Source organism: Photinus pyralis, unplaced genomic scaffold (genome assembly GCF_008802855.1).
Source record: "Photinus pyralis isolate 1611_PpyrPB1 unplaced genomic scaffold, Ppyr1.3 Ppyr1.4_LG5, whole genome shotgun sequence".
Taxonomy (NCBI): domain Eukaryota; kingdom Metazoa; phylum Arthropoda; class Insecta; order Coleoptera; family Lampyridae; genus Photinus; species Photinus pyralis.
In genome coordinates, this window is record NW_022170596.1 from 13,345,962 (window position 1) to 13,490,140 (window position 144,179).

The window sequence follows — 144,179 nt, forward strand, 5'->3', positions numbered from 1 at the left end:
ATAATATCCATAAGGCATATGTATTTTATATGATTAATACACTCCATTAATATACGACCAATCAGCTTGGTGATTGTTTCAAATTCTAACCAATCAGTTGATTTTTTATCTGATTAACCGTTAGGTAGCTTTTTAACAGCGATAAAAATGCGTGTAGGAATGCGTAAAATATGTAGTGGTTGTAAAATTTACTGTCTTTTATTAAACTCTCTAAAATACACTCGACCTTGGTTTTAAGTCAGGATAATTTAATTTTTAATTCACTCAAATTTGGTGGCCTCCTGGAAAAAACTCTCGATCAAAAGCATAATATTAATAAAATAGCACCAGTTAAAACTGTCGCGATTTTATCACACTTTTTGTCTCGAGTTTTTTCCGTTGCACCTTGATGCTCAGGCAATAATACTGTACTTCTCTACCTTGATATATAATGTACTATTCCTACCTTCAGAATATAGAACTTACCTGCTCTTCCTATATTCTCTCGTAACCATGCGGTGCTCATTTGCCGGTAACTAACGAAGAATCCAAAATAAAATTCAGATAGTTGGTTCGACGAAATAAAACAGAAGAAGGAATAGGTAATAAAAAGTTTAATAGAATCTTCCGATGCACATTATTTCTCTAGACATTTGCAACATTTGAATTGCTGATTACATAAATAATACTGATTCATTTATTTAACACCTATACATCGTAACATTGAAATTCTAAATTTTTAAAAGTAACTACATTTTTCAGTCACACATCATAGTTTATAATATTTAATTTGCAGAATGATAGAAACGACGAATTTATTTCTTTCGGCCCAAAAATCGAATGTTCGTGAAAACTGCGGTCGCCGCTCTTCTGCGATTACAAAAATTGACCGTGCGACTATTGCCTTGTCGTGCGTCGTGGAGCGCCACAAGTAAACGGAAGACGTCGTCTTTGCTTGGTTGACACATGTAGCGGTTTTCGGCGTCGTATCTGCAAAACATTAACATTAGGATATCAGAAATGCGTTCGCAGAAGAAAATTTCCCAAAGAAAAATTTTGTCTGTATACAGTTATTGTACTCGGAAAAGTAAGAGGATGAAATCGTAGGCGGTCGATCGATTGTTATTGTTTTTCTGTACGTTGTCTCTCAAATTGAATACAAAGTTTGTTTGTTTTGAATCTATGTACTTCCCCGAATTTTCCATCTAGCGAGACGACCACGAAAAATTATAACCGAAGTTTTGGAAAACCAACTTACGCTTCTCTAGAATTTTGCCGTTTCCACGGATATTTGCGGTAATACCTCGATCTTTTAAATGGAACTTCCGTTAATTCCTTCTTCGGGTCCTTCTGAAGTTCGGGGAACTGATTATAATACGCGTCGCTTTCCGTGTCTTGTTCGCCGGTCGGATATTCCTCAACGTAAATTAATGGTACCCCTTGATCTGGATGCAAAAGGATGTCTACTAAGTGTTGTTTCAGTCGTTGCAGCTGCAGGTCTTCTAATAGATGCGATGTTTTATAAGCTTCGTAGGGATCTAGAACAGAAAGAATTAATTTAGATAAATTACCAAGTTGGCAGTAAATGCGACGTTAACGTGAGCCACAAAGGTAGGCTTTTATTGCCTGTAAGAAGTTCATCACAATAAAATGATAAGAACAGTTTGTGGACTAATCCGATTAAATGCTCCGAAGCGTATAAAATGTAAGTTTGTCGCGGTTTCAAAAAGAAAGGTCGCAAACAATAGCACAATGTGTTTTTGTGTACCATTTTTTTACTGTTACATTGATGGGTAGATTATTACGAATATCACTTTCCATAGTTAAGAAAGACTAGCTCGTCACATTAAATTGCTCTACAGTTCTCCGCAAGTAATTCTTAACCCTTTCCTATCGATTTCAAGTTCTCCTCTCCAGTTGCTCACAATTTCTTCAGAAGTTTTCTCTCTCTCAAATTTCCTTCATGTTTCTTTCGATCTCTATCTAAATTTCCTGGAAAGATCTCTTAAGCTATTAAACTTTTTCGAAGTTCCCTACAAATTCTTCTCACTTTCCTTAGCTGTTCATTTTTTAATACATTCTTTTTTTCCTGTAATTGTCATCTCAGGCTCCCATAAAAGTCATTCGTCTAGTCTCCTTCAAGTTGTTCTCAAGTTCTTTTAAAGTCTTTATCTCGAGTTCGCCTCAAATTCGCTTCCTGCTCTTCTAAAGCTTCTTTTAGATTTTTGAGTTTGGTTTAATTTTCGCTCGCTTCCTTCTCTTTAAATTATTCTCCAATTCTCTCCATCTACCCTTCAAGTTGCCTTCAAGTACCCGTCAAGTTTTCAAGTTCCTTCCAGTTCTACTCAAACCTCCACTAGTTTCTCTTTAAGCGTCTCTGAAGTCTTTTCTCAAGTTTCTATGAATATTTTCAGAGATTCTAAGAATATACTACCCTATGTAGATGTTTTTTTCTAATACAAGTAGATTGTGAGCAGTTTTCCTTTTCATTTTTCAACTGTTAAACAGTTAATACATCATGAAAATACTGCAACAATGAAACCCTTGTGGCTGTTGAAGCAACAGAAATTGAAATAAAAAACCAAGAAATTAAAAAAAAAGGTATGAGTTGATGGCAGTTGTGCTCTTAACTCGCATTAATTATATGAAAGTGTTATTGGTTTTGTTGTTGTATTTTTATTACAGTTTTTTCCCGTGAAAATAATATAAATTTTTGGCCATTTTTAAATTGATGATGAAAAAGATCTTTTCTGGTAAGGTTCCTTTTTTATTTATTCATTTTAACTATGTCCATTGTACACATTGTTTCAAATCAGCTTGATTTTGGATGTTTTTGTTTAGTAGCGTTTTCGATTTTTTTCATAGGTCAATTTTACAAATGGTTTGGTTTTACGGTCTTAAGGTGACATTTCATTGATTTTGGTTTAATTTTAGATAAATGTAATTAACACTTCAATCGAATTTATGGATGAATGATGGGACTGTGACGTCAACCCTTCGCTTCTCATTCTTATTTACTAAACTGTATTTTCCGTTAGCGTTTCCCTTTACAGTACCCCCTTCTTGTTTTGGAAATTTAGTAATTAATGTTGGAACAACAATTATTTTAAGGTTTTAAAAGCAACAACTACATTTATATCTTTTGAGATTCACCGCATTGTGAACACTGATCTAGTACCAGGTATTTACTCAAAAGCTCCTACAATCAGAGACGTTGGAGTGAGGATGCCGCCGGGTCCAAGATACAAGACAATAGGCGAGTGAAACAGAGGCCCTTGTTATAGAACGTGGCGTATGATCTAGTGGCCTGATCTTAATCTCCATGAATAGAGGTTTCTCGGCCTGTACAGTGGAGGTCAATGGTATTGATGTACTTATACAGAGGTTGCGGTGACGTACCTACGATTAGGCAACACACTTTACATCAGAATGAATTGCACTATGGGAAAAATACGAACCGTTCTATACAACAATTGACTTCGACCATTCTGCGCAATGCCGAGAAACAGGGATATTCGCGACGAAGCTTGTCAGGAAGCCAGCTAGCGTACCGGATTTTCTCAATGTTTATTTTGTTAGTTTTTTGTTTCGCTTGTTGTATTTACAGGTAGTAATCATTTAATTTTTTCTCGCAATAAAAATTAATATTTAAACTTCATGTCACAGTTTGTTATTATTTACATTTTGTATTAGTGATGAAGTTAGTGAAGAATAGCGTACTCCAAGCATTTGTTTTGTGTACCGTTACTGAATCATGATTGTTTGTTGTACTGTACAGGTAGTTATGCTTTTACATTATTTAATTAACTATTCATTTATGTATTCACGTGGGAGTATATTATAAGTGTATAGTTGCATTGTATGTTTGATTAATCGTTTATTCCGTAGAGGGAGTACCCCATAAAATTCTGAACTTCTCGTGCCCACTACCGGACGGTGCGTAAGCAATACCAGAAAGGGAGGTCCTCTAATTAACTCCTCTTCTGTTCTATGTGACTCTGTTTGTGACTTTAACAAGAATACTGCTGGCATTTCGACATATACGTTTCGTGTTCAATTAATGTGGCTGATGCTGGATTAGAGCTATGTTACTTTTGAAGTTGTTTTTATGTATGTAGGCACTATTTATTATTTTACTAAATTACTTTTGTCTAAATGGATCGTAGATGTGTTTTTGTACTAATTTGGTTTATATTGTTTTTCATGTGCTTTAGGATCTCAGTTGTGTTTTTATTAATATCTGATTTTTAATGTAGGATTTGAGATGATTTCTCTTGTTTCTTGTATTTGTGTGTGTTATGCTAGGTTTATGCCTGGCCCTTTTGTGTGCGTAATATATTTCATTTTTCTTGTCTTTTCTTACGCACAAAGCTCCGCGTTTTATTTATTTATTTGTTTATTTATTTATTTATTATTTTTTCCGTTGTTCTGGACTCTCAACAGGTTTGTGCCCAAATACAGTGACCCGCATAATGCTTTTTGAGGTACCTCTGCAGAAGGTCTTAAGTTATTCTATACTACTCCGGTATTTACCTTACGAATTAGGAAAATTGCAGGAAAACCTAATTTGGAGCAGCCGGCAGAATGCATCAGTCCAGGTTCGAACACCCGCCCTCCGGCTTTATAACCTAACGCTCTACCATTGAACCACAAAGTCGGTCAATTCCCATTCCAACTGTGCCTCACCTCCTAATACATAAAAACCGCCACAGTATTATACACAACGTAGGAACCTATTCGTACCATCTTGTCCGAGCCGAGATTTGAAAGTGCCGCCAAACAACCGACATTTCGACTTAAAAGCTAGATGGCTCTGCTTGTTATTTTTCTCCGGAGTTGCCTACTGTAAGTATAGCGTAAGTCAAGATTACAGCACCGAATGGGGAGAGATTCTGGATCGGACTTGGTGAGTCATGGCACTTTTAGTGGCATCGGCGTATAGGACAATCGGCAATTTGAACTTTTCATTATTAGCTAGAAGCAGCGTGGAAGGCTTCGGTAAGGAGCGGAACGCAAGGGCTTTCTGGACTATGTGGATCAAGAAGGAACATGGCGAGGTGAACTACCACTACTATATTGTGTTCCCTTTCGAAAACAGATCAAAAGTCGTGAGGTCAAATTCAGTGTATAACTGCAGTTAACCATCTCCATGTATTAATAGGTACCTTCTGTACGCGGACTATCGATTTAGTTAAAATTTTGCGTAGCCATCCTTGTGGTGTGGCAGTATCGTGGCAGTTATGTGTTGAGTCATGCTTTTAGACATAAACCTGACATTTGATAAACTTTATTTTACTAATTAGCCATATTCCTCCATAGAAAGAGATTGCCGCTTAAGAGCCGAGATAATTAATTAAGTGCCAAACAGACTTAACGAGTTGTGTTCTTCAGTTCTCCTCTCCAGAATTTATAATCAAAGGTATTTGATACTAATTATTCTTCGCTTCCCAGAACGCCAATATTTAATTAAAAAAATAATTAAAAGACTCCTCTCAAAAGCAACGCACGGGATCGATAACAAGCCACTTCAATTAACGTACAGTTTTATAATATGACTTTGCGGCTCCAAGTTGCCAAAATTTTATAATATTTACAAACCCGAACAAAAGGACGCTTCGTTACCGCTTTCCGATTAAGATTAGTGTAACTTAATCACCTTTCTCACAAGAGCACAGATTTTGTAGCAATTTTATCCGAAAACTAATAGCAACTTCATAACATTCAAAAATATTAGATAAACAGAAATAGGAAACGTAACCCTTTTGTGCGCTATGTTAGATTCACCGTACTTATGGTGTATACAAATAACAAAAATGATAAAAGATTTACCGTAAAAGCATTTAATACCTGGCTTTCGATATGGACATTGAATAATATTATTATTCAATGATATGGACATACAACTGAATATTGTAGCGATTCTTCTAGAACATTCTCGAGACGCCATCAAATTGATAGTATGATCTTCCTCCCTAAAAATTCTCGCTCTTTTTACTATTGGTAATCGGAATCATGTTGTCTATTAACTTCCTTATCTTCCCTTTGTTTTTCTCCTTATCGATTTAATACAGCTATCCATAACAAATAAACTCTACAAATAAAAAATTGTGCGGAAAGAAAGATATATCGGCAACTTTATCATCTTATACAGTGTCTTATAAAATTAAAAAAGTAGGAATTCGAAACGTTGAGATTCGGTTATTAATGCATGAGGTAACGCGAAACTGAACACGTTTTTCCCAATAAAAACAGGTATAAATATATACTTCCAAGCGCGATAATTGGGAACCTTACCATGATTGGAATCAGATTGGAAATATGAGAAGCTAAACAAGAGGGTATTTGATGATTCTATTAAAAGCAAAAATCGAAGCAATAGTATATTCAATTTGCCAATCATAATCAGAACGGAAGAACGCACTTCGGTTACATAAGGAAGGCGTTTCCAATTTTCCTCGCATTTTCATTGTTTCTGATTTAAAGCTTAACGAATGAAATTGAAAAATTAATTTTGATCAAAACAGACAATACGTGCAAAGGTTGTGAATATAGCAAGAGCAGTAGATTTACAGCAAATAAACACTGTGTTCAAGCCCTAATCCAGAGGTTCTCAAACTTTTTTGAACGTGACCCTAATTTAAGTTGCAAAAGCCTTCGCGACCCTAAAAAATTTTTCGCACTCTGGGAGAGGCGGCTATGCCAGGCATATGCCAAAGTATCAAGTATCCAGTATCAATGTACAGACAAAATAGCCTATTTCTATTAGATATATAAACAAATGGGCAGCAAAAATGCATCAATTCAAATTTAAGTAATTTATTCAAACACTTTTGCAAAAAGTACAGTAAAAGTAATAAAAAAACAGGGCACTAAAAAAAGACTAAGTAATAATAAAACAAGTATAAATTGTGCACAACTCTTGTGTACATAAAGCGCATTTTTTAACCGAAATAGCTTTTGTTTTGACAGCACCAATGGATATATTTCTTGCAGACGTCTCAATCGCCCTTTGTGAGTACCCTCTTCCGACAATCCGTTCTTGAGGTATAAGGGAATATACCATTACCAATATACCCTATCACGATAAGAAGCCGAGGAGGAGGGCTATGGTTGGTAGAAGTGAATTCCTTTCGTTGAGACCTTTCATTAGAGTACCATGAACGATAAAATTAGTTCCACTCACCCCCCCCCCCCCCCCCCCCCCCCCACTCCACCGTACAAATCAATTTATCTCGATGACACCTTTCATTAGAATACCATGAAGGGTAGAACTTTCTCATTGCCACTATTTCAGCTCTACAAGATAGTGTTGAGAGATTTTCAATACAACCCCCCCCCCCCCCCACTCCACCGTACAAATCAATTTATCTCGATGACACCTTTCATTAGAATACCATGAAGGGTAGAACTTTCTCATTGCCACTATTTCAGCTCTACAAGATAGTGTTGAGAGATTTTCAATACAACGCATATGGCCTGTAAAAAAAGTACATACTGTATTAAGTAGCAGAATACAACGATGTACGACACAAAAAAAGAAAAGTTTGAAACCTTGTTGATCTCAACAGGATCGTGCGAGAATACCTGTCGCACAAATTTCCTGGGAAATGGAATATCCATTCTCGCACGATTAGGGAGTTGTGTGCGGGTGCACCATCCTGTTGAAACCAACATTTTTCCATTCTCTATCGTCCTTTTTGTTTTACTCAGTTTTACCCCCAGTTCGAGTGAGCGTCTCGAGTGCTACCTACTAACTAGATACGTGCCACCGTTCTCCCAGTCTGTACTGAATTTGTTTTCTGATCACAAACGACACAAACGAAAATGTGCCGATTCAGTACATTGACTTATATACTAGCATGCATCATTTGTATTAAAGTAATGAACAGCGTTGTTTTTTAAAATAAAGTGGTAAAATCGTAGTTTTCAACACAACAATAAAAAAATGTAATATTAAACAAGACACCGCTTGAAGTCGATAAAGTTGAATGGCTTTCTAACTGATGACATTTCATTACAAGATAAAAAATGTCATTTGAAACTTCAATCGATTCGCTGTAGGGCGACCATTGACCCCACAACTATTCATAACCATCAACACTTTCTTAACAAGCACTCTTTTACCAATTTGTTCTTTCTAATAAGAAACTGCAGCTGAATGTTAAAATTATACGTTTGAAAATTGGGCTCAAACGTAAAAACTGAACGCGAACCGTCGAGTTTGTCCAGCTTTCCACTTGACACTATATATTTTGTCTGTGTTTATTGTTTTACACCTACGTCCTTTTGTACGAAATGAAAAGCACATATTTTTTCCTTTTCTTTTTAGTTTTTCATTGGCAATGGGCGACACTGTTGATTCTCCGTAAAATAATATAGACACAAGGCATTTGCAATTATAAAGGCTTTAGTTTGGCTTTTAATTGTAAAGATATCTGCCCCCAGAGTAAGAGATATAAATAAGAACCAAAGTAAAAATAATGTTCATTTGCAAACTAGTTCTAACAGACTCGATAAGATTGGTATAGGTATTACGCATAAACTTAGCCATGTAACGGTACTTTACAGAAGGGTACCAAATTTTTGAGATTTTCTTATAGTGGACAAGTGGCCTTTTTACAGTCTTCATTTTTTAACTGCGCTGTAAGTGTCGTAGGATATGGTGCGATTGTCTAGGGTTACAGGAAAATTTTTTTGTTTATCTGTTTCCGTTTTTTGCGCCCTGTGAGATTCCGCTGAGTAGACGGATAAATGAGAGCAAATCTTAGCGACGTGTGATTAATTTTTGTCCGAATAGCGCGAACCGGGGTTGAATAAATTTTGTGGCCGGAAAACAGTAATTTGAAGAGATGTAGTCAATTATAAACAATTACGGAATTTAATTAAATTAAGAAGGCACTGAAACATATGCTTTCTGATTTAGAAGAACTGAAATTAATATCTAGTTTAAGTATAACGGAGAATTTCTTAATTTATTGTACCCAACAAGCAAGTTAACTTCTAAAAGAAGCAACCCCTAAATTATTTTTGCAGTTAGTTTTAATATACTGAAATCAGGGAGTATATTTTTGAACCAGTCGATAATTCATTATTTAGGTACCAGATTGCGATAATGTTTTTCAAACATGTGCCGACGCTCGGTCGCGGATTTGGTTCTCAGGTTGAGGAGCGTTGAAGAGTAAAAATTACCCCACGCTGGCGGCGTAGGTTAAGAAAACGCTACTTAACTTCAGGTGATCTAAATGCTGAAGTGGTAAATTCTTCAGGCTAATAAATCACTAGAGGCGTAGTCTAAAGAGCGCTACTGGGTCTTGACCTGCTAGAGAACAAGGTAAGGCTGACGACTTCTACTTGCGTGGCGGTTTTATAAGACCCATTGATTGGGAGGTTTTTCAATTTACAACGGATGGCGAGCGAGCGCGATATCGCGTGGCACCATGCCCTTAAAGGCATGGTAATGAGTTGAACATACAAATACGAGAAAAATGTGATTATTTTTACAGTAATTACCGACAGCGAAATCTCCGGATATGCGACTCAAATAAGAGCTGTCTTTTAACCAAAAAATTACCGAAAAAGGAAAAATCAATTTTTTCTTGGTTTCTACTACGACGCCTTTTTGGGTCTCAAATTAAAATTTTTTTAACTGCTTAAATTTAAGTTAATTGCATTCCGATGTTCCCCGCAAAACACTCATGGATAATGGATTTTTTTTTCTCTATTGATTGTCCACGACACGTGCTTTGTCGTTTTACAGCGTGTATTTTCGCGGCTTGAAGTCTAATTCCTACTTGACGCGACGCACTTACGGTCTAATGTGTAAGGGCCTTCGGCTCCCTCCAAGGCCTAATCCCCACCCAACTATGGCTTCTATCTATTCTACCAATAGAATTCATTTATTTCACCAAGGCCATATCGAGAAAAGCAGTTTGTAAGGCACCTCGAGTTTGCTAGAACCCTTGGTCTCAGCAGTTCCCATGCGTGGAATAACGAGCATACTGGATCCATCAATACGGTTCCATTACATCCTATTACCTTAGTTAACGATCTGGGTGGGATTGATCGAATAAACACAATGACGAAAATTTATTCCGCAACACATGAAAGAAATAATACAAGATCCCTGAAAAAAGAAAAGCCTACAAAGCTTGTTTGGACATATTACCCCTCACGCAGGCGGTGAACCAATAAAATAAGAAATCTTAAATTACTCGCAATTTTTTCTTAATAATCCAAATAATCTGGTGGTACAAGGTTTGCGATACTAGGCGCACTTAACTCACACACAAACGCTGACAGCTTCTGAATTTCACTTTACTTTATGACGCAGGATTAGATGATAAACAAAACTAGCTTCGCTCATTTGCCGCAAATTCACCATTGTGCTGAATTGAATTCAAACCACTGTCGGCTTCGGACGACACACACCTCGTGTTTGCTCGATCAGAAAGCAGGGAGACGGACGAATATCCAAGTCAAGTTGATATTTTACACGACGTGCACGTCTGATTTTACCCATCCATTACCGATTTCTTTCTCTGATCGTGCCAACTGATTTACGCCACTTTAGTTAACTTGCTTCTGCACAGACTTATTATAAAAAAAAAACGAACCGCGTCTTCAACTAAACAAATAGGGCTAACCGGCCGAGAAAAAATGCACATGCTCTTCAACCGTCGCGATACTATCAGCCTCGTTTTCTCGTTGTTTCCAGTATTTAAGGAAATACCACCATAATATAAACTCCTTTATGAATTTTCAAATAAATCGTCAATCACTTGGTCTTGGTTATCAACACAAGATGTGCATTTCCTCAACATTAATTAGCTTTTGTTTGATAAACACTTCTTATCGTAAACGAATAAATAAAACCTAAATTAAAATTACGTATCTAACAAATTTCTAAAAGGAAAAACAAATACGGAAACACAAATTCAAATAAAACAAACCAACTCTGTGCTTATTTCGTAAATAATCCCCCACATTTACTGAATAAATTGAAATATTCACATATACACGATGTCTCATCATTATTTTTGGTATTTAGACTGGAATAACGTTTAGAATACGTTTTTTACAGAACAATATCCATCCGCTCCTTTTGATTTTCTCAGATTCTTTCGATTTTTTGTTCTTTGATTTGTTCGGATTCGTCGGCTCTTTGAATTTGTTTAATCTCTTCTGATCTTTTCCATTCATCATGTTTAGCATTCTTTCACTTATAATACTCACGTTGGTAAGATCCACGCAGTTCTTAAAATCGTATTATTCGTTTTTCTAAATTTTGTTTGGAACACTGAATACATCTTCAAAACAACATTTTTTTAAATGAAGCTTTTTGGTATCCAAAATTATAAAAAAATTGCTACCAATCTACAGTTGCTACGACACGTTTGTTTCATGGAGTTAACGTTGCCCTTGCATAATCGGAACATTCTAATTACATATTCAATATTGCTCTTCGGAAACGGGCATTTTTTTGTACTTCATAAGCATTACGTAGTACAAATATGTAAAGTAATAAAATTATCATTTTCAGAACGACCACCGCAAAATGCTACAAATCCGTTTAGAGAGATTCATTTTCTGTATTAAATGTAATATCGTCTAATTGTTTCATGTGGTTATTAGTTTGATCACGAAATCTGAAAAAAATTAGATAAATTCTGCTCATATGTATAAAGGAGGTTCAAATCTATAAAAATACAAGTAGTGATGTGTATATTTTAAGATAGGAGGTTGATGTACCTTTTCAAAACTAATCAAACGGAAATGCCTCGCTAAGGAGATCACTATTAAGTTACGTACCTATATAAAAAAAATACACTTTCTTTTTACCACCTACGGTAACAACATATTTAGTGTTTTTATGCGTAGGTAGTGCGAGGATTTCGAGCCAATAGGGGATGCAAATTGAATAGATTTTGCTTGAATAAACTAATTCACGCATTTTAGTTTATTACAAGCTTAAAAGACGTTTATCACAGTATTTAATCTAACGGAACGTGGAAACCTTTTGGTAAGCTAAATGACGGCTTTTTGGAAGAATATCATTAATCTTTTCGTTTACTTTATAATATACCTACCAAATAATCGCTAACCTTACTCTAGCTTTGGTCGATTTGGAAAGCATACTTTGATTTAAATTTTAGAAGTAGATACTAAAATGATTGTAGGATGATTCGCCCCCGAAAATTCGCCCCGGTAAATTCGCCCCTGAAAATTCGCCCCGGAATATTCGCCCCCAAGAAAACTCGCCTCCCAGCAAATTCGCCCGCGGACTATTCGCCTCCGTAAGATTCGCCCCCAAGAAAACTCGCCCCCGGACTATTCGCCTCCGTTAGATTCTCCCCCGGCAAGTTCGCCTCCGACAAATTCGCTCCTGGAAGATTCGCCCCCGGCGATTCCGCTCCCGTAGGATTCGCCCCATAAGATTTATTAATCCTCGGAGGTAAAAGGGCCAGCAGTTCATAAAATGAATTTTGTTTAATTTTAATTTTTTTGTAATAACTGTGTATACCTACATCAAGGGGGTAGAATAATAGCACTCAAATACCTGTTAACTAAAATATGAATAGGTCATTAAGATAAGGTTGAATAAAGTAAGGATGATTTGCAAAGGGACATCCAAAGGAAATAAATCCTATATTCACAATAATTTAATGACTTCTATTATTTCAGACATGACATATGGAAAATCCACCTTAACTCTTCTATTACAAAAAAAGATAATATATAATCTAATTTAAATGACATTTTTGATTGACTGAGTTGTTAGCTTCATAATTTCTTCCTAACAGAACGTTTGATGGCTCGTTTGGACATTGGTGGTGTATTTGTTTTGAAACTTTTTATGTTTCTACTTGTTATATTTTGGCGCGAATACGAACTTAGATTTTTGGTTAACAATTCTACGGTGTTTTTTTAACTTTCGGATCAATACTTGGCTTGAACACGAATTTTGAGTTTGGTATAAACCCGTGTGAAAAAATAGTTTTGAGTATTGAAGAAGATGGGTTTCACGTGGTGCTGGTAAGTTTTGTATTATTTTTTAATTAGGTAGTTAGATATAGGTACTTAAAAAAACGAATTTTATGCACGATTTTCTAAGATTTTAAATAAGTATTACAATCCTAATAAACGAAGAGTTTATTTTATTGTAAATCAAACACAATATTTCACTTTTCGTAAATACAAAAATCTGAAAATCAAACTGACAACAGCAAAAAATGAACTCCTTATGGCATCAGTAATAAAAACGTGTCTGTATTGTCATTTTTATACATAATAATAGGACACGTTCAACATTTTTTTATCTCATATGGATACTTTGGACATTTTAAAACTTTCATGGCATTTGCACCAAAATTCTCAAATTTAGGGCGGATCCCAAGGGCTGAATTTGGAACGAGTACAAGAGTACCGTAGCACACTAATTGATACTTAACTAATAAATATATAAGCAAACTTTTTTTATATTTTAAAGAAATGGGATGATTCGAGTTAGATTTTTGGGATTAGTTAATTATGATTTGATACTTCAGAAAACTTCATCAATGTTGGTGTTTTTCAACACAAATTTACATCAAATCTGGACCAATTTTCAAATGTCTAAAGAAAGAATCATCCTTTGTTTGTACATTGATGCCAAAAACATTTCAATACATCCATAAGTGGCTGAGTAATTACTCATTAGATTCCTTTGCAAACGCAATTTGTTGTAAAATGTCTTGTAAACATACGGTTGACGTTGAACCGTTGAAACAGCCTTTAACAGGTGAGAGACGATTGAATATGAACAATTTCGAGTTGTCAGTCTCGCCGTATTGAGTTCCAAATATCGTAATTTTTGCAAATATTTATTTAATTAATTTAAACCAACCTCGAGGGTATGGGGCGAATGCTACGGGGGCGAATTTGTCGGGACGAATGCTACGGGGGCGAATTTGTCGGGGCGAATATTCCGGGGGCGAATTTGTCGGGTCGAATTTGTTGGGGGCGAATTTACTTGGGGCGAATTTACTTGGGGCGAATATTACGGGGGCGAATTTACTTGGGGGCGAGTATTCCAGAGGCGAATTTTCGGGGGCGAATTTACCGGGGCGAGTCTCCCGGGGCGAATTTACCGCACACCACTAAAATATTTATTCTTTTCCCGAAGTCATCGTGCGTCAATAAATTTGTTCCATAAGTACAATTGATTTATATAAATTGCTCCATGCAAGATGTACATAAGGGTGTATCATAGTGGAAACATCGAACACAGACTGTGTACTGGTTACACAAGTGACAAGAGTACAAAATTGAAGTAATTGATGTCAGAGTCAAAAGAAGCCCAGGAATCTACAATTGCTACTACCCAGTGAAAGGACGGGGGAGGGGGGGGGAAGAAGAGACGAAACAGTAACCACGTATAGACCAGCAGACACCAGAGCAGCAGAACTACATACACTAGGCACTGAGGAAATCATACAAACTGCAAGTATGTGATAGAGAATATGAGCATGGAGCATCGGTTATCGGACAGTTACTTAGCAAATAGACATGATGGTGAAAAGAAGCACCAAATAAATCTGAATACTGAGCAGTACAATCAACAGCGGACGATAGTTGGACACCCCACTTTACAAGAAAAACAATAGACCTGGGAGGAATTCGGGAACACGTAACGAAGCACCCGTTTTCGTACAAGGAAATGTATCGGAATTAATGAACGCACCGTACATTTATGGAAGCTATCGGCCTTAATAAACACCCGGTACTTCTAAGAACTTAAAACGAGCGTTTCCTTACGAGAACTTGTAGTTCCGGACCTATGCATTTCTTTTCTAGGAGTTGGAAATTGAAGGAAGCAATTGTTTTAATTTGTCAGAACCAAAATCCCCTTAGAAAAAAATTTTTCAGAACCAAAATCCCCTTAGAACTTTACTAGAATCTCTCCAGGGCTTTTAGAATCTTGTAGAATACTTGTTCTTGCCATCTTCTTAGTGTATTCTTATAAAAGCTTATCTCGAATTCCTTGTATGAATGTTTTTTACGGACGTGGTTCCTAATAAAGCATCTGTTTCTTAAAGATGAGTCCATTAAAAGCCTTATAGTGGGAGTATGTACAATAGTAGTTATAGGCATCTGCACACTTTTGTATTTTGAATAAAATGTACAGCGTGTTTCAACAAAAATTGGTACAACGACAAAGAATTATCGAACTAATCAATGGATTAAAAAAAGAACAGGAAGTTTCAGGAAGTAATAAAATCCCCTTCCAAATTATGAGCCACTCGACCCTTCGTCCTTGAAACTTGAAACCTTGATATATGCCTTGATATAAAATGGGACCGGTTTTTTAATGGGGGGCGGGGGGGTACACATTCGGCTGAACATGTTGACCGCCCATCTCAGAGATCCCTCGATAACCACTTGGGCAGCTACGTTCCAGTCAATCGGCCTTACACCGTCCCGGGTAGCTCCTTTTAATGGGACCGAAGTTAAGTAGTGTCCAGAACCTGGAAAGTGTGCGGTAGACGTATATCTGCCGCTTGTAAGCCTCAGTGTCCCCACTTTTTGCCCCGGGTCCTTCAAAAGGGTCTTGCGAAGTTTTTGAACTTCAGGAAGACCCTCCATATTACCACAGAATGTCCTCCATGATCCTCGTTTAGACCTTGGAATCTGGTCTTTATAACTGAGCTGGGAGGTCTGAAGATCTTCCCAGTCCGCCGGCAACTTAGCTCGCATGGCCTTATTAAAGACCCTGCGAACCTCCTTACGAGCCTTTTCAAGATCTAAGTTCCACCAAGGTGTTCTTTCCTCAAAAGGCACACAGTTTACAGCTGTCCTCATAGGACGCTGTTATGGCGTCGCTTACTAATGCGGGCGCCTCTTCCACCCGCCTTGCTTTCCGACAGAGCAAAGGTGGTCAATCCAACCGGTCTAACAATTTTGCCATATAGCAGTCCCAGTCAGTGGAACGGGGATTCAGAAACCAGTCCGCAGTGGGATGCCAGGTTTAGTTGGAAAAGAATATGCCAGTGGTCCGAAAGTGACGGCTCATCAGACACTCTCCAATTCGTGATCATGTGAGTTATTGAAAAGGAGCCCAGCATCAGATCAATGACCTCCTGCCTCCGCGCTGTGACGAAGGTAGAGGCTGCTCCCTGATTTAAAACATTCAAATCAGTTATTTGCAAGTACTCCAGAAGGTGGTCGCCCCTCGAGTTCGTGTCCACAACCTCTAGGTTTCTTCTCAGGCTGCACTGAGCCAGACCCTGGAGCGCTTCCCTCTGATCTGAGACGCTTGGTCCCTGACGTCGGGTTGCCCCCCTGAGCCAACGACTCAGACGCAGCCTTAGGGTTTGGTGCAAGGCCCGCTTGACCCGAGGTTTTACCCTTGGCCCTGCGCTTCCTGGCCATTGCCTTCTGTGCGCCAGTCCTATTCTGCTTGCGAATAGGAGCTGGTCGATCACCAGGTCCTTGAATAAAGCTCTGCGTTGGAGCCATCCCCCCTTTCGAGGAGCCTGTCCCGTTAGGGGACCCCTTTTGAGGGCCCTGCTTGTTGATCTCCTCTGACGAGGAGCCCAGAAAGGTTTTGTTTGTCCATACAATGCCCACGAGTAGTGCGGAAGTGCCGCCTCACCTGGGTAGAGCCGCTTACCCAGGGGTTGGCTGCGAACCCCTTCCCAAGGGAGAAGAGCCACCACTCGGAGATCGCCCGGTATCCGAGGGGCACCGTTATCGACTGCACCCCAGTGCCACGCAGTCCTCGGTACGGTCGCTAACACCACAGATTTAAATATACTATATATAAATCTTGACTTGGAAGTTGTTCTGCGGCGACGACTTTCGTCGCTACCAGTCTGGGTTTTAGCCCCCCCCCTTAAAATCGTCACTACCCACACCCGTCACGCCGGGCGTCAGGCTCGAGTAACTTCAGTAATTCAGAAATATTCAGAATAGGAAAACCAAGAAACTCAAAGTGTACAAAGAATTTTCAAGTCTTGTCACGACCTCGGTCTCTTTTAATTAATCCCAATTTCAACATTCCTGAGTGCGAATTGTAAATAGGTGCAAGTATCGCTTAAGTGCAATGCGGTTATTCATTTAAATTAGAGCTCCCTGAGGTTGCGTAAACCTGAATAATAATAATAATTACTTACTTATGACAAAAACAATAATCAATTGCGCTCCGGGTGCAGCAACGAGTGACACAATAAGCACAAGTGTTGAAAGAAATAGAAAGTCAAAATTGGTGACTCTGCAGAACACATCATTTTTTCCATTTGGGTCTGTATTTTGTATACTAGCAATTCTAACAAAAATATTAGGATCGAAATGCTGCAACCGATACCAAAAATGATGAAGAAAACGTACAGCTCATCCAAACCCAGTTGTTCAACGTCACTCAAATCTATCACTGATGATTTAGCCAACGCTTGGTATTGCATAAAGATTATCTTTTCGTTGATTTGGTATATACCGGACTCCATTAAACGCACGATGACTTCATCAACTGTACGTTTCAAGTAATGACCCTGTCTTATTTTGATGACATGCTCGTTATCTCTTAAGAGAAGCGGATCCTGGATACCATAAATGTATGATCGCAAATCATGCTGAATGGTGTAGAAATCTACTACCGGAGTCAAAGCCACGCATTCACCTCCCACTAGAGCGCGTACGATTGGATATGGTTCCCTGATTGGGTAAAAAACTATTTTATTTGTTACTCAGTTGTAAACGTTGATTAACAAGACAAAACGCAAACGGGTAAACGTCATGTTTAAACGCTACTGACTTGTAAAACTGACAGCAGACTGTAAAACTGACAGCAGACTTGTAAAACTGACAGCAGACCTGTAAAAATTTTACAAGTTAGTAATCTAGTAATTTCATTGGCCAGAATTAATGCGAAGTGTCTGTTACATGGATCACATGATATTTTAAACATTTCTTCAAGATCAATTTAAGAACTAATTATTTACGTTTACTATTGTTTACAAATGAGTAACAAATAAAATATTGTACATTATACGCCAGGTAATAGTTTTTACTGGCTCTAGGAGATGACAGGCTCGCCTAACGACTCGCCAGTCAACTTCTCCTATCGCCAGTAAAACTCACTTACCTGGCTAATAATTTGTTGCTCGTTCTTGATTTCGCTTCGTACAAATGCGATGAATTTGGATAAACGCTGATGAATTTATACCGGACAACTCTTTATAAATGATGATCGTTTGAATTTCCCGCAAATAAATTTTGAAGTTGGTAGTAACTGATGACCATTGTTTACTTGCTTATACGAGTAATTTAGAAATTTGTTGCTCGTTCTTGATTTCGCTTCGTACAAATGCGATGAATTTGGATAAACGCTGATGAATTTATACCGGACAACTCTTTATAAATGATGATCGTTTGAATTTCCCGCAAATAAATTTTGAAGTTGGTAGTAACTGATGACCATTGTTTACTTGCTTATACGAGTAATTTAGAAATACTGCGCATGTTTTGTAACAAATTAATGTAACAGTGTAAAATGAATTGAGTTTAACAGTGTAATACATTTTCTATTTTATTTAAATTATTTGAAATCAAGAAATCCTTGAAGAGACTCCAAATTTCCGAACGATAAGCGGACACTTCCTTGATAGCTTTGAACGTGTAAAGACGTTAAGAAGTAATTACGTTCTAGATTACTAAAATTTTAATTGAATTAAGCGCATATAATTGCCATTGAAAGAAGCACGTTATTGCTTACCGAAATTTCGTTGAAATTTGAGTCCGACGAGGATTATTGAAAAAGGGATTTGTTATCAAATCGTAAGTTTTTTTGTTGAGCGTTCGTTTTGTTCATGCATACAATTTTAGCCTTTTATTTTTTACTCAATTTATTATCTGGTAAAATTGGTATTGGATCCAGAATTACGAACTGAACTGACGTTGCGGGGAGTTCGATAAAAGCAGCACGTTTGAGTTTCTACGTTTTTTCGTTTGGTGTTAGCGAGCCCAGATTCACTTGGATTTGGAAAAACCTTCCGAAAAGTTCAAACTTCTGTGGGTGTTCTACCAACTCACCTATCAATACTCCGGGTGCGAAGAAAACTTACCTTTAATGAAAAACCAATCAAATCAGTCCCGTTGGTATGTAGTTATGGAATTTGTTTCATTTCAGTTTCGGAGAAATTTGTAATTTCTTTTCAAACCATGGACAAGAACAACTTGTTGTATAGAAGTTGGCAGCTATAGGTATTGATTTTTTTCTCTAATGTTCTACAAGTTATTATTAATTAAAGTTAAATTTGGCTACTTGTCCATTGGTACATATTGTATTCAAACCAACTACTTATTTTTTATATACGACGCTCTCTGTACGAATATGGCCATATTGAATTTATAGCGGTTGTTCTAAATTTTGATCTTCACGAATCGCATTTCAATTTAACTATTTATTTACATGTACACTACTTGCCAACGAAAATCATTTTCAATTCTAAATAAAAACTGATTTTACTAAGGAAGTTAATTCTTTGTCGGAATGTTATTGTTTATTACAGATGAATTATCCTTGCCTACGATCATTGCGCACCGACCTGAGTAGCTGGGTATCAGAATTTTATCGTAAACGTTGTTTTCACGTTATAGTTTTCGACTATAAAAATTGTTCAAAATGGCAAAAGTAATAAACCGTAAATGGTACACGAAGTGGCCAAGGGGCCGAGATCTCGATGTAACAGGCAGACGGACAGATCGAGCACATAACCGTCAACTTCGTTGTGTTACGCAAAACAATTACTAACGGGATTCATCCTGTATCATACAACGTATCAAGCGAAGTCAACGAACTGCTTTTTGTGTGGGCCATTTCCTGACAAAGCTTTCTTTACTTTCACACAATTTGACAAGATCAATAAGGCAACACGCAAGAACTGATTTTATATTATCGCATCAGTAAGAAACTTACCGCTCTCAAAAGCTTTAGGTAGGGGGCGCTTTGCTTTGATTATTCCATTATTTTGTGCGCCAGATTAATTTAAATTAATCGCGTAGTGGGGTGCTTTTATTACTTGCGAAGATAATTTTGGATCACGAAGGATGCCTTCTCTGTGCAATTTGACCTTTGTAAATAACCATCGGAATTATGGTATTAAGTGACAATTTAGTAGAGCACATTAACAAATTTAATATTAAGCTCTCAAATTTAATGCGATTATTCGCAATTCGATGTTCTACTTATACATTCTGTACTGTTTCTAATGCATTACAACATGTAGGTAGGTAAATGTGACGATAACCTAAACTAAAAATGTGTAATAAGTATAACCCTACGAGTGTTCTTTCATAGAACCTGTATCTTTTGTGCTAGTATAGTACACTGTACCATTGAATAAAATAGTGTTTTTATTCAATGACTGTACATAACGTACCTAGATCTGCAAAATATGGATTTGTTCTACAACATAGTTATTGGAAAATAGATGCGCAGATAGTAGTCAAGGTGCACCTTTCCAGTTTGAAATTGATATTGACTTGAACTGTGTTCTGGATTTGTTCAACCACAACATTTAATTTGAATGAACAGGCAAATAAGTAAGCTACGGTCAGGTGAAATTTACCAAAGTGGCGGATCTCCGAAACTCCCCTGTATCGCTTTATTATTCTGGAATTTATCTACTTCGTATTTTTTCCCGAAATCGTCATGAAACCAGGGACAAGTCGCCGTCGCCGACTGGTCGTTGGCAACTCGCCGTCGGGCAATCTCGCCATCGGTCAACTTGCCGTCGGTTAACTAACCGTCACAGGAAACAAAATAAACATTATTTTTTTTTAATATTTAAATCTAACACTTAGAAGTTTATAACTGCAATCAGTTTAGTCATATAATATTATTTAGCAACCTCGTTTTATTATTGGAATGCTGTAGTTATTTGCAGTGTTGGGTAAGATCCTTTAATTCTGGATCTAGATAGAGATCCAGATACATTTAAAAATCGTGATCTAGATCCAGATCAAAGATCTACACTTAAGAAAGGATCTAGATCAAGATTCCAGATCCCCCCAAAACGACCTAAATCCTTTTATCGTATGCAAAATAGCAAGAAAAATTGTACGTAAACCCTTGTGAAAAAGACCTTCCTTGAAAATTAATAACCGCCTACACCCTTTTAAGAATTCACAACAGTTGTAAATTATAATTGCACTTCGGTTTTCGTGCTTGGACATCAATGTATGTTATCCCTTCTTTCTTCTAATGCTGACAGACTAATCCTTTACATGTACCCGCCGTAAAATACACGGATTGATTGATTGATAGTGATATTTCGGAATATCTTAGGGGGTTGTTAGCCCATAATTATGAGTGTTTTGTTTGATAAGAACAAAGTGATTGCACTTATAAACATTTAGTGGTATTTTTTATTATTTATTCTGCTGACGGCGACTTGACCGACGGCGAGTTTGCCAGACGGCGAGTTTGTTCGACGGCGGGTCGGCGACGGCGAGTTGTCCTAGATGGCGGTAATTAGGTTACATCGATCATCTTTAATCATTTATCAATAAACTGCGCCTCCTTAGACCAATCACGCCCGTGTAAGGGTCTTTAATCAAAACCCACCAGATTTCAGTAGCGTTGGGTTCGTGCTTGGTAGTCATTGGGCATGTACAGAGGAGAATTTGTGATGTTTCTCGGTTTTAAAACGTCTGTATAACTCCTCTGCCTACCCTTGTACCTTGCCTAAAGCACCCTAGAGCTTCATCTTCGCTTCTCCATGGCCTGAAGCAGTGGAGGAGTTGAGTTACGTCGCTGGTGTACAGAAGATAAAGCGTAGGCTCCAGTACACTACCCTGGGGTAAAACTTTAATCTTACGTCGAAATTACGACAAAATATCATCGTGTAAATTTTTCACCACATGGTGGCTCGCTCATCTTTTGCATTATTTCAACCTAGAGAATAGTACATTATATATCAAGGTAGAGAAGTCCACTATTATTGCCTGAGCACCAAGATTACATCTCGAGGCGCTTGCGCCGAGGGGTGGAAGGTGCGAAGGCAATAATAGACTTCTCTACCGTGGTATATATACTATTTTTTTCACTACTAGCACTTGAAATCCTCTAAATTAACATATTATATTGATAAGAGAGTTAACGGTTGGACAGAATTGTTTGTTTCTTAATTTAACACGTCAATCAAGTACGTGGAAGTACAAGTCAAACAGGCCGTATTTTGTTTTGTCATTGAGATTTTTCAAAGAGTAATTTCGTTCGAATTTTTTCAAAATGTGATAATTTTAGGTATGTAATTTCTCCGGAAATTGCGAATGGTGGCAATTATTCGTTTTAGAGAACTTATCTAAACGTTCATTGAGCGAAATTTCGTGTTGTGTTTTCTAAAAGTGACAGCGTGACAGTTCTCATTATTGACTACTAGTTAATAATAAAAAATTATTAACCACTTTGAACAAATGCCGAGAAAGCCTACTTTACAAGTGGAAAAAAGGTTAATAATCATGTCATCAGACGCTAGTAGTGAAAAAACGCAGTTTATACAACAATATACAGTGGGTTGGATTCGTAGAGCAGTCCTGGCTGAAATCCCGTCTACTTAAAAAAAATAAAGACAAAAAAGTAAATATGATCTTATAGATTTTTTTAGAAACTTTTTCTTCGATATTTAATCAAAATGCATTGTGTTTAGTCTCAGTGTCAACATTGATGGCGAAGTCATGAATAATAAAATTCGCGTTCGTGTTATGAAAGTGTTATAAATTAAATTGTTTACTGGTTACTGATATAAATTATTTTACTTAAGGACCGTTTTATTTTCGTTTATCGTTAACAGTATTAGTTCCCGTGAACATTAATATTTAATTTCATAATATAAAAAAATATTTCAATAAATTATGTACGTATTAAATTTACGTTATATGAACACCTAACATTGTATCTTATTGCAACAACTGATATTTCGGGCGGTTAATTTAGCACGAAAATAGTTATTTATTATATAAAGACGATAAAATGATATTTTAACCATTGAGCGAATTAACTTTCACGTAATTGGTGTGTTTCCCTTTATTGTCGTGTATAACACATAACTTTATTTTATAGCAGAAGCCATATAATTGTAAAGCTTTTGACAATTCTGAATTTAATTTAGACGTCAAAAATAGCAAGCTTAAATTCTGGCGTCGCGGTCGTTTCCTTAGAAACAGCATTGTCATATGTTCGTGCTCCGCCCCCCATTTGTAATAAGAATGACATATGTCATTAGAATGGACAGTCATCTGTTTTACTTAATCTACCCTTGCGGTTAAAGAGCGAGTTGGTCTACTCATTGCAACCTATTAAAATATCACTTTAACATCTGCTATAAAATAAAGATTATTTTTAGTTTACTTAATTTCGTTACTGATAAAGTCGAAATAACATCACTAATTTATTACATAAAATCAGCAAATTATGCAATAGTTAGTGAATGCAGAGTTCTACCTAAATGAAAAGTCGATGTTTTCTCAATAGAAATGTATTATTTATTAATGAATATTACATTAGGGCCGTTAGTCTTGTCCCTATAAAATTGTAATTATTGAATTGTAATGTACGCGTATCTAAACACGGAATTATGAAACCCTACCCTCACGGTAATAACTTATGAATAGAATTACTCTTTACGTCATATGTGAAAATGGATTTATTTAATACTTTCATTATAATTTTATTTTTATAACCTATATCCGAAACTAATGCAGACATACGAGTATCATATTTATTTTCCTAGTTCAATTTGGAGTAAATTTGATTTGCCACCATATACGCCTAAATGGGAATGTTTTTTAGTCTTTTGAAAGTGTATTTCTTCACAAAATAAATTGCTTTTTTTTGTATGTAGATACATCAAATGTTCCATTTCGCTGATCATATTCAAACAGCGAAGTTTTGTTTCGTTGCTAGGAGCAGAGAAGTAAACAAAAGATCACTTTACTGCCTCTTTTCTGCTTCTCTGCTTCTTTTGATTTCTATATCTGCGATGACTAGTCCGTTTATATACAACCACAAACGAATATAAAAAAGTTAGTGTTCATCACGAACTCGGCGCCTAAAGGCGCCTCGAACTTAAAATAAAAACTAACTTCTCGTCATTGGTAAACAATATACAAGTAAGGCACTCCCTTAGGGCAGGAATAAAGAGAGAGGAGAGATAAACGATGATAGCAAAGTGAAGCAAGTTTTTATTTGTTTGCCCACATACAAACAAGTAAAAATTGTGCACGACACAACAAATGAATGGATACATTATAGATTTATGCATAAATTTTTTGTTCACTATAATATTATACAATAAGTACGCAAACAGTTGGCGGAGTAAACAAGATGTAAACCAATTTTTTTGCCCACCAAGAATATGGCCGCCACACGACAATTTGCTTCAACTCGTAGCATTTGCCCTTTATAGGATATTATCAGTCCACCTTTTGCGTTGTGTAAGGGTATTCCCATGATTTATACGATTTGCGTAAACAAAACGTATTCCTTTACTCTGTACATAACAAACAGGGTGCTCAGAAAGTTATGTCGCGGTTTTCAGACTTTAATTTTTTGAAGGGAAACTCTCTCTTTTCTCTTCCTGAACGAATTAAAAATAAGGGCAGTTTATAATGCCTCTCTAACAGTAAAAATACAATATGGCTCCTATAAGGAATAATCTGGCCTGTTATAGAAATGCTGATTCAACAGATTCAAATTCTCCGAAATTCTCCAAAAAAGTACCCATAGAAGGTGCTAACAGGAACCGTACATTTCCAACCGTTTAAGCTAGGGAAAATGAAAACGAAATTTGAGATTTTCAATTCTTTGGTGATATCTCAGTTATTTTCAAAGATTTTTCACAAATTTCAAATGCGTTTTTTTTAGTCACAAAAAGGGGAAACTTTGCCCCTATTTACCTTACATTGTTTTGTAAAAAAGCATTATGCGGGTCACTCTGCAATTGGGCGCAAGTCTGTTGAGGGCCCAGAACAAGAGAGGGATAATAAGCAAATAAATAAATGGTATCCCTCACCGTTATGGAGATCCCAATGGTGAGCCACGAATCGACAAAGGTGGTAAAAATGGGAAACTAGATGGACTGGACAAAGTCGAGAGAGTATACTATCAAAGCGAATATTAATGGGTTTTCTACAGTAAACTATGCCTCAGGTTATAAGAGCACTTCCTTTTTTTAAACGAGAAAATGAGAACCGACTATTCTCAAGTTAATTTTGTTACTGTGCAATTGACATCGTCTTCAGATTACATCCTCCAAATTGTGGTTTATTGAAAAATGGTGTGCTCCAAGCTTTTGTCTTGTACCGTGAACTTAATCATGTTTTTTTTTTGGTTATTGTAGAGATGCTTATACCTTTATGTATTCACGTGGAAGTATATTATGTGTGGCGTTGCTGTTATTAACCATTTATGCCGTGGAGTAGGTATCTCATACAGTTCCGATTCTTCGCTGTCTCTGTTGCTTTCTCTCTCGTTCTCGCTATCAAAAGGTGCATAAGCAATACGAGACATAGGGGTCTAACTCTACTTCTGTTTAGTTTGTAGGCTGTTTGTAAGATGATCGACTTTAACGTACATTTTCACATGTACTTGTCGTATTAAATTAATGGTAGCCGATACCGGAGCAAACCCATGCCATTTATCTAAATTGATCGCAGATTGTGTTTGATGTGTTTTTGTTCTAAATGATTTATCATGTTTTTCATTTGTATTTATGTCTTTTGCGTTTCGTTTTTATTAATTTGCTTAACTGTATTTGACTCGATTACCTGATTTTTATTGTATTATTTGAGATGTTGTATTTATTTTTTGCATTTTGTTATCGTAGTTGAATTATTTCTTGTATTTGTGTGTTATGTTAGTTTTTTTTTGTTCAATGATGGTCATTTTTTCTTGATTAACAAATCTCTCCGTTTCATTCAATTCCCTTCCTGCCCTGCCCTAGTATAACACAACGTAGGAGCCCTATTCGTACCACCCAATCTGAGCTGACTGTTACCGAGATTTGCAGATGGTGCGAAACGCCCGACATTTCGGATTGGAAGTCACTTTGATGGCTCTTCGTGTAATTCTTCCCCAGAATTCCCAACTGTAAGTCTAGGGTAGCTCAAGATTCCAGTACCGGATCGAAGACCTCTAAGGTCATCAAATCAAGTTTTAGGTGTATAATCCAAAAATGTAAAAATATACCGGGTCTGCCAACTCAATTTCGTAATTTAGGGTTACCTTCGATCCAACTGGAAGCGATAGGAATAAACTTCAGCTTGTCTTTACGCATAGAACTTTTCACCAAGGTTTTATATTCGTACCGTCAATTTTCTCAAAGTATATACTGAATTATGGTCTAAGTATCCATTAGACCAATGAAAATGAATTTCTGGAAAAATTGCAGCGAACGTTTATATTATAGAATGTCTCCTTAGTACATGATAGTAGATAAGCAAGGCCGGTACGAGCTCACTATGACCTACCTTTATGGTCATGAGCTAAGTTCAAGGTCGTTTTTGGATGACTCATTTGTCCTCTGTGCATGTTCCAAGGTGAGCGAAGGTCAAACGCCGGGCAATGTCACTAAAAGTTAAACGAGTGAAGGGCGATTCAATGTAACTATAAACGGTGACTCATTTGCTCTCTGTGCATGTCTCAAGGTCATTGAAGGTCAATCAATGTCACTACAATCAGTGATTCGTTTGCCCTTCGTGCATGTCCCAAGGTCACTAAAGGTGAATCGTAGACGTAAGATCTGAACTAAATCAAGGTCAAACCACGGGTCCTTTCCAGAACTAAATGTCACTAAAGGTTAAACGGTGGGTTCTTTATTAAAGTAGTTTTATCGCAGGGGGGCCCGAGCGAGCAGCACTTAGGTACACCAGAGGCCCATTGTGCCTACGCCCTATCTTTTGCAACTGAGTTCAGAGTTCGTTCCTCTCAATGAAGGATAGGACTCTGTTTAGCCTAAGTTGCTTCACCCTCCCCTGGTTTCAGATAGCTGTCTCCAAGGAGTTGATGTCTGTCCCTGATCAAAGTATCACTGTGACAGACCATATGCTCGGTAGTTTTATCTGCCTCGCCACAGAACCTACACGTGGGCTCGTAATAAGAAAAACTAAAGTTTTACTACGTGTTTCTCCGTCATCTTAAAAGTTATTAAAAATGGGATGCCATATTCGAAATCTCCATTAAAAAGTGTCAATTAGAAATGTTTAGTACGATTACTTTACCACAAAAAAATTAAAAACTAAAATCAGAAATTTTCGTTTTTCTGCTATATTTTTAAAACTACTAAAGATGTCTACAAATTGTCTTACGAATTGTTACAGTAAAATTTTTACCCGTGCTGTAGAAAATAAAATTTATCTTCTACAAGAGGGATTTGTATCCTTTGTAAATGTAACTAGCCCGTTATGTGTTTTTGCACATATTGAATCCCACTCGAAAAATGATTTCGGATACGTTCAAGTATAACACATAGCACTTGGAGGAAGCAGAAAGCTGCGTATTCCGATCACTACGTCTATAAGGCGTTCCGTTTCTCCGAGGTATTAAGGTATTAAAAATTTAAAAATACATTTTAAGATTGTATCCAGACATTCACTAGGAATTACCATTTCGTAATTGAATGTACGCGTGGGTTTCTTTGTCACCTGTTATAAATTTCAAAGGTTATGTTAGTAGTAGTTTTCATTGTATAGTTTGTTAGTATTTATTCCACTCAATTACGTATTTGTTCCCTTATGTGTTACTTCACGCCACGAATGCAATAAACACTTCAAGTCAATTGTTTTTACTTTTAATTTGGGAAAGAAATACGAGTTCAAAGAGATTCTGAGTTGGAGATGAATTGCTGAACTAGCTCGCGACATCCTTTCATTATCTCAAGTCATTTTAATACTGCTAGTGGCGTAAGACAGATTTTTTTGTTAAAATTATTTTTTGTCGTGGACATTATGAATCCATACTGCAGGTAAGGTAATATAAAAATGTCGCTGTACAATAGTGACAGATGAAATTATGTCAACATTAAGATGAAAAATGAACTGCATGTTAGAGTTCAACAAAAACCTAAGTATTAACGAAATCAATGCAAGCTTACCCTCGCTTTCTTTTCCTCCAATTGTGTTTCTTTGTAGATGGGGATGGAAGTCGAAAGTTGGAATGGAAGCATCAATCATTGCAGCATATTTGAAAGCCATAGTAGCCACAAGTATTGTCATCCATGCCATTCTTTTTAAATGTTCTGAAAATAAATCAAATTTAAATTTTATCCGATTGTTTGCAGTTAAGCCTCAGTCCTCAAAAGATCTCATTTGTTACAGAAGTGAAGTGAGGTACAACAAGTATAACATGTCTTTTGCGCTCATTCTATTACAGTCTTGTAATGTTTTAACAAACCCACCAACTTGAATTAATAAATTCTAAGGGGAACTGAAATGGTCTATTGTTATCTGAAACAGTAGCGTTAGGAAAATGACCTCGCCGACTGTTATAGGTACTCGTATTTCCACTGAGAAATAGAATTTTCGAAGACCCTTCACAATAGGCAGAGGACAATTTGAAACAGTATACTTTCGCAGCCCCAAAATGAAATAAGGGGTTAATCGGTTTTGAGTTTCGCCCCCCAAATCTACTTGAACGTCACGTCTCTTCATTGATCGGTAATAAACTTTTGTTTTTTCAAGTAGCCGGAAATTGTCTTGGCTTGCCGATAATTAACTACCCCGCTTTTGAGAACGTTTCATTTGGGCCAATCGAACAGTTTCCGTTTATATAGGAGTTTGTGTAACACTTATCCACGTGATACGCTAGAAATGAAAATATTCAGTTGTACGAGACTTCAATTATCGAGTACTTGGATACGTGGGCGGTGGAAAATAAATTGAACCTTTGGTTTTCAGTAAGTCTGCGTCTGCTATTATTTATACAATGCTATACAACGCTATTCCAATAAAATTGCTGCTTAATTAAAATTATCGAACACTAATGGCGTTGCACGTTACGACAATTACACGGAAAGTCCTTCAGCTTGTGTTTTCATTCTTGGAAAAGCTTCCCATCTAGTTGAATTATTAAATGAGATAATAGACCTACTTGCACAAAAACAAATGGATTATGAAAATATTAAAGACCTCCTGGAATATACCTATAGCTATTTTCTAGAATTCCGATGAATATGTTGACATTACGTCCCTTATTGCAGATGGGTATAATGAAAGGAGTGTTTTACGTTTCCGAGTGACTTCGCTGAAAGCCGCACTAGTCATTATAATTTGATTACATAGCGCACATGAAATGTACCGAAACCCTCTCGGTGTTATGGAGCGTACGAAAAAGTGGGTTAGTGGGATGGGGTCCAGTGTTTGTGATTACTGATACCATCAAGTTAGAAAAATTTGCGATTTCATAGATCATTTACTCATTTCCTAACATCTCAACGAAACCGAAGAGAATCTGATGGACATCTCTGTAACAAATTTAGGGTATTATGATGCAAACTTAATAATGCGCGGCAAAATAAAATTGGAAAATAAATAGGAAAGATCAGAAATATTGCTGGGAATTTTAGTTGGAATAATTTTTTGTGTTTATGAATATCCCGATCAATGGTTCTTCTTGGATTAGATACTTAAATCAATGTGCGCCATTATTAAATATGCGCAATTATTGCATTTATTTAAATGTTACTCTATTCGGATAAGACGATAATATTTTGTTTACGTGATAAGACAAGTGCTTTTAAAGTATGGTGAATGGACATTCTCCATTTTGCCGGTTAGGAGTAATTGAAATCACCTTTATTTGACGTTTGAATACTGAGTTTTGGAAGTATACGCCGTCGTTTAAGAAGTTAATAAAGTGTTTGAGTTATATACTGGTATATAGTTTTTCGTCATTCAATTCTTACAATTCAATTTATTGTTGAGCCTTGGAAGCACTGAAAATTATTATCGCAATCAACAATTAAGAAGATATCGTCGAAGAGTCAGCGTACCGTGAAAATCATACAAGTGTTTAAAAAGCAAATGAAATTTTTTTCTATATTTTCGTCTGTGGCGTTTGATGAACATCAAATTTGTGTTAGCTAGATTTAATTTAGGCAGTGAAAGTTAGGGTCTAATCTTAGCTTTGGGCTGTTCGTAATTGTGTGTGTTTTTCTAAAAGTTGTCATGTGTGGTTATAAACCCAGTACATTTTGGGTGAAGTTTATTGATTAAACGAGTACCGATGGCCGCTGAAACTATCAGCTTCCACTTTAAAGGCGTGGTTGTAAAAAATGGGAAAAGTATGGATGAAGTCGATAGAGGTTATCGATTACGGTGTGTAACAATAGGTTACACGTTAGGGCGCGGGTACGTGGACCAAAACAGCAAACTTATTTAAATCGAGCGAGCACAAAATAATAGCGGAGTGAATATTTCGAGTTAAATGAAGATACGGATGTGTACGCCAATTAGGACAATACGAGTATGAATTGTAATAAAGTCAATGAGGAACATTTCCGTTGAGTAAAATAGTGGGTACAGAGAAAAAAATTGTGAATTACCACATCAATGTAAATTTGACTCCCTTTGCGAATAAATTGAGACGGACGGTATTCATAAATTTCGCCATAACCAGGCCACTGAGGGAAGCTTTAATGGCGCAGCACTTGCTTGTGTTAATATTTTAAACCGAACTCACCTAGAAAAGGGTACAAAATTATTTTTTACCTTGAAGGTTAATGTTTATCTTGTAGTTGGGTTCACGAATTCTAATTAATAATCTCGCAAATTACGTTTCAAATCAGGAGTAGAATTTGTCATTGTTTAACCACAGATGTTGTAGCATGAAGGGATGATAGTTGAACTAGGTTAGGGATAGACTGATAACACCTCGATATTTAAAAGAGCTAATCAAAGAAGGTTCATTTTTTCAAATTATTCAATAAATGGATCGAATTTGAGAATTTGCAACAGCAAATTGGCTAATAGCCCAAGCAGATTAAAACGCACAAATAAATTCTCTGGCGCTAGCACCCTACCTTAAGTTCCCTTCGATGGCGCCTCTCTATATCTAGGTGTTCAGCAGTGCACCCCTGTCACTAGCTCAGGGGGGACGCGATGGGTTCCATGTTAGCCGGAAGCTACTGCAATCTTTAAGTCGAGCAAAGACAAAATAAATAAATCCGGCCGCTACCAGTTCACTTCCTAATCCGCTGCCGGTGCAAATCAAAAAATTAACTAATATGATACGTTTGAAATCTGTCATATTTAAAACGCAACCGGCGAACATAGACGAACTAAGGCAGAGAATTCAAGAAATGTCGAAATATTGCAAAACCAACATTTGAAAAGGTTCGACAAGAGTTTGAGAATAGATTATACTACGGTCTTATCAATAACGGAAACCATTTTGAACATTTATTGAAATAAAATCGAACTTTAGAAAATGTATTATGTTAGTTTATTTTTTGATTTGCACGATAATTACTAACCTAAATGTAATGCTATTTGGTATGGTTGGAAAGCATTTTTTCAGAGCTTTCCAACGACATTATCACACATGGCGGTTACTATTTAAGATTTAAATGTTGGGGTAGCTGGCGCGCAGGGGGTTGGAGAGGGTGCGTCGCCAACTACGTCATTGTGATTCCCCCTCCGAATTACCGAAACCGTATTTATTTAAAGATCCATTTAGTTATTTTTTTGTTATTCTTAATAACCAACGGTTTATGAAAGCTGACATAACTTTCATAAACCATTGATCTATGGTTTGCTTGTACTGAAAGCATCTTTGTTTAAATTTTAAAGAGTTATCTCCAAAAATAAGAAAGTTGACGTTGCGCAGAACGCGCATGCGCACATTTAATTATTGCAATATGCGATATGTTTGTTAGTGGAAGCGTCTATGGTTAACATTTTAAAAAGAGATCTTCATAAGTGATTTTCACTATATGCGATATGTTTGCCTTTACTAGAACTATCTGTGGTTCAAATTTCAACAACATATGTTAATAGGGCAGCTTACGTTCGACTATCTAAGACGCAAAGTAATCACCAGTTCCAAGCTAAAAAATTCTTTAACCTTCTACCAAAGAGTATCCAATCATACGATATAAAAAAACTAAAAGTAACCCTTAAACGATACCTAACATTAAAAGCATATTTTTCCATACAAGAATTTGTAAGTGAAGGTTTTAGAGAACCAGAGTGATCTTAAATTTAAATTGACTATTGTATTAAGTAAATAGATAAGTACATTACGTATGTTATTTAACTAGATAAAACTTGACGAATGTAAGCGCTACTGTGCAAAACATGAAAAATATATTATTATATTATATTATTAATAAATAAGAAAGTTGTACATGCGCACATTGATCATCATGTTTTTTCTTGACTCAGCTGCCAGAGCTATAATAAGCTACCGAATTCAAAAAGAACCAACTAAGTTTATTGAAAACTATAGGATTAGTTAAAGCCCGTTGCATTCGTAATCAAAAAGGCTACCCAATACAGTGTGTACTTTTCTTATGGGACATACAAAAAAATGAAGTTAACGGGTTAAGTGCAAGATCAGTTAAGTATGCTTCCATTCTTGAGTCGCTCTTAGGCAGTTGCTTTTAGCATACATATTATGTAGATATTTATTTGGTTTAAATGCCTAATAAAGACAGTCATTATGATAATGATTTTTTGACACGAAACGCTGTATTAAAAATCTCTCAACGGTGCCTTGCAAAGCTCAAAAAGTGGCAATGAGAAAGTGTTTTTTATTTTTCTGTAACTGCTCAAATAATATCAAGAAAAAATAAAAACGAAATCGGCAAATTTCGATTTTTCTGGGATACCCTACGTGTTTTAAGTCGGCGTATGTAGAATTTATTTTTTTATATGCATTTAAATAATCCCTTCCTTCTTTTAAAATTTCAGAAAAATTCGTCCATGGGTAAGGCAGCACTGCGCATGCACAACCTTTGATTTATAAGAAGCATATCAGCGTACAGAATTTATAAGCACAATAAACTAAACAAATATAGAAAACGAGCTCCTGGGTATGGCTATAGCATGCGCAAAACCAAATTTTAAACCTGATGTTAGTTTTGCTTTTATTTAAAATGTAGGTATATGTATGAAATTTCATTTAATTGCTTCCATAAATAAGGAAGTTGGCACTGCACATCCTACACAAAACCAAATTTGGAAAATGGCGCTACATTTGCTTTTATTCCAAGTGATTATGTATCGAATTTCATTTAAATCACTCCATAAATAAGAAAGTTGGCACTGCGCAAAACCAAATTTTGAAACTGGTGTTAAATTTGCTTTTATTCCAAGTGGCGATGCATCAAATTTCATTTAAATCTCTCCATAAGTAAAATAGTCTGCAATTCGGTTTAGAAATGGTCGAGATGCGAAAAAGGCAATGTGAACTTTGATAGATTAGGTTCAATTTTTGAAATTGCGTTTTATATGGCTAAAGCTATACGCATATTGAATTTCATGCAATTCAATTCATAACTCACGGGGATTACAAAAGGGCCTTCTTTAATTTTTGGGCTACATTGCCAATTCACGAACTCCGACCTACAAATATGATAAAGAATCCATCTACTAAATTTTATCGTAATCGATCCATTCGTTATCGAGATATCGTGCTAACGGACGGACAGACGAACAGACGAGCAGACACCGCAAAATTATAAACTCGGTAGGAGCTCATTAATAAACGGCAAAAGTGTAAAATTTTGGTAGATGAAAAAAATTAATTTTTTGCTATACCCTAGGCTTAAGTTTCTTAGTAATAAACGCAGAAAAAATTCATCCATTGGTACAAGCCTAGACATCATAACGAACCAAATAGCGAAAAAGTAGGGCACTAGTTCTTACGATAAGGATCTGATAGTGATACAGCTGTGGGGCGGACAGATGGGCGGAGAGACAGACGGACAGACAAATGGACGGACAGATGGACGAATAGACGAACGGAAAGACGGGCGGACAGACAGAGGGATTAACAGACGGGCGAACAGACGAACGGACAGACGGACAAACTGAGCACAATAGCGCATTTTTTATTTTTTTGGAAATGCGTTAAAAATTCGTACGAATGTATACGTCTTGCTGAGGTAGAGTTAACATAATCAAGAACTTGCTACAACAGAGTTCAGCAACAACAATAAAAGTACACGTCCGGCTATTGCTGCAGTGGGCTACACACCGATTGGCGTGAGAAATCTAAACGCCGCCACAAAAACAGTACACGTTACTTTGCTGTGTCACTCGGAAGCACTAATAGACTCAACTTCTTAACTTCACTATTAAGTGGACATCAGCTAACAACACAAACCGATCTCAGGACTTCCAATTTCCAAATAACCCACCTCCCGTGAGTAAAATTCATTTCAAATTCCGCTATACCAATACGTAATCTTTCAAACTACTTACACAAATACATAGAACGCACCTTAACCTTATCTATCCTATTGATAGTTGCGGTCTAGGTACCTAATTCTATGCGAGCAAAAGCACGCGCGCTTGTAAATATATTTCGAAGAACCACGAGAGTTGCTGACCTGATTGAAATTGTTCGTGATTACGATCCAGACGACTATTATATTATGAAACTATTTATAACAAGACAAAGTTCCAAAATTGTACTATTAGTACGTAACACGAGACTGTAGAATTGATGCATTTTGCACTTGTGTGATATTGCTTTACCTCATTAATACGGATGGTGATGTGTCAACTCCATACCATATTAGTATTACTTTGAGTTCTATATCGAAAAGTTCAAACACAGAAAACTTAGGCTGTAGTCGATACGTATGTCCTTTTGATACTGATTCCCGAGAAGTGAGCAGTAAATTTAATGTACACTTCCATTCAATTCAAACGCGGATCTACATAGAATCAGTTCAAAATCCACACCAAAGCTTACATGGCACCTGTACCTGTACCTGTATAAAGAAATAGAAATTGGCACAAAGCGTACACAAAATCAACACAGAACCTACCAAAAGTTTACAAAGAACTACACAACGATTTACGGCTATGATACATGATTTATACCAAATCTACTACGAATCTGCACGGGACCAGCAGATTCTACACAGGACGCAATATTCTTCCGTAGGAACAGCTACCTTAACTATGGCCTAATAACTCTTATTAGGCCATTACCTTAACTTTTCTTCCGCTAGGAAATTTGCCGGTTGGGCTTCAATTTTGTTTTGGTGTTACCGAAGTGGCGGCCGCCATTTGTTGGATCCGACCGACTCCTGGTTATCGTTTCTCCGGTTTTTTTCACCCGAGGCCACCAAGACCGACCCGCCAACCTCGACCAGGCGCGAGATTTTCGCTAGGTGGTGGCCGAGTCCGTCCATACGTTCGCTCTGCCGATCCTTGCCGCCGTTCCGCCGTCGTCCACCGAGAGAACTGGTTGCCGCCAACTGCCGCTGCTGTATTTAATTACAATAATTTGTTTATTTATTCATATGTATTTGAAAATTAAACTCCAAGCATTATTTTACTAATTGTTATTCAATTTCTACATCTCACCGACATTAATCGTTTTCATTAATCTTTAGCTCTATTTTGAGCAACATTTTATTTCCTAATTTCCGCTAATTCTCCCACCTCTTATCCCTGCCTGTTGGTACCTAAGAGTGGAAAAGACTAAGTAAGAGGAGAGACGCGTTTTGGTGACAGCTAAAAGTAGTTGCCATTGAAATTAAATTCGATAATACCGGCCGGTCGCGATTCACTCCGCACTCGTGATATGAAGAAAATAATAAGAGAACCAGCAAACAGGTAATCCATTTTATCTTTATAATTATTCCCTTCCGCAACACAGACTGTGCGCGAGCTACCCCAGTTCGTCGCAATCTTTCGTACAAGCTTTAACAGCGATATTGTTACCTGTGCATCCTTTCGCTGGTGAATACTTCATAGTAAAGTTTATAATTGCACTGTACTTTTCTTGTCTTACTTGAACGCTTTTGCCTTTTCTCTTCTTTGTAAAATTTGTCATTTTTTAAGAGTAGCGCCCCTAGTGTTATCCCCTAAAGTATGTATGGGTAACCTACGGCCCGCGGGCCTACCGATAAGCTTTGTTCGGCCCGCTAACATAATTAATAGTTAATACTTCATACTGCCCGCCAAGTTACATTAAAAATTCGAATTATTTAATTAATATGGTTATGTTACACGTGCAGCATCTAGTGGACGATATCCGAAGCTTCCAAGACGTTTGAAAGCGTCTTTGAAGATGCTATTTCTTGTTTCAGAGATATCGCCAGGTCTGTTTCCATAATTTTCGTCGCGATATATACCGGGTGGGACAATAAAACGACACGTGCTTTGGGATTAAGCATCATTTTTAAGCCATATACCTATTGCAACAAATCTTAAGAGCATAAATGACAATTTGGATACAAGATGAATATGGGGATTCACTATCCACGTTTGGTGAATTTTGTATGCAAAATCGTGTCAATTTTCAGGAGTACCTACCTACTTATTATTTTTTTTAATGATTTTTACGAAAGAAAAAATATGTCAAGACTAAAAAAAATAGATAATAATTTTAAGCATACTTTCTATTTGAATTTTCACCTGTGGCCCGTATCGCATATGACAAATTTTATTTTGACCCCTTGGAAAAAAAGCTGCCCAAATTAAGATATGATGAATTGAAATTATGCTAAATAAAATAAGGAATGCAAAAGTGCCCTGTTGGCCTCCTAACATTATCTTATCCAAGGTCACGTCTTAGGTACAGTAGCAAGAATCATGACATATTGGATCAAATCCAAGGCCCATACTAAGGCCACAACATTTGACGAAAGCTAAGACCCATACAAAGGTCACGACCTTGAACTAAAATCCAAGGCCAGAAACCAAACCGGTGAGAAAAGATACCCCATCGGTGTAAACTAGTGCCGATGTTCTACTGTTGAACATAAAGAGGAACTTGAAGCGAATTTAAGAGCAATTTGAGAGGAGGGAAATTAAATATGAATCGCGTTGAAAATTTACAACGTGACACAGGCTGATATGAAAAGTAACGCCCTAATCTTAGTATATGGTGTTTCGCAAAAACACACTATTAATTTAATTTTTGTTTTGTTAACGCAAAATACCAGATTGGATTTGTTTCTTGCTCCTCAATACTTATCGTGCAGTGTGTCCAGTTAGGTTAGCAACATAGCTTTTATATCCCATAATATGTGACAAATATGGCGACCGATGCGATGAGTTCATAGATGAACATAAATCATGCCGTATACAGGGTGTTACACGACCGTTCGAAAAAAAAAATCGGGTTGTAGAGGGCATCAAAACAAGCACTTTTTCCAAATAAATCGAGGGTCCAACGTGTTTCGTTTGGGAGCCACCCCCCAAAGAGTGTTGAAATCTGCATTTCTTCTTTAATTTTTTTCTCAGCAACCATAAGAGTTACAAAGTCGGGTGGCATGTCTTTGAATAGGTTTTTGGGTATGCTCTTTCCGATTTTGCAATTTTTTTTTCAAAATTCCTACCCCTAAAGGGCGCACCCCTAAACTAGGGTGCAAAAAAAATTTCTGATTTCGACGAAATTTGGTATCTGGGGGTTTTTTAACATGAAAATCACGAATCTGAAATTAGTTTTTGAAAATTCGAAAAAAAAAGTTCCCCTGCAATTCTTGGCGGGACAACGAAAATAGAGATAATTCCACGAAATTTGTTGTGTACATACTAAACGAGTTAAGGAACAAAACTGTCGAACAGTTTTTTTAAATAACTTTTCAAACAAAAGTTATACTCTTTGAATGTTGGTCCTTCGGGTCGCGAAGTGTCCCAAGCCTACTAGTAATGTAATGTACCTTTTCGATTTGTCCTTAAAAGGAGCGTGTTCTTTTGGAAGTTATTTTTCAACCTAAGATTATGAAAATTTTTGATCATAGTGAAAAAGTATCATACGGAAAGTGATTTGACTTTTTCCCCTACCTTATTTAGATAATAAATACATAATCGATCAGCGCTTTAAGATACCTTGGTAGGTGTTTTAATCGATACATCGAATTTTTTAATCATTTAATGACCGAATTAATTCCAAATAACAAAATATCGACTCAAACCGTTAATCTTTTTGTTTTTGCGACATTGTCAACCAACACATGCGAAATTATGGCTTACTAGTAGGCTTGGGACACTTCGCGACCCGAAGGACCAACATTCAAATGAGTATAACTTTTGTTTGAAAAGTTATTTTAAAAACTGTTCGACAGTTTTGTTCCTTAACTCGTTTAGTATGTACACAACAAATTTCGTGGAATTATCTCTATTTTCGTTGTCCCGCCAAGAATTGCAGTGGAACTTTTTTTTTTCGAATTTTCAAAAACTAATTTCAGATTCGTGATTTTCATGTTAAAAAACCCCCAGATACCAAATTTCGTCGAAATCAGAATTTTTTTTTGCACCCTAGTTTAGGGGTGCGCCCTTTAGGGGTAGGAATTTTGAAAAAAAAATTGCAAAATCGGAAAGAGCATACCCAAAAACCTATTCAAAGACATGCCACCCGACTTTGTAACTCTTATGGTTGCTGAGAAAAAAATTAAAGAAGAAATGCAGATTTCAACACTCTTTGGGGGGTGGCTCCCAAACGAAACACGTTGGACCCTCGGTTTATTTGGAAAAAGTGCTTGTTTTGATGCCCTCTACAACCCGATTTTTTTTTTCGAACGGTCGTGTAACACCCTGTATAATTATAGTGATCTGGTACCATACGATATTGCACACCCCCTGTGTAAGGGATATATTGTATAAAATGTAGAATTTTACGTTTTTTCCTTGTATCCGTTTGACCGATCAACAGTCGTCGTCAGTTTGATGCTATTCTTGTGACCAATTTCCTCTTTCGTTGCTCCATTCTAGTTTGCGGGTACGGTGCATAAGTAGAAGGCAGAATAATGATCGAGCGGAAAATTATCCCTTGTCGCCAAATGTCTAAAACGGCATTTTCAGAATCTATGAAAAAATAACATAGGTTTTAACAACATCGGCGTTATTAATAACGGTTCCCACCGATTGTTGACACGAGGTGGTGTTATCAAGAACGGTTTAAAGTAACGGTGTTATTAACATCTAACATTACTACCAATAATATAAATAATAAAATAAAATAATTAGCATCGAGATTTGAGATTGAGTAGGAGCAGGGGAAAACAAGCTGTAACAATTCCGTTGGTATTGCGATTAAAACCGATGTTATATTCAAATAGTGCTTACATGTTTTAGTAACGCTACACTTGTTGTCCAACAGGGGTAGCTTTACTAAAACCTGCGTTAGTAAAACCGGGCGGCGTAAGTGGTGTTTACACGGGTTGTTTTACGCAGGATTTAATAACGACGGCGATATTAAAGAGTACGATTTCCTTATTTTCAGTAATTAACAGTAGCGCTAGCTGGAATGTCTCCAAAAGATCGACGAACAAACAAATCAACGGATGGAAGTTCCTGGATCCTGGATCTTGTTTGAAATTTCAGGCGATTGCAAAAATTACGCAATGCGTCGGGAGACGAAAATGTTATTGAAAATAGGTTATCTGCGTACAAATAGGGTTTTTTTAGTCTACTCTCCTAAGTACAGGGTAAAAGGGCGCGCTTTAAAACTTCCGCTCTTCGTAATTCACGATTAATTTCTTCCTTTAAAACTTTTCTTTAAATTGAAATATTCACAATTTTGATTTTCTCGTTTAATGTGCATTTGCACAGTTTGAAAGTAGAGTAGTGAAACGTAATTTCTTCTTTGCGTGGAAATTACTCCCTCACGCGATATATGCTCCCCAACTTTCAGACTGCTTGAACTTCTTTTCACTAAGGATTTAACTACTCCGAGCAAAACTCACGCATGGTTGACGAAGACGCGGGCGCTGTCGAGACTTACGGCGTGTTCCCTCGTGGCTTCGTGCGTAATTGTCTACGGCTCTCTCCGAACGCCCTCATTCCTACAATTTTAATTTTCCGAAACTAGGCCCACCGACCATTTGAATCTGTTCAACTAATAGTATCCTTTTTTTATCAATGGTATCTTCAGAAACTCAAAATGCCACATACCTACATTGGCGGAAAATTCCCACAAAGTTGACAGTTCCCATGCATGTCAAAATCCGCCTGCAATGGGGTCATCCCGCCTTCATTTTTTATTTCTGATCCACAAAGTACATTAAAAATAAAAACACCCGTGTGTCTTCAATTTTTATTTGCGAGTAAACTAAACCCAATAGTATATTATATACCGCGGGACTGAAGTAGTACTTTTAATCCCGAAGGTAAAGTAATTTACCTGAGAGATTAAGAACACTACTTCAGTCGCAAGGTATATACGATATTTTTCGTACTTCCGAAACTGAAACACTTAATATGTATGGAGTTAGAGAACGCGTTCTTTCAAAAAATCGCTACTTAACAAGTTACCATAGGAATGTTGCGTTGGTACGTCAATTCCTATGCTATGGTAACAAAAATAATTTGGAAACTGTCATTGCTAGTGTCATAATTTTGGTGGTGGGTGACAAAGGTGTATTTGATATTCATAAAAAGCAGCCAAACTAGGTAAAGAATTGATACCACCGAAATCCAAAAAACTATATGAGCAGCACTACGATGCGTTTAAGAAGTAGTGCCGCATACAAAATGTGGAACAACCTACTGAAATGACCTTGTTAGTAATTTCATCCTTCCGGGATTTTCGTCAAAATTTAATCCCGGCGGGACAAAAAGTGACACTTCAGTACTTGTCATAATGGAGTGAAGTGGTCACTTTAGTCTCGGAAGTACGAAAAATAAATTATTGAAAAGCTGTGTTTTTAGTCCTAATCACAGAATACGGCCTTCTCAGAATAGAAACAGCAATGTTACAAATTTGTATGGTGTTTTGGCGGACCCTGGTGGGTGTACTGTGAACTAAAGCATCAAAATCAGAGCAGCGCCATCTGGTGACCAGCCATGAAGTAATTTCCCCAATTCGATCCAATTCATAAATATCGATAAAGAATACACAGTTGTTAAATTAAAGTGTATTTAGATACAATCACATTACATTATTTAACACATCAAAGAACTTAAATTACATGTTTACAAATTACATATAAAACTCAGAAGTGAGTGGAACTTACGCTTTGTAGATGTTAACACTATGCAGAAAGATCCTTACATAACGATTTGTCGTACGAAATATTTGGTTTTAATTGCTGTTTGGACTAAGTACATATTTTTGTTAAAAAATATCTTTAGAACTAAATTTTTTGTTCCAAGAGGTAATAAAACCGTTTCAGCAAATTGTCACACAAGTTTTTGACAACAAATGTTAACTTGATCCTGGTGCTTACTTGAGAAGCGAGGGTGGAAGTTGTTGAATTATCTAAAACGTATTTTTTATTCATTATCTAAAAGGAATTACCATATAAGTATCTACATCTATATAAATATAAAACTTAAGTCTACACCCTGGTCTACACCCTTTTGCGCCTATACCGTTGGTAATTTATAAATTCAATACCTTGCATAAATAGGAGAGAAATAACAGCACATTTCAACCCTCTTCGCGTTTCGAGCACAAAACAATCTGTTTCAAAATATGGGAAACGATGCCTTTTTGATATTTTATCGTTACAATCCGCCACACAACACTTTTTACGGTCACATAACTTGTTCCTATTTTAAATCTTTCAAAAGTCAAAATTGACATGTGTAAAACCATGTGTACGTATAAAATTGACGGTAAAAATATTTCCTGTAACGAGCAAAATTACAGGTTTTGCAAAAAAATATTTGAGTCTGCGATAAATAGTTCTCCGTACAACCACTGGAAACGCTGTAATCAGTGACAATTTAGCGCCATTTATGTTTCTGTTCTGTGAAGGTCTTATTCTGTGGTCCTAATTTGAAACGCTTCAGACTAAATACGTCACAAACCTACAACCAATCACGTAGAAGTGAGCTGGCAACCTTACGCGAGGGTCTGACGTTTGTCACATTTGACGTTTTGAGAGGGATGTTTAACTGCATCTAGCACGAAAGTGACAAGTGCTTGTGACAGATGACGCAAGTTATAAATGCCATTCTCCTGCAATATTGCCAAGTCGTTATGTCATCTGAATGGTTCTAGGAGCTGATGGGTCGGGCTTATTACGTCACAGAGCCCGCCACAATCATATCGTTTTGAATAAACCTTTAAAACCGCACTAGTTCATTATTTTTTTTGCTAATCGGCCTCTATTTTTAAATAAACTTTTACTGTCCAAAAAAATGTTTTATGGTTTCAGGTACACGCTTATTAAATTAGAACTGCGGAATTCAACTATACTGTAAACCCCCATTCTAGCGAAATTCGTCTTTTTGCCGCGACTGTCTGGAGCTCTAAATTTTGAGGTAGTCTGTCCTATAGTGACGCTACTCTATATATTGTCTTAACCAATTAAAAAATGTCGCGCAACACCTATATTGTACACAGGTAGGGGATGTGTCGAATATAACTCAATTAACTCAGCTTAAAAACTACTTGTGTTTTGAATAAGTACCACCCACATAAATACTACTTGATTCTAACTTGACAACCGTAAATAACACTTGAGCTTGGATTGGTTTTACATTTTGATGTTTATGAGGGCATGCGTATATTTCATTTATGGCGTTTATAGCACTTATCGAATCAGGTTGTGACGCAAACATTGAGGGAAGTGAGTGGAAGAGTGCAATCGTGATAAGTATAATGACAAGAATTTAGACAAAACGATAAACGATCTTTACCAAACGGCTAATAAAAACATAACGACACTGTTAAAAGTAAGGAACCATGTAATTGCAGCCTACCCACGATGCTGTAACAAAACGTTCTTCCGTCAAATGGAATTGCTACTCGACAAGCTTTACACACGTTTTACACGCATTTTGATGAATATATCAAATACAATACTAACAAAGAATACAACAAATAGTATACGAATAGTGAAATGACTCTAGAAACCTGACGATTTCCTTCGTGCACTACGAACTGTTGAGTGTTTATTTCCAGGCTCAGTGCGAACTTTGAATATAATTTTATATTCAAAGGTGCGAATTACCAAGTTTCTCCGTTAAGTTAAACGGATACATTCGCAGGTTGCAGTATTAATCTTGATAAAGGAGCTTTTCATTGCAAGCGACTGATAGTTAAACGTAAACCTGTTGCGCTATTGAATGAAATTCTACCATGTTTAGCTTGGATCGTAAGCAACAGTGAATCCCCAAACCTCGTTGAACACCGCCCAAGGAGGTATTTGAGTATCGTACATCTTGTGTGGTTCACATCATGAATCACTAAGGTCTAATCTTAGTTTTTCAAAATGAGTTGAATGAAATTAATGATCAAGCTTTAGTTAAAACACATGATTTTTTAGGAAAAATTAAAATGGAAACAGCACTGTAAGTTACTTCTAAAGGAGAGGGTACGTACCACGTTAGTTGTGGTGTGGTTGAGGATTCCGAAAATGTAACATTTATAGTATAGCATACGTTCAGTAATTAGAATTACACAATTAATTAATCCGTTTCTGATTACAGCGTAAACTCGTCTTTCATCTGAATACTGCGGTCAACGAAAACGCGTGTACGCTCTTTGAACATGTTGCTAGCCAAATGGAGTTTAGGTTTCAGTTATTATTTTGAAAACGGTAATATGCCAAGTTCACCTTTTGGAACATTTTTTAAATTTAATTTAATCTATCCGCCTCAAAAGTAGTACACCATATAATTTCTAATCAAATTCTTTGCTTTTATTGGACGTTTTGCGGTTCTGTTGAATTTTTCTTCAATCAAATGCGAATATTCGCAAAAAAGTTTAGTAGGTACGTAATCCGTTTCAAGTTCTAAAACGTACATATTCCAAAATATCTTCCTAAAACTAAAACCTCAAAGTTCCGAAGAACAACAACTCAAGCAAAAAGATTTTTATTAATGTTTTTTTATCGAGCTATAAAATTAAACTCGAAAATTTTAACAAGTTATGAAACGTATTTCAAATATCTTTCTAAAATGCGTTGATTATCATCTATATTTTTGGAATACGAGACATCTATATTTGTAATTCTGAAATTCATATAAATGTGTTATTTTTATTCCATAAACATTGTGGTATAAATGACTCACCTACTGCCGAACTCTCGCCAGAGCTCTACCGCAAATTTTCTCAGCTATCACTTGCAGACAATTAGTTTCACCGGTAAAAGAAGATCGACATTCTGCTTGGTGCAGAGTGCAGACGCTCACGCTAGGTTCTTGAGCGTAGAGACTCCGAACCAAATTCCTGGTCAACCTACTGCTCAAAGGACAAAGTTTGAATGGGTTATCTTCAGAGCTGGGTCGAGCGTTCTAAAAAACCGCTCGAGCGACGAGCGCTCTAATTTTCTCAAAAATGCTCGCGAGCATCGAGTTGTTTTGCAAAGCGAAACCGCTTGCGAGTTCCTAAAAGTGCTCGAGTAGTTTATCCTGATTCCTGAGCGCTCGGGAAAAGTGCTCGTGAGCGGAAAAAGCGCTCGGAAGAGGAAAAAACCGCTCGGGAGCGAAAAAAACCGATCGAGAGCAGAAATATCGCTCCCGAGCGGCACTTAATCCTTCAGCGCTTGAAGGCGGTTAAAAGCGCTCACGAGCGAAAAAAAACGTCCAAGAGCGGAACACATGCAAATAGCTGTTGCACCATCGACTTATGTTCTGCTACACCACCGCATCATGAAGGAGAGCACCTCTTTCAAGCTAAGGTGCCTCTTCAACGTCTCCGCCAAAAAATGGACTCAATACTGTCCTAACCCTACTCGGTACGTCCGAGCACAGGATCAGTATCCATACCCAGAGGATGGGGCCGAACGTCGTGCGCTTTTATTATCGAGCATCGGGTTAGAGATTCCACAAGCAGATATTGAGCAGATGGCTTAAGGAGGTCTGGACTTTTGAACCGTTAGCCACTGAATGCCAAATGTAAGACAGAAATGCTCCTTGTGTTTTTAGCGAATTGCAATTTTTTTAAATTTAGTAAGTATTCAGACGAAATTTGATACATAGGCACTTGGAATAAAGGAAAATCAATCGTCAGTTTCAAAATTTGGTTTTGCGCCTGCGCAGTGCCAACTTTTTTAATTATGGAAGCATTTAAATGAAATTTGATACATAGCCACTTGGAACAAAGTAAAATATAACGTTAGTTTCAAAATTTAGGTTTACGGATGCGCAGTGCCAACTTTCTTATTTATAAAAACATTGAAATGAAATTCTTCTTATAAACTGAAATTGAAGTAGTCGTCAAACATCTTTCATATTTCGCTATCGGAGCTTTCCGTACCAGCCCAACTATTAGCATACTATGCGAAGCTGGAGAGCCCACCCTAGAACTACGAAGGGAAAAAATTGTAAGCAACTATGCAATAGCTTGTATATCCAATAATAATCACATTAACTTTACACTTTTCACCACACAGGCCTTAAACACCCAACCACACCACCCACGAATCATACCACTCAACATAAGGGCACAAAAATTCTTTCCTCCCTGAACAAACCTTTACCTATCCCAACCTATAAGTATCCCTCCGTCACTCCTTTCTGGTTAACTAAATCCCCTAGTACCCACCTCGATCTATCAGTCTATATAAAAACAGAAACCAACCCAAAATTTTATACCAACAAACTAAATGAAATAATTAATGACAAGTTTCTAAACCACGAACTCATATACACGGACGGTTCGGTCAAAAATCACAAAACTGGATGTGCTTTCATACACAAAGACTATAGTGAAATGTACCGCCTAGCGGAAGACACAGCCGAAGCGGTAGCTATAATAAAAGCCCTAAAATACATAAAACAAAGTGATAATAAACAGTATGTGATTCTCTCCGACTCGACAAGTGTACTGAAGTCATAAAAAACTTCTTATCGCCAAACCCCCTAATTAAACAAATCTCCGACTTAAATGAGGATGTACATAACAACGGCAAGACTGTGGACTACATCTGGATCCCATCACACATAGGTATCGCAGGAAACGAAGCCGCAGATAAGTTAGCCAAAGAAGCAACTGAAAAACCAAATATCGACGAAAAAGTGCTCACAACCTACGACCTCAAAAAAAGTATCCACAAAAACCTTAGACAAAAATGGGAAATCCAATGGAAAGCTATCGACCCACTGACGAACAAACTACGATCAATTAGAGACACTACATTCTTCGATGGCGGTTACAATAAATTGACACGAAGAAAAGACCAGGTGGACATCACAAGGCTGAGAAATGGACATACCCGAGTTACCCACGGCCACCTAATGAGGAAAGAGCCACCAAAAATGTGTGAACAATGCCAAGCCCCCATATCAATAAATCACCTAATAACCGAGTGCAATGCTTTTGAAAACGAACGAAGGAATTGTAACATTACGAACGATCAGACGACCAACCTAACAACAAATACCATATAGCAAACATAATTAGATTTATCAAACTAACGAAACTAGAAATATAACATACTGTGTCAACATGTATCACACGGCGCTAATGACCACGTAGTTGAAGCGTCTTAATTTAAAAAAAAAAAAAAATCTTTCATATTTGTGGCCGGATTTTTACGATTTTAACAGAAGTTGCATCTTACAAAATGCTAAATGAATGCAAGTAGAAATGCGCTTTTTGTAAATCGTTTAAGATTACTTTTTTAACTTGTTTGTAATTACAGTGGTTCAGGCAGAGAGATTACATCGCTGTTCCTTGAATATACCAAAGTTTAATTTATGGTGTTATACCTTTCTGTAAACATTGTCTCTGCCTGCGAAAAAATGAACTCGTGTGTTACTCTTTTTAAAACGCTTATTGACAAAATGTGAATAGCGGATTGGTAAGACACCGCAAAGTAAGTATAGTAGTTAGATATAACCCCGTAATTCCATGTACGTAATGAAATTACTGCAAGTCATATCTCCATTCGATTTTGTATGATTAAAAATTTAATTGTAAATTATAAGGATTTCTCCGGAATTTTCACTCAAGTGGGAAGCATTTAATCTATGCTAACGTAATAGATTTATGACGGTCAGAAGATAAACAATTTTGTTTTTCTCACAAGGGAGCATTGTTCATTTTTATCACATCACCGAGGGAAAAATGTTCTATAATTAGAAGATATTTTAGTATGCAGACTACGTTGTGCTTGCACATATTATACCTACTCTATTATAGAAGAGTCTGATCTCAAATTTCAATGCATTATCCATTTACGAGCCATTTTGTTTATAATGTAACGACGATAACAGTTTTATATTCATCATGAATAACGGAATAACTTAATAAACCCTAAACAAAGGTTGATTTATTACTGGATGTATTCATTTATAGCCCAGTTTATGGCACGTTAACTTTTAAAACTACTCTCCATAAAATAAGTCGTTCATTTACTGTGACTGTAGTAGAACCCTCCCATACGTGAGGGAAAGCCATCCGGAAATTAGTTTGTAGAAGGAATACAGTCGTTTACTTAAATTACGTTTTTCTCCTATCGAACTCACAAGTGCACTTTTTTTCTGAAATTGCAGTAAGTTGAAGTAATTTAACCATCTAAGGTGGGTGCGGAAAGTGTCACTGGTCTTTCAGGAAGGGCAAATTTTGCTAGTGACCGTGAGGGAAATCAAGTTCAGCACAAATCATGACTTGCTGCTCAATTTGATGTAATTAATTTATTTTATGTATAACTAGAAACGATCCATTCTCATATATAGCCTGATAATGAAGTGTGAAAATTATAATTACCCAAACGGTTACTAGTACTTATAGTATTGCTAAATACGCGCAAGTATACAATAAAACGATTATAGTCTAGACCGCTTTACCACAAAAGGTTGGCATTCAGTAACTGATTCATTTAGGTAGGTTAATTTAGGTATAGCAGTGGCTTATTTTAGATTGAGGAATTGTTTACATTTCATAGGTTAACGTGGGTTTATTTAGCTGCTTTCCTCATAATCTCAAATTAATGTAAGTATAGATTTATAGTCAGATTAACTCAGTACATTAAACACAATAGATTAAAAACGACTAACTCGTATGGCCCTTCTATGTCTCACAGTTCTACCGTAAAAGTAAGTTGTGTTAAAAATAATTCACTAAAAATCAGAACAAATATTTATAGTATTTATGTTTACGATAGCTTATGACGGTTAACAGAAGAGTAAAGACAAAAACGAAAACGAAGATAAATGCAAACTATAGCGCAACCTCCCTTAGGGAAATGTGATAAAGAATCCGAGATAAGGATGTCGATCATGGGGATCTCCGAAACCATATAGGATACAAAGACTGTCAAATTAAAGAAAAGATGTGCAATTAACGAGTTATTATCGTGCTTTAAGGAAAACCAGAAAAATCCGATTACTTTCTCATTGCCACTTATTGAGATATACAGAGCACCGTTGAAAGATTTTCAATATAACGTTTCGTTTCGGAGAAGCTTTCAACTTTATTTTTATATAAGGCTCGTAAAAAAGTACACACTGTATTGAGTAGCATTTTTATATTACGAATACAACGATAAACGGCACACAAAAAAAACCAAAGTTGGAAACAATTGATTTCAACAGGATGTTGCACCCGCGCACAACGCCCTAATTGTACGATTAAAATTTTAAGAATCATCATAATAGAAATACTGACTGTTTCAAAATTCCTACTTCACCCCTTGAACGGAGGTGATAAAAAATTCCATTTCGACGAAATTTGGCGATATTTTAACATTAAAATCCCAAACCTGAGTAATTAAAGGAAAATTCAATCTAAAATTAATTTGTAAAATGTAGTTTAAATTTCTGAAAATGCCTCCACCTGCCTGCACGTACAGCCTTCACCTTCTTGGAACACAAACTGTTGCGTTTGGGTGTACTTAGCTTTTATTTCTACAAGGTGTAGTGCAAATCCTGTAGGTCTTCTGGTGTTTACACGGCTATAAACTTCTAAAATTAGTCTCGTAAAATTCTGATCACTTTTATTGCCCCACCAAGAATTGCGGTTTTTCAGAATTATCGAAAAAACAAAAATCTAAACTGCAATCTACGTACTTATGCTAAAAAAACATCAAAATCTTGTATTCATTTACAGACTTTGTAATAATAGTAAAATAAGTACCAATTCTAAGTCAAAATCAAGTACTACAACACATACCGGACGTAAGTTGTGAACGAGTAGAATTATCATTTCTTGAAGTTTTCACTTCAAAGCAGAGTTTAGGTAAAATGGATCAATTTATGAACGTTTTGACGAATGAAGGATTAGACCATACAAAATATTTAAATAATCTTCGCCATCGTATAACCCTCTAAGTGCAATAGAACTAAACACATTATGGCAATTTATACATAATACCGCTTCATAACAAACGTGAACGAAAGTATGTCTGCAGATAACGCGCGAATCCGACCGTGTTGCCAGTTCTAAAAACCGCCGTAATGGAGAGGTAGGGGCGATGTCGAGTGTATAGTTGTCTATGTATAAAAAACAGGGAACTCTACTACTTGACGAGTGAGCCGTTTATTTTCTGCTGAACTCTGAGGTGGAAAATGTACAGGCATGCACATAAAATTGCCAAAATTATATAGCTAAACGTATTTACGCCAATGGGACATTGTCGGTATCTTTCCGAGGTAATATTTCAAAATATTGTTCATTGAGTGTGAGTCACACAGTTCAGCTGTACCGCCCAGGAAAACCATCCAAAGTCCCAATTTTTTTCCCGAGAACGCCTTATCACGGGTCTGTAACCTAACAAAACACAATTTCGAGGAGCGTACCTATTATAAGTTTAGTTTAACGTAACTATAATATTTTTAAAGGAACCGATCTGTGAAAATTATTCACCTGGAAAGGATTTGTGTTGTAATCATTACATTTTGACCCGTACAAAGGGACTGGTTGTTTTTTTCAGTATTTGGAAGATTTTATATCTCAGTTCAGTAATAAGATTCCTTTGTTTGAATTCAAATTTTGTCTAGTTTTAAGGCATGCGTAAATATTTTGTGTGAAGAATCTGTCAGATAGAAATCATGTAAGAAGAGAGCGTTAGTATTATTTGGCCGTAGATGAACCGAATAATAATAATATTATACACGTGTTTCTTATAGTATTTTTAACAATTAAAAAAAATATGTTATTGTTTGCGTTTTGAGCGTCCGTCCGTGCGTCCGTCCGTCTGTCCGGACCCACTTCTACCGTTTTGAACTACTTCTAAGGGAATGGTCCTAGAGCCCTGGAATTTTTTTCAGTAGGTAGTCTATACCTTGAAGGTTCATTTAGCTACTTTTTCATGAAAAAATGCCAAGGCATTTAATTTTTTTGAGAAAATTAACCATTTCTGTCGGAATGTCGAAAAAAGCCCTCAAGCGGCGATATGTGGAACTAGCAAAACTTCAAATATTATAATATTTGTAGCCGAAGAATAACTATTTTCAATTAACCCGAGTTTGTTAAAATCGGCTCAGCCGTTTTGAAGATACAGGGTGTTCTTTACGGAAACCTTTGAATACCCCCCTTACTTCATTTTTAGAGATGCAGGAATAATTGTCAAACAAAAAAGGTTCAGATTATCGTTAACTTCAAAGACCGGGCATTTTTTTGTTAGGTTAATGTAGCAGAATTCACAGAAACATCACTTTTTAGATTCCAGATTGCAGTTACGCCCCCTAGCGGCCATTTCAGAAGTTTAAAAATAGCCTCTACGATGGATAGTTCTCAGATTGTAACGCCCGCTACGTTTACCCCTGGTATTGTGGATGATTTGGGCACGTAGCGGGTTTCGGGTAGCCGACAGTCGTAGACTCGGGTTGCGTAGGCACAGTACAGTACAATGATATGACAACGTTTATTTATAATTGCTATGTATTTAATAACAAAAGCAGTAATTATATTCAACTCCTCTCCGGTAATCCTATCGCTCCGACTGGTGGACACCGCTGTCGTAGACGCAGCCGGATATGCGCTGTCAACCGTCAAATGGAGGTTGTAGGTTTACAGCCACGAACGAACACGAATTAAGATGGACTGCTGATCAAACAGTTGCATAGAGGTAGAACTGGCCCTAGCATGGGCGCCGCCATGATGTGCACATTTTAGTTATTTTCTTGGGGAATTTTCCTAGTGCTCAAGTTTTGAGACTATTGCAACCTTGGAAAATGACATGTGTCACAGTAATTTATTTAGAAAACGTGAGGTTAATGCTTGTTTATTAGTTGATTTGAATTTCGCGCCAAGTAAGTGCACATCATGGCGGCCCCCATGTAGGTGTCATTTGTTAATTCAACATTAGCAGTCCATCTTAATTTATAAGTTCGTGTTTACAGCAGTTGCTAGAAATCTGGTTAATTAGTGTGATGAAGTTATTTACAAATGAGATGAGATTATTTACAATGAATGATGTGTTGCCTGGGAGCTATGGTAATGATTCACCCAAGCTTTAAATTGAAATTATACAGGGCAGGTTTTAGGTTATGTTCCCTCGTGCAGGAAGGGAAGTCTACGTGAAGCGTAAACGTTCTGGTCGGGATTTGAATGAGAGAGAGTTCTCAGGGTTGCCGAGGTACTGGTAGAATGGTAATTTCAACGACGGTGATCAACTCGACCATACGTTGGGCTAACAGGAAGGAATTACGGTAAGGGTGAATACACTACAACGACAGTGATTAACTCAAACCATACGTTGTACAGGGATAGGGGTTGCGGAAAGACTACAGCGACGGTGATAAACTCGACCATACGCTGAAGCGATCAGATGGAATCGGGTTGTGATTTGCGGGGTTGGTGCAGCGACCGTGCTCGACCATACGCTGAATCGGAATCTGGAAGGGTGGTAGAAAGAACAATGGTAAATTTTAGAATGCAGGTGTGGATCTCGGGTGATCGTTTATAGTTGCAGGATCTGGGATCTAGTTACCCATTTGACTACGCTCGTGTATATATATATATATATATATATACCTCACCGTTGTAGTGGGGTAAGGATAGTGGCAGGGATATCTGCGCAGTCAAATGTTTATACGGAGGGCTCCTGCCCTCTCTTGACAAAATTCGCATAATTTTTAAAAGATTTTATTCGAAATCTGAATTAGAAAATTACTGAATTTTTTATTCTTACAAGATACAGTTAAGTACAGTACCTCGCATTCTTAGTAATTCTTAGAAAATGACATTTTTAGTTTTTTTTATCATAACTTCGTTAGTTGTACCTACAGTTAGAAGCAAATATGAAAAGGAAACTTAATCTACATAAAATTCTGCTATTCTTTGTCCATTTAAGCGACTATGTATCTCTTACGATTTACGAGATCCCCATACTAAACACCGGAAAAAACTCACCCTGTATATCTCGGCGACGCGACGCGCGATATTTTCAGTGGCCCAAATTACTTTTCGCCCAGCGGACGAACAGCTGACGAATATTTTTCCATTTTTCTTTATTGATTACTATAAGATTTGTAAATTTCAAGCGGTCTTTCAACCATTTACCAGAGATACGTTGAAGTAAAGCCCTCTGCGGCGCAGCTGACTGTTTTTTTGTCTTAATGAATGGCAAAATAATACTGTGAAAAATTCGACATGAAAATATTTTAAAAAATTTTCCGACATGTTTAGCAGCATCTTGCTCTTACATCCACCACTACTACTACAGAAGAAAAGTTTGAAGGTGCAAAATCCAAATCCAGTGAAACCTATTATAAAGCATATGAAAATCTGTTTTCGTGCATGAATAGGAAGCATCTAACGAACAAAGTCTTAAATGCATAGATAATGCTGGCTTATATGAATGAAATGTCAAATGTATTTAAACCTTACATCCTTGTATTCATTAAGAACTTCAAACAATTTTGCGATTCAGAAATGGAACAGATTCGGCAGTGGCAGCATACCTTAAATTACATGCGTTTGTGAAAGCTTCAAACAAAGGGTACGCAGAAGCCAAAGGACTCTTTTGAATTTACTGAAAGCGACCTAAGAAGATTTTTTATTTCAGCCCCAGATGACAGTTTTATTAGTCATAGTTTACTTGACAACCTTCAAAGCCCTTGCGTTTTAAAGGTCCGATTTCGCATGTGACCGTTCTAAACGAAAATTGTGAATGAGGTATAATGAAAAGAACAATTTTTCTCTTTTCCGTCATTTTAAATCGCAATATATAACTAACAGATGGCGCTTAAGCGAAATCTGCTACGAAACCGTCGACTTCAGGGGAAAGGCGAAAAAATAGGCGGTCAAGCGAATCAATTGCATATGCCCGCGAAGGTTTTTGATGTAGTAAATCACTTTCCGAAATTCCAACGGGAACGGGAACAGGAAAAACCGGGAACGGGGTACAAGCAAAATCGGTATTTCCCAAAGGCGGTATAAAGTTCGCAGGCACTGCTTGTTTTAAATAAAATAAAGACACTTTACCCAAATATTAATTTTGATTCTATATCTAACGGAATGAACTGAATTGCTCAAGTAAAACAATATTAACACTAGAGCATAGAAAAAGGGGAGAAGATATTGACAAATTTTGCTGCTTCATAGAATAGCGATGCTGACAACGCTTGCATCGAAGTGTCTCTGCAAGCAGTTCTACTTTTTGTACAATAATCGACGTGGATATCATTTTGATTTTTAAATGTTTTGTAAGCACAGTCCAAAAATTCTGTAAGGTTCGTGTTGTCTTTGGGAAGGCTTTCTTTGGGATTTTCCTGTTTATTGCAAATAGTTCATAAATTCTTTTTACTTACTACTGCAACAAGAGTTGCATTACTTTCGTGCGTCAATAACTTTATGCATTTTTTTGTGCATTGCATTTACATGAATTGGTAGGAAATAGCTGCGAGCTAATTGGTCGAAAAGTGATAGTCTTCGACAACTGAGTACGTACACGCAAATAAGCGCGTTTACAGAAACGGTCGGTTTTAAAAAATCGACCCCCTAACGCGTTTTGTCCACCTAAACCCTGCGGAATTATTTATTAAATGTATAAAATAAATAATAAAAAAGCGTATGCCGCACGTGTACGAAACGTTTCTAAAGCATTTGGGGAGCGGGTGGTATTTTAATCGCACGAGTAGAGTATGTTATAATTTGAAAATAATATATTGTATTGAGATAGCAAAAAATGTTCAGGTTTGTCTTTGTTAATGGCTGATAACGTAACTCTTGTGGATCGTTTCGATACTGTAGTCTATAGTATAGATGTATAGACGTATAGATTCTATACGACAGCCTCTGAGTGAAATTTTTTAATGGGAACATTACTTACTTAAGGAGACAAATGTTAACTTACGGTGGCTATTTCGGTGTTGACGTTTCTGGTAACACTAATTCAAAAGTTTTTAGAGAGAAGCCAGTTTCCTCATCTAGTACAATACGAGTCACGTTCACATCTAACGATGCAATTCAATCTCGCACAAGTAAAAGTGTCGAATTCCCTTTCGTTTAGACTAAGGCCAAATAACATTCGCTCAATTTTGAGCTCCGACGGATTAACTTTCTTCGCGTGATTCGCGCTTGAAAATTTTACCCATTTGCAAATTATTTTATTCCTGTGGGCCCATTATTAAATTACAGTTAGAGGGCAATTTTTTATGCTCAGACACCTGTCCATCAACAAATTGTCATCTAAATGAATATTAAAAAATCGTAGTGATTCTCAATTTTTCAGTACTTCATCACGAATATCAAATGCCAAATATCAACACCAATATCATATAGGTAGTAAGTACCTGCTTCTAGTTGAAATTCGATTTTTATTGTAATACGTTAACAACACTCATCTGATCCATCCCATTCAATCTGCTGGAGTTTATGACCCCAGTGCACTACTTAAAATGTAGATTAGCGTAAGTAAACTATATTGATATTTCAGCCACGTCTCAAAATTATTCCTGAAATACCCTCCCATTGTTCGCGAAATGTATGCTCGATAAACGCAACGACAATGATACGCTATCTTCATTTGGAAGACTATACGAAACGACATCTAAATTTGCATCCCTTCTAGCGCTATTTGTGTTTAAATTAAATTCGCTCGGCGCTATAATTCGTATCCAAATCTTGTCAAAAGCTTCATATTCGGAAATGAAATCCGATTATTTTTTTCTAACGAACTCAACAAGTAACGATTTATATCTCGAATGTGCGAATTTCATTCAACAGGTTGTTTGGAGTTTTACAGTTACGAACTTTTTTCGCCGCATTTCGGATTTAAGAAAAGTTCAGCGTGCAAAATGGGAAATTACCCTTACCTTTATTTCGGTTGCAGTTAAAAAATCCAGCTCGATTTTTTCGTGTTCATATACGCGATCCCGCGGCGGTAAGGTGCGCACTTAAAACACTTGGAGAAAAACGTTTTAGTTCTCGCGGTGTTGACTTCTACAATTACGCTCCTACGGATCAACTTATATAGGGTGGTTGCAGGGTGCGCAAACGTCATTGTGCCATGTGGGTGTTTTGTAGTAATGTCATTTAATGTATGGGAATTTTATTTTAAATTACGCTGCGATTGAAGGTATTTCCGCGAAAAGGGTAGGCCGGTTGGTGGCACTTCAGAATTAGGAAGGTGACAATAAATTATGAAACAAAGTTAATTTTCTTCAAAATTACGTCGTATAAATCAACCTAAAGGAAGTATTGAACTCCGAGCTAATGACCTGGAACTAGATGGATGTGATTGATAAAAAACGCCCTTAAATCAACTTTTAACAGAGTTCGTTAGCTTTTTATAATATTTCGATACTCTACCTATATATGACGTCAAAATTTGATTTCATTACAGCGAAGACGTTCCTGGAAACTTAATTTGATCCTTCTGTTTTTTGTGGTTTGTCGATTTGAAAGACGAGAATTAATTTTGTTTGCAGTTTTAATTTAGCATCCGCCTTATGCAACTGTAGTACCTTGTTGTGGAAATACAAGTTTAGTAAAAGCTTGACTAAAGGTAAGGTTAATTTAAAATTAAATTAAGCGTACAAGCAATTGATACGTCAAAGTTACCTATTAAGGTAGGGTTCGGCTGGAAACTTTTCACAAGTTATGTAAATGGCCCGGTAATTACAAAATTCAAACATCATTTTTTTGGTTTCGGCGTTATACAACCAGGCAACTTTTGGTAGGATCAATAATATCAGATAACCTCTTCTTCTGTATCTTTTTCGTTTAAATATTGCATGACCTTACCAATTCATTTTTAGCTCAAGCTAAATAAAGAGTATCTAAAAAAGCGTCAGACTAAGGCAGAGCACCTCTCGGTGTAACCTTACGGGGTCATTGTATTTGACCCATTTTCAATTGGCTTGCTACATGTGGTGATATTCATGTAGAAATAGACAAGGATTTCCTATAGAAATTTCCTATGTCTACTTTTACATGATAAAAAGTCTTCTAAAGGACGCCTAACTTTATGCAACCAAAATAACTATCTACAACAAATGAAGATCTGCCCGTCATATTAATTAATTTGAATATTATCGCTTTGACTTCCGTATTCTAATTTTCGCTCGTGTGCGATGTATTCAACTAAAGGAAAAGTTGATATTTCCAATTGGTATAGTGCCGGTAACAGTTAAAAGAGCTTAAGAGATATATTTTCTGTGAAGCTAAAGCAACAATATTCAAATTAATAATTAATATAACAGCCAGATCTTTATTTGTTTGAAGAAGTTATTTTGGTTGCATAAAATTAGGCGTTTTTCAAAAGACTTTTTATCATTTGAAAGTAGACAGGAAATTCCTATAGGAAATCCCTATGTCTACTTCTATATGAACGTCACTGTATATGTTAACTGTGCAAAGTTTGAACCGAATAGGTTCAAGCTTTTGCCAGAGACAGAGAGGCGTGACCCTACGCGGTCATTGGATTTGACACATTTTCAAAAGACTTGTTACATGTGGCATATAAGTCTACTGTGCAAAGTTTCAACCTAATAGGTTCAAGCGTTTGGCAGGGACAGAGAAGCGTGACCCCAAAGGGTAATTGAATTTGACCCATTTTCTATTAGACTTACTACACATGGCATATAGGTCAACTGTACAAAGTTTGAATCAAATCGGTCCAAGCGTTTGGCAGTTATCGTGTTCAAGGACAGACGGTCAGACGGACACCATCGACTCCCCTATAAAGCTTGCATCGCTTTGCTCTGCCGTTTAATAATGTCTTGTAATGTGTCAGTTTTAATTGATTGAATCTCTAAGGGAGCCTACCCTCGTAGTATTTGTTGAGACTCCCTCAATATAGGGGGGTGGGTTACCACTCGGTAATCTAGCAGTTTGCATTTTTCATCATTTTATATATATTGGCATCGGGCTATTAAGGAACCGCCCTGTAAGGGCCCCAACTTCTTCCAAAGTTGATAGTTGATTTACAGATTGTCTTTCCAGAAAGTATTACTGGAAACTTACATTCGGGAAGCTTTGACCCAATTTGGCAACAACAAAAAATTATTGGATGAGGGTGAACTTGTAGAATCATGTTTTCGCCGAGCTCAACATCAATTCCTCTGGAGTGTCCAGTAACTGATGCCCGAAATCAATAAAAACCTACAGTATAAAAACGGATATACCCAATCTTTTATTAACTTACCCCCAACTCGATCCACTCTCTACAATCACAGTCATGGAACACCATCAGGATGCTTAACTGTAGACATTCTTGAAACTTTAGGACTCAGAAGATCTGCACACAACTTACAAGCTTTTGGCAAGCCTGAAAAGAAATTTCCCTTCTTTATAATAATCAACAGTGGTACATGCCTTATAACAATTGATTTTAGGCTACGCCAGAATAAATGAAGTGGGGCAAAATTAACTACATTTACGGCGAAAAAGTCGTACTTTTTAGGTACTTTATCTACTTTTTAGAGTAAATTAAGTTATAACTTATAACTCACAATCTATCAAACTACCGTCTGTTGCTCAAACTGCGCCAAGTCCACTAGGGTGATGATCCTCCGGTTCGGATACCTCCAGATAGAGGATGTCTGGCTCTCGGTTTAAAACTGAGTTCTTACGGCTTACAGGACGTTGCAAACGAAAGCGCTGCTGGCACAAATATAAAATACCAAGGCTGGGTAGCTCAAAGTAGATGTTTTGAGCGTAGCTCACAAAATCAAATTGAGCAGAAGAGAAATTATTACTGTAGGTGCCAGTACATTTAACCTTAGGCAGTATCTTGGTGGTTACACCAGTATAGAAAAATGTCATAGGCAAACCTTTAATTGCATCAACCAAAAAACCACGAGTAACCTCGAGTTCTTGCTTGATGACCCTGTGCAAAATGGTCTTTTCAAGGCTTCTCTCGCATGGCGACAATATAACATCATGTTACATCTAGCCCTGTACTGGGGTTGGGTTCCTTTTGAGTTATCAAGTTGTACTGTAAATGGAAGAAACGGCTCTGGACCATAAAATCCCTGTTTTGAGGCCAGTCGGGCTAATTCATCGGCTTTCTCATTACCTTCCAGCATTCCCTTTGACACATACGAGCTCAAGGGTGTTGCTGCTTGCTACTTGCTCTAGTGCATGGTCACATTCTGAAACCAACCTAAAGGTAATTTTACAGTGACCAAGTACCTGCAAGGTAGCTCTTCTGTTCTTATTCTGATAGTTATGCTTAAGAACTTTTCTTGCAGTGAGCGTTAGTCCTGCCAACTCTGATTGGAATACAGTAGGAAGTTTGCCTAATGGTTGGATGATATTGTGACGTTATTTTCTTTACCGTGTAATCTTTTCTTTGGATTACATTTGAATTACTATGTGGAATCCTTCTCGAATAACATTATGCGAACTCTTACCTTTATATAGCAATCCTTACGCCATCTAGGTGTTCACATTATAACCCGATCCTTTATTTGCGATATAGTTTTCTTTTAAAAAAACCTTTTGTCTAGTTTTCTGTTGATTGGCGCGGTTATCTTCTCCCACTCACTGTCGACGCGCGCAGTCCTTGTTGAAGAACTCGATTCGATCTTGACTTGTATTTGAGCTACACGCCATTACACTTACTTTACATATTTGTTTACCTTTATGGGATTAAATAGTGGTGTTGTATTAAGATTAGTGAAGTTTTCTCTTATCATCTTACTTCCAATTTCGCTGATGACGCATTGCTGCGGATTTATCTTACAAGTTTAAGGCCGTTTTGCGGTATGTTATCTATGACGCATTATCTTTTTATTTTAAATAATCTATTTTAGGCTACTTTCGTACTCCCTAAGTTTTCTTACTTATTATTTTGGTTTTACCAATTGCTTCCTGACTGTACATTGATATTTTGACGTGGAAACGCAAATACCCGATTTTCCATATGGTGCAATAGAATTCCATTGAAGTTTCGACGCCATTTCAATCAAAAACGCTCTACATATTTCTACCTTACCGACTGAAGAATTGACTGAAGAATTACCGCCATTTCATGTGAAACCGATATTTGAACTGATGACTCAATTTTACGAAGTTCGTTGACCTACGATTCATTCTTCCGAAACGCAAGTACTTAATTAACGAGACGTGTGGAGTTGGTACTGTGTAAATTTTTAATTAACGTTATGTATTTTACTTTGAAAAACTTGCTCGTGTAAGTTTGTTTTCATTTGAATTGATAAGATTGCTTTGTCATTGAAGATAGATTCAGTTATTTGTACATTTTATAGTATTTTTCTCTTAAAACTTCATGTCACTTTTTGATATCTCATACCGATTCTGAAAACCAACCCTTAGTCGAACCAAATTTTGTTTTGTTGTAAAGTCATTTGAATTTTTGATTCATTTTAGTATTGATTGCAATTCTACGTATAAGAATAACCATTCGTGTCTTACGTTAACCATTGCTTATGCGATATATTGTGCAACGCGAATCATTACCCTTCTTATATTTTTTTGTTTTTGTGTCTGACTGTTTCAGATTTGCAGTTTCGCGTCCTCTGAGCTCGGAAGGTTGCGACCGGAGTTCAAGGTAAATTTAGTTATTTTCGTCGTTTTTCTCTGTTAACGTTTGATTACATTTTGGTTGTTGGTACTAACGAGTTGTGTACCCGCATTTATGACATCAAATACTGTTTGTTTTCCCCATAATTGTGTATTCCTTTGAGTTTAGTAAGACGAGAACAAGGATTTCTTGGTTTGCCTTGTTCATCCCTTTCGTATTCTTCTCTCTCTCTAGATTTCTCAAAGACTAAGTGGCGCCTATCCGGATTACTTTTACTGTTCCCTTCCCTTTTTGGCTTATTTGTGTGTGTATAGAAGAACCCCATTTTCACACCGACCCACCTCTACTTTGCCTGAGCTTACCGTGTGCTTATCTAAGGTAATCTTGTCACGTTGGCCCAAAGTGAACGTAACAATATGGAAGTTCAGTTCTTTGGAGTAACTATCAGTGCCTGTTCCTTCCATTATTTTAGATCCATCCATGAAGATGAATAGGTCCGGTTGTAATGCCACATCCTCATTAAGAAATATATGAAAGTTTTTACCTAATATAAATTGAATGAAAATCCGATCGCCTTCTAGGATAGAAAATCGCTTAATCGCCTGGTTCAGAATTCGAGAGTGGCCCACTTCAGTACCTCTGCTATTCAACATACCTTTATTTTCCAAACGAAAGGATGCCAGAGTAACCAGCTCTCTAACGTAGAGATCTAGTGGGGTAAGTCCTTGCATATAGTTAAGAAGTGCTACGGTTGTGCAAAGTCTGGTTCTAGGCCACCAGCCAATTGCTCCATAGTAGAGCGTAGGCCCCAAAGCCTCTTAATTGCGCGGCGACATTGCCAGAAAGCCGTATTTGCTTTTTCGGCTTTGAGCTGGACATGTTTGCTCATTGTTAACTGTGATTCCTAGATATTTCACTAAGTCTGAAAGTTGGAGGCGTTCTTGAAATAGCAGGGGAGTTCGAAAACCCTCTACCTTTCTTTTTCTTGTGAAGAGAACTAGCTTTGTTTTTGACGGGTTAATTGACAAGGTGTGTTCCCTTTCCCTGCACCATTCTTGGGTTACTCTTAAGAGGTGATTGCATCAGTCTGCATATACTAGCCTCAAATTTGCTAGTTATTAGTATGGATATATAGGTCGTACCCCAGCATATATGTAGCCGCTGCCATTGAAGCGACAGAGAAGGCTGTTTACAGTTCAGTTGCACAGAGGTGATGGTAGTACCCCACATTGGGAGCATCCTCTCGTTCGAACTTTATTTAGGGGGGATGTAGACAAGGTGGATTCTATAGAGCTGCATTATAGGGCGTCTTGGCAGTCCTCAGAGAGCATGCCTGTTCAAATGACTCCACAATGGAGTTGATAAGCAGATCTACTTTGTCCTGTAAGTCAGCAGGACCCGAGAGCCATCCTCCAAAGGGGCGCTCTCTAAGTTTTTCTCCACGAAGGGGAATATTCTTTACCTTGGGGTTGCGATAACCTTTCTGGACGACTCCCTTGCAGTTAATTTCAAATTAAATTATTTGATATAGTCGCTTCTTGAGTGACTTGCCAGTTCGTTATGTGGTTAAAGATACTCGATGATGCCAGACAGATCAATCACAGTCGGATTCTACGCAAAAAAATTGATATTGAGTAATTTGATCCCAAATGTAAAGTAAATTTTAGTTATATGAATTTAACAAATGGCGACCGGAAGTCGCGAGGGTATAGCTGATTACGGCCATGCGGCGTCAATAGGACGAACAGTTTCCATCATGTCGCTCCCCTCAAGATGATATTAGAAAATATTTGATTTACGCGATCGTATTATCTCCAGTCGTTCGATTGACTAGACTTCACAGATGTTGCAGTTTGCGGAAAGACTGAAAACCATGCATTATCAGATAATTCCCCTAAGTAGCGTCCCCTCTCCGTGTGACATTTCACCCCTCCCCCGGTCTGTGGTCGTGGCCTTGACTGACTCAAGGTCATAATCTCGGGTTTTTACAAAGTGATGTGAAGTCACAAGATCATGCCCTTAAATTCGCCTTGGGTAATGTGACACCACAAGGTCGTGGCCTAGGTCAAGACCTTGGGATTTTCCCGGTGACGCCACACAGCCATGGCCTTGGGTTTCCTAAGGTCGTGACTTTGATAAAAGATCGTGGCCTTGGTCTTTAGTCCAGGGCCATGGTTTTAAATTTTGGCCCAAGGTCGTGGACTTGGTAATGACCTTGGATTTTGGACTAAGATAGTGGCTTTGCATTTTGGATCAAGGTTAAGGTTTAACCTGGTACGGCAAGTTCATGCTGTGTAAATTTCCCGACGGATGAATACTTTATAAAATAGCGTTAGGATGAAAAAAAGGGTTTTTCTGCATTCAGGATCTTATTTGCTAGAATGTCAATTAAAATCTATCTTAAAATGTTTATGTTAATAAATGAAATATTCTAGGTCACAAATAATTTTGAGATGTTGTTAGGCTTAGGATAGATACGAATTAGTGCAAAACCAAGTTTGAAACCTTGAAACAACTGTACTAACTTTGTGGTGCTCGAAAAACCTCGACATTTCCCGACTTTTTTCAGTTTTTGGTTTACAACTTCAAAAATGCTTACTACGGCGGTCATCCATGGCACTTTTAAAGAAAATAAAATTACCAAAAATTTGAGCGCAATGCCAGTTCTGAATGTCGCATATACACCGTGTCCAAGATAAGATGTCTACCTATTCTGGGGATCTCGGAAACCATAGAAGATACGACCATCAAATTAGGGAAAAGTTGCGCAATAAAACGGTTATTATCATGCTGTAAGAAATCCAGAAAATCCCTTCCGAAGATATGTCAGAAAAACCGACATTTGCTGATTTTGTTTTTTTCTGGTGTTATTTGAACAGCTACAAAAATAACACTTTCTCATTACCACTAATTGAGCTGTACAAGACATAACGTTTTCAATACAACGTTTCGTTTTGGACAAATCATAATCAGCTTTATTCTTTATATGACCCGTAAAGGATGGTGATTTCTCTGAAACGAATAGTTGTATTCAAAACCTCTTAAGGCTATCATGTAGAACTGTGATACTGAGAAAGTGGTTTTTTTACATCCAAACCAATCTTCAGTGTTTTCGTACCATTGTTATTTAGATTCATAGTTAGTTTACTTCCTCTTTTTCCATACACTTTTTCAACACTGTACTCGGAGATTATTGTTGAAGCGTCAATGTCCAAAGGAAAAAAGAATTGTTATGGTGCATGATGACCTTTTATAATTAATGCAAGAACATGTAGAACGAGCTTTATGACGAGGAATAGGGCACCATTTTAGTCTGAATCCTTACTTTCACACGAAATTGGGGAAAGAGAATCTGAACCTATTGAAATTTTACAATAATTTATCACTTTAACTCATTCGGTATGTCGTCTTCTATTACACGTCCACCAACTTCGTCACTTCACTTCATAACTTTGATAAATTTAATGAACACTTAAAACGAAAGGCGTACCAAATACTCGCTAAACACACACAGAGAAAGCCTTTGAATATTTGAATTAACGTACTAAATAGATTCTGCATCAGGATAAAATTTCAGCGACCGTCTTTGACAAACAACTAAGCCATGAAACAGTGTTGGTGTTATTAATTGAAAATGTTCAAACTTTCAAGCTACTAGTACGTATTAATTTCTGTGGATCATTTGAGATTTATGGAGGTAGCTTGTAAAATGGGAACGAAATAATTTCTTGTGCTTGGGAATAAAAATGCTTAGGTATAATGCGGATTGGATTTTTGTGTGTGCTTATTTGCTTTAGTTTGTAAACAAGCATTGTTTGTTACATGTTGGCATGAACCAATTTCCCAATTCCCTTGAGGTAGGTAGTTCTATAAATGGAATTATATTAACTAATTTGTTATTGCGATATTTGCCAGTGAAAAAAATAGGTGATTAAGATATGATACGAGCACGTTCTTAATTTTTTATCATGTAGAATATTTTAATACAGCAAGCCCATATTTAATCTACATTCACAATTTAATGACATAACAGATTGCGATGTAAAGGCTAAGTACTTGAATCGGGTATTTACACGTTCATTAATATTTATTATTCAAACGGTTTCTTTTGGGAATATTTGTTAATCAGAGTTACTCCAGGTAGGACTGCTAAGTGGTATCAAAACCGCTTCATAATAAAGTGTTGTGATTGTGTGCCCCATGGACAGTGAGTTTTTATCACTTGCACAGAGATGAACAGGTTGTGCATATAGAAAGGAGAATGAACCTCTCTCCTTTGAAATAAATTAGAGATTTTTTAAGTGATTTAAAATTTTTTGAAAATTTTGTACTACATGACCTACGGCTAGCTGCTGATATAAATTTTCGGTACAAACTTATAAGGAATTTCGCCTCTGTAAATTCATTTCAAACTTTGATTTTCAGAAAATTGCTTGCTTGCAAAATTAAACGCCAAAGGAGCATAATTTTTGGAATATATTGAAAAAATTTAAAAAGTGAGCTGGTTCCCATTTCCATTTCCTTTCAATTCGCTCGTGGGTCATTTACCGCATATTGCATAAAAAAATTGTAACGAATATAATCTAAAGTGATTAATACGTTTCCCTTTGCTCGATGTTAACACGCACTATAAAATCTAAACAGTTTGAACAAATTTCATTAATTATCATCGCAAATCGGTCGCTAGTTTTCAGAATACGGATGCTGATATTTTTAATTCATATAAAGTACGATTGTCTTTTACCTTATGAATGGCGTCTCTTGATTCAGCGAGAGTTGTTTGAACCCGGTCGATGTCGAGGCTTGGAAATTTTCTGTGTTGGGATTCTGTCGCCATCCTCTCCTAGGTGTATTCCAGTTACTCGATTGATATCTTAATAGTCTTCGCTGCTCCTTGGTGGAAGTTTTGGAAAAACAAACGTCATCGGAAAATAAAGCACAAAGCGATTAAATAAAACGCTGGTTTGGGTTCGTCATTTAATTTTATAGTTCGTAAAGGAACTCTGAAGAATTTCGCTTTACGGCGATGTTGCTATTAGGAAATTTTCCACCCCGATATTTGCACGTGAAGTGAACATGATGACGCAATTTCTTCACGTAATACGATTAACTGGTAATAGACCGAATATGTGCTCTTTGGTTTACACTTTGGGTACGTTTTCCATAAACGATACTAGTTTTAGTCACCTGTTCTAAAATGCTACGCAAGGTTATGAATGGTGCGTGCTAAACAATCTGCTATGTATTCGTATGATCGTTTCGCACACTGGACTCTTTCACTGATAATTAATCTATCTTATATACAGTGGGTTACAAAATTTTATTATTTTACTCCCAGGCCAAAAAGCATTATGCGTAAATGAAAAATTCACATCCATTACAGTACACACTTACAGGTTCACCTCTCAAATCCACCTGTCGTAGGTGACCTGTTAGGTCTACCTGTCAAAACACCTTTTAATCCACACCTAAAGGTCCACCGTCGATCCCAGTTGTTTAAAAATGTTTGACGATGAACTTATCCTCGTGTGAGATTGAAGGGACTTCAGCGCATTTTTGTATGGCAGATCAGTGTTTTATTAGCCAGTATTAACTATGTCATCAATAAGATGTTGTCGAAGGCTACCATATTCCCTTTGTCGGTGTCACTTCCGACATCCCATTCACCCGCAACGCGCGTTTGAAGGTTTGACTCCACCATCAGTAAGATCTCGTTGGGGGTTACTATATTCCCTTTGTCGATACCCACCTCCGACATCCCGTTCACTCGCAATTCGCATTTTGAAGGATTTCGCTAAAAACCCGGCACACTCATCTTTTGGGTACTTGTCATAGCTTGAGCGTTTATTGGCGATACGAGAAAGAGAAACCGCGATTCGAGTTTTATGAAACTTTTGGACGCCCAAAGTCGACTACCCCTCGAAGCGCACCGTGCAAAATGTGGTTCATTTCGGCCCTAGGAAAAAAAAGAAAATTCCGCCACGCATAAGTTGTGCGCGTTGACAAAATCTTTCCGACGACATATATTTGAAAACAATCTGTGAAAAATTGTAGAAGATAAAAGAAATCTGAAAAATCTCCAGGTTAGTATAACACGCTCGGGGATGGCGCCCAGATGTCGCCGACCCCACATCTTGTAACCCCGTCTCTAAAGTTGTTAACCACACGCAGGGGCGGACTGGCCAGTCGGGCGATCGGGCGATTGCCCGATGGGCCGGTATAAATGTCAACTGATGGGCCGCCAAAAATCGATTTATTTAACATTATTTTCTGTCTATATAATTTTATTGTATTGTGTTATGTTATACCTTATGAGTTATAATGGTCGATTCCAATTGGTCAGCGTGCAGAATAAGGCCAGTAGCGCACTAGGCAGACTCGCTGCGGCAGCCACACACGATTTTCAGCTCTCTAGGCGGGCTCGAATAAGCAATAGTGTGTGGGATTAGCTACCGCAGTCTGATGGCTGCCTAGTGCGTTACTGGCCTTATAATAATCGAATTTTTTCGCCGAATTTGTTTTTATTTGTAAGAGGACGCGTTACACTAGACAATGAGTCTTCCTATCTTTTCAATACAGTTTGCCAAAACAAGAAAATCTTCGTTTATGTCAGCGAAAGACAGGCAAGAAACTTTGTTTATACGGTATACGATGTATACTGTGAATACGGATAATTGTATAATTGAAGTTATTACAGTAATTTGGAAAGTGCAATATAGGGTGCAGAGGTAATAGAAACTAGGACCTTCTATCGTTAATGAACCCGGGCACCATGGTAATTTCTTGGAACCAATTTTATTATTAAAAAAATTGGACCCATTGCTAAATTCACATGTATCAACAGCGTTATTTGTGAAAAACAAAGAAAAGGCACCCGGGAAAGCCAAGACGAGGACAATCAAAACCAACGGTCAATATAATTACACAATAATAAAATATTTAAGTAATAAAACGTCAAATTTCAGAACAAGTTATTAAGGCAAAATTATATACCTCTTAAGTTGATACTGCTCAAGACATTAAAGAGACTATTTCTGTAGAACTAAATGTTAACCCGTGACTCCCAATTCTAAAAAATGGGCCGATAAATATTTTCCCCGGGCCGCTTAAAGGTTACCAGTCCGCCTCTGACCACACGGCTCCGATAGGTACATGTACTGTACACTCCTCGCCTTTTTACAAGCGTTATTCTACGAGCTCGCATTTACTGCCAGCCAGCCAGCAAGCTAGCCAAAGTGAGATTAAAAGCTACCTTTTTACAAATAAATTTGCAAAAATACGCGAAAAAGAGATGTTATTATCACATGTGCGACAGGTAATAGAATTCCAAGCTGCACCTGTAGGTGTGTACCTACCTTTACATCTAAAGTCGTTCTATCAAATCGTCAACTTTGTTGATTTTGTTAGGTTCTTTTTTAAATACCTACCAGCTATATACAAAGTAACTTTTTTCAACTCGTTGCCTCCGGATCTGCACATAATCGCATTCGATGTGGGATGATTGATTATTCCCTTTAAACTGTCTCCATTTACGTGAAAATTTAAAAAATATATAAAATATATGGTTTAACTTTTCAATTTCTCAAAAACTAAGAAATTCGCAACAAAGTGTAACGGACTTTTCTGTATAGATTTTATATTGGGCACTTGCCGGTGAAATTCTTTGGACTTCTTGTCAATAAACGATTACTTTAGAGACCATCTTTTATTATTCTGAGAGTCAGTCGCAACTGCGTTAAACATAATCCATATATTTTTATAAAAAATTTAGAAATTCTGTTTTTTTTACTAAAATCGACTTTAAACTAAGAGATTGCAGAGAGTGCAAAAGTTTAGGTTCAGGTTTGAGGTCTCTAAGTGGCATTTTTGGGACCGCAAAAACTGATATTGACTAAAAATCGCATTGGTTTTTAAATGATAAGGAATTGAAGAAAATATAGTGGGAAAGTCGGAAGATTTATTAAAATTTGACATATTTGACCGTCCCTCCCGCAGGTTAAAGCCACGGGATCAGCAGACATGACGATTTCTACTTGACTTTACAACAACAAAAATCAGTTATGTAACGATAACTAACAAGTTTCTATATAGCCATGGCTCTCCGTCTATTACTTTTTCTATTACGTAATTATCACTTGCGAAGTCGCCCACTTTATCATTATTGTATCGATGTTTCTGATGTGAGATGCCTACATAATCTATATCTATTATTGGAGAATGCGAGGGTGCACGCATGCATTGCATTGCAATTATATAATCTATACATTGTAATGATGTTTAGGAAAATGCTCGTGCAGAATTAAGGGCGCGGTCCTCAAAAGAGTGGAATTTTGATAACATAACACGTCCGTATTATCTAAGCTAAGACACCATTCACAAAATCTACTGAAGACAGACAATAATACAATATCGAAATTTTTCGCTAATTTTTCATTTCCATTAATTTTTCACCAGCGAAAACAAAGTTCCAATATCGGTAGATTTGTTAAAACCTAAAGCTTTTATCTTTGTTCGTAGGTATGGTATTACGATAGTGATATGCACGAAGTTTTACCTAATGGTATGACAATATTGCACTGTCGACGCAAAAAGTTGGTCCACTCGACTTTGAAGTTTAATAAAAAAAATAAGCATTGGGTCGATTTTAATGAGAGTTCTACCAAACTGAAGCCTGTTTTGTTCCCCATTCTTTTGATCTAACAACAATTTTAGAGTCAAATAGAATCAAAACTACCAACAGTTCAAATGCCCTGTATGTTTAAATTGAACCTTTCTGAATAAGCATAGGTACAAAGGCATTACGCCGCAGATAATGATGAATATTAAACGCTCATGCGATCAGACCATCCTGACCATCAAACCAAAACAGACTTTAATTTGTTGAGGGCAATAGGTAGTTCATTTGATTAGGTTAAATCGAATTTCTAGTATTCAAAGAATGAATGTAACCATAGCTTTAAGTAAATCTGTGATGTAACTAAAATGATTATACTGTTTGCGTATGATGCAGTAATGAAAGCATGTATTCACAAGTCCTCGGTAGTATAGTGGTCAGTATCCCCGCCTGTCACGCGGGAGACCGGGGTTCGATTCCCCGCCGGGGAGGAATTTTTTACTTCCAATATCTTGTATGGGATGGAAATTTATTTCCCATTACAAATTTGATGTTAACAGCCGTTTATGACCGCTCATTAACGTTAACTCCTACGTTGCAATTTAATGGCTTAGCTTAGGTAGTAATGGCATTTCGATGATTTACAGGACCAATATAAAACATGAAATCAACGTTGTAGTTATTGTAGATATTGCTATAATTTTCATTGCGGTTCGAGATAAATCCTTTACAATTGTAATACAAAATTTACTTTATATGCTGTCCCCAGAAGTAATGAATCAGAACATTGCAAATGAATGCATGTAATGGAAACGTAACTTAAAACCCAACCCAACAAATTTAATATTAACCCCTCCGCCCCTCACCCGTTCTCTTTCATTTTTTTAGAATCCTCATAAATCAAAAGAAAATTAATTTCAGTTAACCTAGCCATTTAAATGTAAGTGCATGCACATTAACCATGCATAAGCATTGTAAAATTAGAATTTTGAACATTTTGTATCTCATGATATAAACCGATACAACAAAATATCAAAGGATCCTCAGTGTCAGCATCACGACCATTTATATTATATTGCAACTTCGATCCATATCAAATTTATGTCTTGGGCATTGAAATAAATGCTCTTGGTCTCTTGCCAACGAACTCTTGGTACCTCAAAATACAAGTGGCTTCAGAAAAAGAATCGAACATTTTTGTTTCAAACACACGCGGTTATCAAATGTGTCTGTGACGTATTCTTTCGGCGTCAAGATAATACGTTTAATGCGCTTGAAAGCCAAAAATATTTTGAAACAATGCTCTTGGTCTTATTCGATTTTGGTGCAAGAATAACGATTTTACTTCAGATGTTTTGATCAAAATATACGTGATCACTAAAAATGCATCAAAATCATGTCTTGGGCATCGAAATAATCCTCTTAGTCTTGTTTCCAACGATCTGGGTGCAAGAATAACGATTTTGACAGGTTTTGATCAAAATACACGTGGTCTCAGAAAAAGAATCTTTGAATCAAACACACGCGGTTATCTAATGTGCATGTACTCTTTCGGCATCACAATAATGCGTTTAATGTGTTAATTCAGGGTACATTTTGCTCTAGTTATATTGAATTGTTACACATCACAGGGAATAATTTAGCGAAATCCGAACTTGTCCTACCTAAATATTAAAAAGTACGCGTACAACACAATCGGACACTTTTAAAAGAAGTTATTTCTTCATTCTTTATAATGCAACTTTCTAAACTCGAAATTAAAAAAAATGTTGCACAACATTAAACTTGTTAACATGTTGTTAAATCATATATCCGGCTAGACTACCGGTGCAAATTAGCACCCAGACTTTACGCTCTCCTTCAAAACAAATAAAATAATTCCTGCTATTGAAAAACCACTTCCACTCATAAATTCAACATTGTTGTTCTACGGCGACACTCGTCCGAACTGATAACCACCTGCATTGCTTATCTGGCACCTTGCCTTGTTTATTGCATAACCAATCAATCTTTGTCCGATAATAACTTTTTACTAACACCTGATCAGATAAAACTTTTTACTCACGTACAATTTACGATTAAATGTTCACTTATTTATGCATGTTAAATTTACCATACAAATAGAATTAAATGAATTAAACAATTACTGAGTAAATTTACAATAAGAAACATCAAAGTGATTCAACAAAATTTTCCCATTCTGTGTCCATTTGAAATACAAAATTCTCAGGTCTTATGAAATAACATGAATTATGTTACATACAGGATGTCCCGACTACTATTTCCGACATTCACACGGAAATTACGTTAACAGTAGTTAAAAGTTACCTTGAAGATCAGCATTCAGCAGGGAAAACTTAGGCCTTCTGTTGGTCGATGGAATCCGTTCCAGTCTGTTCCCCTGATAAAAAGAACGAAAGTATGAATTATTGGGAATGTTACTTCAGTATTTAGTGCAATGATAAATTTTACATTGCCATTTGGTTTCAGTGCAAAATACGTACCTGTTTATTTGTATCAACAGCTTTAGTAGGTGGGAAAAGGGAGTTATCACCAATGTAGCTTAGTATTATTACAAAAATCCGCTCAGCCCAGCCCTCTCAGAGTCACAGGGTTCTTAGCATCATCCTTGTCCGGTCCTTTGAGCCGGTATGTGCCATATGATCGCATTCAAAATAGGAGGTGCATATTCTTGATATATACAGTACAACCCAATATTAAGCTGCTTTCTCGCAATTGCTTTTTTACATTTACCGCAATTCGACACCCCAAGAAATGGGTTCATTGACTTTGAATTACCTTGAAAATATAATTAGACACCACATAAAAATGAGGTCATGAACAACCTATGACTTTGAAAATGTAATTGGGCACCGCAAAAACGGGCCCATTGGCCTTGAATCACATTGGAAAGGTCATTTACTAAACCACTTTGGATAACCTAAAAAATGGACTCGTTGATCTTGGATGACCTTGAAAATTTAATTTAGCACCACAATTGAGGCAATTGGCATTGAATGACTTGTATGTGCTTGAAAATGTAATTTGACACCCCAAAAAAATTAAATACGATAAGTTGCACTTTGAGCTTTACCTTGACCTACTTTCCAAGGTGACCACCACCCAATGTAATGGGGAAAATGCGCTGTACCAACGCTACCTTAAAGAAATCAAAGTCATTTGTACTTGTAACATGACTGTAATTGATAGACAAATCAGTATGGAACCTTATACGTGTCACTTTTATGATAAAACGTATATTTTATATTACCACTTGAATTTGCACTTCACCTTATCCAATATTTCATAGACGGTACTTCGGAAGGACGAAAAACGTTTCCGTTAAATTTCAGTTTTAATACATACGTTTCAAACATTTCTAATCGACCACCAGCTCAAATGTTAGTGTGGAAAATGATCATGTATTTGAAATTGTGACTTTTATATTCGCGACAGGTGCTCCAACTTTTCCATTTCCATCGGTAACTTATTAAAGAATTTATTTTGTGGATTGGAATACGAGACCCCTCACACTACACCGTACAGGCTCTCTTTATATGTAGGATCGATTTATGTTACCTTTGGCAATAAAGTACATAAAAATGATATTTTAAATTTCTTTGCATAGGTAGAACTTTTTCTTTCTACCTGTAGGTAGATGGTTTAGCCAGCATTCGCTTTCGTCAAATTTTCGGTCTGTATGATCACGACTTAACTATTAAAGACATGGCGAAAATTCTACCCTGAAAAGTTGATATTTGTTAAATTAAGTTTTCTAACACCACGTTCCACGGTTACTCAAGTCGATAGAGTGCAGTCAACTTAAAAATGCTTTTAAAGAACACGATTTTTGTTTCAAGTTAAGGCCCCCTTACTGCAAACAGATGCGTTTTCGATTGATGTGTTTCGTCATAAAAATTCATTTAGATTGAAAATTATGTTACTCTTACGGTGGTGGTAGAAAGGTTTCCAGTAAAATCGTTGGTGTTCGGAAGTGATAAGGAAATAGCACGTCTTGTGCATCTTGAAGCTGCTCTTTCAATCATCTTGACATTTTACACATTAATAAATCTTTTGGATACAGTAAATCGAAAGTATACTAAAGGTTAGTTAAAAGCTAATCTGCACTGGTGGCCGAACCCAGTTCTTATGGAACTAAACTCTTAAATTTTCTCGTCTTCATTTACATTAAAAAAAAATCTCTTTATAAAAACTTAATTTAATCGTAGTTTTTTAAGGGAATTTTTAAAAAATTTACTGTGTAGGTGAAACCAAATTTGGGGGAAAGAGATTTTGTCTATTTTTGTTTTACACGTTTCTCTTTCTACCCTATCTCTTTGATGTGGTATGATTTTTTGACATTTACACGTATACGATCGAGAACCCTACTGCAGAAACACTGTATGTCGTAAGAGGCGACTAGTCAACCAGTAACGAACGTTCAGAAATGTGGATTTTATTTCAATTGGAGTTCTATTATCTACGATGTTGACGTAGGGTTTTGTAGACATACCGAGATATTATAAATAGTGTACGATTTTGTCATGGGGTTGTACATTTTTCACTCAGTTACCTACGTAATGGTTTACTTGAAACCTAATCAGAGCTCCTTTTAGTGGTAGGTAATTTAATAAAATACGTCTAAATGTGTATAGTCTTTCAATAATAAACATATACTTACAAGACATTATCATTTAATAAACAATTACATTACTTTATTACAATTTAGGTGTATGATATTATATTGTACACCTTTTGGTGGCGACGGTAAAAATTAACGGCTGGTAGCTGGTATACATTGGAAAGTCTCGCTGCATCATTCTCCCTCTATCCGTGTGTGGATGTAATTTCAGATAGAAAAAGTAATTTTCAAAGTTAAATTAAGCAATTACTAAATTATATCTACTCTTGCATGCATTTTCGGTTACGAACTACGTTGGTATTTATTAGATACCTTAATCTATTCCTGGATAACGAAAATGTGTACGGTAAAATTGTAGTAGGATGAAGTTAACCGTTTCAAGGAGTGCCACTTTGGTGCCGGTTTAAGGGTCGTTAAACATAAGTACTAACACCATTTTCTACCAAATAAACCTCAACTGCGGTTATAAATACATCGCAATACTGTTTTTTCGGCCCATCGCCCACATGATTTTCTACAAAGTAAGCCACTTACCCTCATATCTCCCAAACATGAGCTCTTAAGCTGAATGTGCACTAGTCTTGGCTAAAATTGTGCGTTGTCTCTATTCCTTTGTACAATAAAATAAGGACCTACACCGACGTTAGCGTATTTCCCTAATCGTTACTTTCATATTACAAATTCAGACGTCTGAATAGAATATTATGTGTCTTGTCTCATTTACTATAAGCATTGTATTTTTCGTTTATAAATACAATGCTATAAGTCACTAACTTTTGTAGGCGGACACGACATTTTATTTAGAAATAGCGAATAATTAATTCGTAGCTATATTCTCTCGTAAGTCTTCCTTTCTTGAAAACAAATGTCTGATGTAAGTACTTAGTAGTAGGATAAAATTGCATGACTTTCTTACAGGAAAAGTAGCCTTCATTTTAACAAAAAAACCACAATAATGTTAAAGAAATGAAACGTTAAATTAAGAACATAATTATCATCATGTCGTTACTTCTCTTTAAAATCGCACTGATCTTGCAATATAGACTACTCAAAGGTCGAAATTGTTAATCAATAACATATCCTGGAGTTTAAAACTAATTAGAATTACAAAACTTGTAAACGAAATTCGCCTAATTATTGGAAAAATTGGTAAATTTCTATCTAAACCCCATAGTCATGGAATTAGTTATAAATTCACTTCCCATCTGTTTATAATGGGCTACTTGCAAGGTTTCGTCATTAGCAAAAAAATTGCAAGTACTATATACGCCATACATGAGGCGAATGCTAATTTTTGAAAAAGATCATTTGTGTTTAAACAAATAGTAAAAACAATTACCTACTGAGAATCCCTTTAAATATGACGTCAGCTGCAAACGCCCTGCCATTGGTGCGACGTCACAACTGTGGTCGCCATATTTGTTTACATTCTTGTGTTCGTAGATCCAGGTTTGTAGCGGTCCACCCGGCCAGGTTTGTTTTGTGTCTTGTGCGCAAAAACCGATAAAGGGTGGGAGGGTGAGGGTGTGTGTGTGTGTGTGTGTGTGGGTGGGGACATGATAGAGAAAGTTCAAAAAATTAGTACGAATAGTGTATTTTTAGGTGGACTAAAAATTTTCCACATTTAATCTCTTAAGGCAGCCCTTCACGTACGCACTTGCACTTCGCTTCGAGCTTTACCTGTACGAACATTGCCCAACATGAATTCATGCAAAGCTCGAACGTGAAGGGACCAAACGAGCAGCACTTTGTTGCAATTTAGGTCGTGTTGACGTTTTCGAATATGTCGGAAAACTTGGCGCGGCGCGAAGCTGTGCGCGCTTAAAGTTGCAATGTGTAGTTAGTTTATGAGCATGAATACAAGGTTCGAAATAAGACAATATAGGTATTCATTATATTGGATGGAATGAGACAGTAAAACTTTCAATGCCACTTTCAGAAAAATGTATTGTAGGCATTTTAACGAATTTAATTTCAACAATTACCTAAGTATATATTTAATGTCAGCATATGCATCGGGAAGTAAATTTGGTAATCTTCAGAGTGATTTACATTGATTTCTACTCGGATTTCTATTAATAGATAAATATGATTGGCAGCACCTCGTTTTTTTATACCTACCACTCCTTTACTCTACTCGATATCTTTTTTCTTCTTATTTTACTTTCTTCATTATGATCTAAAAGAACTACCTATTGCTGCTGCTTGTTTCTTACTTATTACCCTCATTAATCTGCGATTTTTAACGTAACTACACTTGGCGTACTTCGAACAAGGACTGTACGTGAAGGGTAAAAATTGTACTCGTGCAAAGCTCGCGAGCATTGCTGTCATGCAAAGCTCGAAGCGAAGTGCGTACGTGAAGGGCTGCCTTAAGACGTGCCGTGAGAGAGACATCGATATATTTCACGGTACACAGGAGAAAACGTAAGCAACAAACGCATACGCTACGTCGTCCCATTGAAGTGTACTTATACATGCAAGTGTACCGCCACTGACTTTTACACAGTTGTGACGTCACAACCATGTGCCGGCAAAATCTAGCATTTAAAATGATTTCCAAGCGCGCGAAAAACTTATCTTTAGATAATTTAAAAGTTTGTGTGTTTAGGATTGTGAAATTTTGCATACTGGTATTTCTTTATGTTTCGCATTGATTTATCACAAATAAAAAATGTGAAAGTGGCCCATTCTCCATTCCGAGTGATTGAAATTCAAGACCGAGCAGCAATTTCTTTATTGTAACGGGGTCAAGTGATTTATAAAATGTTGCAATTGTAATTAGAGTTATGGAGGCTTCTCATAAAGTTCTAGAGTTTTTGAGAAAGCGTCTGACATTTTAACCATAAAAATCTATATTTTGAAATAAGGGGGGAAAACTTTAAGAAGCCCCTATTACATCACAGGGGAACTCTTTCTAGAGTTCTGGAAAGATCATCAATAGTTCTAAAGTATACCTAACAACTGGTAAGTCATTAAAATCGTTCAGCGAAAAATTTAGGAATTGAGTCGAGGGCGGGATCTGGCGGGGGGAACTAGGACACGGCGGTGTTGCCGGATTTCGCCAAGCAACGGCAACGTTCCAGCGTTGGGAACCCTATATACAGCCCTCGTAAAATAATAAAATACATATACCTTTAATAATAAATCTGTTCACTAAACCGATTTGGATAGAATTAGTGCCATGTGATTCTCTCTTTAATGGATATGAAATTAGTGCAGTGCCCCCAAACCCAGAACAAGATGTAATATGGAATTTGGCGCTCTAGTTTGACTGCAGACCAATAAAGTACTAGAGAACTAGAAATTGAACCCACATACCGTAGCCACGTTTCGCTATACTCTTAGTTAAATTTCAATGAACATTAAAATTATGGCAACCCTTTATGCAAAATTTTTTATAAATTCCTTATTGCTAACAAATTTGAATCCATTTCCATGGAATTTTTCAATGACTGTACCATGTCAAACTTAAATATAAAAGGAAACCAAATCTTTGCTAAATAAGCCCATTTTTGATAATTCTAAAGGATCCAGGACGGCATTATTCAGCCAGTTTACACTGATTGGTACCTTTAAGACACTATTTTTTAAATTACTAATGCCAAATACGTGATTTTCTTACAGAGAACCAATCATTAATTTATACAAGTCAAGAAAAATTACAACGATTTTTACTACGTTACAAATTGGTACGATCCTTCTCGTATGACACTTTAGATAATAGGATAAACAAGTTGTAAATCAGCATAATGCATGATTAAAGCGAGTTTTTGGTACTCCTGTATCCAGATCAGTATTTTATTAGCAAAGTTTAAAATTATCGATCTTACGAGCAATCTAATTCAAAATAGACCAGAATCTGCACATTACATACACACTATAGCAAAAAGATTTCAGTGAAAAGTCTCTAGCTATTGTAATTGCTAAGATCTCCGGCGGACAGCCAGCCATCCAGCCAACCAGACAACCAGCCATATCGGATCTCCATCGAAACGGCACCTTAACTCTAATTAATTCGCTGGGAACGTCCGTTTCTAATGGGGTAAATATACGCTATCGTCCTCAATACGAATTTACCTGTACGCGTATTTAATGAAAACTTTTTAGCGCATTTTTTAAGAACTAAAAAAAATGTGCTATTGTTTGTGTTTTGTCCGTCCATCCGTCCCTCAGTCCGGACCCACTTTTGCCGTTTAGAACTACTTCTAGGGAAATGGTCCTAGAGTGCTGGAATTTTTTGCAGTAGGTAGCCTATACCTTGAAGGTGTGCCAGACGGCCATAAAATTTCGCTGTCTAAAAGGTAGGTAAAACGTGCCCCCGTGCGACTCTTTTTCGAGATCAGTGAGCGACGGGGCCCGGGGGTTAAAAATGAATTTCTCGTTATATTCTAAGTAAACGTCTCAACGAAAGGAACCGTTTTCAACCAACTACTGCCCTTCTTTCTGTCCTTTTTATCCTTCATGGTATTCTAATGAAAGGTCTCAACGACTTCCTCCTCGACCTCTTATCGTGATCGGGTATATTCCCTTATACCTGAAGAACGGATTGTCCGATATATCCATTGGTGATGTCAAAACAAAAGCTATTTCGGTTTATCAGTTGTGCACATTTATACTTGTCTACTATTTACTCTTAATGACCTTACTGAAATGTCCGATTAATTCGTTTTTACCGACACTCTTTCTTCGAGGTCAATCTACAGTGTTGAAAAATCCTTTGAGGAAACGTTTATTCCACAATCGCGATCGAACTTGCGTGCCCATTAGTACCAACAAAATTCCCCGTGAGACGTGTTTATAATACGTCACGAACTTCACTTGAATTCAATTCATTCCTCTTCTGCGATTTAGAAAATTTCTAGCGAAAAATAATTTCCTGTATCATACCGACCGCGCCACCTTAATACGGAACAAACGCAAATTTCGCGACCCGCGTCTCCTTTGCACCAATCGCAGGCCCTCATTTTTATCTATTACGTTTATCTAGGCCTGGCAAAAGGGAACCAATGAAGCTGGACAGGCCGCGCCCATTATTCGTATAAAGCGGTACATATCCAATTTTACACATATCTAAAATTCGAACTGTGAACCGGGTTTCCGTTACAATGTCTCTTTAGATTTCTTCACAGAACAGGTCCAGAATTTCGATTCTACTCCTCTTCTCAGCCAAAATCATCCTTCACGGCGGATGTTCTGGTGGGCCGCTTAAAAAGGGGGCATGCCACTGGATACTTGGGTGTGATCCAATCGTACCCAAGTTTCTCTTGAGTAGCGATTTATGTTCCAGTCGCAGTCATATTTAATGCGGTCATTGTGCTGCGTAAATTAGGTTGAGGCACAAGGGTGCGGTTACTTCCTGTTTGAAACGTATTGATTGCTGGATCACTAATCGTAATTACGGCTAACGAGGAATTACTCGATTTTCTGAAGTCTTATGCAAGTGAATCTTCGCAATTCTTGTGTTGCTACTTTTAAGATTTTGTTTTAAACTAAAACACGCTGTTACCTTACATAGGATTGCTAAAGTGCGGAAAGGGAACGCCGGATTTTCCAGCCGGACGGCATACTCGGGTGATAACGTTAGTACGCTTCAAATCAGCAATCTAATCTGACGAGCTTTGTTGCAACACATCTGATTAGCTACCGCTATTTATGCGCAAGAATTAGAAAACTGAACCATTAGATACGACGTTTTGTTTTCCTTACCACAGTGCAAATTAAACCTCTTACTTCTACTCTCCATTTCCAACTCCTACAACACAAATAAATAGGCCCGGAAGCTACAGTTTTTCGTGAAAAAAAGCGGTCGCTTGAGTTCCACCATGTACCGGGTGTTCAATAAAGGTGATAACTTCTATCAATGTACGGTGTTCATTAATTCTGATCGTATTCGTGTACCAAAACAGGTGTTCCGTTACATAAGTAGTATTTGAAAGAACTGTTTTAAATCAGATCAGTTCGGAACCGAAGTGACAAGAACTGAACCTATTAAAATAACTTTTATAGCAGCAGTTAATTTTTGTAGCTAGATAGCATTATTACGCGGCCTACTGACTGCAGTGCCTACTTATTTTCGTGGAAAGTACAATGAACTAACATTTTACAACAAACCCGCTCTCGCTTTCTTTTAATTAATTCCCGAACGACTATTTAGTCTCAGAGCCACAATCCTTATAAATTTTCTCCACCTTACTGTTTGGTTTATTGCACTTATTTAGTCCGCATGGAAGATAGATTTCAGCAAATCAATTTTAATGGCGACCTTATTGGTGTAGGTAATTGGTAAAATGCTAATGTTCCAGCATTTATCTAATCGAGGGCGGGTGCTTAATTACAGTTTCATATTTGTTTATTAATTACCTTCATTGGATTTGGCCGTGGCTACCTACTAATAATAAATAGTAGTTAGTAATTATCTAATGACTTTATGCATTTGTGAATATAAACTGATGCTACCAATACGTTCAGAAACTTCGTTTTCGTTGTAACTGAGTTGTTTTCTGTGGAGACGTAGTTAATAATTTAAGTAAACAGACAAAAATTAGTTTACGAACGGAATACGTATGTAGCCAACACGAAACCGAAACTTGATTAAGTGGTAATGTGAAATAAAAAAGCAAATGTAAATTTTCCAATTTCCATGCAAATGTTATTTCTCTGTGTGCTTGACTATTTCCAGCTGCACTTCAATCCAAATTTATTTAATGTGTGATGTGGGTGCGTGATCTCTTTATCAATATCCCCATAAAGTTTGACACCAGATTTTAAAAATGAATTTTCGACCTTCTATGCTAAAACCAATACATTTTCACTTTATCATTAGAGGTTAATTCTGAAAAACCCTTCCCGCACGAACCGTAATTCACGCGGTATTCCATATAAAAATGATATAATATAATATCTTTTCCGTATTCAACTTCGGCATCCAATTTCCACAATAAAGTAGTCACATTTGATAAGGGTAGTACGTGTTCTTTGATTAATTCCCTGTTCCTACAACTTGGAGACAGATGCAGTAGTAAATTGCGTAAAACTATTTGGTTGACTTTTACCAAAAGGTATATTTATATGTGTATTTCAGTTTTTTGAGGCTCTAGCATGACAGACCAGTAACCAGAAGGCAGAATGAAGTAGCAGGGGTGACTTAAGAAAAAAGAAGACCACCAAATTATTATCAAACTTAACTGTAAATTTAAATCTACGAGTACAATCTTCAATTTTTTATTCCTTTAAGTGCGTGTGTTGCGGGAAATCTGTATAATTCAGGTATTCTATACAATACCTATGCAATGTGTGTAATTCCGAGCCTGGTTAGGAAATATTCATAATGGTCATTGAGAAGAGAAACCACTTCTGCCATCGGGTCAGTTTGTAGAAATTATTTTTAATCTAACTCCCATGAAGCAGGCGATACTTTAACATTAATGAAATGTGAGGTAAAATTACTCGGATAGGCAATATACTCTCGGCGAAAACTCTCGTTAATTAGGAGTGTAAATAAATTAAATACCAAGTCAAGTCTCCCGTGACTATTTATTAGCTTACATAAATAATTTCTTATAGAAATTGGGTAAAAATACAATTCTTAAATACAACTTTTATTTACTGGTTTATACAACGGTAAGAATCAATAACACTTATAAAGTGTACCCTACTTAGTTTTACTGTTCAGCTTCTGGTGTCGTTATTCCCATAATTCTATCAGCAAGCTGGTACATTTCTTCGACAGTCTGGAAAAGAAAATGAGCGTTAACTATTACATCTCAAATATTAAACATCATTTAACATGCATTTCGTGGAATCTTTGAATGATCCATGAGCAGTTATTAGCTATTGTTTTTGTTTTTTGTAAATTCCCTTTTCATTTTTTTGTCTCAATTTTGTTTTGTTGTTTAATGCACAATGCTTTATATGTTCTATATATTATTATATTGACCTGTAAATGGATGCGTTCTGTTGGTCAATAAACTATTATTGTTATTATGATGAGTGACAAAACGTCAAGGTAAATGTTCTACGAAAATAACCTGTGAATGAAGTACCGTCAGGTATACTAGTTCATTATTATTATTAAAAATTGATAACTCCTAACAATGGAACTATGCCATATACCTAGTGATAGTAACCTCTCTGACAGATACATAGGGGATCTCTGCAGTGGCGTAACACGGTATTTTTCGGCACCTACCTAGTTACGCCACTGGATCTATGGAGCATGACACATTATGCAGTTAGCTACCCTGTATCAATCTGCCTCAATAGTCGACAGTGTCGGCTGGGTACGAAATTACTAGTTTGAGGTGTTAAAATCGAGTGCAGTCGGCCTAGAAAAATTTAAGTATTGTAAGTACAAAATAGCCTAGCTAATATCTCACTAATAGAATAGTGATCGCGGTAAACGTACAACGGACGTAATTAATTGCTAATAAGCAAGTGCACAGTATTATTAGTCACTTCAATTAGTTTGTTTAGATTTAAATACGTGAAAATTCAAAAATGGAAGCAATATATACAGGGTGTCCCTAAAAGGTCTGTACAACGCGCTACCAGGGGTTCTTGGTATTAAAATAGGACGATTTAACCCAACTTACCTCTATCCAAAAGTGCTTCGGTAAGGCGCTATCTACCGCCAAAGATTAAAAAAAAATCGTTATTTTTATTTTATCGGAAAATGGTTTTGCCGATTAAAATGAAATTCAGGATGTGAATGTCTAATGTAAAAAGGGTCTTTGTGATATCATCGTTTTGATTGTAGTTGCTATGTAGGTGGTAAAATACTGACCATCCACATCTGAAGAGCTCTAAAACTTTTTAACTACTATTTTGACGGCTTTGAATTTTTAGACACTGATAGACAGTTTACATGCAAGCATTTTTTGTCTCTTGATGAATATCGCTATCTGTGATGGTTTACGAAAAAAAAATAAATTTAGGCATGATGAATGGCATGCACCATACATGCGATTGTTCCTCAAAAAATCAGAAGATGGCTGTGAAATCTTAGAGTGTCGTAACGTTTGTTTGTTGTTTCTTAAACTTTAACAATTTACGTTTTTTTTTTGCGACCATTTCCACGACAGTATCCAAACACTAATAGCATATCAGTTAACTCTACGTTACTGTATTGAAAGGCCATATTACAATTTTAACAATGAAATTTTAAGTCTTCAAGCAAAATGTAAATTGTTAAAGTTGAAGAAACAACAAACAAACGTTACGCCACTCTGTTTCACAGCCATCTTCTGATTTTTTTAGGAACAATCGCATGTATGGTGCATGCCATTCATCATGCCTAAATTTTTTTTTTTTTCGTAAACCATCACAGATAGCGATATTCATCAAGAGACAAAAAATGCTTGCAAGTAAACTGTCTATCAGTGTCTAAAAATTCAGAACCGTCAAAATAGTAGTTAAAAAGTTTTAGACCTCTTCAGATGTGGCTGGTCAGTATTTTACCACCTACATAGCAACTACAATCAAAACGATGATATCACAAAGACCCTTTTTACATTAGACATTCAGATCCCGAATTTCATTTTAATCGGCAAAACCATTTTCCGATAAAATAAAAATAACGATTTTTTTTTAAAATCTTTGGCGGTAGATAGCGCCTTATACCGAAGCACTTTTGGATAGAGGTAAGTTGGGTTAAATCGTCCTATTTTGATACCAAGAACCCCTGGTAGCGCGTTGTACAGACCTTTTAGGGACACCCTGTATAATATAATATAATATAATATAATAATATAAAGAAATAGTACTATGGACAGCTCAGGGAAGAAGTTCAAAAAAAGAAAGAAAAATGGAAGCAGTATTTGAGTAGAAAAACTGCAGAAACCTATTCAGAATATAAACAACAACAGCTGAACAGAAAGAGAATAGAAGAAAATAATAACAGCAATCAAAAACTCTTTTATAAAATACTTAAGAACTTGAGGAAACTTAACAACGACACGTTAAAGTATATCAAAGGAAAGGACAACAAAATAATTACAGACGAGTTTGGAATAATAAAGAGATGGGAGGAGTATTTTCAAGAGTTATTTAATAATAAAGAAGAAATCGAACACCTTGTGAAGAACCCAAAAATTGGAGGGACATGCCCAATAAAAGTAGAAGCTTTAGAGATAGTGAAAAGAATAAAGAATGGAAAAGCAGCCGGGTACGATAGAATAACGCCAGAAATGGTAAAAATATAGATAACCGTGGAATAGAAGACCGAAATCTTTAATAAAGCTTGGATTACGGGAAAAGTTCCCAATGATTGGAAAATTGGTATAATAGTCCCCATCTTAGATAATACAGAGTGTTTCAACTACAGGGGTAGGTATAACTCTTCTAATAGTGCAGCGGAGAGAGCCGCGAAATCGTTCAAAAAATTTTTTCGGAGTAGAAAGAATTGGGACCCACACCATTTTGTTCAGAAATGCTTGAACCTTCAGAATCTCGCTTTACGACATTTTCCCGTGGTCCTGACAAAAGTTATAGGCCGCTAAAGTTGAAATTTACTCATTTTCGGGCGCGCGACTAGACCACCGAAAGTATTTATTTTCTCAGCAACTAAGCGATATACATCAATAATTCCTTTTGTAAAATGAAAGTACATTTATAGCAGAATCTAAAGCATTCATATTTGCCAACCTTGTTATGCACAGTTTTTAGAAAAATGACCGTCAACTTCCAAAATTCGTGTAGCAGATGAAAAGTGCGCACTTTGAACTCTCATAACTTTTTATTTCACGACATCGATTTCCAATATTTATAGCTCATTCGATGCTCCAAAGCATTGTGATTATTTTATTTTCTATAACATTACCGTGAATTTTTCATAATAAAAAAGTTAACGGTAATTTAAGTAAAAACCTACCGACCTCGCCGAGTCGGGAGTCGCGAGTGAGACGGAGAGGGAAGGATAGTCAGCAGCGTTCGCTAAACAAGGAGCGATGCGTACTTTACTAAGAAATTTCTCTCCGAATACCAAAACTAGCTATTTAGGCCGTTTAGTTTACAAATGCATTCCGTCGAGTTGCATTGTAAAATCTCAAACAATTCATTAACTCCATGTATCTCAGTTCTTTGGTGAAATATATAGGTACAAATAGGTACCTTTCCCTGTAAATTTTGGGGGTTACTCCACATTAGGTATCTCTTGTGCTGTGTTGTATATTGCAAGATCAGCAGTAACAACGGTATGATTTTGTCCCAAAGATTCAGGCTTGTTTTTTGATTTCACTAGACGATTGGTTAGGATGGTATTGTAGCTCGCTGGTGGAGAATTAAAAAACGGCATAGGTATATTATATTGAATGGTAGATACCGGAACTTACTTAGGAGGATTATCAGCAGGTACTTAGGCTGTTAAAGTCAGTTATCTGGTCGTTATCTATAGTGATAGGTAAACGAGGAATTTGGATTTCTTCTGTCGATGTATCTCGCTTTTGAAAAAAGACTGTGCGTTGAATTTTTTTCGTCTGTTTCCACAGAATATGGTCTACTTATTCTTATTCTGTGACTGTTTCCTCATTGATGTCGAAGTTGCTCGCTGTGATAAAATTATCATTTTTTATTTGACAAATTTTTGTGAAATGTAGGTAGACACTTTTATATATTCACGTTTAATGAAATAAGTTGCAAGTTGTTACTTTTTCGTTCTATTCAATTCGTAATAAAAAAATTACATCTCGAAAAATTAGAGCGATGCCAACTATGCATTATACGTATCATTAATTCAGAGACATAACAATCCTCCCTCCTTAATTACAACTATAAATTCAAGCGGTTTGGCGGTAAACGCAATCGGCCTGATCTACGAAGAATATCTGCTGAATCTGGTTGTACCAACGTCGGTTCTTGGTCAGTTTCAGACTCCTGCTGCTGCGGTGATTGTTGCCAAGTATTTGATTGCCTATAAGGTGTTGATTGACCAACCGGTAATCTCATGGGTGAAATTGAGTCAATCACCGAAGAATCGGTAGAAACACACGCTGGTCTTGTCTCGGCTGATTTCGACATAATGGTTGGATGTGGTTGCGATGTACTTGGTGCGGCTTCTAAGGCCGAATCAGAATGATCTGCATGGGTATCATCTCCTCCTTCACAAAGCGTTCGTCGCATCTGGTTTACGTGACATTTTCGATGTCTGCCATCCACTTCTACATCATAATGTGTAAGGCCACATCGTGCGAATACAGTTCCAAATTCCCATTTAACTCGTAAGTTTCGGTATGACCGTATCTGTACTTTGTCACCTGATACAAATTCTCGTGATACTGGTTCATTCGACGAATTTTCATTCATCTCAGTGGTCAGATCTCGTTTCATGAGATCCAATTTGGTTCGGATTTGTCGCCCAAACATGAGTTCAGCTGGACTTTGACCTGTTGTACTGTTCGGTGCCTTTCGATATTGTATCAGCAGGCGATCCAACTTCAAATCCAAATCACCAGGCTCATCTGCCATGCAACGCAAACCCTTCTTCAGCATTTGCACATAACGTTCAGCCTGCCCATTACTTGCTGGATGGTATGGCGCCGTGAATTTGTGGCGAATACCATTTTGTTTCGTAAATGTGTCCATCTCGTTTGATCGAAATTGTGGGCCATTGTCGCTAACCATCGTAACTGGAATACCAAACCTAGCAAACGTCCTTCTCAAAATTCGAATCGTAGTTTTCGTGTCAGTATTCCTCGTAGGAAAAATCTCCGGCCACTTACTGTAAGCGTCGACGATCAATAGAAAGTTCGTGTTCATGAATGGCCCAGCATAGTCTATATGAATTCGTTGAAATGGGAACGATGGAAACTCCCACGAATGCACTGGAACTTTGGCGGCTTCCTTCTGAACCAAACAGCAACTTCGACATTTCTTTACCGTCATTTCAATATCGGCATCAATACCATTCCAAAAACAGTAACTACGTGCCATAGCCTTCATCTTCGTCATTCCCAAATGAGCATCGTGTAATTCGTTCAAAACTGTTTGTTGCAGTGATTTTGGGATGACAACGCGCATACCATAGAAAATGCATCCATCGTGCATGTTATACTTCGTTTGTGTTTCGTTCGGGTTCGATGAACTACTCTCCAGTTCGTGGCAAACTTTACGCAATACTTCATCTTTAATAGTTTCTCGTCGAATTTGTTCTCGTGTTACTGGCATGTACTCTATCTGCTTCGTTTAAAATATGCTTGTTTCGTCTTCAGCAATCTTTGTTGGTTCTGGGAAACGTGAAAAATAATCTGCATTTAAATTTTCGTGCGTGCTCCGATACTCTATTGTATAATTGAATCCTGACAAGTATATTGCGTAATTCAGCATTCGCATTGCTGAAAGCGTTGGTAGTGCCTTGTCGGGGTTAAAGATCGTCACTAGCGGCTTATGGTCCGTGCGCAATACAAATTTCCGGCCGTAGCAATATTGGAAAAATTTGTTAATGCCCCAAAAAATTGCGGTTGCTTCCTTATCTATTTGGCTATAATTTTGTTCGCTTTTCGACAATGTTCGGGATGCAAAGGCGATTGGTCTTTCCATTCCATTGGACATCTTATGTGATAACACGGCACCGAGACCAACAGATGATGCATCAGTTTCCACGATCAATGGTAATTTCGGGTCATAGTGCATCAAAACCCGGTCGCTGGTCAATTCTTTTTTTATTATATCAAACGCCTTTTTGCATTTATCTGACCAGATAAATTTAACCTCCTTTCCCAGGAGACTGTTCAACGGTTTTATCTTTGTAGCCAGATCGGGTATAAAACGGTGATAATAATTTATCAAGCCCAAAAATGTACGCAGTTCCTCGACGTTTGTAGGTGTTGTAGCATTGCGTATCGCAGTGGTCTTATCATCCAGAGGATGCAGGCCCCTCGAATCAATTCGATGGCCCAAATACTTCACGTTCGACTTGAAGAATTGGCACTTTTCCTTCTTCAAGTGCAAATCGTTGTCTCGCAGTTTCTTCAGTACGTTTCTTAATCTTTGCATAGTTTCTTCCATCGTTGATCCTTGCACGATTATATCATCAAAGAAACAGGCTACCCCATCCAATTCGTGCAGTAGTTGATCCATAAAGCGCTGCCAGATATTGGGTGCAGTCTTTACTCCGAACATTAATCTATTGACCTTGTAAACCCCTTTTTCAGTACTTATGGCTTGCAACATTGCGCTATGTTCGTCAACAGGCATGTGTAGATACGCGCGACTGACATCATGTGTACAGAAAAATCTTCCCCCGCTCATTTTCGCAAAAATATCTTCGATCCTGGGAATGGGGTACTTGTCATCCTTCAAAAATCGATTCAATGTCACCTTGTAATCCGCACACAAACGAATGGAGTCGTCAGATTTTACAATCGGAACCACGGGTGTTCCCCATTGACTGTGAACAACCTTTTCAATCACGCCCATCGCCTCTAGTCGATCAATTTCAGCGTTCACACGATCTTTCAAGGCATACGGTACTGGTCGAGCTCTCCAAAATTTTGGTGCGGTGTTCTCTAGCATTTGTAAATTGCTCTCCATCGCTGGAATTCGACCTAATTTATCATCGAAAACATCGCCGAATTCCTTCAAAAACGACTTCAACAATTCATCGGAATTTGCTTGCGTGACCGTGACCTCGTGAATTTCTAAGTCATTCAGCGGACGTTTATGAAGATCCAGGATCCTAATCCACTGTCGGCCGCAAATAGAGTCAACATCATCTCCCACAATAAATAAGCGCCCAATGGTTACTTTGTTTCCAAAACTGATCGTAATATTACATGTGCCCAGTGGCTCAATTATCTCACCAGAGTAAGTCCTCAATCGAGAAGATGTGTCGGAAATCGAGAGCCCAGGACACACCTTCAAAAAATTTCGGTAAGACATCGTCGAAACTGCTGCCCCCGTATCCAGTTCAAATTCACAATTGTTCTCTTCCACCTGGATGTTCACCATAAACTTGCCACTCCCTCCGCTTTTTACGCCGTGCATGTGAAAAATATTTCCAATCGTATACATTTCAAATTGATCGTCTTCAACGATGTCATCATTATCTTCGGATTGCGTTACTTGTTGAACTGTTTTAATGTTTCCCCCCTGCATACAAACGGTGGCAATGTGGCCTACCTTCTTACACTTCGCACAAATTTTGTCTTTCATGGAACATCTAAAAGCACGGTGCCCTTCGTGGCCGCATCTGTAACATTTTCCCGTGAAGTCAAATCTTGTAGTTTCTTTCGACGATGTCGGGTTAACTTTTTGTCGGCCTCCGTACGCTTTCCATGTTCGTTGCTCCTTCACTGCATTAACAGGCTCACTATTATGGGTTTGCTGGCTTCTCTGGATTTCTCTGCTTTCAATTTTTGATGTGTTAATCGCTGTCGCCTCCCGTACAATTTCGTCGAACTTTGTGTCCTCTTTTAGACGCAACAACTCCTGCCGAATATCGTCGTCACGTAATCCACGAATAAATTGTGTCCGCAAATGTGTCTCGATGGTCGATTTTCCACAATCGGTACCTACATGTAAAAGAGCAATTGATGGAGAGGCGTTTCAATTCTTCAATAAACTTCATGATAGACTCTCATTCTGTATTCGCACTGCGAAGCGATGTTGCTGTGCAAATACGTTCGGCTTCGGGCTCAAATGTGTCCTCAACAAGTTAATTAATACGTCGTAGGTTTTTGCCTTTGGCTTTTCCGGAACTGTCAAATTTGTGAGCGTTTGGAATACTGACGGCGGAATAAGTTCAAGCAGCATTCCCACCTTTTCCTTATCCTCTGCGATTTCTTTTCTTTCTAAATAGTTTTCTAATCGATCGATAAAGTTTTCCATCGTTTCGTTTGTCTCATCGTAGGAGTGAAAATGTACCTTCCGTTTTGGAATTGCATTTCCTGTTCCCGTGGAATTTCGTTGCGTTTCATGTAAATCTTGTAAAACATTACAAATTCGGTCCAAAACGTTCTCGAGTTTTGATCCCATCCTCGTCGCCATTTTTATATATTCACGTTTAATGAAATAAGTTGCAAGTTGTTACTTTTTCGTTCTATTCAATTCGTAATAAAAAAATTACATCTCGAAAAATTAGAGCGATGCCAACTATGCATTATACGTATCATTAATTCAGAGACATAACAATACCTTTAGCAGAACATGTAATATTGACGTTTACTGTACTTGTTATGCCACTGTCGGAGAACATTTTCTGACCCGAAAGACCAATTTGCAAATGAGTGTAACTTTTGTTTGAAAAATGACCTTAAGAAAAACTGTTCAATAATTTTGTTCCGTAGGTATGTACCTACACAACAAACTTCGTGGAATTTTGTCAATTTTCGTTGCCCGGCCAAGAATTGCAGTGGAATTATTTTTTTCGAAATTTCAAAAACTAATTTCAGATTCAAAAACCACCAGATACCAAATTTCGTCGAAATCAACATTTTTTCGCACCCCTATTGAGGGGTGTGCCCTTTTGCGGTAGGAATTTGCTGAGAAAAAAAGAAACTTTACCACTTTTTTGAGGGTGGCTTCTAAACGAATACATGGATTTTTTTTTTTGGGGTTGGATCCATCGTTCCTCGAAATGGGGGTTGAAATATATTGTGTGATCAAAACTCTCTAAACCTTCCCCATATAGTTTTTATTCGTTGAAGTTTTTAAAAATAAAAGCGACTACAGTTTCGGCGTACTGCCATCATCAGGCGATGTGAAATTTAACAGGAAAACGGTAAGTTACAAACGTTGAAGACGAGGTTGAAGACGAATAAGACGAACATGTTGTTTTTTAATTATTAACTGGCCGAAGCCAAGTGAAAAAACCTGAAGGGTGGTTAAACCGGAAAGGTTGTCCTAAGTTTCAAAACGAATTATTATCAAGCCTTGTTAAGAAGACAACCAACCGGAGGGTTGAATTATTACATTAAAAGTTGAAAGTTGAATTTAACACATTTCAAAAGAACCGGGGGGAAAAATAAACTTATAAAAGTATTGAAACTATTGAGATGACTACATATTTAAATTATTTAAGTTAAGTTTAAATTCGAGATCATGCAGACGGCATGTCTAGAAGTGATTGACCACCAGGTTTACCTATCACTAGATAACGACCAGATAACTGACTTTAACAGCCTAAGTACCTGCTGATAATCCTCCTAAGTAAGTTCCGGTATCTACCATTCAATATAATATACCTATGCCGTTTTTGAATTCTCCACCAGCGAGCTACAATACCATCCTAACGATCGTCTAGTGAAATCAAAAAACAAGCCTGAATCTTTGGGACAAAATCATACCGTTGTTACTGCTGATCTTGCAATATACAGCACAGCACAAGAGATACCTAATGTGGAGTAACCCCCAAAATTTACAGGAAAGGTACCTATTTGTACCTATATATTTCACCAAAGAACTGAGATACATGGAGTTAATGAATTGTTTGAGATTTTACAATGCAGCTCGGCGGAATGCATTTGTAAACTAAACGGCCTAAATAGCTAGTTTTGGTATTCGGAGAGAAATTTCTTAGTAAAGTAAAATCTCTTACGCATCGCTCCTTGTTTAGCGAACGCTGCTGACTATCCTTCCCTCTCCGTCTCACTCGCGATTACCGACTCGGCGAGGTCGGTAGGTTTTTACTTAAATGACTGTAACTTTTTTATTATGAAAAATTCACGGTAATGTTATAGAAAATAAAATAATCACAATGCTTTGGAGCATCGAATGAGCTATAAATATTGGAAATCGATATCGTGAAATAAAAAGTTATGAGAGTTCAAAGTGCGCACTTTTCATCTGCTACACGAATTTTGGAAGTTGACGGTCATTTTTCTAAAAACTGTGCATAACAAGGTAGGTAAATTGAATGCTTTAGATTCTGCTATAAATGTACTTTCATTTTACAAAAGGAATTATTGATGTATATCGCTTAGTTGCTGAGAAAATAAATACTTTCGGTGGTCTAGTCGCGCGCGCGAAAATGAGTAAATTTCAACTTTAGCGGCCTATAACTTTTGTCAGGACCACGGGAAAATGTCGTAAAGCGAGATTCTGAAGGTTCAAACATTTCTGAACAAAATGGTGTGGGTCCCAATTCTTTCTACTCCGAAAAAAAAAACTACCTCAAATAAGCGAGTTAGCGCCGGCTCTCCGCTGCACTATAAGCATTACATTAAAGATATTATATGAAACACTACTACTAGAAAGGAAGTTCAAACAAATAATAAAACCCAATAATAAATATAATATAAAATAATAAAGCCCAAAGTGGATTCCGGAAGGGTAGGAGTATGCAAGATCACTTGTTCACGATAAAACAGCTTACTGAAAAAACGCATAAATATACTTTAGCATTTTTAGATTTAGAGAAGGCCCTGGATCGCGTAACGCAAGAAACTAGGTATATGAAATAGGGATTAGGGGGAAGCTGATCCGACGAATCAAAAGTGTGTATACAGACAATGAAGGCTATGTATGGGAAGATAATGCACAGTCGGAAAAATTTAAAGTTTACATCATTTATGAATTACTTAAATACGCAGTCACATTATTGTATGTGGCCGAGATACGTTATGCAAAACATAAATATGGTATTGTAATAAATTAGAGAGTTAGCGTTACAGTTATTTTGAATACGGTAAGTTTCGAGCTAATTCTAAAATTGCCCGTCTGTACTCCTTAATCCGTCTATTAGAAATAATCCCCAATTAAACGATTTTTGGGGCAACAGCCCTTCAATTTGTGGGGGGTTAACTTTAAATCTTTGCGTTCCTCAAGGGATCAGTACACAAAAATACGCAACTAATCAAACTTTCACATTAAAATGTCGTTATCCCGGTACGTGCTATAATTCTTGAAAAGGGGTTTCTGTCTGAATGGCGTCGCTATAACTTTTTAAGCTTTTAGATACGACTAAATAAAGGTGTTATGTAACATTTTACGTTAAGTCGTATTCTTGAGAATAGTCAACGAGAGCGCTTAAAATATACCTAATTAATAAGTTTTTTGTAAATTAAACTTCGGGTTATGCCAAATTTTCGACGCGAACTTTTAACCTGCTGGGCTGGGAAGAAGCGAGTACAACTTATTCCAATTCAAATCCAAAAGAAGATATAATAAAATAATTTATTATTTAAGCTATTGCATGAGCTATTACCTTCGCTCAACCCGGCTGGCCAGAGGTCAAAAGATGTCATAGTTTTAAATATTTTAATCATTTATGTTGCAGTTGTCAAATCATGTTGTGCTGGAAAATAAAATAAACCATCTACGTTCCCAATAAGGCCGGCCAGGACCAACTCGGTAAATACCCTTAAAAGGATTCTTCCGACCAATTCAAACGACCCAGTATTAAGGGGCCAGTTGAATCACTCGGCAACCACGGAGGACAATGGCAATCGCGTTTGCGTCAGGTCGACTGACCTAAGCACAAACCCAAGAATCAATACAGCACTATTTAACGTGAAGTCCGGAGGTTTATTTAATCTACCAGAACTGAGGTTACGGATAGTGCAGGTGAGTATGATGGGCAATGAAATGAAAGTAAATAAATAATTAAGATCTTGTGAAAATAATAAATTCTGATCTCGGGTCTGGAATATACAGATGCAAGTTTCTGGTGTAGAATAATCTCGGAAAAATGGGCTTCTGGTCTGGAAAATCTCGGGAAACGATTATCTATACAAGGATCTCGCCTGGCGCACACTCGGGAGTATCCTATGGTCTGGACTACTACAGGATGACACACAGGGATCGGGAAATTAGATGAAAATCAAATTCAATGAGGCCGAAGAGAAGCTCAAACAACTGGGGATATAAGAAGGGATTTGAAGTTCAATGGATGGCGATTCAGATTGGAAGGCAGTAGGCAACATCTAACGTAGGAATTTTACAGCGCCCCTGACACATATATTAGAGGGGTTTACCAATAAAATGACCATATTCGCCCGAATGCGAAAAAGTTATGGCCGCATCGTTAACACAAATAGTTAGGAGGCCACTATTCTGGCTGTAAGGACAATGAGAAGCATAGACCAAAAGTGGTTGGTCTATAAGTGGAGAGGTCTGGTCAGAGAGCTGGAGGTGGGATGATCTGTTTTCTAAGTAATACACGAGCGCGCGGCGTAGATTCCACGACACATTTTATCCCAATTGGAGTACTCGGAGATGTACAAGAGCTCAGCGCCGGCTCTGGGCGAGAGCCCCCAGGTCAGTTACCTATTAATTAATTTGCGATGATCGCAGAAAAGCAGTTTCGATGTTTGTTCGAACGCCAAAAGGGACCAGTCCATTTGCATCTTATGGCCAGACACATAAATTGCAGGGTGACGTTTTTAATGAAGCCCCATTTAATTAGTCAGTTCCACCAACTCAATGTATGCTTTATTAGGCATAATATCATTAAAATGTGCCATCGTTTTGAATAACCCTGTATAATAATAACAGCGTATTCCGAAATCGAAGTTAATGATGTCATTGACATTCTTAGACACAAAATAGGTTGAAAGTCATGTCTATGAAAGTTCGCTATTGACATCGTGTAATAAACTTCCGTACTACGAATAACTCAATGAGATTTATTTAGAGCACGCACAATCTCTTAATACGTAGTTGAAGATGTGCGTAATAAAATGGAAACGTTTGTTCATTTGATCAGACTGGAACATGCGCTGAATATGATGCAAGGATATCCAAACAACCCTTCATAAAATTGTGTTTGCTCAAATCCGTTCTAGTCTGTTTTCTACATCCTGTTAGTGTACATGCTATACTTCCAGTTAAAGGTCGTCGCCGGAGTAACTTGACGTTAATCTCTTACCTATACCTTGAAGGTGTGCCAGACGGCCTTCAAATGTTGTTCTCTTAAGGGGGGGGGGGGCACCTCCATTAATTATTTCCCGGAAATGTGTTTCTGAAAGTGAAACGCGCATAACTTTTATATGCGACAAATTGGTCGCCGATTTTGCATACGCATGCCTCTAGGGGTGCCATATAACACTTTTAAAAATGGAGGGGGGGGGGAGTTAACATAGTTGTAGGTTTCAATTCTAATGAAAGATCTCATCGAAAGGAATTGGTTTCTACAAACTAAAACTGTCTTCCGCAATTCCTTTTCGTGATCGATGGGGGGGGGGGGGGGCAGAAATTGGTGTTATCTTTCACAGTAGTCTAATTAAAGGTCTCAATAAAAGGAACTGTTTTCTACTATCCACCGCATTTGTCTCTTACCCCTTATCAAAATTGAGGGGAAGGGGGAGACACTGGCTTTATTCTTCATGGTCAAAGTATATCTATTGGTGCAATCAAAAGGAATATCTCTTGAACGGAGTGTAGAAGGGGTACTCACAAAGATAAACTGGAACGTCTGGACAAAATATATCAAATGGTAGAGTTAAAACTTTAAGTGGAAAAATGTTGGGAACGGAGTGTTTGAAGAGGTTACTCACAAAGAGTGATTGGATCATAATCATTATTGGTTTCCAAAGTAACTGAAGTGCGAAAAGAGTCTCCGAATAACATAAAGGACGATTGGAACGTGTCGACAAGAAATATGTGTCGGTGATATCAAAACGAATATCTCAAGAAGCGAGTAGAGGAGGGTACTCGCAAAGGAAAACTGGTACAGAGATATAATTTCGCAAAGTGGCGACACTATTTGCTGTCGAGTGAGATTTGCAACACATTGGCATAGCGCTGTTATTTTTAAATCTTCAAATTACCAGCCAACTACTATCCGAACTTTCTCTTTGCAATTTTGCATTTTTTGCAAAGCTACATTGTTGCATCTTTAGACCTTTCACCGAAGAATCATCTGTAACTACTTTTTTACACTCCCGACAGCAAAAGAAGATCTGTACTCTGTAACGTGACCCCGCTGCCGTATTTTCATATGTAACGCTTCATGCGAAGTCTGATCATGAGTAGGTTTTTATTTATTTATTGTCCTTCTCTTGTTCTGGGCCCTCGACACGCTTGTGCCCAATTACAGAGTGGCCCGCATAATGCTTTTTAAAGATTTAATCACGGCAGCCAGACGGGTTTTGATAACATTGATTAATCACAACAAGTCGCTGCGATAAGGTTCCGTCTTGTATATTCTAGCCTCTATAGTTGCCAGATCCAGAGATAGTAGATTTCGATTGGTTAGAAATCACGAGGGGTCCCGAGTTTGGGCTAATCTTTTGATATCCTTAACTTCAGGAAATCCGGACCCATCTATCGTACAGATTTGGATCTAATTATTCTGAAGAAATAAACATTTGTTAAAACTTCCTGTACAGGAGGAACTCCGTATACCAACCAAGTACAATAAGTACTGTAATTTCTGTTTTTTTTTGTAATTCAGCAACCGTAACATAAATATTTTAGGGGTACCGTATGAATTGTTGGATTTCAATATGTGATTTTATCATATGAAGTAGGTTAAATTTAAAAAGAAGGAACCCGTAAATTATTATGGTAATGTTGTGAATTTCAATTAGAAAATACGTGTGTATTTTAATAGGACCTAACTGAGGGAAGGACGATGACGAGTTGAAATTTGTATCTCATTAAGTTTTCAGTTTTTGAAGCTTCTCCCATTTAGATACAAATTTATGTTAGCGCGTTTAGAAAGTAAGATTTAAAATTTCCAACACGTTTATGCTAAGACCAAATTAACGTTAGCTGTGAAAGTGATCACTAGGGATTTTTAGTCACTTTTCTTTTGGTAGCATATTACCCCAATTTTTAAAAAGGGGTGTGAGTATTTTGGTTTGTTAATTTGCGTTGCCAATGGGATAATTAAACATTAATTACGCGCATGTGTGATGTAACAAAACTACGTTCCTTCCTAAAAAGTACAACAGTTACCTGTGATTTCCTCAGCTCTTGTATTAGAGAACCCTCCAAATTCAACTTGGCGTAGTTTTCTTCGGTAAACATATATCCGCGTTTGACGTCCTCTTTATCAGGAATGCTTAAAACACAAGCAGGCGGGTGGCACAACCTTTCATTTTTACTCCTAAACACATGACCCTCCTCAATTGACAAACCAGACGGAGGATCCGGAGTATCATCCACGTAGAGATGTTTGGGAATAAATCCTTTGTGTACTTTAATCTAAAATGCCCAACTTACTAACGATAAATAAACACGTACTCGTTACCAACCTTAGCTCTCCTCTCCGCTATTAATCTCCTGCAATGCATCTCTATTAATCGCACAGGATGATCGACCATTTCAGGTGGTGCTTCATCCAAAGGTATTCGTCCAATTAATACCAAATTCTTCACTCTCTCCATTTCTTCCGCCTAGAAATTGAATGTACTTTAGATTTAGTATAGTGGGTCACGGTTCTGCGACAACTACAAAACTAGTACAGAGTTCAAGGCTTGAATAGGAGTACAAGTAATTGTATGTAATTCAGCAATAAATTTCAAACGAGACAAATCAATACGGATAGTTTTGATACCCGCCTCTCTTGTGGCAATTCTCTTGTTCATTTCATTCGCATAGTTTTCTAAGATGCGTTCCTGGAGAAGTTGCATGTACTCTCGATCCGTGAGATTGACCACGTTGGATCCCATCAACTTCTCCAACCTCGAGCGTACGTAGGGATGACTAAACCTAAAACAGGGGTTATGATTAGACCTTGTAAATGACGACAACCTCAAAAGAAGCCGATACACCTCATTACGCCAAAGCAGTACAATTTAAACGAAATTAAATTTCGCACTTAATCTCTCTGTTGAAGAAGTTTTATTTCATTAAAGTAATTTTGGGTTTCACGAAAGCGTTTATTCGAAAATCGCGTGAAAACTGCTGTCGGGGTCTCTTTTTATAGCCAACCTTAATTTTAATGGAAAACAACATTTTTAATCTATCAAAAAAGTAAGGTTCGGCAATAAAATAACGAGATTTCCGTTAATACATCGAACGCCTACGGGTTCCATTTCAGAATTCGCCGAATTAGCTTTTATATATTACCTACACAAACGACGATGCCATTATTTCCAATCCGTGTGAACAGCTTCGCGGAATCAGTAACGTCGCGAGAAACGAGAATTTGTCAACCACCACAAAATGCGTTTGTGAGTTACCTACATTGCTGAAATGTGCAGAACATTTTATTCTAAATAGCAGTCGCGATTTCGATATTCCTATTTTCAAAAAAATCGAATATTTCGAATATGCATTTAATGAAAATGACACCCCTCAGTTATTAATAGGGGTATAAGAATATTTGAATGACCTATTCTATCAGAAAAAAAACTAGCCACTGGCGCTTTTAAATAAAATACCAATAAAGGGATGAAAGGAAAGGGTTGTTTGTTTACTGTCTAAAAAGGTAGGCAGTTTTTACCCCAGTTTTTTCTCGCCGAACAAGAGTGCGGATAGTGTCATAAAAAAACGTAGTAGTGTTTCTACACCTTGTTTTAAAATTTAGTTCGTATCGTATCGTATAGGTGGCACTCTCTAGGGACAGACGTTTTCAGGTCGCATCAACAGCAAAAATCTAGTTACTCTGATCTTTTGAAGTCATTTTCAATAATTAAAAATGGGACGACAGTATCATTTATTTTGAACAGTAATTCTGCGAAATTAACCACCTTTTGCAAGGCGCGCATCTTCGAGGGGTAGTCGAATTCGAGCGCCCAAAAGTTTCCTAAAGCTCGAATCGCGGTCTCTCTTTCTGGTGCTATTTAGCGAAATCCACCAAAATGCCAATTGCGGGTGAACGGGATGTCGGGTCTACCATGTGGTAGACCCCGACAATCTCTTACAAATGGTGGAGTCAATACGTAAAACGCGAATTGCGAGTGAAGGGGGACGCATCTAGACATAAGAAAGGCTGGATCCGTATAAATCTAGCAAGGAAAGCTCTTCAATCTGGGCGGACCATTGTCTATTCCTTCATATACCACTAATACGAACATCATCCTAGGGGAATCCGAATACTGAGTCAAGACATTTCTATTATGATACGCAAATAAAGGGTTTCTTTTCAGAAGCTCTCAGCTGCGGTTAGAGTGCTTTCTGAATACCACTTTGTCCCTTTATAATGCTTTCCGTGGAAAGTATCTGCACCTCACTAGAGATAAAAAATTGGAAAACGCTAGAAAAAGCTGAAGGTTTTCTAAGTGAATTCCAGATCGCTTTCTAAAACACTCCAAGGTTCCCCACAGCTCACTAGACCTTTTTCAGGCTGTTAAATTGCCTTCAGAGAGATATCAAGCATATCTTTTGAGAGTCTTGGGCTCTTTTCATACCTATCTACCCTCTTTTCAACGTTTTTAAAGAATTTTAGGTCTCTACTAGACTTTTCGAGACATAGGAAGGTCTTGACAATATCTGCTCTGAAGTCTTCTGTAACGGGCAGAGTTTTCTCGGCATTTTCCAAAGTCCCATGGGCCTCCCTTCTTTTACCCTTAGGGGTTTCCAAAAATTAAAAAAAAAATGCGCTACTATTTTAAAAGTATCACACGCTCGGAAGAGTTGTGTTAATGATATTCTATACGAAAACGCTCAAAGGTAACGGTAAGGTTTTCCGGAGATTCCAGGCATTCTTAGAATTCCTAAATCTCGGAAAGGGTACACATGAAACGGCTGCAACAGATGTTGGGAATCACTAGACATCATAAGCAGAGGAGGACAGTGAGGAACCCGAAGTAACCAAAGGAGCTGCTGGAGAGAGCTGTAAAACGTTTACCTATAAGGGTGTCCGAACTTTTTGCAATTGCGGTCATTTTAGAAAGATTACCCTCTCTTGTACTAGCACCCGATTTATGTGTGAGATTTCATTATTTTAACATGTTCATACACAAAGTGGTCACCAAAACTGGTGAAAACTGGGTGGTTCGTTATGTTACTGGGTGCACCGACTTAATTGAGTATGTGAACAAACTTCGAGATCCCACACCGATTAAGCAACGTTACCGTCCACAAAACCCTCAAATACAAGCTCTCGGCAATGAGGAAGTAGATCGTATGCTGGCCGAAAATATCGTGGAACCGTCTGATAGTCCATAGAGTCATGCTCCGAAAGAAAGATGGCAAAATGACTTTTGGTATTGAATACCGGAAAGTGAACTATTAAAGGTGCTTATCCGTTACGGTTCATAAATGGATTTTGGACCGCCTACGTCGAGCTCGCTACATTTCAAGCATCGCCCTGAAACAAGGGTATTGGCAGATACCGCTGATCAAAACTAGTCGACCCATCACCGCTTTCAGTAGAACCGGCCGAGGACTTTTCTAAGTTAAGTTCATGCCTTTTGGCTTACATTCCGCCAACGACGTTCCACCGTCTTTTGGACCAAGCTGTTGGGCCAGAAATGGATATCCGAGCGTTTGTCTACCTAGATGACAGCATATATCGTGTTGGAGAGAACGTTCACCGAGCACTTACAAAACTTGAGAGACGTTTTCCGCTGTCTCCGATGGACTAGTCTGAAAATCAACCGATTTTTCCGTCCGTCTCTGAATTAGTTGAGCCACCTGAGCGATGAAGGTCTCCAAACCGATCCAGATAAAGTAGGCGCCATAGAACAATTAACCCCGATTTTCATTATCGGTCACGTCACGGTCAGATCACGATCTGGTCACGGTTTTCAAATATTGTAGCGTTTATTCCTTAAACCCGATGCACAATATCGGTCATGTACGGTCAGGTCACGGTCCGGTCACGGTGCGGTCAATTATTGCAGCGTGTATTTCTTAAGGCCCATTCACATTATCGGTCAGGTTACGGTTACATGTTCAAAAAGAATACACGCTGCAATAATTTACCGCACCGTGACCCGACGACGATGATGATGATGATTCCTCCGCCCAAGAATCTACCGGATTTTCTCCTACCTTCTTTAATTTTAGCCGTGAACTTGTCCTTCCAAATACCTTTCACAGTCAGCAAGCCTAATCCCGATATTCCTACCGATGTGTCCGTCGAAATTTCAAAACACCGTAACCGTTTAAACAATCTCTAGGATGTGTTTCAGTTAGTTGCTAGGAAAATAGCCCGAGCATGTTACATTACGACTTCTGACACCGGGAATGTAAACCGCATGTGGGTGATTTAGTCCTCCGAAAAGACCATCCCTTGTCCAAAGCGGCCATGGGATATGCCGCCAAATTAGTTCCTAATATTTCGGCCCATACACGGTGTACAAAGTCAAATCACCGGTAGCGTTTACCCTAAAGCATCTGCCCGAATGTATACTTCCGCGCTGTTTTACCCGTCCGTGAGTTTTTTTTGTTTTAGGATAGCGTGCTGAGAAGAGCTGCACTTAACAGATGCAAATCCAATACCATTTGTCGCAATACTAGGTATATTGGGAACTCCCCTAAACGCTAATGAGAAATCTTTTTTCTGAATCCACTATATACCTGTAGGTATGCCACCGGTGGCAATATACAGGTATCACGAAACCATGTTAAAAAGCAACTACAATAATAAAAGTTAAATATTTCATTGCGCACTGTAAAACGATAAACCCTCCGCAAATATCCCACCTAAATTTTTTTATGAATTTACTACGTCGTAATAGAGAAAAATTTCCCTAAAACGCCTAAAGTTTATGTCGAAAAAGATTTACACCTGCAGTGGCACCGCACCACTATTATTATTCATCCCACTAACTCCTACTTATAAGCAAAGGAAAAGGTTGATCCTACTATTTAATGCATGATTGTCATTGTGCTTTTGAAAAGGGTAAATGTCGTTCTCAGAAATGCAATGTAAATCAAGATCAAATTTACAAACCCACATTAAACTATGGCAATAATTCTCGTGACATCATTCACTTGCTCGCTTTATTCATGAACTTCATTATTATGAATTGTATGACGTTATGTTGTTCATTAGGGAGCTTTCCATAGTTCCAAAGGAACTCTTTAAATACACACTTGATTTATGATCTAGTCGTTAGAATTAATTTATTACTATTTTCAGTAATCGCACACTTTAAATCGTTACGGTGGGAGTTTCACAAGTCGCGTGGGTTTAAGACATATTTTGTAAAAATATAATTAGAAAGGAGATGCTCTTATTGTTGCCAGCTGCCTACGGGGAATGTTGTGTTTTAAATGGCGGGATTAAGAGCCTTTCGCAACGAAAGCTGTCCCTCCCGTAAGGAGAAGAGTTGCAAACCTCGTCACTTTTAACATTGAACTTTTATTTATTTTATTTATTTATTTATTGTCCCTCTTGTTCTATATTGTGTCATAGTTAGAATCCACAGTTTATGTAAACACACTGTAGAGTAGAATATGTAATTGGGTTGTAGATATTGCATTAATTACCTATCATTGCTGAAATTGTCACTATCAACCTACTTATGTACATGACTTGGAATGTAATGACGAAAAGAGATGACTACTAACCTTCAAGCTAGAGACACGTCTACTTAAATAAATATAAGAAGACATGGCTTTTATTTAAAGAAATAATAACCTAAAGGCACAATAACCCTTCCGAACATAACAGTTTTAGGTCCTCAACAACGTACAATTACAGAGTGACCCGCATAATGCTTTATAGAGGTGCCCCTGCAGAAGGTCTTAAGTTGTTTTATACTACTCCGGTATTTCCCTTACGAATTTGGAAACCTCTAGAAAACCTAATTCGGAGTAGCCGGCAGAAAGCTCAAAACTGATCTAAGAAAATTCCCATCTATCAAAATTCCTACCTCAGCCCAGGCCTCCGGTTTTGTAACCCAACTGAGCTACAAAGCGGATGTGTCCCGTGTACCTATGCATTAGATATACAGGATGGAAATTTTGTCTGGAACAATGAATATACCTTCAAAACAATATTCTTTAAAGAAGTCTTTATGATTCTTTACCAGCTGAACTAGTAACATTAATTAACATCTATGTTCTTTTAAATGAGCTTTGCTCTTAAATTTGAGTTTTTTGTACCACTGGCGTTGTTCTGTTCCACAATTGATCAACCCGTGAATACGTCGATCAATGGTTGCACCAAATGAACAAATCTGTTTTATCTTGCAGATCTAGTTATGTGGTATTTTAAATTCGGTATTTACAATAATTGCGCCTTACGGTGTAGGTAAGAGTGCATAGTCACTTGACATACGTTAGAGACAAAACAACGTCATTTAAACGTTATTTTGGCCTAAACACCAAAAACAATTACGGTACATCCTGTATATACGAATATTACAATTTATTACGTAAATTTGGAGGATTATTTACAATATAAACACAATATTGGTGCGTTTCGTTTGTACTTGTATTTCAGTGTTTGATTTTCCTTTTAGAATTTGTAATTGCGTAGTTTTCGTTTTAGTTTTATTTCTTTTAAATTGTTCAATTTAGATAAGTAAGTTACTAACGAAGACACATTAGATCAAGTTAATTAATTTGAAAGAAATGCACATCTGGTCTATGTAGAATGGGGGACGTGTATGCGGAGCTGTTATTATGGAAGCTATTGGCCAATCGGCGGGGTTTCTGAAATTTTGTTACAGAAGGAGATTATGTTGTACTGGAAGTGGTAGCTCTTTAAAACACTGGAATCAACGGAAAAACGAAGCTAGTTTCGCGACGTTTGAGGAGCGGATAGCTCATTGTACCCTACATTTTCGGACAGTCGGCTCTATTTGTTTAGTTTAAGACGCAACTCGTCATTTTTATAATAACTTTGTGCAGAAGCAAGCAGTTGTAGTACAGCGAAGCCTGGTTTTCTAAGCTTTTCCTTCGTTCAGGGATTTTGTTTTGATTCTTTCATGTGTTTTGGAATAAATGTTTGTCATTGTCATTCAATTATGTAATTGTGTGTTTATTCAAATCCTTTGTGCGACCCAGTTAGAGTCTGCATATCAGATCTTTTTATTAGTGATCAAGATTTATTTCAGGTCTTAATTAAACGTTGCGTAATAAATTCTTTGGATTTTTCGGATGTTGATCGAGGCCACCGAATCTCTCGCATTGAGACATTTTTCTAACTGTTGTTTTGTGGGTGGTGTAGTGACCGCATGCCATTGTACACAGCAGTACCTACTCGTTTTTGTATGTTTTACAAAATTCTAATCCTGAACATATGGGTGAATATTACTTGTGTCTATTTTCTATTAAACCACCATTTGTAAATTTATGGTTGCAATGCAATCTATTACGATTACATTTCAGTGTATATTGCCGCGCATATCTTGTAGATACTCTTTCTAAATATAACGTAGTAAGTGTCTTATTATTGTACTAGCAAATGGAAGTAAAAGAGGGACACCTTCCGCCATGTTAGGTTTTGTAACGTTACAAGCCCCACCCACTGCCTTGCTCCCGTTGATAACGTAATCTTGAGTGGTCCACATCTTGGCTAAAGTAAAAAGGGTTCTTATCTGTTCTCTCGTGTGGTTTGTATATAGGGTAAGGCGAATAAATGTATTCACAGATGCTGCAATTTAATCACGTTGCGCGATCTTGGCGAATTTCGGTCACGTACTCAGGAATTTATTTTGATTATCTCTGAGAATTTAGAATAATTTCGTAGAATTTAGACTTTTAATTCATTCAATTAATGTATTTCGCGGTTTAATTCGCGGTTTTAATTAACTTAATTATTTCTTTGAAATTAATATAAGGGCATAATTAAGATAATGAGTGCCTTAATAATATATTATTCAACGAGTGAGAAAGTTGGCAATTATTCACGAAGATAAGATTTGCGCCACGAGTCGAAGGCGAGTGGCGTAATTTATCTGAGTGAATAATGCCTTTCTCACGAGTTAAATACTATACTTTTTCTACTTGTATTCAATAATTGCAGTAATAATAACATTATGCATAATAGTTTTATTATGTCATCAAACAATTGACAAAATTAGGAATGTAAGTACGTAAAATCCGGATGAGTCGTCACTGCTCATCATGATTACACTACTGTCCATTTTCACAAAACTGATTTCTCATAATTTGTTTGATTGACATTAATGTTTGACAACCGAATTTATCGCGATCCGAGATCTTGATTTTTGCTACACACATGTTCCCAAGGCAACCCTACAATGTGACCTGAAGAGTAATGACAAACTCGGAATACGATTGGATAACAACAGTTGAATAATGAAAACATATTGAATAATAGATAACTTTCTCAATTAAAAAAGCATCAGTATTCTACCTATTATTTAATATGAGTAGAAAAAGAACTATATCGTTGTAAAACATATAAGCCTCTTATTTGTATGTATTTAAATAAGCAGTACAATATGGAGTAATTTTGCATAAGCAAGCATTAAAAACCAATATAAATCAATTAAAAATTAGACGATAATCTCGGTACTATTTCTTCAGAAATTTTAAGGTTTTAATTTTAGGAAGATATTGGAATAACGTTTCAGAACTTGTAAATATTTTCGAATTTAATTTTATAGCATAAGAGAAATGAGTTTTTTGTGGAAATGATTTAGTCATTCGTGGGCGTTCTTAAAAATACAACAAACACAAAACACCCCATTATCCTTTGTCAGGCAGTAGATTTTTCAAACAGCCAAAGTGAAGATGCGTCTCCAAAGTTTTGCTTTGACGCAGATACCAACGTGAATACTTTGGACGGAGAAAATACGTTCCACGAGTCGTGTGTATAGCACCATCATTAGCTGTCTTGCATCGTAATTTTCAACTCTTTTCATGCTGCTCAACTGAAAATACTGTACGATTTCAAAACTCAAGTTACGAGTGAAATAGAGACACCGTTTGAAGATACATTTACCTTTATATAAAAAAAACAGTCACTTTGCTAGAATTTTAACAATTTTGATCTCATCAGTTTCTAAACAATATATTAATCTGCATATGAATAAAAGATTTGTCTTGAATTAGATTTGCTTATGGTGTAGTTTGAGGTTCATACAGATTCATTCTAAATATAGCGTCACTTTTGCATTTGCTTTCAGGTATTTAACATTAGTTATTGTGAAAGCCAATGTTGGTGTAAATTTCGTGCTAAGTGTAACGAAAGGTAATGTACTGAGTTTTAATTCTTCGCTTTATTGTAAATTGTATTGCCTTGTACCTGAGTGTAGGTGATCCTTGAATTTGGTTGTTATTTGTAATTTTCACAAGATTTATTCCTATTTTGATTTGTATTAGGTTTGGCCTTTTGTGAATTTCCATTTGAAATTTACTTATTTAGACTTTGCAAATACTTGCCGAAATGATTTATTAAAATGCAGTAAAGCGTGGTATTCCAAAATTTGAATAATAAATTATAGTATTTTCTGTACATTTTGTATATATTATTTGTACTAGGCAGTTTTCCGCAATTTTGTTACGTATTGTTTATATGTTATAAGTAATTCACAGGTTTCCGAAAGACTTTTGTAGAAAGTGCGTAATTGGTATTTGAGTTAAAACGTAATAATAGCACATCATTTTAATTTCGTATGTCAATTAGCCGCAATGAGAATAAATCAATAAGTAAACGACTACAAGAAATAAACACGTGAGCCGTGAAAGGTACACGCGTGAACGTCGGAACGACCCCGTCCTGAAAATATTAATTGATTTGTAGCATATTTTCCTATAATAAAAAGGAGTTTCCTAATCACAACACCATCTTACAAAACAGGGTCACGGTTTAACACGTTGAAGAGGACTAAAGGACATACCTACATGTATTTTTAATATCCATAGTACGTCAATCTTGAGTTAAAAGTATCCGTTTTAATAACGTTTTTTGTTAGGTAGATACATTCACCTTGAAATCCTGAAAATGTTACACTTTAGATTGTAAAAAAACAAATTGGTAATAATTATTTGACGTTAATTAAATATACATTAGTTAGCCCCTCTTTCTCTATATATGCTCTTTCTTCTGTTTTCCTTGTTGCACTTTGATAAACAACCTTTTCCAATCCCCTATTTCTATTTCTCATCACCTTGCGTTTTTTGCTTTTCTTTATTTTACAATTTCCAGAAATCCGGCACTGTGTTCATTCTTTTGATTTCTTACTCACATTCTTTCTGTCTCCAAATAGCTACAATTCCTGTTCCATTGGGCGTTTGACAATAGCGAAGTCTCCAAATAGATTCATTCTGCACCCTGCCGATTACCTATATAAATGATATTCTGTGTCTCCCGTAAAATTCGCCGTTTTAAATCTTCCACACTTGGTTTGTTGGTATAAATTTTCATTTACAGGGTTGTAAGACCTCACTTGCATTAAATAAAATGGAACCTCTACGGCACTGGCAAACATTTTACCATAACAGTTAATTTTATTTATCTTATAGCGTATGTTAAATTGACATTTTCTTTAACCGTAAGGATAGATACAGTGATCATTTTAACCGTAAGGGTAGATAAAGTGAAACGAATGATTGTGCATTCTAATGACATCAGTCAATCTTCAAATGCACGATATAAAATGACGCTCAGGACATATGACAATTCTGTTTCTATGGAAACCATCGCGACGGCAGCTTGCTATTTTTGACATCTCTAAATTAAATTCAGAATTGTCAGAAGCTTTACAATGATTTGGATGCGAAACAAAATTTTAATCCAACCAAAAGAATGGTATCACTGAAATTAGCTGCAAATTTCCAAACAAAGAAACAAAATAACCAAAATCCTTTGTTTGGATCAGTCATCAATAAATATAATATAAAATCTGTTTGATTGTTATAGGTCGGTTCATTTAGGAATATTAAAATTACTGTGCAAATTCTTAAAAATAATCGACGACTTATACAAATCAAAAGTAGTTATTTACATAAAAGTCAGGAAAATGATACATTACTGGCGAGGAAATATTGAAGTGCAAGGCCCCTTTGGCCTGTAACCAATAAAAGCCATTATTATTATTATTATGGTCGGTGTTTCTTGTGAGAACTCAGGTCTAGCCTGGTTAACTAATCGCACGGATTAAAATCAAGTAACGATTAGTGTCTGTGTCTGTGTCTGGTGAAGTTATGTAGGGTCCTAAAAAAAATAAAAGAAATAAATAAATAAAATAAAAATTCACACCCTCACATTGAAAATCTAGAGATAGTATGTATTTCATACTTACCAACATAGCTATTGATGGGCACAATAACCAACGCTATCAGGAAAGAGGAAAACAAAACAAACAAACAAAATCATTATAATAATTCCTGTAATTTTATTAAATGGAGTTTATTGTGTAAGTGTTTCTTTGGCTTTGCGTTTGGGTTGAATACGAGTGGGTTGTGATAACGTGGTGTGTTTCTGTGAAGAAGGAGTTTTGTGTTTTTTAGCTGTGGTAGGACGTGTAATTTTATTGGGTGGACCTGTGTTTGTGGTGCATGTTGCCTTACTTGTATTTATGGTGTTTCTTTGTTCTTGAGGTTGTATTTGTGTGGTTGCTTGGGTTATTGGTGGAGACATTACAGTATTTTGTGAGCCTGTAGTGCTGTTAAGGTTGTTGCGTTTGGGTTGAGTACGAGTGGGTTGTGATAACGTGGTGTGCTTCTGTGAAGAAGGAGTTTTGTGTTTTTTAACTGTGCTAGGACATGTAATTTTATTGGGTGGACCTGTCTTTGTGGTGCATGTTGTCTTACTTGTATTTATGGTGTTTCTTTGTTCTTGAGGTTGTATTTGTGTGGTTGCTTGGGTTTTTGGTGGAGATATTGCAGTATTTTGTGTGTGGTGCTGTTAAGGTTTTTGCGTTTGTTTATTATTATTATTATTATGGTCGGTGTTTCTTGTGAGAACTCAGGTCTAGCCTGGTTAACTAATCGCACGGATTAAAATCAAGTAACGATCAGTGTCTGTGTCTGTGTCTGTGAAGTTATGTAGGGTCCTAAAATAAAAAAAAAAAAAAAAAAAAAAAAAAAAAAAAAATCACACATGGGCACAGTAAGCCACGCTATCAGTTTATTATTATTATTATTATTATTATTATATTTGTATTCTATATTAATGTATTGTATCTGGTAAACAGAGAGCATTCTGACCGTGGATCGCGCGGTCTATCAGAGTGGTTGTAATATTTTATAAAGATCGCGCGGTCTGACAGATATTTTTAACAACCGGTAGTCTGGTAGAACGTCCGGGCCGCTGCGTGGTCAGAAAGCTTTCTGTTTCACACGTACAGATGTCGCAGACTACGCTCTGTCTGACAAGGCCTTTAGCCGCAGTCTTACCAACGCGACAGCTCAGTGGTATGAGGAAATTAGAGGCCACGAGAAAGGTTTTGGCTTGACATCGAGTTTTTTCATTACAATTTGTTAAGGACACCTTCCGGATAGTTGCATTCAATGAAGCAAATATACCTCGAATTATTCTCTATCCGGTTCAATAAACGCCGATAAAATCGATCGGAAAACGTAAAAACGTAGTTAACCCAATTTTCCGGAATCGCAATCCGCATCTTTCGCGGTTACTTTGAAAACAGAAGTTTTTGGTTAACGCTTTAGTAATTTGTAAATTACGCATGGTGATCATATAATAGATATAAGCTTTATCATGGTATCTACTGCAACAATTTGATGTTCTCATGTACATTTAAATTTTAGTTTGTTTGACGATCACTGTATTTTTCATTTGTTAAGTGTCCAGTTTAAATTTCTTGACGAATTTTTATTGGTGCATCCTTAAGGCGGAATTCAGTGCATGTGAGATTAGTATATTAAGATACAAGTGTATAATCAAGTCTTTAAAGCACGCGCAACGAGTTTAAGGGCACGACGCAAAGCGGAGTGCCTTTAACGTTGCAAGTGCTTTAGAGACCAATTATACACGTGTATCTTATAGTATTTTTTATTATACCTGCAGTGTAATTTAAAAATAGGAAATACAATGAAATCATATTGACGTTATACTCGAATACATGTTTAATTAAGTGAGCTGGGTGTTCGAAATTTCACGATTGCCATGGAAATGTCACTTGACGTTTGCTTATAAAAATCATCGTCTTTGTAAATAAAACGATTTCCGTTGAAAAAGATAATACACCGTCCATTAAATCGCTTGTTGTAAAATCTAAACAAACGTTGGTAGGTGTAAAATCCAAATCCAGTAAAGCCTATTATCAAGAATATGAAAAGTTGTTTCCATGGATGAATAGGAAGTTACTTACGAATAAAGTCCTAAATGCATCGATAATGCTGGGATATATGAAGGAAATGTCAAAGGTGTTTACCCTCGTGTTTACCTATCTTTTGGTGCATTAACTCAAAACTTCAAACAATGCTGCGATTAAAAAGTGGAACAGATTTGGAAGCATACCCTAAATTACGCGCGTTTGTGAAACCTTCAACCAAAGGATAGGTACAAGCCAAAGAAATGTTCTGCATTTACAGAAAGCGACCTAAGAGGATTTTTTATTTCAGGCCCAGATTACAGTTTCAAAAGTCATACTTGAAGTATCGTTACTTAGCAACTTTAAAGCACGTGTGTTTTAAAGGCCTTTTTTCGCACGCATTTGAGTATTTAAAACGGAGATTGTGATTCAGGTATAATAAAAAATCCTTTTCATTCCTTTATTCATAGCTAATAAATAAATAAATTCAATTCACATCAATTCAATAAATGTCAGTTATTAAACTTTAGGTATAATTATATTCTGGCGAGTAACTGGATGTTGTGTAATTCTCGAATTAGTTTTGAATCTAGTCTAAACACTTTTTCTCTCAATGTGGAGGATTTAATTGGATGTTGGTAAAATACGTAAGTAGGGGCCATTTTGTTTAACCACATTTTAATTGTGGGTTTCAGGACTTTTCGATTCGATTTATATGGAGTTTGAACCAATTTATTTCTAAATCGTTGACGTTTGAATAAATCTCTTATTAATCGGAGGTAGATCGAATTTTGTGTATTTAAGGGGACCTATTTCATTGCTCATGATTATTTTTTATGAATGGCTGTGTGTTCGATCTGAAATGTTTGAAATCCCACCAATTATTGTCCAAATTCAACGTGGGATACATTCTAATGCATGGTCTTGATGACATCGTTACATATATTTTGGTGTGAAAAGGGATAGACGGGTGGATTTCCATTTTAAGTCAAATATATAAATAAAAATTGTGCCGCAGTTATTAATAATTACGCACTGACATTTGTCCTACTCCAAATTTATTATGTAAGGTCATTAACTACATATAAAGGTTTCTAATGGATTTTGTAACCAACCCTGAAATTGTAAACGGTTTCATTAGTCGCCGTGCGACGGCTTATAAAGCCTAACGCTGTCTACACATTTCACGATTGCACCCGTTCAAGAATAATTTTAACCGCACGGGTTTGAATCGTGCATAACTGAAACAATGCGTTTGAGCACGTAGGCCACTGAGCAGAGAGACGATACGGTAACCTTGTGGTCCTAGTGGCACTGGATGGATGCGACAATCGTGCAATGTGAAAAGTCTCGTATTCTTCATCAGTCGACTAAATAAACATTCCCCAGAGATTTATTCCCCCGCGGGAGAAATCGTGTAATGTTAAAAGAGCGTAACTCTACCACTATCATCTCGGATACCATATGGAATTTCTTATAGAACCTTAAAGTAATGAGATTTTATGAACAATTTTATATTCTCTGATAAGGGAGCTTAATGTGCCTTATTGACAAAATGCTCTTCATTCTAACAGTTTAAATTAGCCGAATAACCACAAATATAATGAGCTAGCCTGCCCTAAAATGTCTGTTAGCTAACAAACTTAGAAAAGTTTACAAAAGTGCGACATTCATAAATTGGCGTGTTACAAATTCAATTACCCCCATTCGACGAATGGAACATGCAAAAAAGTGACCCAAACACCTTCTGTTCTAATATGAAGGTAGGTAACCTGTTCTAATCAACTAAGAAATAACCCAGGGCACCCCTCGCGCTACAAAAAATGAACGTGCTTACCCGTATCGCGCGGACCTAAACTTCAAACCGACTGCACAACGCATGTATTCATGTAATCGTTGCCAATGAAATTGATTTTCCCTTAAAAAACGTGGAATTACATACACAAACAGGTACCACTTGTTTCAATGGGGTTGAGCACGCAAGTGTGAATAAAATGTTCCTAAACATATCGCGTGACTCTCTTATTCTTGTCAGTGAATTTCAGTTTTTCAAAATAGCGAAATTAAATTCTTGAAGGAAAGCGTGTGCGCGACAATCTTAAAATTATGCTCGCCATCTAGTAAGAGGAGGATGGACTATTGAAATTCGCCCCGGAAGTTTGTACAGCATTCGATCACCAAGTTTGAGAGATGTCTACTTTCTACAAGCTATAAACGAATGATCATACTTGCAGTCGGCTTTGGGAATGGCGGCGTTTTTAAAAAGCGCCTCAACGCTGTTTATGTGCTTTGATCCACTTCCCGAAGAACTCTCACTCGATTTTTTGCTGTTTGGTGAACGTGAATCACCATCCTCTTCTGTCGTTGCTTGCTTATTCACGATTTTATCAACCCAATCTTGCACATCATCCAAAATGTCTTTCTCCGTTCGTCTCTTATCTTTACTAATAAGCAACTCGAGAGTTTTCCAAAATTCTTGTTCCAAATCATTTTGCTTCTCGGCCGCGTCCATTTTTTGCACGAACATAATTATACGTCGCGAATTGACCCACTTCCTTTAGTGTAATAAGTTTCGAATGCCGTCTACGTTCGCGCGCATTTTCTTTTATAGTGGCGCGACCCTTACAGGTGGGAGCAATAAGGAATGTTCCGATATGGGGGTAGCAGAGCACTGAACTCGCACAGCGTATTGGCTCAAACAGCTACGAAACTAAGCAACCGGTCAAAGAACCGCAAAAAATTGATGAAACAAATAACATGTGGCATGCAAATGCACTTTATGTGCACCCTCACACCAAATCCTTCTTATTATGATACTGCGTGTCAGGTACCCCTACATAATCGAAAAGCCTTCAATCTAGGTGCAAATATCTGAATTTATGGGATTACTATAAATTGCACTATCGTATTCAATCAAATTATAGAAAGCTGTGCAAACACGCAACTGAATTTATATAGTAATAGTGAGCACGTCACACTGTATGGATTGCACATAACAAAATATGCAGAAGGCAGAATATTGCCTTAGAATGACGGTAATCTGCATTGTGCTCAAATAATTAGTCAGGGAGAATTTAAAGATAATTGCAATATCTGCAACAAATAACTGTAACGTGCCCAACTTTTTGGCAAATTATCTTGTAGCTTTCAATATCTTGGTAGATATATTACTAGGAAATGAAACTTGTTATGTCTAGTCTACAGTGTACCTAGTTCAACAACTTTAAAGACTGCTTTTACAGTTTGTGGGTTACACTTTACACAAGTTCGACAAATCCATACGACATAATTGTGAAAAAAAAAACTAAGTAAAAGAATCCGAAAGGTATAAGTGAAATATCCCAGAAAACTTTTTCTGAACTGCATTGCACGGTACATTACCATTAGGTTTAGAATAATTGAATTCCCCTAGAGTAGCTGAATGTTGGGTAGGGTGGTTCGTTAATTGCGTACGGTTTGATAGCGTCAACTCGGCGCAGTATACTGGATCTCATGAGAAATACGGTACAGTACAGTCTTTGATAAAAAAAGCTACGCAGCTTGGAAAAAAACTTCCAATTTTGCTGATGGGCGGAGTTGGTTTTGAGAGAGAGGAAATTAATTAATTCGTCTTGAGCCGTCGTAGACTCAGGTCGGGACAAGTCATATATTATTGAAGAAATTGGAGTCATATGGTATCACAGGCATTCCGCTCAAATTACTGAGCTTCTTTCTAACGGGGAGGTCTCAGTTGGTTGAACTCTCCGGTAAATTTGGCAACGTAACGAATCATAAATTCAAATCCTCTGAACTGGACTACAAAATTGGAACGCCCCAGGGATCCACCTTAGCTCCATTACGCTTCGCGATTTTTGTCAACGACCTGGATAGGAAGTTTAACGACCCGAGCATTTCTCTTTGCAAATATGCAGACGACACCTCCTTAGTGATATCGGATCCTAATTTGGACACCCTAGCACAAAAGGCCTGTGATGCTATAACATGCATAAGAGAGTGGTGCGATTCTAACCAGCTAAAACTAAACGAAACTAAAACTGGCGTAGTAAGCTTCTGCAATAGCCGAAATAACCAAGCGGGACGTCCTAACATTATCATGAATGGGAAACTGTTGCGCATTACCAGTGGTGAACGCTTCCTTGGAGTAACTGTAAGTGACAATCTAAATTGGAGCTCTCATATCGATCAAATCTGCTCGAAACTAAGAAGTGCATGCTACGTATGAGGGCCGTGGTAGGGCAGTCTGCTCTACTGAAGTACTACTATGCCCAGGTCCAAAGTCAACTACACTACGCCATCATTATATGGGGCAACTCCAATGCAACTGTCAGACTGCTGTTACTGCAAAAACGGATCATACGTCATATGTGTAACTCTGGCATACGTGACCACTGCAAACCTCTTTTTAAACAAACGCTTGCAAATAATGACTGTGTACTCCCTATATATCTATAACTGTGTGCAATTCGTTTTCGACAACTCACATCAGTTTACAACGAACGAAGAGATCCGCAGCTGTGACAGGAGGACTCGTTTCGGTTCTAAGCTGACCGTCACTCGACATAATACCACCCTGTTCGAGAACTCTCCAAAATACATGTGCATTAAACTTTTCAACAGCCTCCCTATTGATCTCCTGAAATGCAATCAGGCCTCCTTTATGTCTAAGGTTAAAATGTTCTCTCTAGATAATCCGTTCTATAGTGTCAACCAATACCTCTGCAAAACCTAATTATGTCTTTCTGTGTGTTATATGTAAATGCGTGTTACTGTTCGTCTGGTTGTAGTCAATTCTGTAGTTTATATGTATTTTTTATTATACCTGAATCACAATCTCCGTTTTAAACACTCAAATGCGTGCGAAAAAGGGCCTTTAAAACACACGTGCTTTAAAGTTGCTAAGTAACGATACTTCAAGTATGACTTTTGAAACTGTCATCTGGATGAAATAAAAAAATCCTCTTAGGTCGCTTTCTGTAAATGCAGAACATTTCTTTGGCTTTTGTACCTATCCTTTGGTTGAAGCTTTCACAAACGCGCGTAATTTAGGGTATGCTTCCAAATTTGTTCCACTTTTTAATCGCAGCATTGCTTTAAAGTTTTGAATGAATGCACCAAAATATAGAAGATTTAAATACCTTTGACATTTCCTTCATATATGCCAGCATTATCGATTAATTTAAGACTGTATTCGTAAGTAACTTCCTATTCATCCATGGAAACAACTTTTCATATTCTTTATAATAGGCTTTACTGGAGTTGGATTTTACACCTACCAACGTTTGTTTAGATTTTACAAGCGATTTAATGGACGATGTATTATCTTTTTCAACGGAAATCGTTTTATTTACAAAGATGATGATGATTATAAGCAAACGTCAAGTGACATTTCCATGGCAATCGTGAAATTTCGAACACCCAGCCCACTTAATTAAACATGTATTCGAGTATAACGTCAATATGACTTCATTGTATTTCCTATTTTTAAATTATACTGCAGGTATAATAAAAAATACTATAAGATACACGTGTATAATTGGTCTTTAAAGCACTTGCAACGTTAAAGGCACTCCGCTTTGCGTCGTGCCCTTAAACTCGTTGCGCGTGCTTTAAATACTTGATTATACACTTGTATCTTAATATACTATTTCAAGTCGCGTAAAATTTAAAATGACGTTTCCAATATTACCTGTACACTGTAATCAAAATGGAAAAAAATAAATTAAAAAAAAAGTCGCGTTTTGAGGCCCGTCAAGTCCAAGAAACCGTAATTGAAATTAGCGAGGGTTGAAAATAATCGAATTTAATAAACCGCGCGAATTCTCAGTATGCTAATGTTGCGGATTATTGTTCTGGACGTATTATAAAATAAATCGACAAGAAAGAACTCAGTCATTTTGAGATCAGAAGAAACTCAAATCCCGACTGGATCCCACTGCCGCCACAGAGAAACTAGATGATGAGTGAGATTCATCGTCCCAACAAAGTAGCTATTAAATCTCTTCATTCCCCAGTGCACCGAACCCCCAACTACTAATATCCAACTTACGGCCGGCAATAATCGCACCACAGGAAACAAAACCTACTGCTCCGAAGAATACGTCAGTTATGTAAAAAACCGAAATGACAAACCAAAGGTAGCTTCCATAATCAGCATTATACCTCGGACGAACAAATTGCCGTAATTCTTTCCAGCGACTTTCAGCAGACGTCCACACTCACCAACTATGACCCTGACATGGATCAATACAGAAAGAATCCCTTACTAATGACCTGGACCATGAACACCCAATAAATGCAACCAATGCCAAAATTCAATTCTCGGGTCGGACGATCTCTCGTTCATTCTGCTCAAGATGCAACCACTCCCTGTTTGTCTCGGAAACATTTCCGCCTCGGTAAACAAAGCGCAAACCGATCCCTGATTATACAGACCGATCTCACTCCCATGTACTATGTACAAGCTACTGGAGAAGATTTTTAACAAACGCTTAATCTGGTTTCTTGACTCTATCAACCTCTTATGTTCGGCTCAGAGTGGTTTTCCGAAAGCCAAATCCATCGTCGACAATATTCTTATGCTCGGGTCTGAAATACACTATACGATTTAACTCCTCATATTAAAGGCTGACATTTAAGGTCTTCAAAAGCTTTGATTCTAAACTCCATTCGGAGCCCAGAATCCTTTACTAAGAAAAGAGGCTTCCGCTTCTCTACGTTTTTGCAGTTAAGCCGCCAATTCTTCTCCTACGTAATCAGCAACTCCAGTTCTATAATACTCTGTTAGCTACCTTGGAGTACTCCTTGATCACAAACTCACATTGCATGAACACATAAATCGGTTGGTTAAGGAGTGCAACAAAAACCTCACCATCTTGAAGACCGTGGCGCATCACACTTAGGGTGCAGAATCAACAATACTTCTGAGAATCTACAGATGTTTCACCCAATCACGTTTAGACTACCCATCGATTACCAACTACAAAACCTCATCGTCTCAAAAAATTAGATGTCATTCAAAACTCTGCCATACGTATCGCCCTAGGTGCCTTTCGCCCCTCCCCTGTCCACAGTTTGCAATGGCTCGCGTTTGAGCCTTCCCCCTCGCCCTTTACAAAAGACGCGATCTCCTTACTTTAAATTATGTCCTGCAAATCGCCGAAAACAGCATCTATCCCACTCACAATGTCATTTTCCCAAGACGTCCACTAAACATCTTCTCTATACCATCCGATTCATCACCGGTTCTCGCTACTCTTCCAAACTGTATAAACCACTGCTTGCCTGCAGTCCATCCAAATTGCCATCTCACCTCAGCCCCTTGACCTCGATGCGTCCTTTTCCACACTCATCAAATGCAGAATACCCAATCAGACCCTCCCAGCGACAAACATAACCGTACAGTACATTAATTTATACTAACCGTTCACTCTCACTAAGTATACAAGTTCTTTTTCAGCAGTTCCCGCAGACCGAAAAGACTCGTTCACTTCTTCTGGACGGAGGACGCCACATGCCGCCTCACTGTGGCACAAGACGCAATGTTAACGTTGATCTTGCCGTCAAAGAAGCGATAAACAGTCCTACCGCCATAGTAATCTCCACAATGCTCGCTGCTGATTCCAAGATCATGTTCTGACACCCATTGTATCATCGGTGGAAACTTTCATGACCTGCAAAGCTTCGCCCGATAAAACCCGATGTCCGCCTATGAACACGATCTGAGGAGGTCACTTTGAATCACTTCCGCCGGGGCCACAATCAAACTACCCATCTTCATCACATTCCCACTTGTCAGCAGTGGTGTAGTGGAGGAGGCACTGCTTGTGAGAGGGGCGGTGCTCCGGCACAGGATAGGAGACGGAGATAAGATAAGTGATGATAACTAATGATATTTGTGACTTAGATAAAATTAGTGACTTTGGTTAACAACGTAAACTAAAGGTTTGTAATATGGGGTTTGTTCATAACGTTTAATAAACAAATAAAAAGCCAATCGTAAAAATAAACTTGAATTTTTTTATTTTTTACACCTTTAGAGCAATAATTTATTCAAAAATCTACGAACTGAAATTGTTTCAAAACCCATTTATTTTACTGCAAATTTTTAAAAATTTTCCTGGCCCCCAATTTTGCTTGGGGGGGGGGGGGTGTATTCGATACCCTTGGTTGCCTGCATTTTAAGGGTTCCGGCACTGCTAAATTTGGCACTACACCACTGCCTGTCAGACACCAGTAACAAAACATCATGTGCTCCTGGACTGTCGTGCCTTTACCAACCCAAGACAGAACAACACGCTGTGATCATCACTTGCTGAAGTTCTGGGCAATGAGAAGAAAGTGGTACAATACCTCAAAGACATTAACATGATACATACCATATAATGATCTGCATATTTTTAGTTAGCGTTACTCTACTTGTCCCATAATTCACATTCTCTTTTACTGTTTCATATTGTACGTTCAAAGTTCCAAGCTTAATAACCCACGAGGTTGATGCCTACCTTTAAATAAAAAAAAGTTTTGTTGGCAGATAAATTACCTGGTTGCTATATGACCTAGTTTCAGAAGAGAAACGTAAAAAAATTCCACGTCATAAGCGTTTTTCGTAAAATTAATGTACGTGAAAATTCGTATTTAGAACTATCGAAAAATTATAAAAGTACGAGCGGATTTATCCGGCGCATTTTTATTAGTGTTTAGAATTACGGTTCGATCAATAAAAAATTCGATTTTACGTACCCAATTAGTAAATGGATTTCGGATTGCGATATGTCAAACAAAAACAGGTAATTAAATTAAAATATATGGCAAACCTAAAAAGAAACGTGTTAACAAAGAAGGAATCCCATGAAAATATATCTCAATTTCCTATTCGCGTAAAGACGCTTACATACATAATTAATTTAAAAAATTTTAGCGTGATGACTGGAATTTTCTCAATCCCAATGGTACCAACTACTCGTAACACACTAAGAGCGCATTCAGATAATTTACACATATCCATGCCCGAACCCGGATTCGAACTAGAGACTCTAAGTGCCGCAGTCGAGCTTTTTCGCCACTGCGCGATACAAGTCAAATTAGCTTATTGGCATTTGTACCGAAATTGATGCCAACAGAAATATATAGTGTTAATAAAATAGATTTTCAAATTTACTTAAATAACAATTGACATACTTTCACTATTGTAGTGTTCAACGTTAATTTTTATGTGTTAAGTACCTACGCCACCTACACTACTAAAAAGCTTTGAAAACGTAGCAACTTTCTTAGGTTGCCTTGAATCTATCAATTGAGTGAAGATCCCATGTTTTCTACACAAGAAAGATATATCAGTTTAAAATAATTCCAAGTGCCCCTTTTCAACAGAAAAGCAATTTAAATGGGAGCACAAGCTCGTTACATTTACTCCACACGCAAGTGGTCGACAGAAATTAAAATATAAGTCTAAAAATTACTTACAGCTTTCTTTAAAATAGTATATAACAAGTGTATAATGAAGTCGTTAAAACACATTAAAGACGTTAAAGACAATTTTTGCACGTGTTTCTGATAGTATTTTTTATTATATCTGCAATATAATTTAAAAATAAGGGAAATAAAAAAAATCATGTTAACGTTATACCGGAATACACGTCTAATTGGGTGAACTGTTTATTCTTATTTGGATGATTACCATGGAAATGTCACTTGACGTTTGCTTGTAAGAATCACCGTCTTTGTAAATAAAATAACTTCGGTTACAAAAGAAAATACTCGGTCCATTCAATGGCTTGTGGCTAATGCAGAAAAATAGTTGGTAGGTGCAAAACCCAAATCTAGTAAAGTCTATATGAAAAGTTGTTTTCGTGGAAGGATCTCACAAACAAAGCCTTAAATGCAGCGATAATTTTAGCAACATACAATTAACAGGGAACTTAGCAAATCGCATTTTGGCCTTACAATTTTTGGCCTTTAGCTCTTATTTGTTAGGTTCATAAGCTTATGAAAAATACTAATGTCTCCGACTGATACTTAACGTGCCTACCAATTTTGTTCTGCCATAAAGTTTATATTAGTTTACGATGTCGCTATTCTCAGAAGACTTCAAATTTTAACAAAGCAAACACACAAATTAGCTAATTACAAAGTTTTGCATTTAATCTGCATTTAAAAGGACTACGATTACGGTAATGCTAATGTATTAGCGTTGCGAGTGGTAGGTACGCTTTGAAATTATGATAAATTTCCTGATTTTAGGATTACAACGAATAATTTGGACACTAATTACCAGAAAATTTAGGGTGATCGTTTTATAAATGTAAATTTAACTTGTATAACAACGTTCATGTCTGAAACTGTTACGTGCAAATTTCCGCTAATTCGGAATTGAAGCACCCATCAACGTTTTAGAGGTTTTCCTTCAAGTTGACTTATTACATGGCGCTATTTGCCAAATCCGATACAAAACCCGCCCTCGCCGAAACTCATTAATTCGAATAATCTACTTTTTCCCACACTGACAGCAAAGGAAGTTACCTGCAAGTGGCACATACTGGTACATACATACCCAATACACGACTTTGAGTATGACATTATTAGTTATTGATTACTAAATTGCATTCATGTGTTATTACTTACGCGTATTTAATGCTTGGCTTCTGCCACCATCTAAAAACTGGTTCGTAGGTAGAGCTACCGGCGGGTTTAGGTTTTCCATTTTCCCCGTCCACCTTTTCTGGCTCGTTCGCCTTCTCTGTCACGATCTGTACCTTGTTATGGCCCATTTTACTCGTTTTATATTTTTCAACAAGAAATTTGGAAGTAATTAAAAGATCACTACAATTTTGACGTTCACTCAACCTAAAAGTGAAGAATGTACTAAGCCTACTACTATGCGATCAAAAATGAGTTGCTGTCGAGTCGCCTTTGAAAGTTTTGCTTACATGGGAAATCGTACTTAACTTGAACTTCCAAAGGCGACTCGACAGAAACTCATTTTTGATCGCTCGTTACTTGATCTTCCTAAAAGAAAATCGTGCTACATTTATCTCTTCGAGGTGCGGTTTATTGCATTCAATTCTGTATATTGTGAATGTTCACAGCTGTCAAAGACTTTTCGTATGCGGAATAGAAGAAGCTGGAGAGGCGAATGTAATCGTTAGTCAAAAAAAGTGACTATTTTCAATGACGCGGAGGACACTAATTTTGGATACCTATGTTATTTTTGGGTTGAAAAATCTCTAGATACCAAATGTCATCGAGGTGACGAAGAACCTTGACCTACTTTTCAAGGTCACCACCAGGTGGAGAGCGTCAAGTTAATTCGTTTGCCAGAGAATGTGCGAAATTTTTACTTTTATTTAATTCCGTTTATTTATTCGCTTGATCAAGTTTGCAGGTGTAAAATTTCTTCATCATTATTTGTAAGTTTGGCGTAACGGTTTAAGACCATTTAAGGTGGTGAGTTCGAATCCCATAACTTGTCAGTTTTGTTGTGGTACAGAACACCTCCTAACTTCTACGTTTCGGAGGGCTGGCGGTCCCGGCAGTCATACCACGACTGTCGTTACGATTATCAGTTAGGGAAATTTTTGTGTAACACGACTGTTCGGGCCCATATTCAACAGCCCTGATCCTTGAACTCATAGTAATCGACTGGCAAAGGTTCCACGTCGTTGTCTCTTTTTGTTCTGGAGTTAGATGCGGGACAGACGGACGGACGGATGACCGAATAAAACCACCACGTTAAGGGGAATTTTTCTCTAAAAAGGCAGACTTTTGGCAGTTGTATTAACTCTAAGGTTACGCTTCGACGTTTCATGTAACGGCTTCCCGTTGCGCCGGTGCTAGCGTTCTCTCTTTTTGAAGTCATAGGTGAGGGGATACATGAAGGTTCGTGTCAGCGACTTTTATTAACAGAACTGCCACGTCACGCTATTTAAAGAATGACAGCTCTGGATGTCAAGTGCAGCTGTAACACGCGTGAATTGAACCTGGGGCATTTCCACTATGGAGACTGTACGTGTTGGAGTCCTACGCTATGGGTTTATTTTGATTTTTAAGTTTAGTAATTGGCGATTTTATCGTCCCCTTTTCTACTCTTCCTGTTACGCCTCTGATACCTAGCCCTAGCATGCCGTGGCTAGGGAACTTTGTGTAGATAACGACCAGGGGTGGCGCAACAGCTTGGACGAAGAAGAGACAACCTTAATAAAAACCTAAAACCAAAAACTAGCTACTCGTGATACAAATATGGACCAGCCAGATAATCAAGAAGGTTTTTCTTACCAAAGAGGAAGAGGGGTGCATTAAATCCTGATGGACCACATTCCCGGCGCCAATTACACAGTTTACATTTGAACTTCTAAAGGGGGCATCTCTAAAGTCATAGAGAAACCGAGACCGATAACGATGACAACTTGAGACTAGCACACAGTAGGTAAGTTAGGGTCAAAATAGTTCAGTTAACTTGCATCACTCAAAGGCTGCATAACAGTCGTAAGTGCGTATATGATCCAAAAATACATAGATCTAAGAACCTGGGTGTACAATACAAGAACTAGGTCAGAGGCCTAGATGCATTATTTATGATACATCCGCGGGGCAACCTGGGACCAGTATATCACAATAACGCCATTCAAGGGACCTAGTGGTCTCAGTAACAGTACAAGCGAGAGGGGCTAGGAAGGAACTAGTGCTAGGGTCCGCACACCTCTTATACGACCATCCGGGCTAACCCCTCCTTTCTCCACCAGAGAATTTAAACAATTAGTTGCCTATGACATGGTCAAATAGTGGCAAATCATCATCGGTTGCAATCTCGGGTGCAATGCAAAATAATGCTCACTACATTGTGTGGAGTAGCACTGATACTTATTTTTTGCCTCTACTATTGAGTGGGCGAGGTTTCAGCCTAGGCTGCTCTATCAACCCTTACCCAACCCACTATACATTTACAAAATATCCATACCCGAACCCGGATTCGAACCAGGGACCCCAGGTTTGCACAAAAGTATCTACAAATAAGCCATTAACGATCATGGTTCCATTGACATTAGAAGGTAGTAAGTCTCGGTATAACAGTAGGGGTAAACTGACATGTGTCGGAGGCATGCTATATAAATATCACAAGCAGATATGTTAGATTCCAAAGATGACCTATACGTTGGTAACTTTAGATTTAAGGTGCTGCTGGAGGAAAAACTTGGGGACTGTCCTTCGAAAAAAGACCCGTAGAGATCGAAAGTTGTGAGAATAACTTTCAAATAGCCACAATAGAAGCTTTTGAAGTCAGTTACCAGCTGAAAAATTAAAAAATCATTACAGATATGGTGACATGGAGAAACAGCCAGGACACAGCCAGAGACTAGGAAACGAAAACATGGCAAAACAACAGGTTAGTGGGATACACAACCTAATTAATTCACGGCTGCTAAGAAGGTTCTGGAGAAAATACTGCATTGAAATGACAACTCCTCCCTCTCCCTTCCATTCTTCAGGTAAACGCCGTTTGTTTATAATTTTCATCATCCTTTATTTGACCCTATCTGTGGCGAAAATCCAAGCCTCATTTCCTATTTCGTCTCTCGCTGCCGCTTTCCCTCTCCTCAGCATTTCTAATTTCTGTTCGATCTTCTCTCTCGTTATCTCTTCAATCAACTATTTTCCTACCTCTTCCATAGCCCCTCTTTCTCCTGCTTTGCTTGTAGTACTTAACACAAATGTTCCTCTAAATGTATTTCCGTCTCACTTGTTCTATTTTTATTTTTTCCTCTGTTTATCACATTCCAAAAATCCTTCTCTGTTATTATTTCCCTGATTTTCTCTTATGTTTCTCGTTTCTTCTTTACATTTTCTTTTGTAGTTTTTTCTGTTCTCTCACCTCTTTCTCCTCTATTTGCCCTCTTCTTTCTCTCCCCGTGATTTCTTTATATCTGTTTCTCTCTTCTCTGCAATCTCCCTCTCATCACTCCTTTCTTTTTTCTCCCCTATCCTTCAATTATTGGTTTCCACGTTATTGATTGTTTAATACTCTCCTTTGCCGACTTTGTGGTTTAATGGTAGAGCGTTGGGCTATAAATCCGGAGGTCGGGTGTTCGAACCTGGGTTGAGGTGAATTTTTTGTCTGTGGCAGTGATGGGAAATTCATTTAGATCAGTTTAGTTGTCCTAATTCGTAAGGTAAATATCGGAGTAATATTGAACAACTTAAGACCTTCTGCAGAGGCACCTCTAAACAGCATTCCGCGGGTCACTATGTAATTGGCCGCAAGTCTGTTCAGGGCCCAGAACAAGAAAGGAATAATAAATAAGTATTATTCCAATGCTCTTCTGTACTCCCTCCTTATCCTTGTTTATCTAGTCCCCGTACATATAACTCCACAGTGTCTCTTGTTGATAACTATATCTCCTGTCTATTTCTTCCAGTAAGTACTTATTTTTCATTTACTGATCTCTTTCCTATACTATATTTTCTATTTAATTTTTTAGCGCATTTTTTAAGAATTAAAAAAAATGTGCTATTTGCGTTTTGTCCGTCCGGAGTCCGGACCCACTTCTACCGTTTTGAACGGGGGGGGTGAAAAATTGATTTTATCTCTCATGTATTCTAATTAAAAGTCTCAACGAAAGGAACCCTTTTCTACCAACTACTGCCTTTCTTTCTGTCCTCTTATCAAAGTACGGGGCGGAGGTGGCGGGGGGGGGGGGACTAGTTTTATCCTTCATGGTACTCTAATGAAAGGTCTCAACGAAAGGAATTAATTTCTAACAACTATACCACTCCTCCGCGGCCTCTTATCGTGATCGGGTATATTCCCTTATAACTCACGAATGGATTATCCAAAGAGGGTACTCACAAAGGGCGATTGAGACGTCTGCAAGAAATATACCCATTGGTATTGTCAAAGCAAAAGCTATTTCGGTTTAAAAAAATGCGCTCTATCTGCACAAGAGTTGTGCACAATGTACACTTGTTAAGTCTTTCATTCCTTCTCTGCTATAGCCTATAAATAATTATCACTATGATTTTCTTCCTCTCCACTTCCACTTTTCTTTCTTGTATTCCTTCCTCCTCGCTATTCCTTTATCTCTTTTTCATCCCTGTTAAGATACCTTGCTTTTCTATTATCCTTCTTCGCGAATTGGTTGTCCAAGAGTATTCCTTCCGTATCCTATTCTTTATTCGTCTTTCTCGGTGTTGTTGATACTCACAATTCGAATGTGTCGTACAAGTGTACATGCACCTTGCCCCAATTTTTGGGGTAACTGAGCACAATGATTTTAAAAAAAAGAAAAGTTTTTAATTTGTGCTTTGCACGCCAACCCTTAATTCCTTTGGTCAATGAAGAAAGTGAATAGATGAGGCTTGCCATATGCACTCACAGAAGTCGCGGAAACTGTTAAATACTAAGTAAGCGTAGTAGAATATTATAAAGTTATCGTCTAGTTAACCAACTTGACCATACAATTCATCTTCCCTAAACGCCTGAGGTAACATTAAGTGTTTTTCACCGGGGAATACCTTCTTAATATGGTCGGGTTGACGAAGACAGTTATACTGCATCTGCAGGTGCGAAGTTTTTAATATTTATTCTTTGTTTAAATGTTAATTAAGCTGTATTTTGATACCATATAATAGTAACATATGATCGACCACTTGTGCACAATGTGCACTCGTATCACACTTAATCTGGTGGGCTGTCGAAACTTGGCAGCCATGACTAAAACTTGCGGAACTGTTTACAACAAATACCGATATCTCGAGATTAATACCTACAAAATTGTTTACTGCACCTTGACGCTCTGCTAAATACTTAATTGGGTATTCTGAACGCCAGTCGCGTTGCCATAATGGAATGCAGTATTACCACTGCCTCACTTAAAACAGTCTATTTTATTGTATTTAACTTGTTTGAGAAAAAACTGCAATAAATTTAAAAGAATTATCAATCTGTGTTAATTTATTATGTAAGTTCATGTAGTTCCTATGTATTTACATAAAAACCTCGCCCACAAATGAATTTATAACGAATAATTAGGAATCAATAAATTCCAGATCTTTAACACCTAATGTGTAATTAGTGCGAGAAGATTAACTTATTGATTATCTCTCAATGATAAACGAGTATCTGATGAGATTTAAATTACGTGTATGCTCCACAGCAATTTGGTAACGCGACATTTGCTGCAAAATTTAACCCATTTGTCTAAGTACGAAATGCATACATTACCGATATTAATATTAATTTTATTGTGGTTAATTAGCTGTTTATACCACAACCCGCTACCAGTTTCATTGTCTTGGATACATGCGTTTCGTCCACGCCCAAACTACATTTTAATGGTCTGGTACGAATCAAGGTTGAGTGACTTTGAATTTTTCTATCTTTAATGTGAAAATTTTGTATAAAAGGCTCAGCGCAGTCTTCTAACAGCATTACGTCTTCGTTAGCTAAGAAGTATCCATCTCAAAATGAAGGTAAGTGAACGCCATTGAACGGTATTTTTTAATTAACTGTGTGGTGGCTTAGTGTGTTTTGGTAGCCCTTTTCGTTTTCTTCGCTGTTGCCTCGTGCCAGTTCATCTTCCCTCATCATTACGGATATGTCCACCCTTATGCTTATGGAGGTTTGTATAGATCTGCACATGTGGTAGCCGCCGTTCCCGCAGTTCAAAATGGGTAAGTTGTATTATTCACCACCTACTCTGAGAACTAAATCAAAATTTATTTCTAGATACGTTGCTGCCACTCGTGGTGCTGTCCACACCGCCCCTCTACCTGAAGGACCCCACGCTTTTAGCCACCATATCAACACTGCCCCAGCACCTGGAACTTTGTAAACAGATCTATGTAAAACCTCTCGGTTAAATCAATAAACCTTAAATTGAACTTATCGTTATATTGATTACAAACGTAGACTTATCCTAAAGTGTTCGAGTTATTACACAATTTAACGAATTCTTCATGTAAATGATCCCCATTCTCAGGAAGGGTTCTCCGTAACTCTGAAACAAAGAGTCAGGTTCAAGACTAACGAGCAAATTTCCCTTAACCTTCTGCTTTGTCGTATACAATAATGTTATTCCATTCCTTGCGATAAATATCTGAGGCCGGTCCCCATTCTGGACTCGGCTTGATCGACGACTGGATACGCTGATGATAGACTACCGATTAGTCAGGAAAACTCAACGGATACTTACATCGATACAATCTCCGGTTTCATTGTACAGAAGGTGATAACCCATATAGATGGGAATGCAAATGATGGAAACGCCACAAGTGCACCATCCAATGGCGACCGCCCAATCGGGGTAGATAAATCCGTTGTAGGTTACTGTCGTATTAAATGCTATTGTCGCGATAAAAATAAACTGAAAGGAAAATCTCGGATAACTAAATCAAAAATTACTGTGAGATTATTACTGTTAGTATAGCGGGGGTTATAAATTTCCAACACCACTTCCACCACCAATTAACTTTCTTCTGTAACATAAATTCAATATCCCTTATAAAATTAACACTCCCGTAGGTGTAGGCCACAATAAGAACTTCAACTAGGCAAATAAGTATTACTGATATTGATGCCGCGTACCAGTCAAACAGTTGTAGCAAATACATGCCGCCCTTAAAACAAAGTGCTTCGTGGTTAATTTTAAATGAAACCTAGTTACGTTAGTAATAAATATGGTGGAGCACAGGAACATTGCGACGCACGCACCCAAAGTGACAACCTTTTTGTGGTTGTGCAAGAATGGGTACTCATCAATCACGCTGCTGATGATCGCTTCAATTTGGACGAACTGAAATATTGGAAACGTAACAAGTGGCGATGGTTGCTTGCAATACGTACACAAGTATCTAAGCCTAAGAGAAACAACATGAAGAAGAACATCACGGCCCAGAAGTTCGACCAAGGCAACATGGTGATCGCTTCCGGATACGTCACAAAGGCAAGTCCAGGACCGCCGGTGGCAACCGTAGATACCGGCAAGCCAGTCTTGTGTGCCATAAATCCTAATATTGAAAACACGACGAATCCTGCAAATATGCTCGTCGCTGAATTTAATATTGGCACAAGGATCGCGTCTCTGAAAGAAAAAGCATTCAATCGTTCGCGGCGTCAATTTTTAATCAAAAGTTTGGGGTCGAAATTGTTTATAGTGGTAAACGACCGTAATCAAATCCTGATAGCGGCGTATTAGGAAAGAACTAGGCCACAACTCTTTGTCTGGTTTCATACCTATCACGCAATACTTTTATATGTCATTTTTCATAAAAAGAAAGAATATTGATACAGTTTTATGGTTAGCGATATTTTTCGTAAATTGCTTGTATTCGTTTTGTGATGATTCGATAGAAATAAGGACAGATTCGCCGTTTGTTTTTTCACTCAATTGTGGACACGATTTCCTACGAAATAAATTCTACTTTGCAATAATAATTGATTTATTATACAAAACGGGATATCTACGCCGAATTAGCAGTAAACAGGTAATTTTATTTTGCGGGTTTAATCATCGATTTGAAATTATATCCAAACTTTAGCTACATATAAGAATACCAATACGTCCAGTGGCGTATCTTCATTTTATAGAGGCACGTCTTCAAAAATATTTGGGGGCCCTTTCCTTATATCAGAAATTTTTAAACGATGTTAATCTGTATAATGTAGAAAATATGTCTCGATTTAGCTTTGCTGACTTTGCATTTTGTAATTCATTGGTTCACATGTCCATGTCACTGTTTTCTACGTTCAGTAAGAGTCCAGTTGATTTTGTTCGAACTTTAATTGTCAAGCTTTGTGTAATATTTGGGCCATAACAAAAAGTAATTTTTTTTCAACATTTGAAGGTGAAAAAATAGTATATTAAGAAACAAGTGTATAATCAAATCTTTAAAGCACGCGCAACGAGTTTAATGGCACGACGCGCAGCGGAGTGCCTTTAAACGTTGCAAGTGCTTTAAACACCAATTATACACGCGTTTCTTATAGTATTTTTTATTATACCTGCAATATAATTTAAAAATAAGGGAAATACAATGAAATCATATTGACGTTATACTCGAATACATTTCTAATTAAGTGGGCTGATTATTATTAGTCATTCCATGATTGCCATGGAAATGTCACTTGACGTTCGCATATTAAAAATCACCGTCTTTGTAAATAAAATGGCTTCGGTTGAAGAAGACAATACACCGTCTATTCAGTGGCTTATTTCTGCAGCAGAAGAACCTGTAACATCCAAATGCAAAAGCCTATTATAAAGAATATATGAAAATGGCGTGGAATAATAGGAAGCATCTTCCAAACAAGGTCTTAAATGCATCGTTCATGCTGTCATATATGAAGGAAATATCAAAGGTAGGTATTTAAATCTTCTACCCTTCGGTGCATTCATTCAAAACTTGCGTTTGTGAAGCTTCCCACAAAGGATACGAGCCAAAGACACCTTTTTCATTTGCAAAAAGCGATCCGAGGGGATATTTTATTTCAATCCCACACTACAAATATTGTTTCATATGTCATATTTGAAGTAACGTTACTTAGCAACCTTTAAAGCTCGGCGTCTTTAATTTAATCACCTTTTTACGCACGCTCAGGCGTGTTTTAAACAGCGATTCTGATGCAGGTATAATAAAAATAGGATATTAAGATACAAGTGTATAATCAAGTCTTTAAAGCATGCGCAACGAGTTTAATGGCACGACGCGAAGCGGAGTGCCTTTAACGTTGCAAGTGCTTTAAAGACCATTTATACACGTGTATCTTATAGTATTTTTTATTATAGCTGCAGTATAATTTAAAAATAGGAAATACAATGAAATCATATTGACGTTATTCTCGAATACAATGTCTAATTAAGTGGGCTGAGTGTTCGTAATTTAACGATTGTCATGGAAATGTCACTTGACGTTTGCTTATAAAAATCATCGTCTTTGTGAATAAAAAGATTTCCGTTGAAAAAGATAATACACCATCCATTAAAACGCTTGTTGTAAAATCTAAACAAACGTTGGTAGGTGTAAAATCCAAACCCAGTAAAGCCTATTATAAATAATATGAAAAGTTGTTTCCACGGATGAATAGGAAGTTACTTACGAAGTCTTAATTGCATCGATAATGCCGGTATATGTATATGAAGGAAATGTCAAAAGTATTTAAATCTTCTATCTTTTTGTGCATTCATTCAAAACTTCAAACAATGCTGCGATTAAAAAGTGGAACAGATTTGGAAGCATACCCTAAATTACGCGCGTTTGTAAAAGCTTCAACCAAAGGATAGGTACAAGCCAAAGAAATGTTCTGCATTTACAGAAAGCCACCTAAGAGGATTTTTTATTTCACCCAGATGACAGTTTCAAAAGTGATACTTGAAGTATCATTGCTTAGCAACTTTAAAGCACGTGTGTTTTAAAGACCATTTTTCGCACGCATTTGAGTGTTTAAAACGGAGATTGTGATTCAGGTACCTATAATAAAAAAGCATTTTTATTTGGAAAAATCAACTTTTAAGGTTTGAAGTTATTAAAATTGACCATTAGTTTTACAACACGCTGTAGACGGGCGATCAAAATATAAATCATTCTCATGTAACATGAAGTCAGCATTGGCAGAGTTTTTTAAATTCACGTCAACGGAGTCATAGATACGTACAGGGCTCAAAATGAAAACAAACATCAAAAATGTTGAAAAATCTAGAATAACTTGAAAACCTTTGATGCTTAAGGAAAATGTGGTATCAAACAACGTAGATTTCCATGTAGATTTCGGAAATGCAATACAATACAGGGTGTTCTGATTAAAATAAAAAAGTTGCTATCCACATCCGGTAAAACCGAAAGTAAAACGATCATGATAATATGTTCTTTCGATAGATCATTAAAAACTATGTTCGTATGCAAATTTTCAGATTTTAATTATTAATGGAAGTCTAAATGCTTTTAAGTAACGGTGTGCGTGAAACAGCCTGTATACCTAGTACTTTAATTAAAGTTAATTAATCTTCATTTAGTTTTAAATTGCTCTTATTAAACGAGCTTATTCCTAATTATATTAAATTACTTTTAAGAGTTAGATCTTTGATAATTTGGTCTGAAATGAGTAAGGAAGCATCGTCCTCATATGCAACACAGTCATTTACGTATATAATGAAAAATGCAGGTCCTAATATAGAGCCTTGAGGGGCTCCATGTTTAGTATTGATTAACTTTGATAAACGCCATTAACCAAAACACATGCTTGCGATTACTAAGATAAGTTGACATTAATAATCCCACAGATCCCATATACAAGTAATTGAAGCTTATCTAACATAATTTTAAATGCAGTTAAAGGCTATGGACAAATCGTAGAATATTAGTGAAGAATTTTCTATGTTCTTCCACGATCTCACAATTAGAGATACAATTTGACCAACAACTTTTGTTATTGATACACTTTTCTATATTGGCCACAATTTAATACTTTATTACATTCTAGAGATGTTATATAATCTTTTATTTATAACAATTTTAAAGTATGGAAAACATTCATACTATAGCAATTGGTCTATAATTGTCTATGTTGGTTGAGCTTGAGTCTCCCTTCTTAAAAAAGGGTTTGACAACTGACACATTAAAAGCATCAAGAAAATTGCTGAGATACAATTGAATAGATGAACAGATGAGTTTCTTCAAAATTGAACTTTTCCGCACGATAGCATTTTGTTAGGACCCACCACCTGCCCTTGTTGTATTTTTATTTGAGCAATATCGGTCCATAAACAACAAGAAGCTTTTCATATGTTTATTACAGTCAGTCGATTTGCCTATATTAAAAAGTGCTACTGTAAAAATTTCACCAAGATCGGTTCATAAATAAAACAGTCACAACTGCACAAATGTGATATTGACCGTTAGACATATATACCAGGACTGTCCCAAATATCAACAACTAATTAAACCATGATGTCAGTAACCGCGATGTTTGTACGAAATTCTTTACATATCCTCTTAAATCAGGTCTTAAATCTTATTAATTTCTTAAATGCCACAGATCTATTTCTGTTATACTGTAGTAGTTCTGTAAGACCTCTGTGTTAAAAATCCACTTATAAAACCATTAATAAAAACAAGTTGCAAATCAGCATAGGCATGATGAAAGCACATTTTTGGTAATGCAGATCAATATTTCATTCGCAAAAATTAAAATTAGCGATCTCACGAGTAATTTAACTCAAAATATACTAGAGCCTGCATATCTACACTATAACAGAAAACTTTTAGTGAAAATTTAGTCTCTAACAATTGTAATTGCAGAGATCTCAGCCGGACAGCCAGTCAGTCAGCCATAACGAATATAATAGCGTATTTTTTTTCAAAAATGGGCAAATAATTAAGTTGTTATACTGGTAGCGCTATCTAACGGTAAAATTGTAGCACCTCCGAAAACCATATCGAAATTATTTTCTTAGATTGTCGATCTCACAAGTAATCAACTCAAAATAGACTATAGCCTGCACATCTGCACCACATCAGAGAGCTTTTAGTGAATTTGAAGTCTCTAGCTATTGTAATTGCCGAGATCTCAGTCGGACAGCCACCTAGCCATAACGAATATGCACCTGTATAACATTATGTATGGGAATATAGTTATTTTTTCCAAAAATGCGCTAAAAAGTTTACGAAGATATTTTGATAGTCATCAATTCCTAAAGAGCTCCGCCAAGGTAGTTTGTTTTGTGTAGTGTAACCTATAAAAAGTTACAGTTGTTTGTATTACACTGATCTTGTTCAGAATTAGTCGTAGAAAACCAATTTAGTGGGTTCAATCAGGCCCGTAGCCAGGGGGTGGCCAGGTGAGGCTGAACCCCACCTACAGCATGGTCTGGCCCCATCTATATAATAGTATTGTTTATTTTCCTGTTTTGGAGAGAATATTAATAAACCAGGATACCATCAAAAATTACTGTTATTTTGAATAAAAGCTTTGTTATCAATGTTTTTTCTCAAGCCCCACCTGGAAATCTGTTTGCCACCTCTGCTACTTTATCCTGGCGAAGGGCCTGGATTCAATTAATATGATATTTTCGAGGAAATGTATATACAGCATGTCTACTGAAGTTCGCTACATATGGAAATCTTCGATATTATAATTTTTACGAAAAAAAGTTATTCTTTATAAAAGTCCTGCTTATTCCAAACCTTATAGGTGCACCATTAGTTCTTCTTAAGCACAAAATTGAACTAAGTCTTATACATTTATTATTCAATTTTTGAAAAGTACATATAAAATTGATCATTATTGGGGGGCCGTTGAACGTGAACCCCTCCTGTACCAACTGCATACCTATACGTGCTTGGATCAGTGTGTTATATTTTCGTAATTAAATTATGCGAGTAATAAAATATTACCTATACATTAAATGCGAGGTAATACGATTTTTACCAATTACCTAACGACTCGCCATTAAAAATCGCTACCATACTACATACATAATATAAAGTACTATATCAGGGGACGAGGGCAAGTGCTCAGTGCAGAGCCCAGAAAGCATATTTTCAACGAGTGGATGGATAGGCAGCCTTTAAAATTGAAATTAATTTAACAGTTTTACATTCTTTAACCTTGCATATGGCAATAATAACCTACGATATGCATCAAAGTGAAAAATGCACATTTATATCTTTTTTTAATGATTGTTTAATGTACGTTTGCGGTACTAATGTTCAATTTGCGTTTACCACTGTCATCGATGTATCATTATTAACGTAGACACAACCGTAATGAGCACTTACCCTTTACTATTATTTCTAAACTCATTATAACTGGCCATGTTAATAATTCCTCCCCAACCGGGCCCTAAAGAGAAGAATATTTGGACAGCAGCGTCAGTCCAAACCTAAAATTGTTGTGCGAGCATTATTTGGTTTAATAATTTGGGGCCCCTACCTTCAGGTTTCCCAATCTGCTCCACTGAGGATATATGTAAAACGAGATTCCGTCCCACGCGCCCGGGAGAGTCACTCCCCTTATTAGTAGCACAAATAATATTACAAAAGGGAAGGTGGCTGTAAAGTAAACCACCTTTCCTACCGAATGCACGCCGTTCATAATGCACAAGTACACCACGGTCCAAGCGATAAAATCGCAAAGGAACAAGGGCCAAACTATTGATCCAACTTCGTCAATACCGGACGATATCTGAAGAATTTTGTTGCTGGAAATTAACTGATTAAACGGGAGGAATTTGTGAATTTCCCTACTGAAAGTATTCGTCGGAGGGTGTCTTCCACTGTGAGTTTTGGGTGATATTAAACAGCTCTGAAGTAACATTGGCGGTGAGGTCACCAGTACTGATCTGGATTTTAAAAATCTATGCATTGGGTATTGTTGGAAGTGCATACCTGTAAGCAGTGCTCGGTGTTCCAGTCATTATTGCAGTCGGCCCAAGGCAGTTTTCCTTGAAAGCAGTTGGCCATAAACAGTATGGGGTAAGCAATGATCACAATGTAATAAACCGTGCACATAAAGTTCACAATTACGATTGCGAATCCAGCGCCTAAAACACGAAGGGTTATAGTCACCAAACTTAACTCAACCTCACTACCTTTAAACAAAGGTGCAATTTTAAATAAAGTGATGCACCCCGTGCCAGAGAATTGTCCAAGCGAAGTTTCCATAAAAAATAGAGGTATTCCACATAAAAACAGCATAATGAGGTAGGGAACCAGAAACGCTCCTGAAACACACACGTTAGAGAGCTCACAATTGCCAAATCTTGCAGGGCTACCTCCGCCGTTTCGATAGCACAGGTATGGAAATCTCCATACGTTACCAATACCAATGGCGTATCCCATACATGACAACAAAAATTCTGTTTTACTAGCCCAGTTTCCGCGCTTAAAATCGCCTTTAATGGACTTGACCGATGATCGTCGACGCTCCATCGCGTCTATACAAACCGAAAGTTAAACGCCAAGTGAATAATGTTGTTATAAGTGCAACACATTTAGATTTAATAAAGGTAATTTTGTTATTACAATTATTTAATAAAATGTGCGTCGCCTATTCCATTCACCGTTGTGCATTCGATTCTAAACGCTTTAATCCAAAACCGACCTGTACGGTTAACACACTTGGAAGGTATTCCACGTTGGCATCGTCCACAGCTCGAGCTTTCGCTGGCGGTTTACCTTCCACGTAAGTAATCGACTGAAACAAAAGTCCAAAGGGTTAAGACAATGAACTCAGAAATCTCACCCTAAGGCTGCCTTCTACTGGTATGGCCTGCAGGTGGCAGGCATCATGATCGGCCCAGTAGAAGTCGATGGTTTTATCGCTCCAATTCACAGCGCGAAGTTCGCAGGTAACATTGGCCAATGTGATTTTCTTCATTATTTCCTCGTGAGGAGGAGTTGCGGGAGGTTTACCTTTCGGTACGACGGGAGGGCGCACCTGAAACATTTCAAATTATGCTTCCCGTCTGTGGAACAACGGAAATAACCATCAGATAAATGACCTTCACGTTTACTTTGCTTCTGAATGTATCACGAATCAACGTCAACTCTTGTTCCGGGCAAGGGGCGGATATACTTTCTTCGGGGAATTGAATTATTTTTGCCCACTCCTTGCGAGACGTTTTAAATGAAGCCTCTGGCGTATTCAATTCTTTTTCCCGTTTATATTCGTCTGGTCTTTCGTAGTGTGACTTATAGCTAACACCTTCGGGGGGTTTAGTAACCGGGGGAGATTTTGAACTGCAGGCCGCTTGGTCTAGTAACGGTAACGCCACTTCCAAATAAAACGCATGTTGTATTCCTTTCTGTAAGTAATAGAAATTTACCAAAGCACCGTCATCCGTTGTAAGTAAGCTTACTTGCTTCGGTGGGGCGGGGAGGCCCATAATCCTATGACAGGCGAATATTAATGTTCCATTTATGAGGTCATCGTTACTAAATGTGCAAGGGGCCCTATCCTTGTCGGCTACCCGTGTGTTATCTAAATATGTTAATTGCGGAAGAAGGGAGAGTACCGCGTCCTTATACGCAATGCACGTCTGCAATGAATTGTTTTAATATACAATGCTCTGATTACCTATTTATATCATTGTAAATTGTGTCATGAGTTCATGACAAATTTATATATAATTGCTATTCATAGTTGCCTCTAGCTATGAAATTATTAAAAAGTGCACTTATACTACACCCAAAGATGCCACGTGTCACACAAAGCTCAAATATGTTTTTTTGTCTATAGTGCAATTGTTTTAGACGAGTTATATTTTTAGCGCATTAAAAAAAACGCTATAGGTACAGGGTGTTTCATTAAATGAATGTCAATATTTAAGGGGGCGATTTTTGGGTCCATTTTAGCTTCATATGAACTTAAACGTCTTAACTTTTGAGATACAGGGTAGTAAAGTTTTCAAAAATAAATCATTTATTATTAATATAATATAATCTGTAATACCACTTTAGATATTTAATGAAATTATGCATGTATGTACTATGTATCCAGAGGCATTTTTTACATACCACTTTTTTTTTAATTTTCACCAGTGGCGTTCGTACGGTATTTGACATGCCCATTTTGGCAGACATTGATGGTACGCCACTGATTTCTCTGAAAATCTTGAAATTTCCAATTATTTCTAAGCAAATTTGATCCTTTTGCTTTTTTCAATCCGATGCACGGTTTTCGCTTAAAAAAACCGTTTCTCTACATGATTATGGCAATATCATGCATCGAAAAAGATTTTCTTTTTATAATCGTGCGTCGAATTGAGAAAATCAAGCGATCAAACCTGCTCATGCTCCGTACTTCGACTTTTGGAACTTTTTCAATAAAACATTAAGAAAACTACATAGGTAAAAAAGAAGTATTGCTTTCTTATCATTGTAGTAGACTGCGCCTGTCACAATTATTAATTCTGTTGACGATTTTTTATTTTTTTAAAACTTTACCACCCTGTATCTCAAAAGTTAAGATGTTTAGGACATAGGTTCATATGAAGTTTTCTTTTTAAAATGGACCCAAAAATCGCCCCCTTAAATATTGACATTCAATTATGAAACACCCTGTATATTCGTTATGGCTGGCTGGTTCGCTGGCTGGCTGCCCGGATTTCAGCAATTACAATAGCTAGAGACTTCAAATTGCTCTAGTGCAGATGTGCAGGCTCTAGTCTATTTTGAGTTAGATTATCTGTTGAGAGGCTATCCAGATTTCTAGTAAACGCTCCAATGCTAACGATGCCCAACAAATCTGTTTTCTTGGTGGCGCGTACTTTATAGAACTCTTGAAGGAATATCTGGAACTTCAGTCAGAACAAAAAAAATTTACCAAGGAATGATCCCAAAAATATTCTTATGGCACTTTTAAAATAAGAAAAAACCCTCCCAATGTTTTTGTTATAAGGTGTACCACAGGGCTACTTCATTACGGAAAAAAATTTACCATGTTTTAACCAGTGATTTTTATGCCCGAATGTTCGATGGCCATTTTATCATAGAATATCATAGACTTCTTTCGCCGCTTCAACATCCGAACTACCTCGAAAGGTATTTCATTTACTCTGTACTTAATCAGATCTTCCTTCTCCAAATGTGCCTGTACAACAGATTCCCAATAGGCAACGTTCTATCGATCATTTAATTTTTCAATTTGAAAAATTTGGTTTGACGGCGATTACATTTTGAGATTCAACAACGAATTATGTAAAAATTTACTGCAATGTAATATGTTCAGAGTACTCAATCAACTTGAAATTGACTATCCAGGCCCATAACCTGTTAGCAGAATAAATAATTTCGTACTCGTGAATTAGATAAGATCGGACTTATTTTTATTCCGCGGATGGATTAAACGAACGAACTAACATTCATACACACACTATGATATTCTATTTTCTTATTTCAACATTTAAAGGAAATGCATAAATTATCAACTTTAGGGATGGCTTTCAGCTTTCAAACTAGAAGATGCAGGAATAACAAGATAGTAGAAATTCATAAAAGGCGCCCGAACAGCCGATAGATAGTTGGTGAAACAATAAGCTCCCTTTGAGAATCGAAAAACCGTTAGGACAAATGATTATTGCGCAGGGTTAATTTTACAATTTTGTCATTAAATTCAACCCTAGCTTCTGTATTCCTATTAAAAATGTGATTGTTGCTTGTGAAGTATTGGAATTTTTGTGACAAAATCAAGCTTTTTACATCTACCAACTAATTTTTTGCAGCAATGTTACGATATAGGATTAGACCCGGATCCAGAGGAAAGTTTGACTGGGGACGATTAAAAATAAATGTTTTGGATTCTAATGCAATTTATAAATTAATATTCAGACGGTAATTGATTGAAAATTTTCTCAGATCTTATATAAACTTGTCGAAAGATTCGTGTATTGAATTCGTGTCGCTCTTCGGTATAAAATAATCGTCCAAACATGCCCAGAACTTCTCCAGTTTTTTTTTTCTTATTCACTACTGAAGTTCAACCTATTTAGTAAGGTATTGTTAAATTAAAATTATAATTCCGAATACTATTTAGGTCGCTCTTTTGGGAAGCCCGTAAACCGTCAGACTGTTTGCAAAAAGAAAATTATGGAAAAATACAGTATGAAAACGTTACAAACTCATTGGAACCATTGAATAATAAATCTGAATTCAATGTTGGAACTACGAGTATTTACCGCCAACAAAATTAGAATTTTACAATCGCAATAAATTCAAATTGGATCAATAATATTTAGGCGACACCTTGTAGAGAAAAAGAGCATCATTCAATACCGTCATTCGAATATGTAGGCCTAGGCCTCTTTTTTGGGATTGTATGTATCTTAATAAGCTGCGAGTTTTCTACAACGCAGGTAACGTGCAGTGACATCTCTTCTTACGAAACGGTAGTTTGCACCTACAACGGAAAGCAGATTGTTTACTCACAGAACAGGGATTTCCTTCAAGCACTATAGAACGCAGACTTGAAACTTTCCTCAAAGATTCTAACACATCCAACAAGATGCAGATGTCGTTGTCAGATAAGTCCAACGATTTTAAATTTCTGAACTTGCATCCATTTAAACGTACTTGCACACCTAAAAATGGTAATCGTCATTTTTGTAGAATAAATATGAAAACGCAAACTCGTCTAAAGTGGTCGTAATTATCTTAACTATCGATTTCAATTAAGCTTTGAATATAATATTGAGACGTTTTAAGCAGGTCTGTGCTTTCACTTTTTAGCTTCCTAGCTTTGAGCTAGCTGTAAGATGGCTATTGCGATCAACGTTTTTTGGGCATGTTAAAATTTCATTAAATGTCGACATTTTTAGATCATTTCAAGCAACTTTTAAAGAATTGCATTTTTTCCGTCTGTATGTATGTGCGTACGTCCGTACGTGAGTGTGTTGGCAATTTCCGAGGTAACGGCTCGGCGGATTTTGTTCAAATTTTAGATATGCATATCAGGCATACTGAAACAAAAAATAACGAGCCGGAATTTTGAAAAAAAATGTTAGAGTGCCGCAACGGCATTGAATTTTGTAAAATAAATTTTATGAAGTTATTTGAAAGACCTTATTTTTCTGTGTACAACCTACAAAAATTGTGCCAGGTTTTATTACAAAAAAACTGAGATAAAAAATGTCAAAAATTTTTTTCGCCAAAACGATTACTATGATTTCGTTAGAATTTTGCGAATGTACATTAGGCATTATAAAGGATGTAAAATTGTCATAAACTTTTTTTAATATGTAAGAATTTAGCGCCGTATAAGCTTAGAATTGTAAAAGAACATTCCAAAATCTGCAAAGATTCAGATGCATTTGCATACGAGTATATAACAAACGAACAGTTTTTAAGAAAAATCACGGAATGTTCTCTAAGAGTCTATGAGGCGTATCATATTTCAAGAAAAGAATGTGTCGCATCCACATTCAATCCTTATCACAGGTGACTCATTTTTTATCGACTTCATTGCGCCTGCTAGCGCCCTGATGTCTGGGATACTCGCAACAGCATAGAATTATCTTGAAATATTGGAAATTCTATAAAATATTTTTGAAAAGTTACCGTGGTCTTCCTCAAATCTGTCCAAAAGTGCTTGAAAGCAACCGCATTGAATATTTCAATTTGTGGAATGAAGAGTACTACAACGCCAAGAGATCATGATAACAATTCGTAACAAACCTTCAACGAAATATAGCAATGGAAACTAGAATTTCTCATGAATCAGTGCATCATATAATTATGACATTATATAACTTAAAAATAAGGGAAATAAAATGAAACCATATTGACGTTATATTCGAATACGGGCTGATTATTCGTAATTCAATGAATGCCATGGAAATGCTACATGAGGTTTGCTTATAAAAATCATCATCTCCGTAAATAAAATGTCAAATCTTCTACCGTTGGCGCATTGATTCAAAACTTTTTATTTTTCAAAATACCTACTGTAAATCACGTGCTTTGTGAAGGATTCCAACGAAGGATACGAGCCAAAGACATATTTTGCATTTGCATAAAGTGATCCGAGAGGAATTTTTTTTTCAGTTCCAGATTATAGTTTCATATGTCATATTTGAAGCAACCTCTAAATCTCGCCGTGCTATCCGCCTTTTGTGTACGCTCAGGCGTGTTTTAAACAACGATTCTGATGCAGGTATAATAAAAACAATATATCGCTAGGTGATCACCTTTTACATTTAAAGTGACTTTAATATCATATTTATCTTTTGACCTAATACTGCTGAATTGTTTTAAATAATTACAGATGCATGTGCACTGTTAAAGCTAAATGGAAATGAGTTCACCAAGTGAAGTTTTGATATGACGACAACTACACAATCCAAATCATTTTAAGAATTAAAGAACTTTTTCTAATTAATTAATTTCATTCAATTGCCCATAAAAATATCTACCTTAACATTATTTACACATTCATAAAAAAATACTATACCTCTAGTCCCTAGGTATTATTTGAAAACATCGTAGATGTCAAGAGACTCATGTGTAAGGAATGAATTACCCTAGGGCAAGGTCAGCGTTCGTGGTTATTGTAGCTCCATTATGAGACATGGACACACTCCGAACAACGTTGACAATTATAAGCAAACGAAACTCGTACTAAATTACATAGGCATCCGTTCTTTCAAACAACGATCACCATCTTCGCCAGGTCAAAGATCTAGGTTCATGTGTTAGTACTCGCGTATTAATAAGAGCTTACAAATAAATAAATGTTCCGGCAAACATACCTACTGCAATGTTATCTACATGATTATTTTTATACTTTAATTACGCATTTTGCGACTATATTGATGCGTCGTGCAAAGAACGCCTCAAATTCCTTTTATTATATCATTACTATGGTAACCACGCCATTTAGTTGTTGTTTTTTCTATCGCAAATCGGTATAGATAGTTTTAAATAGGTATGTAATAGCACAGACAACATATACTACAGACGGTCAATCTTAAGGGGAAAAAGCACGCTAAGTTTTGTGACAAATGTCCCCTTATTTAAAAACCTGCTATCCCTCTATTTTGCTCCATCTATTAGCGCATACAACAATGTGTTGGTTCTTCTACAGATTTCTTTTATTGGAATGGTTTTGCAAATTGTCTAGGGAAAGAAGTATTGATACTTTTTTGTTAGAAAGCTGTCCCACAAGAAATCCCCATAATTTACATCTGAGGCGAAATGCTGATAATCTTTGCAGGTACACATACAAAGCAAATATCACTTCATATTCGCAATTACGTATTACTCGTTGTCTTTGGGTGCATAAGAAACGATATAACTTGCACCACTTTTCGAATTCTCGAAAAAAGTGTAATCTCCGTGTTTGTTGATATACCTACGTACTCCACTTGCCTACTTGTCTCTCCGTTTGTGGAATAAATCATTTAACTTGGATAAAGAAAACCTAAACGTAAGCAAATTTTCGAATGAATATTTGCCTCATATGTAATAAATCCCAATTGAGGTGTGCAATTATCGGTCAATTACAGCGGTAATTGCATTGTAGAAAACGAAAGAAAGAGCCCTGCGATAATTGCACATTTCATGGGAATACACTTAACAATTTTATAAGTAGGTAAGGTGAGTTTGTAATGTTTATTCGGGAAATATTACCCCGAATTACACTCGTGCATCAAAATAATCCTGATAATTTTTAGCGCATTTTCCAACGAAGTTGGGTGCGCTATTGCAGCCACTTTCTCTGTCCGTCCGTTTGTCCGAGGCCTTAACTACTCCTATAGTTTTTGAAGATATTTAGTTCGTTCTTTTTGCATTCGGTAGCGTATCGCTCTGGCACCTGAGTCAAAGAAAATCTTAACAATTGAACTGCGCATGCGCAGGCTGCGCAATTTTAACTTTTTTATTTATTAATATATTTTGTTGAAATTTTAATCACAGATACTTGTAGTAAAGGCAAATATATCGCATATAGTAAAAATTAGATGTGCGCATGCGCAGACTGCGCAATGCAAACTTTCTTTATGGAGATATTTCTTTGAAATTTTAACCAAAGATACTTTAATAAAAGCAAACGTATTGCATTTTATAAATATCAGATTAATAAGCGCATGCGCAGGACGCGCAATATCAACTGCGCAGTGAGTGCCAACTTCCTTATTTATGAAGATATTTCTTTAAAATTTTAACCAATAGTAATGAAAAACGTAGCGCACATAGGTATGGCCTTTGGGGAAGTATTGATCAATTTATGGAAAATGCGCTGAAGTTACACTTCATAATTTGTTAAAAGAGCATTTTGATGCACTTGTGCAATTACCTACGAAAATTGTCACAAAGCAAAGTTTTAATAGCGATTCTCGAGATGGTTTATTTAAGTAAACGAAGAAAAAATGGGAAAATGTCGTTTTTTCGCATTTAATTAGGTATCTCGTTAACTATTCCTCTTACGGAAAAAATGAAGAGAACGAATTCGTTTAGGATCGATTTTTGTATCAGATACAGTTGGTATGATTTTTATTAAACAGAGTGCCAAGGGTCTAATAAAGTTACTTTCTTGTTCTATTTCTGGGGTTTCCACTAAACTAATTCCACAGTCCGTCGATTTGCAAAACTTATCGGGACAACAGACAATTGTTGGAATAGGTTGTTTTACGGTTCCACCATCCATAAAAATATTGCAAACGCTCTGGGAGTCATCCAGTTTGAAGGACAAAGCATCGAGAAGGGCGTATCAACAAAAACAAATGTTAATTTTTGGGATTACTTTTTTTATATTTTTCCAGAAAAAACAATAACATTTAAAAATGAACGGTTCTGTATCAACCAGTGCTCGGAATGGAAATTTTCGCCGGAACGCAAGCATCAGTCCATCAGGAGGAAGGGGGGGGGGGACATAGAAAACATGTACTACGTACATTAAAACAACGAGAAAACGTAACAAAAATTAAATGTTTCATTTTTATTGTTTCCCTTGGTCTGGAGACCAGTGGATACTAATGGGTTTCGTGTGCTGGTATGATCTGAAGGACGTATTTTCGTTTCCATGTGATATTTATCGCATTAATGACAAATAATCCAACAATATGTAGGGTTCTGTAAAATTTCTTTGTGTGCGGGTGGAGAGGATCTGACGCTGCGGTCCCTTTACGAAAAGGAACAGTGTACAAATATTTTTGACGAAACGGAACGATATTGTAATACTTTTTACCAACCGGAACAGCGTTCCGGCTCGTTCCGGTCCATTCCGAGCCCTGGTACCAACTGAAAATTCGATTCTAAACAAATTCATTTCTATGAGCTCGAGCAATAGTTGACGAAATAATTGGAAGTCAAATGCGAAAAAAACTGCATTTTTCCATTTTTTCTTGTTTTTTTTTTGTGTATAGCAATATGTTCCGGGAGCTTCCAGGCAGTGAACTACATAGAATACACTTGGTTTCGTTGTGTGAAATGCCAACATCCAGTTCAGAATACTTTTGGAGCTAATTTGACTGGACTATGTTGACCCTACACATTGACATAAAATAAAGTTCGTTAAGTGCTCCCTCCCCTAATCAAAAAAATTTGTGATGGTATTATCACAGAGACATATAGGTAGGCAAGGCCGTGCGAGGGGGAGGGGCGAGGGGGACCCAGGCCCTGGACGCCAAGTCTGGGGGGCGCTGAAGTCGCCCGTCGTCGCCTTCGTCGGGAGCGTCAAAGGCGTGAGTGAAAGATTTACCTCGAATTATATAAACGAATCCGTACATACTCTTGTTTCGTATTTTATAAATTCAGAATCAGTAAAAATTTAAAAATTAAAAACTGTCGCGTTTATAAAGTCGGTAATTCCATGGAGTTAGGAAATCAAACAAAAGCGCCTACATTTGCCATGTTTGATCTCAAATTGCCATGGCACCACTGATTTTCTTAAAAGCGCCAGTTTTTAATTATCCAATTTCTTGGATTCAAAGTTCAGAAAATTAAAAGCTATAGTGTGCATGGATTCGTAATTTTTTTCCCTACAAAAAACCTAAATAGACTTTCTCTCTAAAATAATTAGAGAAGTCAATAATCAGAAATGAAAAAATTTCTGTTGCATTTCCTATGGTGCGTTGAACAAGTCACCACCCGGTATAATAATATATTTATTATGGAAAAACAAAAATTATGTTTATTATTCTAATAAAATCTTTCCTTGTCCAACCTCATAATTTTATATGTGGAGACCAAATTTAGTTTCCGCCCTTGTATAACCAAACCCGCTCCATCAATTTTTTAAATGTTTAGAAAAGAGAAAAATGAAGAATTAAAATATATGCGATTTCATGTAATTTATGATGTTATACAAGTGAGCGCTTATCTTATCTACATAAAGGCCGGCGTTGAAGCCGAGGAAATAAGGTTTGAGTATAATATGTATTTTATTTTTACAAAAATTACTCCATCTATTACACACTTTTACCACACACAACAGTTTTCTGTGCGTCTACCACATTTTACGACAAATTATTTCGACTGCTGCAAGGTAGACAACACACTAACCG

At 37.0% G+C, this 144,179-nt stretch overlaps 5 protein-coding genes and 1 non-coding gene across 10 annotated transcripts; 2 read left to right on the top strand and 4 right to left on the bottom strand.

Moving 5' to 3' along the window:
• Window positions 1–662: 662 nt before the first annotated feature.
• On the bottom strand, window positions 663–55,416 carry LOC116171899. Of its 2 annotated transcripts, none has more exons than XM_031488931.1 (4): window positions 55,297–55,416; window positions 28,107–28,250; window positions 1,283–1,517; window positions 663–969 (listed from the first exon to the last, which is right to left on the bottom strand). In XM_031488931.1, the coding sequence occupies exons 2-4, from the start codon at window positions 28,234–28,236 to the stop codon at window positions 795–797; spliced, it is 540 nt and encodes a 179-aa protein (XP_031344791.1). In that variant the 5' UTR covers window positions 28,237–28,250; window positions 55,297–55,416; the 3' UTR covers window positions 663–794. The 2 variants fall into 2 exon arrangements, with proteins under 2 accessions (XP_031344791.1, XP_031344790.1); XM_031488930.1 differs by having other exon boundaries at window positions 1,238–1,517.
• A 13,589-nt stretch (window positions 55,417–69,005) lies between these two features.
• On the top strand, window positions 69,006–69,077 carry Trnad-guc. Its single transcript has one exon. It is a non-coding gene; the product is annotated as a tRNA-Asp (tRNA).
• Window positions 69,078–80,769: 11,692 nt separating this feature from the next.
• On the bottom strand, window positions 80,770–120,049 carry LOC116172224. 4 transcript variants are annotated; one of them, XM_031489390.1, is made up of 5 exons: window positions 111,426–111,744; window positions 96,667–96,817; window positions 96,361–96,501; window positions 96,062–96,310; window positions 80,770–80,961 (listed from the first exon to the last, which is right to left on the bottom strand). In XM_031489390.1, exons 1-5 carry the CDS (start codon window positions 111,722–111,724, stop codon window positions 80,893–80,895), a joined length of 909 nt encoding a protein of 302 aa, XP_031345250.1. In that variant the 5' UTR covers window positions 111,725–111,744; the 3' UTR covers window positions 80,770–80,892. The 4 variants fall into 4 exon arrangements, with proteins under 4 accessions (XP_031345250.1, XP_031345252.1, XP_031345251.1 ...); XM_031489392.1 differs by lacking the exon at window positions 111,426–111,744 and adding an exon at window positions 111,035–111,171 and having other exon boundaries at window positions 80,781–80,961; XM_031489391.1 differs by lacking the exon at window positions 111,426–111,744 and adding an exon at window positions 119,818–120,049 and having other exon boundaries at window positions 80,782–80,961.
• Window positions 120,050–125,527: 5,478 nt separating this feature from the next.
• On the top strand, window positions 125,528–126,069 carry LOC116172335. Its single transcript, XM_031489533.1, has 3 exons — window positions 125,528–125,658; window positions 125,711–125,859; window positions 125,915–126,069. Exons 1-3 carry the CDS (start codon window positions 125,653–125,655, stop codon window positions 126,018–126,020), a joined length of 261 nt encoding a protein of 86 aa, XP_031345393.1. The 5' UTR covers window positions 125,528–125,652; the 3' UTR covers window positions 126,021–126,069.
• On the bottom strand, window positions 126,065–134,168 carry LOC116172333 (sodium- and chloride-dependent glycine transporter 2-like). Its single transcript, XM_031489531.1, has 12 exons — window positions 133,956–134,168; window positions 133,773–133,904; window positions 133,570–133,724; window positions 133,429–133,523; window positions 133,115–133,382; window positions 132,961–133,064; window positions 127,031–127,268; window positions 126,852–126,980; window positions 126,604–126,804; window positions 126,381–126,551; window positions 126,234–126,333; window positions 126,065–126,185 (listed from the first exon to the last, which is right to left on the bottom strand). Exons 1-12 carry the CDS (start codon window positions 134,110–134,112, stop codon window positions 126,100–126,102), a joined length of 1,836 nt encoding a protein of 611 aa, XP_031345391.1. The 5' UTR covers window positions 134,113–134,168; the 3' UTR covers window positions 126,065–126,099.
• Window positions 134,169–134,223: 55 nt separating this feature from the next.
• On the bottom strand, window positions 134,224–138,201 carry LOC116172334. The gene is made up of 5 exons (XM_031489532.1): window positions 138,109–138,201; window positions 135,042–135,221; window positions 134,670–134,987; window positions 134,426–134,620; window positions 134,224–134,377 (listed from the first exon to the last, which is right to left on the bottom strand). The coding sequence occupies exons 2-5, from the start codon at window positions 135,066–135,068 to the stop codon at window positions 134,240–134,242; spliced, it is 678 nt and encodes a 225-aa protein (XP_031345392.1). The 5' UTR covers window positions 135,069–135,221; window positions 138,109–138,201; the 3' UTR covers window positions 134,224–134,239.
• Window positions 138,202–144,179: the final 5,978 nt, after the last annotated feature.

Bases quoted from the DNA above. Each gene is read 5' to 3' on its own strand.
- LOC116171899 (XM_031488930.1), bottom strand. From the start codon at position 28,236: ATGGCATGGATGACAATACTTGTGGCTACTATGGCTTTCAAATATGCT. The intron at 1,518-28,106 runs GTAAGCTTGCAT...TTTCTGTTCTAG, and splicing joins TGGAGGAAAAGAAAGCGAGG to ATCCCTACGAAGCTTATAAA. The intron at 970-1,237 runs GTAAGTTGGTTT...AATGTTTTGCAG, and splicing joins CGGCAAAATTCTAGAGAAGC to ATACGACGCCGAAAACCGCT.
- LOC116172224 (XM_031489390.1), bottom strand. From the start codon at position 111,724: ATGTTCGTGCAAAAAATGGACGCGGCCGAGAAGCAAAATGATTTGGAA. The intron at 96,502-96,666 runs GCGGGTATCAAA...TTCAATTTCTAG, and splicing joins AGAGAATTGCCACAAGAGAG to GCGGAAGAAATGGAGAGAGT. The intron at 80,962-96,061 runs GTAACTGTTGTA...TTTCTTTTCCAG, and splicing joins AAGAGCTGAGGAAATCACAG to ACTGTCGAAGAAATGTACCA.
- LOC116172335 (XM_031489533.1), top strand. The intron at 125,860-125,914 runs GTAAGTTGTATT...ATTTATTTCTAG, and splicing joins GTTCCCGCAGTTCAAAATGG to ATACGTTGCTGCCACTCGTG.
- LOC116172333 (XM_031489531.1), bottom strand. From the start codon at position 134,112: ATGGAGCGTCGACGATCATCGGTCAAGTCCATTAAAGGCGATTTTAAG. The intron at 133,905-133,955 runs GTAGCCCTGCAA...TGTGTGTTTCAG, and splicing joins GTGCTATCGAAACGGCGGAG to GAGCGTTTCTGGTTCCCTAC. The intron at 133,065-133,114 runs GTAGGGGCCCCA...CAACAATTTTAG, and splicing joins GCAGATTGGGAAACCTGAAG to GTTTGGACTGACGCTGCTGT.
- LOC116172334 (XM_031489532.1), bottom strand. From the start codon at position 135,068: ATGGGCCTCCCCGCCCCACCGAAGCAA. The intron at 134,988-135,041 runs GTAAGCTTACTT...TATTACTTACAG, and splicing joins TCCCCGCCCCACCGAAGCAA to AAAGGAATACAACATGCGTT. The intron at 134,621-134,669 runs GTTATTTCCGTT...GAAATGTTTCAG, and splicing joins TGAAGGTCATTTATCTGATG to GTGCGCCCTCCCGTCGTACC.